Source organism: Gavia stellata, chromosome 4, assembly GCF_030936135.1.
Source record: "Gavia stellata isolate bGavSte3 chromosome 4, bGavSte3.hap2, whole genome shotgun sequence".
Taxonomy (NCBI): domain Eukaryota; kingdom Metazoa; phylum Chordata; class Aves; order Gaviiformes; family Gaviidae; genus Gavia; species Gavia stellata.
In genome coordinates, this window is record NC_082597.1 from 1,796,277 (window position 1) to 1,918,001 (window position 121,725).

At 48.6% G+C, this 121,725-nt stretch overlaps 5 protein-coding genes across 6 annotated transcripts; 1 reads left to right on the plus strand and 4 right to left on the minus strand.

Annotated features, from left to right (window-relative positions):
• Positions 1-4,265: 4,265 nt before the first annotated feature.
• UBE2H (ubiquitin conjugating enzyme E2 H) lies at positions 4,266-56,440 on the minus strand. Of its 2 annotated transcripts, XM_059816938.1 has the most exons (7): positions 56,361-56,440; positions 28,782-28,858; positions 28,022-28,096; positions 16,894-16,933; positions 16,139-16,191; positions 11,634-11,762; positions 4,266-5,463 (listed from the first exon to the last, which is right to left on the minus strand). In XM_059816938.1, the coding sequence occupies exons 1-7, from the start codon at positions 56,411-56,413 to the stop codon at positions 5,339-5,341; spliced, it is 552 nt and encodes a 183-aa protein (XP_059672921.1). In that variant the 5' UTR covers positions 56,414-56,440; the 3' UTR covers positions 4,266-5,338. The 2 variants fall into 2 exon arrangements, with proteins under 2 accessions (XP_059672921.1, XP_059672922.1); XM_059816939.1 differs by lacking the exons at positions 16,139-16,191; positions 16,894-16,933.
• A 2,853-nt stretch (positions 56,441-59,293) lies between these two features.
• On the minus strand, positions 59,294-69,311 carry ZC3HC1 (zinc finger C3HC-type containing 1). Its single transcript, XM_059816874.1, is given in 11 exon segments — positions 59,294-59,757; positions 60,722-60,931; positions 61,152-61,358; positions 61,843-62,068; positions 62,907-63,064; positions 64,536-64,663; positions 65,223-65,306; positions 67,396-67,546; positions 67,727-67,838; positions 69,189-69,274; positions 69,276-69,311. Coding segments are annotated over 11 exon segments (1,467 nt in total). The 3' UTR covers positions 59,294-59,688.
• Positions 69,312-69,772: 461 nt separating this feature from the next.
• KLHDC10 (kelch domain containing 10) lies at positions 69,773-92,684 on the plus strand. The gene is made up of 9 exons (XM_059816593.1): positions 69,773-69,890; positions 83,492-83,713; positions 84,253-84,407; positions 85,610-85,758; positions 86,414-86,498; positions 87,423-87,489; positions 88,106-88,153; positions 90,357-90,496; positions 91,785-92,684. Exons 1-9 carry the CDS (start codon positions 69,773-69,775, stop codon positions 91,992-91,994), a joined length of 1,194 nt encoding a protein of 397 aa, XP_059672576.1. The 3' UTR covers positions 91,995-92,684.
• A 4,292-nt stretch (positions 92,685-96,976) lies between these two features.
• LOC132316878 (uncharacterized) lies at positions 96,977-104,687 on the minus strand. Its single transcript, XM_059815990.1, has 21 exons — positions 104,670-104,687; positions 102,348-102,552; positions 101,821-101,967; positions 101,619-101,740; positions 101,403-101,511; positions 101,190-101,306; positions 100,944-101,011; positions 100,736-100,858; positions 100,395-100,580; positions 100,188-100,290; positions 99,955-100,096; positions 99,691-99,874; positions 99,466-99,565; positions 99,264-99,382; positions 99,089-99,126; positions 98,754-98,866; positions 98,512-98,660; positions 98,194-98,288; positions 97,825-97,903; positions 97,430-97,538; positions 96,977-97,050 (listed from the first exon to the last, which is right to left on the minus strand). Exons 1-21 carry the CDS (start codon positions 104,685-104,687, stop codon positions 96,977-96,979), a joined length of 2,400 nt encoding a protein of 799 aa, XP_059671973.1.
• Positions 104,688-104,711: 24 nt separating this feature from the next.
• TMEM209 (transmembrane protein 209) lies at positions 104,712-118,762 on the minus strand. Its single transcript, XM_059816435.1, has 16 exons — positions 118,586-118,762; positions 117,697-117,749; positions 116,811-116,950; positions 116,638-116,696; positions 115,753-115,884; positions 114,515-114,753; positions 113,954-114,158; positions 113,116-113,291; positions 112,113-112,184; positions 110,935-111,031; positions 110,122-110,247; positions 109,577-109,674; positions 107,519-107,633; positions 107,330-107,427; positions 106,580-106,653; positions 104,712-106,199 (listed from the first exon to the last, which is right to left on the minus strand). The coding sequence occupies exons 2-16, from the start codon at positions 117,739-117,741 to the stop codon at positions 106,145-106,147; spliced, it is 1,731 nt and encodes a 576-aa protein (XP_059672418.1). The 5' UTR covers positions 117,742-117,749; positions 118,586-118,762; the 3' UTR covers positions 104,712-106,144.
• Between the last annotated feature and the right edge of the window lie 2,963 nt (positions 118,763-121,725).

Below are 121,725 nucleotides of genomic sequence, written 5' to 3' on the forward strand. Positions count from 1 at the left end.
GAGCCCCTTGGCCATGGCGCCCAAAGCCCCGTGGGGAGGGTACCCAGAGGTCCCTGGGAATGTCACCCAGAGCCCTGTGGAGAGGGCATCCAGAGCCCCACGGGGATGTCACTCAAAGGCTCACGGGGAAGGTACTCAGAGCCCTGCGACATGGCACCCACAGCCCGGGTGATGCCCCTCAGCGTTGACACAGACCGGGCAGGGTGAGGTCTCTGGGTGCTCCTGGGAGCACCGAGCAGCACCCGCCACCAGCTATGGGTCCCTGTCCACCGTGTCACCCCAGCACTAACCACCCCCCCAAGCAGCACCCACCTCCCAGAGCCCCGCGGGGGCTCAGGCCAGGCCAAGCCGAACCCGAAATCCCGAGGGAGGACTTTGGGTGGCACCCAGGGGACAGTGGGGACAGCGCAGCAACGGGGCCCCAACCAGGGGACGGGCAGGGACCCCAGCACCGGGGCCAGCTCTAGCCTGTACTGGGCAGAGTGGGAGGCTACTGGTGTGGCACGGGGGCCACCTGCTGGGCTGAGGGGACAGTGCCACCCCCAGCTGGCCCTAAAAGCCCCCCCCGAAATGTGGGGGACACAGCAGGGGGGGTATAGGGCTGTCCCCCCTTCCCCACTCCGCCCCAGAGGGCTGGTGGCCCCAAGAGGTGGCACTGGGACAGGGTGTCCCCCGCGGCACCCAGCATCACCCGAAGGTGCTCAGGGCTGCCAGGCTGGGTGCTGGCAGCAGGTGGCACTGGCACGACACGGACCCGCCACCCTGTCCCCAAGCCGGGTCCTAGGGTGACAGCCAGGCCTGGCTGGAGCAAGGGAAGGGTGCGGAGAGGAGGAGGATGGAGAGGAAGGTCTGGCTCAGCTCTAGCAAATTTGGGACAGCAGCTGCAGCAAGCTAAACCAGGATGAGGACAAGCCACATGCCAGGCTGTTGTCCCCTTCCCCACAGCCCCAAAACGTGAACTCCGGGGTCCTTCAACTGCTCCCACTCCCGGTCCCATCCCCTACATACATTACCCTGACCCCCACGTCACATCAAGCCAAAAATTACATGTGATTATACAGAAAACAGCCACCTCTGCCGTAATTACCAGCCCAGGACACCAAACACGGCTCCCATGATGGCTGCAGCATCTCAGGCAGCATTACCTGTAACGACTTGTCCTGCTGCAAGAAGAGACCTTGAAAGAAATCCACCCTACGAGGCTGCGCAGGTGGAGGGACGGATGCCCTGTGGCTGCACTCATCCCTCATTTCCAGCCCAAGATCCTAAAAATCAGCTTCGGTGCCGTGCCTGCGGTCACCGGGCATGGAAGGACACCACCCAGCCGCTTGCAAATAGCTGGAGGAGGAGCCGGCTACCCCGAGTGCTACCACCAGTGTGTTGGGTGTGCGCAACAACCTCTGCTTCCACCTCCAGCCGATCATCTCCAAGCAGAAGATGCCCCAGGATGGCTTTGATCTGCTGTAGATGGGCCATGGGTGAAGTCACGGTGGGACGCAGAGTCAATGGGGCAAGGTCCCAGGGTCTTTCCTGCAAGACCAAGCTCTTGGCGATCAAGCACCAGCCAAACTTCAAGGTATATACATATTTTATTTTAAAAAAAGTTTACAGTTCTTTCATTATACACAACTATTGGAGAGGTTATACTCGTAGAGAAGAGGCATTTTGTCAGGGTGGCAGATGCGCCCACTACACCAACAATGCAAGAAAAAGAGGAGGAAGAAGAAAAAAAAAATAATAAAGAGCTGACTCAAACAAAGGGCAAAACACCCCGATCTCTTCAAGTATCACACGATAGGTACCAAACACAGGCAGTAAAATCATGGCCATTTCTCATGCTGCAAACACCCCTGCTAAAGTGCCAGCAGAACTTGGACGAGCAAAAAAGAAGCGAAAAATAAAAGAGAAAATCGTCAAACACCTCCCAGGCTTCCCGATGGTCTGCAAGGAGGGTCCCTGCTGATGGCCAACACCTGCCAGGCGGGGATGGGAAGGGGAGCCCCGTCTCTCCGGCACGTGTTAAGGGATGGGTAGACACGTAAAGAAGAGAGAGACGGGTTGGGGTTCAACCACGGACACGGTGGAGGCAGGAGGACAAGCCTGTACCATACCGGGCCAACAGCAGAGCTCTGCTCCAGCCCATCCCCTCACCAGCATCCTTCTGCATCCGCCAAACCGACCGTGGATCAGGAAAAAACTCGGCACGGATAGTCACCGACCAGCCCCGAGGCACCAGGTGCCACCATCGAGGGACACGGTCACGTCACGGCAAAAACCTCGACGGCAAAAGATTATAGGACTAGAAGCCAAAGGTTGTTTCCAAAACAGCACCAAGGGGCTGTGGCAAGTTTTGGGAGCGGGGAACTCAACCCGGGGTCCATCAGGGGCTGGCTGAGAAATTCCCATCACTCCGACAGAGCACAAGGGGACACCACCACTGTTTTCTGAAGAAGAAGGAAAAAAGAGCTATCTCGCTTCAATATGGCTCCACCTTTTCTTCCACACTATGTAGGCATTGTTTTATTTACAAACTGTTTGAGGGGGAGGTTCCTTTTGGGAAAAGGAGGGAGATTTGGAAAAAAAAGAGGTGAAAAATGATGGAGGGGAAGAAGCAGAGAGGTGCAAGGCGGCCAGGAGCAGGCGTTCCCGACCTGCAGAGCGGACCCTGTTCCACCTCATCCCCTAGAAACACCTTAACAGCCAGGGCAGACTATTTTTTTTTTTTAAGCAGCATTTTGGCAGCCAGGTTTTCCTCCGCCGCCGGGCACAGGGCAAGCCTCTGTGCCGGGGCGGTGCGTTTTGCCACAGCTCGAGTGTCGGGAAGAGCCGGGGACACGTGTTGTCGCGGCTCTAGAGCGGCTGAGCCGGCAGCCGGCACAGCTTGGACAAGCTCCACCAGCCCCGCTGCGGCCTCGTGCCCGGGTGAGGAGCCGGCCCTGGCAAGCTGCGGCTTTACCGGTATTTTTTGGGGGGAATCCCTGTGTAGCAGAGTACACATTCCACAAAAGGAAGGGAACGTGCGAGCGGTTTGGTGCATTAAATCCATGTTAGGGGGTGGAGTGAGGGAGAGGAAAAACCTGCAAAGGAAGGGGGATGAGGTAATTAGAACACTATTTTTATACAATATTGAAAAAATACAAATTTTTATTGTGATTTTTTTTGTTGTTTTTTTTTTTATATATCTTTTTAAACTGATATCACCACCCAGCACTTACTCTACTCCTAAGTAGCACCTACAGTAAAGGTTATAGCACAAGCAAACTGCTAAGTCAGCAGGTAAGCAAGTTAAACAGTGCCAGCAAAACGTGGCCCCTCCCTCCCCAAAGTAATGAGAAAAACAGCGTGCTAGATAAGAGTTAAGTACACCATTACATGTTAAATAGTTAATATTACCCTTCCGACAAGCCACAAATGCTAGATAGAGAACTTCAGCACAGTCACTAGCCACAGCCCTAACATTACTGCTTTAAAATAAAAAGGGGGAAAGGAGAGGAAAAACCTTTGCTTCATGCCCGTAATTAACATAAAGGAAATTCTTTGTGTATTTTTATTAAGGAAAATCATGCTAAAGCAAAGTGGTACTTTAAGAGGGGTTTTTTTCTTTTTTTTTTCCCCCCCAAAAGAAAAAAATAAATTGATTGTGCTTTATGACTTAGAAATAGGATTGTAACCTTCCAACCCCAATGACTCCCAACCTGGTGGCATTTCTAAAGAAAAAAAAAAAAACAACAAACCAAACAATTCTGGGAAAATGACAAATGTACCAGTCTGACATTCAAAACTCTGCTCGAGAGTTGCTCAGGGTGGGTTGATTTTTTCCATGCACTGTCCTGTAGGTTGCACCACAAATTAAAACATCTTGTCCAAACCCCTCCAAAACCCCCAAAAGAATACAGCAGGTAACATTCAGATTTAAAAATCCTTCTTAGTTTGAATCTCCAATGCACAATTATCCCAACTCAAGTATACCGGCATCCCAGGTAGACATTTACTATATTAGATTTCGAGGCGTTAAACAAACAAAAATCTCAGCTTGCTGAAAGACACCAGGAGAAATCAAACATTTCAATTCAGAAGCATCCTGGGAAAAAAACAAAACAAAACAGAGCAGATTCACTTGCTTCCTCAGTTGGTGCTTTTAGGGTTTTTTTATTCATCTCAATTTTTTTTCTAGATCATATTCTTTGTTAACTTTTAAGAAATTTTAATCCTGTTGTACACACACAAGCAGATGGCTACCAAGCTGGTGCAGAAGGGGAGGGCGGGGGGGGGGAAAAGGAAAATAAAATCAGTGCCGATGGATTCGTGGACTACAGCCAATGGGCCAATCTTCATGGATCTGAAGCTCTCAGCAAGGCTAATCCATCTGGTCAGAGGACCCTCTTAGGAGATGGAGAGTGTTTGCGAGGTGTTTAACCATACTTCAAGCAAGAGAAAAAAAAAAAAGCAAACTTGAAGCCATTAAAGGGCAGCAGTTTCAAAACTATGACAGAGTAAGAGTTTGACTTCACATGTGCTCCAGCTAAATCAAAGCGCTGTTCAGAGAGCATAGTTTGTGGTTTGTGTTTTGTTTTTTTTTTTCCTCCCGAAAAGGGAACAGCTCGTAATCCAGACCAAGAAAGTGAATAACATCCAGATGAAGGCTTTCAAAAGTCCCAAAAGCAAATAGATCAGTGGTTGTCAGTCCCTACAGTTCAGAAGGGCAGGCAGGAGTCCACATATAAAAACGGACTTAAAATCCAAGTCAAAATTTTTAAGCTTCAATGCTCTGAATATCTCCATGCATTTCTATTGTTTGTTTTTATTTTGTTTTTTTTGTTTTTTTTTTTAAATGTGACTCCACGTTAAATACGATCAGCAAGGTTGACCTGAAGGAGCACCTTTTATTCCACTGTCTGATCTACATGGTTAGTATATTGTCCCCCCAGATTTTATACTTTGAGAAAACGCTGTTCCACGTTAGCATCCAAGGTGGTGTCTTTGGAAACATCGATAAGAAAGCAAACATCTTTTTGCTAACTCCCTACCTACCAGGGCAGCTGTTTTAGCTGACAGTTCAGTAGCACACAAGTTGACTTGGCCAAATGGAATTTGAATGCATGCATTCGGGCTGCATATTGCTACCAAAATGGAATGTGGGAATATGCTATGCACCTCGGGTTCGAGAAATGACCAAGAAAATCAAGATCTAAAGGGTGATATATATATATCAATGCTATTATTCATAAAAACCTTGTTTAGTAATAAAAAAAATTGCTTTGTTTAAATATGAATATTATAGTCTGCTTCTCATGGTTAGGAAATTAGAGTCTCTCTGAAAAGCAGGTTGCCTCTTCTACTACAACTCCATATCCTGAGCCTCATCTTCCGAGAAGTCGGACATGGAGCTCTCAGACGAGCTATCCCCGGTGCCTTCTTCCTGTTCTTTTAGTGCTTCTTCTGTTGCATATTTCTGAATGTATTCTGTATGTGACAGAAAAGAAAAGACATATAAGCAGCATATATTCAACAGACAGAGGATGAGCGAACTACGACTAACGGCTGGTTGGGTCACATCACGTTTGAGAAGTCATATAGGTTACCATATTTCTCAGACCGAAGGCAGCATTGTCCAACAACGTGTGAAAACTAGCTGATGGAGACCTTAAGAGACGTGCAAGACCCTTGAAAACAAGTACGATCCCAAGGCTCCTATGTCGGCGTCACGCACACTCATAGCTAGAAACAACCTGAGTCCTCCCTGGTATGGTGTATCTCATTTAATAGGATAGGATTCAATTTACTGCCAAAATAGGAGCTATTGTGGTGATGGCTTTTAGGCTTGTTCTCCAGGTCAAGATGTCACTTATATAGCCTGACTTTAAGAAACAAAGATCTGAGACTTTAAATGGATAGCGCAGAACAACCATCGCTGAAGCCAAGCTAAACTTCCAGAGTAAACTCTGCATACGCAGTGTAAAGGAGGATGGACAGAGAAAGCAGAGCAGAAGACTACAACAGGAATAGCTGCACCTTTTTTTCATTTCAGTGCTGGGGGAGGGAGCTTTTGCTTTTTAAAGAAATACAAAAAATAAACGTGGGTCTGCCGCAGGCTCTGTTTTCAAAGCACATCTCTTGCAACCTGCTTCACATCAGACAGCAGCTGTAGGATTAGCTGAGAAGGACCTGCGGGGAGGAAGGCCACCGCGCTGCAGGTCACCGACCGAAACCATGTCTCACAGCGGGGTCCAAACCACAGTGGCTCTAGGCACCCAGATCAACACCTTGAACTTCAGCCAGGAGCAAGCAGGAAGCTGTACGGCAAGTGGGAAAACTGGTTTACTGGGATTCCTGCAGGCAGGTAAAGTAACCGCTGCCAACCGTGGCTTGTGTGGCTTCCACGGTCACCTCCGTGCAGAGGGACAGAGCAAAAAGGCACCACGAAGTGGATCGGATCAGTCAGACCGAGTCTGGCAATCCCTTTCCTTCCTTCACGGCTGCAGGAGGCTCCCACAGCATCCCCTCTGAGATCCGAGGAGGGGCTGGTGTCCCCAGCAGGCAGGCTACCTTGAGCAGAGAAAGCCTATTCCTTACACACGTACAGGTGTGCAGAATGGAGCAGGGGTGAAAGCTTGGCGCAAAACTGGGCTGAAGTTGAGGCTGAGCACCCCTTCTTCAAGTCTTCCTCTTATTTATCTCCTCTTCTCCACCTCACACTGAGAAAGCAGCTTTGTAGTTCGAAGAACCTCAGCATCCTGACAGCACATCCTCCACACTGCAGGTCACGCACTTCAGGCAGGAGAGGGGTGTTGTGCTCACGCTGCCATTGGGGAATTACAGTTGTGAACTCATTACCTTTCCAGATACAACGGTACTAAAATACAACAAAGCATCCTCCAAATAGCAGCATTAAAAAACTGAAGAAAGAGGGAATACCACCATCCCTTTGTGCTTGAAGATGAGCCCCTGTGGAGAAATGTGGCTGTCACGTCCCGGTCCCAGCCCAGCAGCCATCCCAGCTGTATGTTAATTCCTCCCAGGGAACGAGGTCCACAAGGAACATCTCTCCTCCAGCAGCACAGATCACTGCTTTTTATTCCATACTGTGTCGGCAGGTGGATGCGCTGACAAAGCCACGGGAGCACGCGTCTAATGCCAGATAACCAAGTGCTACAATACAGGTTTTAAAGACCGTGCTTTGCAGAGCCTGGCTGTTCTTAAAGCTGTCCCTCTTTCCCTCTGCACTTCCATCCTTCAGCCTAGTGGAAGGGACAATACTCCGCAAGAGATCTGCATCATCACCATGGTTTTTTACACATTTCTGGAGCTGAGGTAGGGACACTGAGCCCAAACATGTTACTCTGGGTTCAGGAGTATAGTAAGGACAGCGCAATTCAAAGCCAACGCTTCATGGAGGAGTTCCCAGGATGGAGCAGCCGGTGGCCTTGGCAGACCTGCTCCGCCCTGGAAAAGCTGCGAGAGCTGTCTGGAAGGTGCTTCTGAGCCCAGCGAGCTTCAGCTTCTCCATCTAATGACGCACGCAGCTTCAGTCTCACTGTTTAATATACATTATTAACCTGCTCACTCAGACTACTGAAGCAGCTGTTCAAATCTGTTTTACAAGAACTTGTTAAGAACTGATAAAGTATTGAAAGCAGCTATGTAAACACCGGGAAGCACGGAGCGCTCAAGGTCTCGGATTGCCCTCAGGCTGCTGGAGCTCACATAGTATCAACAGAAAAGCACCCTTGTGCTCCAACCTCAGGTCCTGGCCACCGAGAACCCCCTCCTGGGAAGGTGCTTGCCCATGTCACCATGGAGCCTACGCCCTGCCTGATCACATCTCCTGACTGTACTGGAGAACAGCAGTTGCAGAGTCTGGGGCAGGGACCATCTGCCAAAAGGGATGGACGCTGCAAAGTGGGAAGAATTGGTGCGACAGACCTAAAGGTTTAAAGATGAGAGGGATTAATTGAAGGAGGGACCCAAAAAAGCAGCGTGGCTTCAGAGAATTTACAGGGGAAGGTGGGTTGGCAGTAGATGACAAGCACAGCTAAGGAGATGGGATGCCGACGTGACATATCCTTGTAGCAGCTACTCCCTTCCCATAGCTTTCCAAGAATTAATCTCCCTCTGGAAAAGGGGTGTTCACCCAGGTAAGTTGTTATTCCTTGCACAATCCAGCAAAGGTAACCCAAGTTCCTTTGCTGTAAGACTTTGGATGTCCTTGGATGGCAAAGGCAACCCCTTACTGGGCACCTTAGAAATACATTCCCCTCTACGCTTACCCCAAACCCACCTAAATAACTGCTGTAGCTGCCTCGGGAATCCCCAAACACAGCAGCCACAGCAGCACAGGAGGCCAGCAGCGCTTCTTCACTATCTCCAGCCCTCTCTGGGCCACTGGAGATTCGGACATGGAAGCCACTGTTTCTTACTGTTGGAAAAGGCCTGCTTGAACCTAAGCTAAAACACAACTTGAAGCACTTCAAACTTAAAATGCCATTTTCTACCCAGGAAAGCTACCAAGCCCCTGGGCTGGGTTTTTCTGAAGGTTTCATCTGGGAAAGGTCAAACTTCCAGGGAGCTTCTGTGCTGAATGTTGTATTGAACTTGGATCTTCAGTCTATTAAGGGAAGAAAACTGCAACATCGAAACACCACTGACAAACCGTCTTCCACAGGAGCCCGTTCACATCAAGAAGGGAAAGCCTTGATGTACCCATTCCTACCAGGGAAACACTGCTTTGATTCATCTATTTTGAAACCCTGGAGCAACAAGAACAAGCTGTGGTTGCACCTCATGGCTGGTACGTGCCCGTGAGCCATACCAGTGTTTCAAAGGACTCTAATGGAACTTCAGAGCCGACACATGGAATGGGAGAACTGCTCCCAGAGACATCCTCTGGTCCCAGCAAACACTCAACCTGCCCCTCAGCACCCTTCAGCTGCTGCTACTCACCACCGCCACCCTCACAAAAGAGGTTTTCATATTAGATCTACCAAAGAGGAAGAAAAGCAGCACACACTGGAGTTCAGCACCAATTCCCAAGAGTTCTACACAAGCAAATGTTGAGCCATTTTTGCTTATCTGAAGGCCAGCCTCTGGTGCTCTACCAGTGATCAGGCAAGCCATCGCACCAAGGACTGTCAAGGGGATCTTAAAAGAGGCACTTGGCTCTGTGTCCATGAACTACTTGATCTAAATGAAGGCTCTAATGCTAAGAATCACACTTTCCAGCTGCATGTTGGTAATATTAATGGACATTTACAAGTTCCACAATAAATCCTTACTTGTGTGGGTCTCATACCAAGAATCACAGGAACTACAAACCTTGGGCCACCTCTCTAAGCCTAAGCCCATCTCTACACTACCACTATGTCAAGCAACTGTTTTATGCCCTCATAACTAAAAAATGAAGAAAAGCAGCAATAAATTATGTATTTGCACTACTGAGTTTCCCAGAGCAGAGAAGATGCTACAATCCGTTGCATCAATTTTAACATGTCCAAGGCTATTTTTAAAAATGCTACAATATGAGGAATGACAGTGTTTAGCTCTATCTTATACTTGTCACGCAAGCCTGGGAAGAGACAGCAGAGGCAGGACTCTTGGGTATATGGAACATGAGACATGTTGCAAGCACTTAAAACTCCTTCCAGATCATCTTCACGGCCTGCACCCGGCTGTCGGGATGGAAACGAGGGAGCAGACTATCCCATTTAGCCTCCCTGAGGGATGTCCTCAGATCTTCCTTGAAGCACCTGCTGTTGGCTAGCATCAGTTTATTTGCTTTTTCCAGGGCGCACCTTTTTTTCCCGTTTCATTAAAGCATAGAGGACACCCAAAGTGTCTCTTGTGTTGGCCCTGGAGATTTTATCTGACAAACCATTTTGCCTGGAAGCTTGTTCCTATGAAAAAAACCAGGCAATGGACTTCAGGATACTGAGCAGGCCAGATCTGCAGGGTAGTTCTTACGATCCTGTCATGCAGCTGTCAGAGGAATCAAGCAAAGTGGGCTGAATAACTCAGTATTTAAATCACATCTTTGCTTGGCCTCATTTGTAGTTCCACCCTCAAACAAAAATTGCAGCTGATGAAGAGTCATTTCGCATCAGAACAAAGTGACTTGAGGTTTAACCACTCCGAGTGACGTGGCAGAGCTGATGGAATGACTCCACCACCAAATCCCATAGCTTTCTGGGATACTCCAAACAAGAGCGAGCTTTCACAATGCTCCGTTAGGAAAGCTGCTACCCCACCTCACACCAGAAAGTCTATTAGATCGTGCCGCTCATGGAGGCTCTCCTTGTTGAACAGGCCCTGCAAACCTTTCTGGCAGGGCTCCCACAGACAAACAAGTCTTATGGTTATTCAGTAACCAAAAAAGAAAAAAATAAATAGGCGGTCATGGTCTTTAAAAAACTTAGTTGAAGACCAAATCTGGGCCAAAGGCTGTAAATTTCCCACCACTAGATTAAAAGCTGATTGTGTTCACTGGATCAGGGGAGAAATAAAGTCCACGGCTTTGCCATAGGCTTGTCACAGCAGGAAATGGTGCCCTGCTCCTGTCTGCATGCAGCTGATTCTAGGGAAGGCAGAGCGCAAATGTAAAGCACAATTCTTATTTTTTATCTTATTTCTTATGTTTGCAAGGCTAATTGTGTCTCACCAGCTCACTAGGACAGTCTTATCCAAAGTATTTATTGCTAGTCTTATCCAAAGTATTTTGGTCTCCTTACCAGGAGCCTTCCCTGATCCCAAGGAGGTACTAACTCTGTTCCTCAGCCTTATCTAACATGTCCTTCCAACCCTTCCAGGAGCAGACATGCCAGCACCCTCACCGGCTCTGCCAGCGCTCACCTACCCTCACCAGTCACTGTTAATGTTCAGCCTGGGCTCCCTCAGCCGAGTTACATGCCTGTGACCACATCCTGCTCACACTGATCACAGGATAAATCATTCCCTTCCTCTCTGAAGGCACCTTTGACACGAAACCTGTTCGGTCCTCTAGACTAAACTCCTCCAATTCTTTCCCTCTCTCCTCATTTTCAAGACCATCTGCCCTTGTTACACCCTGCCAGACTTTACTAACTGGTCTGCAGCTTTCTTAAATGGCAGTCCCTTAACCAGGCACAGCACTAGTAAGTCTCGGCTGGACTAGGAAGTAGCAAGGAAGGATTACTTGGCATTTACTGAAATTCCTGCTCTGTCATAACACAAAAGTGCTTTCTGCAACAGCATCACCAATTCCTTGATTGCTGCTCTCGGATCACTTTCCACAGAACTGCTAACAAGTCACTTTATATCCAGAACTTGTGCAACTGGATGCTCCCGTTTCAGTTTAGTACTTTTCCTTGTCCCTTTTTCGGTCACACACCTTTTCTTCCAAACTGTTTCTCTGATCTCCCAAAACTGTGTTGAATCCTAACCCAGTTTGCTTACAGCCTTCCCTGCTTAGGGTCTGCTAATGATTTAAAACCCCTGCCCCACATACTGCACACACCGTGGCAGCAGTTTATCCACCCCTTACTTCAGACTACACCCATTTAAAAAGGGCACTGACACACAAATGGGCAAAGACGGTCCTCATTCCCCCCGGGCGGAATCACAGTAACACCACTCATTCTGCAATATGTTGTTTACGCCCTTACCTTTAATTTTCTGTTTGTACTCTTCTGGTCGGTGGAGGTACATGGCTGCAGCGTCACCATTTAGAGGATCTATAGGGTTAGGATAGGCCAGCAGCTGGGGCAGGAACGATTCAAATATATTGGTGAGATCTGCAAGTGAAAGACACAGTTGTTCATGTCCACAGACCCAGAGTCAGTCCGATTAACCATCCTGCAAGCACCGGCACTGGAACAGCAGCACAAAGCTTCAAGGGCAAACGCACTGAAAATCTGGACGCAAGTTAAAATAAAGGAAATGGCATCGAGGGAAGCAGATACAGGGCTGATAATAGAGCTTCTGCTGCTGCTGGAGGTATGCTGCAGCTCCTCAGCTAACTGCACAAACTACTCGACATCCCAACAACGTACATACAGGTATCTGTGGGTTAAGCAAAGAAGTGGAAGGACACAATTGCCTTGTTTAACAATTGAGGCTCAGCCCTGGCTTAAAAAAAAAGGAAAAAAGAAAACCAGAGTGTTGTGCTTCACCCCTCACTGAGTTCTTCTACTTCTGCCTCCTTCTATTACCGTCTTTAAATGTCTTATGCTCCATGACTAAATTGACATATCTCAAGCATAAAGCATCTTCCGAAGTGCTTCAGATGATTGCGTTAATAGAAAGAGCAACCAACAAGTCCCTCCTCCAACTCAAAACAATTTGCAGAATGTGAAGAGCTCACATTAACACCTTGGTGCCAGTTGGCATCTGTCACTAAATAATCCACAACAGGAAACATACTTCTGGTGCTGATGAGTAATTGTGGATACACGAAACCCTCTTCCCACATCCCTAAGACAACAAGTATGACACTTCAGGGGTGGGGGTGTTCAGAAACAAGCCCTGCGTCATCGTTTTTCCTCGGGGGCTTCAGAAGGACCAGGCGCACCCACGCAGAGCAGAGATTAAACCCCCAGTGCAGGGCTGTGTGCCAGGTTTCGCTTTAGCCTCTGGAGAGCTGTGATACAGGCAGACCGGCATTCATTGTGTGGGGTTTTTTCGGTGAATATTCTACACATCTTTTATCAGAATCCCCCTTTCCTAATTAAAGGAAGTGTCTCTTTCCTGCTGGGAGAGAAATCCTGCCTGGGGATGAACATCACCCGTCCCCTCCAGCGTCAATCAAAGTGGAGCTGTCAGAAGAGAAGCCCAATGCTGCCTCGGATCCACCACGCGAGCAGTTAGCCACCTCAACCTGCCTCTTACAGTAACACAGCTGTGTGACTATTCCCGCGCTCAGCCATCACCGAGCCTCACGGAGCTGCTGAATTCAGCCAGATCTGATGGAGGGCAGGGACCTCAGAGCCCTTTACTTTCTAAAAGATTCATCAAAATGGGGGGACAGGTTGGGGGAGAGATGTCCAAGTGCCCTCTCTCCCTGTGCAAACAGTTACTCTGGCTCTGGGCTGCAGCCACAGAAAACCAGGCTCTAACGCTCTCGCCAGCAAAGATACAGCCTCGGAAGAGCTGCGCAGTAGGTCCAGGCAGATCATTGCCACTGCCCAACGTTACCACCTCTGCAAATCTACCAACAGGCATGCTTCCAGAATGTGCTCAAGAGGACCAAAGGAGACTTGAGGTTTTGTCAGTTCTTCCCTACCACGTCAACACGTTCGGGACGTACAAACACTGCGCTATGACTACTTCAGTCGCCCATTCAGCATAAACCCTGCTGAGCAGGAGGAAAGGCCATGGCTTTATATACTAAGGAGCATAGGGTCCATGATAGCTGATACTGCATCACCCAACTGCAAAAAGTAGTGACATCAATTGCTATGGATAGCCATCGGCTGGTCTCTGCTTTAGAGGGACACCACTAAGAAATTAGGTGCTTTTACCCTGAAATCTCTTTCTACTGTAGAAGCTGTTGGCCCTTCCAATACTGGCTGAGGACAGTGTCACTGTCCTTTAGAGCACACGTGGTACCTTGACCAAGTTTGCCATGGCTGGCACACTGAGCAGCCAGATGCCACCAGCTGTTTCTAGGATAAGCACGACAGCAACTGGAAGAAGGATCCTAATCCGAAGAGGGACCACAAAAACCAGTGAGGATGCTCTGTAAGAATACTTTTTGCCATGGTAGTGGCTTGTCCTTGGTAAACTAATTAACCCTCCTAGGGATTGGGTTCAGACACTATCAGCAAGAAGCTGGGTCAAGTCTCTCCATGGCGCAGGCTTAGACCAAGTATTTCTTCGTGGCTGTTAGACAACTAAACTCTCACACAGGCTGAGGAAGCAGAGCCCTGGAAGGCCACCATGGCTCAAAGGACACTGCAGGGATTTTTCTTTGTTGCTTTAAGAGGCCTCAGTAATTTCCCCCTTCTTTCAAATCCCCAAAAGCAGCATTAGTTTAACTAGTTGAACGTTAAAGTGTGGGAAGCCTAACCATAGCGCTAAGGACTTGCTACTTCATTAAGGAAGGAGAGGGAATTTAACCATGAGGTCTTAATGAATTTATTGGTAGCTATTCTGGGTCTGTTCCACCTTAGTTGCTCCTTGAATCATCTGACCCATTTCCTCTGCCAGCACAGGAGCACTCTGATCTAAAGGGGCGACACTCCAAACAACACGGCTGTGCTGAGAGACACCAGTGAATATTGTTTCCCCCCGTTTCATTTCACGTTCAGAAATGGGCCACCTCCTGACTTCAGACAAGGAGGAAAAGCCCTGGAAGTGAAGAGGTGATGCAGGCACTCTAGTGTTGATGACGTCCGAGCGAAAGGGCAGAGCGAATGCAGTCACCCCAGTGTCCTCCCTGCAGCTTCAAGGCATCCTGCAGCAAGGCAAGGGAAGTCTGCAATGACTGTCGAGCGATGAACTTTTTAATGCCAACTTTCACCAGTTACTGTCGAAGGTACTCTGTACAGAATACACACCTGACTCCTTCAAGTTGCCTTACACCTATCACTGACATCACAAGGAAAAATGCAGAAGATTTTTGCACACTTGCTGATATTAATACATCGCAAGCATAGCAAATACGAAAGTTTTTTTTTTCTACCTTTATGAGCAACAACGACGACAAAAATACAGCAGTACTCATTAGGAAACCTCTCACAGAAAACCTTCCTACGAAATTGTTTGGAAATAGTGCAGAAACCCCACTGTGACCGTCTGTGAGAGCATGCTGCGGAACAGGGAGGCTATCCATGCAGGCTTCCAAAGCAAAACCCAGACTGACAGAGCAGAAAAACCAGCACCACAGTTACACTGGAGCAATTTTCTTTTGTCTGGCCATCCCCACGATCTGCAGGTGGCATTGAAGGGTTGGAACAGCAGCACACGCTGCACTGTGCCGGATTCTGCTGCCAACTGAGCCACGTAGGTTCAGCCCCAGCAGAGGATTTGGTTTGCCAACACCGCTTTAATTCCTCCGCCTCACATCAGATCCTTCCAGGACACAAGAGCATCCTCTTCATCCATTAGCAACACCACCTGGGTCACAGCTAAGCTGATCTCTCACAACAAAACCATGTGAAGTGTATGCCATGCATCTACTACATGAGGACTTCAGGCATTCTGATGAGGAGTGAAGTTCAACAAGTTGCTATGGCAATTTCCCACCCAGGATTCATCAAGTCTGGTACTTCCTTACAGATTGTGCTTGCGAGGAAGGTGAAGTAGCTTGTCTCTCTAGCAACTGCTTCAAAGCTTCAACTTACATAGGTAAAATCAGTTTTTCATGGAAGAACATGAAGGATTTCATGTGCACGTTCCCCTGAATATGCTTTCACAAAGCATAATTGGACCATCTGAAGAAGTTTGCATTTTTAAAATGCGGCCAACCTAGACAAGATACTCAGCTGTATTCCTTCTAACAATTTCAGCTTTCTCTAAATGCTATTTTAAGGGGTTTTCAGCTACCAGCTAACCTTTTTATATCTCTAAAAAGGTGAGTGATAGCCAAGTACGACCTAATGGGAAACCCAAAACATTCTGCAGCAAGCAGGGCAGTCATTAGATGCACTACCACCTCCTAGCCTGCAATGAAATGATGCTGCCATGACAAACAGGAACGGTTTCTGGTGCCATCTTCTGTAAAAGTGGGATCACAGCCTTGGGCACAAAGAACACCAGCTCGAATGCACATACAAAACATGGATGGGGTAGTTGGAACTAGGTGTCACTTTAGATACAAGTCACTCCTTTCTTTCAATGCTGAATCATGGCGGGGTGCTGTCGTGCAGTTGCCAGACAAGGCCAAGCAATGGATTGAGCGATCCTTTGTGAGGTTTATGGAATATTTTCACCTCTCTGGCACAAAAACAGGTTATAAAAGTTTTGTCATGTGAAAATCTTATTATACACGTGAAAATCTTATTTTCACGTGATCTTGGCTCAGTGAGGAGACTAAACTTCAGTAAAGAAAAAAAAACAACCCAAAAGTTGGTCTAAGATCACCTGTGTCCAGCAAGCTGTGTTGTGTTATGTTAACACACCAAATAACGGATGTTCACGTGATCAGCTTTCAGGGAAATGCCAAACTCACCGTAGAGAGCTGTCCAAGTTTGATTGATTACATCTAGACATACAGTTCCTGACCTGAAACATATGGAAAGGATGGAATTAAACACAATCACACTCAAAAATACTCTAGGGATTTAATACAATCTATCCCCTCCCTTCCCCTGCCCTGCCTCTGCCCCACTGTTTCAGATGAGCTATGATTTACTCCTATCTTGTGGTTAATAGAGGGGCAGCCTTTAACTACATGAATCTTCATACTCTGTGCAAAAGAAAGTAAATTGGAGCCTTAAGTGAATTAGCTGGTCCGTGTGGGGCTCTGCTGGAGAAAGCGAGGCGTAGGTGGCTTCCCTTAACAAACCTTAACTGAAAAAAAATGTGGCAAAACACCTTATGAAGAATTTTAGTATAGACGTGAACTTTAGCTAAAGAGGGAGCTATGGCTTAGCCGACGCTCTTCCTTGTTTCTAGAAAGCCGGCACGATGCCAATGAGGAGGGGGACTGGCAACCTTGAATTTTCTGTAAAGGAAGCATGTTCCAATACAAAGACCACATCTGCAAGAGAGTCTGCAGCATGCAGCTCTCTAGCCTCGCCCACAGCCTGACCCGCTCCTGAAAGTTAACTTGTGACAACATCTACTTCTATCAGATTCCCCCACTCTGGACTCTTAAGATGGATGGAAGCATCATTCAACTCATCGTCATATTATTGCGAAGCCAAAATACAGTTACAATTAGACAAACGCCTTAGAAAAACCACACACTAGGGATTTACTTACGCTTCGTCAATGTTGGGATGGAAAATTTTATTCATGAATCCTGCAAAGAGACACACTGGTAAATAGCAGAGAACAGCCAAAGATTTTTTTTTTTTTAAACAAGAGAAGTCTGGAATTTACTGAGCAAGGACTCATCTCACTAGTTTCAAGGAAAACGCAGCCTTAGCTATATACAGCTATGTAACCTTTAAAATATGCAGGCAACATTCTGACCTGAGGGTCCTCAGCCATTCCCTCAAAATTCAGCAAAACCCTCTGCTTACAGTGCAACCCTACCGCAAAGGTTTTATGGTTCAGTATTATCTTGAAAAGAACTGCCCATCAGCACAATCCAGCATCCACATCTGATGAAGTGTTTTTAAAGGCTGCAAGGATCTTTTCAATAAATGCTAAATGCAAAACTTAAGGTCAACATTTGCTTTAAGATTAATTTTTATTTTTTTTTTTTTTTTTAACATCTCTGGACAAAGATTTCCTATGAGCTTGAAGTTGCAACATTAATCTACATTTGTAAGCCATTCAGGGAGAGACCGGTGCAGAGAGCTAGTATTTCAAGTTTTGCATCAACACAGCAATTAGTTCATCAGTTGGTACCACTGGTCTCCTAGAAAAGAAAACAGCTCAGATGCAAGGTCTAGAATGAGAAAGCTCATCGCAGCTTTGTCCACATTTCAGACTTCTAGCTTTGACAGTGCTTTCTTTGTTCCAACTTGAAAATTAAATTGTTTTAAAAAAAAATCCTGTGGTTTCAAGACTTAGGACATCATGGTAGAAGATGCCTCACACTTTAAAGACTCCATCTGATATCAGCAGCTAGAGGTAAGCCGTGTTTTCCAGCTGCCTGCTTTAACCTCAAGTTCAAGACAGATGGCACCTCAAAAACACTCCCCTCTTCTCCCACAAACCGAGTTTAGAAAACAAAGGTATTAAAGGAATTATAACACACCATACTTGGCACCATAGCCTGTGTAGAAGTAAAGCACATCCACCCCAAAAGCAAAGTTAAGTGTTTCAAATGATGGCTGTGAGCAGATGCAGAATCCACCTTCCAAACTCTTCCCTTTCCTTGCAATAGGAAGAACCCAAATACCCAGGTGCGGGACATGTCCTCAGTGCAGAACGGACATGGAGCAGGGATAGAAAACTGGGTTTTCCAATTATTTCACTGCCAAATGGATTGAGTATTCCTATACACTTCTGCTGGCTTGGCCAAATCATTTGGGCTCTGCCCAGCAGGGTTGCTGCAACCCTTGTTTTAGTACAAGCTTAAGCTGCTTCCAGATCTTAGCATTGCTTTTTTTCAGAACTTAAAACCTTCTTTCCTCTGTTGTACCACCATCCTGCAGCCTGTAAAGCCCTACAAACACTGCCCACGTGGGAATGGTGTCTTTCTGCAATAAGCAGAAACGTATTTTAGCTAATAGCAACTATTCCTTCTGACAAAGGTCCTTGTTTATAAAAATGGGTAAGAAATTTTAGCCTGGGATATTGACTCAATCAATTTAAAAAGCTCCTTCCAGGACTCAAAACACACAGAAGATTTCTCTCTAGAGCAGCCCAAGAAGTGTAGAAACACATCACTGTTTACTGTTCAGCAAACTCCCTACCTTCACCATCTTTATCCATCCACTCCAGGCGAGACCCTGCAGCAGCGCTGATGTACCATCTCTGCCCAAACAAGGATTGATCGCGATTTGAGTGACAGCATGGTTACCATCTGGGCTAAGAGCTGACATATGGATTTAACTCCCTTTCTTTCCATGTATTATGACACAAATATAATTTCATGTTTACTTGTACTGCTCGGATTTTGCATAAATACAACGGAAGGCTGAAACGATGCCTGAAGCCAGAACAATCTCTAAAAGAAGAACTGAGAACTGCGTGAACAACTCCATGCTAACAAGTGTCTTTCAGGAATACCTTGCCATGATTGAGCTTGAAAAACTGAAGCAGACTTAAAAAGGGAAGCTGTAGTTCCATCAAATATTTATGTTATGGCAGCTCTCACAAGTTTAAATCAGGTCACGGATCCATTATGCTGGCACTGGAGAGCTACAGCGAGCACCGATCCCGATTCTAAATCCTGTCTCTCTCTTGGGGTGGGGTGGGGGGAAAATTCTGATAAAGCAGAATAGAAGAGAGGACAGGGGAAGACACCAGGTAACAAGAATAGGACAGCAATGTGTAGACCTGCTGAACACTCTTTGTTCTGGTATCTGGGACACAGACCGGCTCTCGCTAACCCAGCTAGACGCAGGCATCCCTCTGCCTTCTCTCATTTTGGTTTTCTGATCATCGCACCTATTTCCTAGTACCTTCTAGCACAGCCACCTGCAGCTGGTTGGACAAGGCTGTGCTGCAAACCCACCTGTAAGGTTTTGGTCAACTCTTCGTTCACACACTTCAGCATTTAAGCTGCACTCGATATCCAGGGAGATGAGATTAGGTTGTCCGCTAAAGAGATTTGTAATTCTTCTCTGTCATCTTTGCATTCAGCCAGGCAAGGAACAATCCCTTCTTTCACATTGTCCTTGGTCTCAAGCTTCGCAAATGAAACAGTTGTTCTTCAAGAAAGGACACAAACATCCTCTCCCTGCACTCCTCGCTTCCTACGTTGTTGCCACATCTTCTTGCAACTCTTCAAGGTCCCCCCCCATCTCATTCTCCTACACACACAAACTGCCCAGGCCCAGAGCAGCTCTGGTGATATCCTTCCTTCTCCTGACCAAGAAATAAGCTCAAAATATTATCTCCTCCTTTGTTTGAAATATAAAAGTAACCTGCAGTGAAAAAGCGCTAACATTGATCCAATAATACTGACTTGCTCTGTATTTATTTTTACAAATACAAAACACAAAGCAAGCATAAACATCCATGTAAAAATGAAATTCCAATTTAGAGAGGAAACCAGGAGTAAAAATACTCCTCCCAAGCCAGCATAAACACTGGGGCAGGTTTACTGCCATAGTTTTGAACATAGCACACCCCAATTAATATACTGCGCAGATCTCCAGGTGAGCACTCCATGAAGAGAGCCAAGGGACAGGCTCTTGATTTTGGGTTCTCGCCGTGGCCTCGAGCATGAAGCCCGAGCAGTCATGATTCTCTGTGCTGGACTGGCTGTAAGCACTTAAAATTTAACATTTTACAACAATATTCACACTGCAGCCTGGAAAAGCCAACGTTTAGGAGGAATTTGAGCAGCAGAGTGGCTGCAGTCCACCCTTTCCATACAGAGACATCAAGATCCAGGATTGCCTTTGAAGGTAAAGCAGGACTGCATAAAATCTGTACGGACAAAAAAACCTTTGGGTGGTAACAGAAACAAACCTGTACATCCACAAAGGAGTTACACAACAGAAAGGGACACATCTGTTCTGATACTGGAAGACGCCGAGACCAATATGCAGATGCTGACCTTCAAAAATGCTGGTATTTCAGCAACAGCCCTGGAGTAATCACTCTTTGGGTTGACAAAAATCTTTGAAGAGAAGCGCATTTTAAAATTAAAAATCAGCTAACTGAAAGGCTGTCAATCTTCCTTGATGCTGCAAACACAGGAACATTCGTAACGCTCCGGCAGCTGGACATATTCCAGTACGAAATGAAGTTCTCTCACCGCGCTCACGCACCAACCGTGGATGGGTCTGAAGATCCAGGGCACTGCCTCACAGTTGGGTCAAAGCGGTCACTCCGAGGATCGGGCCCTGCAGCTGGGCGATAGCTGAACACTGCTCTCCAGGTGAGCAAAACCGCAGCAGAGAACCAGGGAGGAATTTCAGACTTAGGTTGATGTCAACATCTCTCCTGAATGGCTCCAGGCTAAAGGATACGGCTGGAAGGCACCACCAGAACCAACACGCTGCCGTGAACCGCTCTGCCAGCCAGTTCTCCTCCAAGAGGCAGAGACGAAATACCTGGATAACTTGGGGAATGCTAAGGATTCCCAAGGCACCTCTCATTGTCCTGTGCAGGCATTAGGCAGAAAGCTCCTGCAAGGGGTTGTTCCGCATCGATTGCTCCCCCATCACTACGCCTATAGGGCTGGACTGTGATTTAGAAAGGGTCCCCTGCCCTGGTACAGCCCTCATCTACTATTCAGGCAGAACGGATGCAAAACTTGGAGATAAGAGGGATCAGAAACCTGGGCTGGAGAGTGCCTCCTCGCTCTTTCCACAGCTCCAGCTGCACAATGCTGGCCCAGGGCATCGGAAAGCTTTCTGCACCCCTTGGTACTTCTCCTCCAAGTCAGGAACCGGCTGCAATCCAACAAGCGGCACTTCAAAAGGTGGCCTGTTGCTTATCAGAGCTCAAAATACAGCCAGCTTAGCTGGTAGGTTAGGTGAGAGGTCCCCAAAAGAGACGTTTTTTCCTGCAGCACAGCTCTTCAAAGCGATGCTAGTGTTGCTGGCTCTGCTGAAGCACGCGGGAAAGAGGAAAAGCAGCGCGCCAGCGAACACAGCACATCCCAGCCTCCCGGTTTCACGCCTTCTTGCTCAGCAGGGAGTCAGCCGCATGGCCCGACCACACCAGCGATAACTCTAAGAGGACTTCCCACTGGCTCTGGGGAACGTGCCAGAGCGGAGCTAGTTTATATCCACTTACCCATCCCAAACTCGCCACTGCTTGCCCACGTGTCGGCTCTCTTTGCTCATAAAATAAGGCCAGCTGGACACTTCTCTACCTGAACAACTGTGACAGCAGATTCATAGCTGTGTACCATCACGGTGCCAAACACACAGCCGAGAGGACAAGTGTATACAACCGCTCCTCACTTTCCAGTGCAGTGAGACTGACAGCCTCAAAGTTTTATTTTTAATGAGAGATTAAGGCCAAGTCAGGAAACCATTCAGACTGCCTGGCTGGGGAGGTGGAAAGGTGGTTACAGTCTCTCTGAAGCAGGATGCAGCAAGTTTTAAATATCACACCAAATCAACGTGGCTTGGGTGACCACCCAAGGCTCGGGGCAGAACTATGTGCACAGAGATCAGCACGCAAAAGAGCTTATGTACAGTACAGAGAGGTCAAGAGCAGTGTTTTTCCTCTGCTTTTTTTAACCACTGGACAACTGACATAATGGAAAAAGATCTCCCAAGTGCTCGTGCAGTGCTGCCAAACAGCCAGATAAGATTAGTCTAAACTTAATGTTTATTACTTCCCCCTCCCCAAACACCCAAAAGCCTGCAAGGGAATGTGCATTTATTTTTTTATTTAAAAAAACCACACTGCACTCATTTCAAGGACTACCTTCTTGTGTAACTGATCACGAGCCCGCCACGCGCCACAGGCTGAGAAACCGTGGTAGGAGATGGGGGAGAGGGCACAAGAGCAAGACCTCTGCCTCAGTCCTCAACTTAGTACCTATTCCCCTCTGCAGACTGGGACAACTGGTTTAGCGCACGGCTCTTCCCCATTTGAAGGGCACAGGATCTGTCTACCTCGAAGGTGCGTACCTTGTCCGGTGCTCTCAGGTCAATAAGTTCTCACTGGCAAAGGCGAGGATTTCTCTTCTATGAAATTTGGAGGTTAGGAGCCCATTCAGAGCACTAACGACCGAGGCAAATATAACACTGTTCACTCACCGCAGAGGCATTCACTGCACGGTTCTGGTGTGAGGTGCTGTGTAACATCAGCTTGCTAACAGCAGGATTAGAACAGTTTATATTACCATACTCAAATTCTAGTAGCTTTTCAAAACAATACCATAAATAATGCTGCAGCAGCTTCATGAGGGAAAGATCAGGATAGAAAAATATGGCTATAGCTGAGGGAAAATAGTGGCAGAGCTATAAACTCTGGACCTCCTGCTCAGAGTGAATCGCTGAACGGTCCATCTTGGAAGCGGAAGAGCAGTATCCACAAGCTTACAGACTGGTGCTAGGAGCAGCAATCTCTGGAAAAACATGCACAAAGCAATTGCCCAATATCAGTTCCTCTCATTGCTTAGGTGTACCATCACCTGATGCCCAGGCTTCAGAGACTGGCACAGAAGGCAGTGAATCTGTGCCAAGTCAGGCTGAAAACACCTACCCCATTTTGTCAGTCTGTTCCCGTTCTCCAGTTGTAGCAGGGAATCTGCAGAGGGTGGCACAGTTGTGCGTCAGACCAGAGTAGAGACAAGGATACAAATTACCTTTAGGTGTCTCGTCTTTCCCCTTAGACAAAGCTAAGCGTATTTGAAAGAACAAGCATTTTCACATCGCTTATAGGTCAGAATAAGGATCAACACAGCCAGGGAAGAGCAAGCTCAGAACGGTCACGGGCGATAAGTGACTCATGAAATTCTAAGTAGCAAAATGTAAGGCAATCCAGAGAGGAGCTGAAAGTAAAAATAGCAGCTGCAGTCAAAAAGAAAAATTAAGCACAGGCCAGAAGAGATCTGTTAAACCCTGGCTGGAGCTAACACTGCTTCGTTCCCATACTGGCTGCCACAATGGCTCTTTATATACATACACATACATACATGCACACACTTCCATATGTTTTGTGTACATACTAGGCATTTTGTTTTGTAAAACACTTAGGAGAAAGGTGAAATACAAGTGCAAGATACCTGCAGATAACTGGGACAGAGATGGAAGGAAAGTGAGAACTGTGTATAAATATACAGAAGTTATTTGAGAAATTGAGGCTCTGAGCATGTTGTACGCAAACTTTGCAGCTGTGACATTTGATTATTAAGAAACCAGAGTGACTCAGTGCTAGCCTAATACTTCTGCAGATTTTAGCAATAAAATAAATGCCACGGTGCTTCCAGGTGAGAGCTCAGGCTCCCAGGTTCACATGTTTCTACTGCTCCGATCATCTAAGCAGGGCAGGACATTCACACCCTGAGCTTCCTCCCGTGTTTACGGCATCAAAGAGCATTAATCTCCGGCTCTTGGCAGGCGTATGGACTGATTAAAAACATACAAAATTTACACAAAGTGTTCTCGTGACTTGGGAGCTCAGAACAGTACTTCAAGTACTTCAACAACTCCCCTTTGAAAAAAGCAGGAACAGACTAGGCAGAAAGTTCCCCTGAAGATATTAAATCCCAGAGGGAAGGGAAAAGTAGCAAAGCAGTGCCAAGCAGGGTTACTGAAATCATGAACAGCTCAAAACATATTGTCTAGGAGAAAGCAAAAATGGAACCAAACATTTGGCAGGGGAGTGCTTCGAGTCCTCATAAGCACACAGGGATATTTACATTAATTGACAAAAGCATTAAGAGTAGCAGCATTCACTAGCTTCAGAAAGCAACAGGGTATTTTTCAGGAGTTCTTTTGTTCTGACAAACTACTCAAGTTCAGGAGGTTTGTTTCAACCCTGAAGATTTGGGTATTTAGGGATCACGAGTGGAGTTAGTTCAGCTCAATGGGAGCACTCAAGCCCAGAGCCAACATGACAGCCCTACATCTGGCTCCATTTAGATTCGTGTTCTTCTAGGATGCGCATTTCCCTTTTTACTGTATGTTATATAGCTCTTGTTAGGAAAAATCATCCTGCACCGATACGGGATCTGTCTGAACACACAGCAAAGACCAAGCAAGGAACGGCAGTGCCAGAAATACTGGAAAGGTACTGCAGGACATGATGAAACACTAGAAGCTCTCCCAGGAACTGCTCTTTTCACATAGATCCCAGGATGGTTTAGGTCTTTAAGCAGAGGCATTATCTGCATTGTCAGGAGAGCACTGTCCCTGGGGCGACATCATTTAATAGATTACAGCAATAATTACCAACCTGAGAAGGGCAGGAAATAAATGCCATGCATATTTGAGAAGGGAGCTGTGGATGGGACAAGGGAGCAAAGATTTGGCAGGAGAAGAGCCACCACACCGAGCGAAGGCTTCTGCTAGAGACCCTCAAAGGCGAAGAGGACCACCACTCGTTTAGGGCTGAAGAAAAGGCTTGCACCTTTCCAGATGACAAATCTGGAACTCACTTTAAAAACCTTTTCTATTCAGGTTTGTCAGTCGCATTTTGGAAGAGAACACCAAGTTTTCATGTACCTTATTTTCAGAGCCATGCTGGGATAAAAGCAATTTGAACAGATTAGAAAGCAACTATCAGCAGTCATTTTTCAGAAGCAGCTTTCTAGAATGCACGGATATGCTTCAAGCCATCATGTTATTTGCTGCAAAAAGCCCATGCCATGTTCAAGACTGCATTAAGATTTTCTAAGATGGAAAGAAAATTTTAGCCTACAGTACTAGAGGAACAAAGAAAGCTGCAAGAACAGCATTTTGGCTTTAAGCTTCGGCATAAAAAGTGTAATTTATTAAAGGAAAAGAAACTGCTGGATTCTATACTTCATACAAGCCAGTGACTTACACAGACAATTTGAACTCTGCGTGTCATCACCGCAGTGGCAGCTACGTAATGCTGAGAATAGAAGGGCTGCAAACAAGCTACAGGTGTGCTCTAGATGACCTTCTGTCCATTTATGGGCTCCGCCATCTCTGAAATACTTCACTTCCACCTCTGTACAGGTCAGAGATTGCCACAGCAAATTTCTTCCCTACTAATTCCTACCCCTGTGTTATCCAGAGCTCAAGCTGGCTGAGGACTGCTGGGTTAGGACACCCGTGCTCACTGGAACAGGCAGACCTGGGAGAGAATAGGATCTCGTCTCATTTACAAGCTTGTGAACGCTCCCAGTTCAGCTGGGACGAAGGCTTGCTCTGGAGCTATCTGTAATGCCAAAACCAGCAGTATCAGGCACTGCATACCGAGCCTGCCTCCGAGAGCAGCGGTGCGGAGATCAGGCTGGCCCAGAGGAAGGGGCCGAGACGTCACTCAGCCCTGGCTGTCCAGATAAGCTGGGCTGGGGCAGCAGAAATGGGAACCAGACAAAGAAAAACAAACCTTTTCCCGCAGCCGGTTGGGAGCTTCCCCGGGTCCTAGCGCTCCCCTTGGCGCTTCCACTCCCCAAGCTCTTGCCTCCTCGCAGCAGAACTAAGCCCTGCTTTGCTAAGCCAGCTCTCGTCTAGCATCGACTTGTTTATTCAACCTGAAACCTCAGCTGCACACTGCTTCGCTGGGGAGGTAACCTGCGCTTCCAGCAGCCCTCGCCCAACAGACAGCAAGGTGAGCCCTAGAGCAAGAGCCAGGCTTTTGGGGAGCTCAGCGAGAGAAGAGGTGGTTTTCAGCCGCTCAAACAGACTCACAGGGCAAGAGAAGCATGCTAGAAGGTGCAATGAGTCCGGAGTAAGAGTCACAACACAGCGGGTAGAAGGAAGCTGATGGATGGAAAGATGCTGTACTAGAAGACAGCAAAAGCAACATTAGAAGGGCCAAAGCAACTCAGTGATTTGAGCAGGAAACAACTCCCTGCACACCCACCCACCCCACCCAGAGTTCACAAGGAGAAAGGCCATCCTTGTGGTGTCAGTTCTGAAAACACAGCTGGGCCAACTCTGATCCCAGGCTGCCTTTTACTCTCACCTATCCCAACCAGCACTAAACAGCCTCCAAGTCAAACCATCAAAAGGTCAAATCCATACCACCTTCCATGCAACTAACCCAAGCCTAAATCAACAGCGCTACGAATATACAAGAGCACGGCCAACGTTTAGCTGCATTGTCTTCATAGGCTACTGGAAAGTAAGTTTGGTTTTGCTTTAAGCAACCTTGATTCCTGATACACACAGGAAGAACATCAGGAGAGAGAAAAATAATCTTGAGTAGACTAGCACTACAGCAATTAACAACACGGAGACTGGGTTTTATATGCTTTCTGAGAGTTGTCTGTAGTCAGCCCACATTTAAGAATGCCAACGTGACAGTACCCTGATCTGCACTGGTTTGTGGCACTTGAGAATCGGAGAGGGAAAAAAATGACTGGCACCAAATAACATACTGTGCACCTCGTAAACAGTCTCTAACCTAAGAAGTTTATAGCAAGTTTCAGAGCTGACTCAAGAGGAAGGAGAAAAGGGTTCACACAGCTGCAGCAATCCTGCATTGTTACTCAGCTGCGTGCACAGTTCTGTGGTTCAGTTAAGGTTTCAACAGAAAAAAAGAAAGGTAAAGGACAGCGTAAAAACAGCGTCGCTCTTCCCCAAAAGGCACGACTCACATTTGGAACTAGACAGATTATTTCTCACACCAGAGAGAGAGAGGTATCTTAGATAGAAGGCACTCTTAGCGTAAGAGTCTATTTTAAGACAGCAGCCAATACTTATCAACTCCAAATCAGGATGTTGATATTGGAAGGGACCAATCTCATCCAACCCATACAGTCAAGTTTCCACATCAGTTCTCCTTGGGCAGTTTTCTCCATTCTTTAGAGTCCTCCGGTGGCTTGAGCCACAAGCACACCCTTCTGATGGAGAAGCACCATGTCACTGAGTTACCAGCACTTATTTCATCAGCCAGAATAGAGATGTTGGAACTTCATGCATCTGCTCCAGTTTTTCAAGCAATATTGCCTATTTTATTTATAGCTTTAGCGATTGGAATAAAGTTAGGTACCAGAAGACATCCAAGTTAGATCACCGCTACCCAAGGACAAAGATAGGATGGATACAGTCTAAAGAACGTTTCCTTATCAAACTTCCTATTTGCTCTCGAAGGTTAAACAAGCCTGACCAGTCTAGCCAGCTGCAATTTTTCTGGTGATAGGTCCCTGCTTCTACGTTCTTCCGCATATGCATCGCCTAGTCCAAGAGCACAAAGGCTTCAGCTCCCGCCTTCACTTCCATCGACTTTTGGACAAGAGGTCCCAAAAGCTAGGTTCACTCCAAGACCACGAACATGCACTGTGGTCTTTGCTCTCCATACTAAATGAGTCATTTTATATAAAGAGGCTCCAGCACTCACTGTGGTATCCTGCACCTTACCCATGAATGGGTATGTTTTAAAAAAGCACACGGTAGAGAGACTCAGTTCATCAGCACACAAACATGTGACCAAATCACATTTCCAGCTCCTAGCCCCTCAGTCAAAAGACCAAACTTCCTCTCTGCTTGGCACGTGATTATCTAGAAGTCTAGGGTAAAAGCATTCTGCAGACTTAAAGTAAAGCGCTTATGATTGCACTAAGGGTTGGTGCAACTTCACCTGCAACAATGCCGCAAGCAATAACATCTCTCCTGAATAAACAGTAACACGATTTTGACTGAAAGTGATTAGTGGTTACCTATAGACGGGGATTTGAAAGGGTATTTATCAGGAAGGTCGACTCTAACTTTCCATACTCCACCTTCGTACGGTGCTGCAATGAAAAAAATGCAGGTATTAGACACTTCATAACTCATGAGAGAATAAATAGAACTACAGCATTAAGCAAAACAAATCTTTGGAAGAATACTTAGCTCCATCAGGGGGTAAGATTTCATATCAAACCTCCTACGGTAAAAGCCTTTTTCCTGTGCTGCCTGACAAGAAATACATGATTTTAACTGATACTGCAGAAGATCTTGGCACGAAGACACAAGAGCCTTATTAAAAACAGAGACTTTGGAATAATCTACTTACCTTTAGAGATGTTACTAAATTAAGGCTCACTGGAGACCTGACTTGTGATCTAGTCACTAGAAAAGCCATCTTAATTACAAACTGCACAAAAATTCAGATGACTGATGCAAAACTTATGAGCCAGGTCTAGAAAAGCTAAGGATCAACAAGAGCGGTGCTGAAGGCCATAGCAGAGGGCTTAGTTGTCCGAAGGCAGCGTCCAGCTCTCTCAGCTCCAAAGGAGGTGGTTCATCTGCATTAATGCTCACAGTTGTATTTCTCCCCGCCCTTGAGAGAGCAGCCTTCAGAACACAGCTACCCTTTGATTTCTCACCCCCACTTAGATTTGCTCATCTTTTCTTCCACTCCAGAAGAATGTGTCATTTCACTGTTCCCCACCATGAGCCATTTGTTTTTATAGAAGGGCTGGGTCATATACTTACTTCCTTGTGGTCCATAAAACTTCACGACAAATTCATTGAGTCCTCCTAAGATTGTGACTTCGTGTTTGCTCTCAATACTGATATATCAAGTAAAGGAAAACATTTAATCCGGGAAACAAACCCCATTTACTCAGATACAGGGAACTTGCTAGAAGCCTGTCAAACCAAGTAATTTAAAACCAAATATTCAAAATATTCTACAACATGCAATTTAAGCATCTTGACACATCTAAGTGACCACACCACCACAATGACGTTAGTAAAAGCCAATTCTACACACTGAAGAATCCCTCCCCCTGGATTGAGCAATCTGGAGATGATGCCTCCCTTCCCCTCAGAGCTGCTTAGTGTTTCCATCTACTTCTGCACAGTGTAAGCTCCGATTTAAGAAAATGCCGAGTCCCTATCAGCAACGTATTTCGAGACATATTCAGGCTGTGGAGGGGAGCTAAAAAAAAAAATATCTAGAAACAGCAACAGCTCCAAAGCCTCACTGCACAGAGACATGAACCCCAGGGGCAAGGCTTGGAGGTGAGGCCAGGACTCAGAAAGACCTCTCTCCTTTTCAGCGCGCAGGAGATGAGCCACAAAGCAGAAAGTCACCCTTGCCAACCACTCACATTAAATGTTTACTCTCCTGCCCAGATTAGAGGAGCAGAACTCACCCCAATCGCTGCTCTGACAAATGCGAGAGCTGATGAATTCAATTCTCCTTGGCTGCCTTCAGCGCTGTCAGATGGCCTCCCACAGCTACGATGCAAATTACAGCAATCTCATGTTAATTTGACTTGCAAGACCAAAAAACTCCACGTCTTCGGAGAGATGGCAGAAGGGCGAGATTATGAGGCACTGTTACAGTGCGAAAAGAACAACTGTATTTCTCAACATTTAAAGGAAAGAATCAAAGCGCCAGCACTTTGGGAAGAAGGGAATACAAACGGAAAGGCAAGAAATCTTCATTTCAAGTAAGGCTCCGTTAAGACAATTAATGGTGATGTTTCAGCACCCAAGCTTGCTGAAGAATTCTGCTGTAAGTCAGGGTTAATGGATTGTGAATAATATCCTACAGCAATTACCTTTAATCGATAATCTTAATATGAATTACGAGGGAAGCATCAGAAAAAAAACAGAGCAGGAGAAAAATCAAAGGTTTATTCCCACCCGAACTTCAGACGGCTTCAGCTCTGCACCACAAAGGCTGCCCCCATTTAAGGGAAGGGGGCAACAGCAGAGAATATCTAACAAAAGATCCTTAATATCACAGCAGCGAGCTTGGCAGAAGCGCTCAAGCTAAGAGGAACTGAAGCCAGGTTCCCTTTTACAACCAAGATTCTTCACTCTGATGCAAAAGGTTTTCCGCTTTCAAGGCACAAAATTCGCCCAGGATTCGCAGCCCACTTCGCAGCAATTACACAGACCCCCTCGCACCTTCATGGCGCTGAGCAAACAGGCACCCGTGTGTCTTGGCACATACCTATCTGCTCACTTACATACTCCTGACCAATCATGAATGTAACTGCCTGGGACATCCCACCAGGAAGAAGTAAGTCTCAGCTAAGGTCAAATCCCCGATCGCACATGAGGATCCATGAAGTCTGCTTAAGGTGCATCACACAATCTACTTTAAGAGAAGAGGCTCCTGTATCCGCAAGTGCCAACTGAATCCCAGCAGTCCGTGTGCGTACTCGGACGCAGGAGAACCAAGTCCCATCTGCAGGGTCCGTCAGGATTTATTACAGTTCCTCAAGTACAATGACTCCCAGACTGGACAGAGTTTTCCCGCAGTGCCAGCTCCAAAAGAGTTTGGACTCAATAACCTTCTTCCCCTCATTCTCATGGGGAGGGAGAAAAGTTTATAGCGGTTTGTTTTGGCTCAAGAGTTTTCTTGGTTCAGCATAAGCTGCTCTGCCCTACAGTTAAGCAGCAAGTAGCTCACTGCACCTGGCAGCCACCCAAGAGCAGCTCACAAAGGGCAGATCGATGCCTAACTGCCCCAAGCACAAGTGATTTCTCTGCCGAAAGCCATCTCTGGGAAAAGCTACAATCCCTACAGCTTTGCAGAGAGTAGCTTAGCACCAAAGTATTGCAGCTTGCTTCAGACCTGATGTTCAGGGACACTTGTCACCAGACCTTTTCATGTCACCCAGTACCGTGACAGCAAGTTTTAAATACGGGCTCGACTGAGTTTAAGCTCCTTTCAAAATGTACACATTCATCCAATGGATAACTATTCCAGGTTCAGAAATGGGCTCTTACACAAACCCGCCGTGTGTGATGATGCCCCCAAGTGAAACTTCTAATACTGAAGTATGTTAACACTTACAGCAGCTTCGTGGATCAGGTTAAATACAAATGGTTTTACTTAGGACTAAATCAAGTACCACTTAATAAAAACCAGCTCTCCCAGCCTGATCTTCAGAGCGAGCTCCAGAGCAGCTGCAGCTTATATGCTCTTCGGCTCCACAAGTTAATACTGACCGTAAATTAAAGCAGAGCTTTCTGCACTCAGACTCAGTCCTAGTGTTCCCAACTTCAAAAAACTATTAGTAAGCAACACGGTGCCATATTTGATTATTCTCCCTGTTGTGGCAAGGACCTAAAATTCCTACAAAAAAAACCAGCAAATGAGTTGGGTTCATGAAAGGGATAGGTATTGGGATGTGGATGCTGCGTTTGGGAACAACCGCATCATTTATTAACATGATACATGAGTTTGGGGACAGACTGAACACAAAGTGAATTTCAGCAATAAAGCCCTTGTATCAACACAGGGGAAGTCTCTGGAAATGCATTAGCAGAACTGAGGAAGCCCTCTTTCCTGGGCACGAGGTGAATTCTACATGAAATCCCATTTTCTAACACAAGTGGGGTGAACTGTCTTCTGGTTCCCCTCTCCCATCAAGTTTTCTCTAAAGGTAGAGATGTCCAGGAATTTGAAACCTTGAAATTCCACTAATAAAATGATTGAGAGCACTACTGGGAAAAGTCCGTGGAGCAATTACAGAAAGAAAAACATTTACACCCTACAAGTTCTTTCCGTCTCCAGGAAGTCTTCAGATCCATTCCCTTAGCACACGTGATCCCCAGGAAACATTTATTGCACAAGCTGGGACTCCAGGAAGACCAGGAACCCGACACAGACCTCAAGGCTCCTCCATCCCACAAAACGGTACCAGGGAACCCTCTAACAGCACAAGGGAAAAGCATGGGGGAGCAGCAGAAGGGACTTGACACATTTGGAGGACTGTCCACCTGGACCACGTTCCCAGAGAAAGCCCCGCCATGGCTGAGGGCAGCGTATCTCCAAGTAAAGAACACAGGCTCTGACCTAACTATTTCCTCAGCTCAGACAGATTTCTTCCGTAAGGCAAAAGTCTTACAACCAAATCCCAAATGAATCCCGTTCCAAACACACCAACAATTAATGAGCTGTCTCAGATCCAAGAAAGAGTTGCCAGTTTGGAGACTCACAAGACTTAAGGAACCCCGTTGTGCCTAGGGCACAACGAACCCCCTCTCCTACACTCAGAGCTAGACAGGGCCTGGTGCTGAATCCCGCAGCAAGCCCAAGTAGCTCCCAGGAAGGAGAAACACTCCAGGTCTTCAGAAAACAGAGTACAGCTTCAGGAAGTCCCAGGAAAAGAGCGTCAAGAATTTGGAGCAAGATTTCCACAATTAAGGTGACCAGACTGTTCACAGCAACCCCTGCGCATTTCTCCCAGGGTAGCTACGTTCACGTCCAGGATCCCCATCCACCTCTTTCATGGGCTACTCATGTAAATCTGTACAGAAAGCACACACAGGAGCGCTCAGGACTTCAAACACGCAGTCAGCATTTACGGGGAAGACCACAAACCCCTTACCTTGTTTTAGTCTACTCTGTCCAGACGAATTCCTCTATGCCCACACTCTCTCTCACCGCACTTTTCATTATTCAGATTTACAAAAGATAATGAGCAGTTAATGGATAAAGACTTTAACGTTCTCGATTCTGGTTGCAATCCAGTGGTTCATACTGGTACGAGCAGTCTGCCTTGTTTCCACAGCAGGGCACACAGCCGCATGTACACGGGGTGAAGACTGCAGAGCTACAAAACCAGCCTGTAACACATCACATGTGCTAAAGTGTTTAACGAATATACAAACAAAACCCTTTCAAGACTCTCAGCTTGCTCCTAGTAGTCTAGGTGACTTATGGCCTTACTGCTTTTATCTCCTTATCATCTCAGTATACTAATTTGACTTTGTGTCAAATATAGCCAGCATAAAAGCCAAGAGAAAAGAGAAAAATCTGGATACAAGTCAGGTTTCTAATGGATAAGAAGTTCAAAAGCTTTACCTTAAGACCACAGAAACTAGAAGGGAGTCCTGACGACCTGAAGATAAATTATCTTGGTCCCAAAACTATTAAGAGAATTTTAATGCCTGTAAGCGTCGAAAATATTTAGATCATGATATAGAAAGCAAGCTTATTTTCAAGTATCAGTTCAGAAGGGGTTGCTAGGAGAGAGACAGAAGGGAATTTTTCTGCGGCTGATTACAGACTCCCTATATAGTCCCTGAAATGTGCCAGAAGCGCAAAGGCCAACCGCGCCACGTATTAGCATTACAGTAACATCCACAGCCCCCTATCAAGATCAAGGCTCTATTGTTCAGGGTTGAGCTCGTAGGAAATTGTTTCTTCGGTCAGAATGAAAAGTGATTTAAAGCATTTTGCCTATTCTGCGTTGGGACAAAAAAAACCACACGAAACCTTTCAAATCTGGAGAGTGAGAGACTGCCCAACCATCAGTCAGAAACAGACTGGCCACTGTGGATTTGCCTGTTCCAGGGTCGAATTCCCATTCCCTCATCCTTGTGCAGGGCCACCCACCACCGTAGGGCTGGATCTCCCCTGCAGTAATAAAAAAAAAAAATGTTAGGATTTGACTTCACACCCAGATCTCCCAAAATCCCAGATGAACATCGCGGCCAACAGATGGCTAGTCTGTTTGCAGGGTTGAGTGGCTTTTTCCTGGCAAACATTTAGCCTGAAAAAAAATCCCTTAATTAAGTTTCTTTAAGATTAACATAAGTTATAGGCTTGAGCAAATCAGTTTCCCAGCTAAAAATATTTCACTGAAAATATTTTTGCAAGCCTAGCAACACAAATGGCCATGAGCAGCCTGCCCCAAAGAGGCAGACAAAGCAGAAAGCTGGAATGCCCCAGGGAAAAAACAAAGTTGTGTATTTACCTACGTGTATCTCAATACAAGTGGCAGATAGGTCGATGGTCACTACCAGAAAGCAAGTCCCTGCCTTCTGAGGATCTCTGCCACATCCTCACTTACTTACAGAGACTTGTCTACAGCTATCCTTCCAGGTGAAGGACCTCATCAGAAAACATTCTGAATTTGAAGGAAAAAAATCAAAAGACCACACTTATGTATATTCAAAAAAAAAAAATCACCCAGCTCTGCCACCTAAGCAGTTGAGATCCCATCTTCGAGAAAATAACTTGCCATATTTTGTGGCAAAGGGTGTTTTAAAAATGAGATTAACACAGTTGATTTTTGAGTTCGCGAAGAGCTTTGCAGGCAGCGAGTGCCGCTATACCACCCATGCGATGGAAGTGCAGCCACTCCAGCTGCTTGTGGTACAGAAAGCACCGCTCTGCTTGTTCGAGGCATCAGAGGGATGAATTCTTCTGAAGTATTTGCAAGCAGAATTTTGCAACACAAATAGCCTCTAATATTGGGACTGATGGTTATTCATGTTTATTTTCTTACAAAGGTGAACGAGTTCCACTCTAAGAAACACTTACACAACCTGCAGTTATCTGTAAGGAGCCCTATGATTTAGCGGCGTTACCGGTTACACTGACGCGTGGGCAGCAAAAGGGCAAGTTCAGCTCAGTCGCCTCCCTGCCTCCAAGTCTTCATAGGCTGCCTTGCCTCCTCTAAACTCTCTGCCTTTATCTGATACAAGTTACGCGAGGTGCAAGTTGCACACGTGAAACCACAGCTGGCACCGGGACTTTGATGCTTTAAGTGTCAGGAATATTTATTCTTATTTTCCCCAAGTAAAAGTCCCTGCCCTTTACTCACATTTAACTTTCTTCACACTTCTCTGCCTATCACTGCAGCACACCAGAAGAAAGGACACTTAGTCAGAAGCAAAAAAGGTTATAAAGAAAAAAAAAACTCCTGTGATTTCTTTGAGCAGCAAGAGGCAGCACTTTTTAGTCACCCTGTTTGTTGCAAACGTCTTGAGAACTCCAGGCTAAACCCATTCAGATTATTAAAATCCATTGGTTTTCCCCCAAGCTAGTTATTCTCGTTGCCACAGGGCACACTCACAGCTTCCAGCTTCAAGCAAAGGGGTTTTCTAGCACCAGAAATAGGTTCGCTATTTACCAAGAACGTTGTGTTGAACAATTTCTGGTGTCGGTATCCACAGCCCCATGGTCTGCACCAGCCTGAAGAAGAGAAGACACCACTGGGGCAATCTGCAGTTTATCTTCACGTACCTGGGGCAAACCTCAATCTTCCTTTGTCTGAATTGGGCTTGCCCAGGAATCCCACAGCTTTGAAAGACACAAAACTCACTTAAATCCTACAGCGTAAAGAAGCAGCACAGCAAGTCACTCGCGGGCAGTCGTGGAAAGCTCTGAAGACAACCAGCTTTCTCATCCCTCCACCCTCCTTACCACTGCAATAAGTGAGTCGGGGACAGCATTACACAGAGGTGGTTTCACTCATTGGAAGACGATGGCTGGTTATGATTGCAGCCGAAAATGCTCTGGAAGCAAGGGAATAGCAAATGAATAACTGAACAGCAACCTGCGCTTGGTTGCCTAGTTTTTATTTTATTGCACGCAAGCGTTTACTTATTAGAAATGCAGTTTTGCTTTAAAAAAAAAAAAAACATTACCCACCGCTTCTCTACCAGATTTTAACTGACTGAGATGAGAAATCACACAAGAAAGAGCATTCTTAAGTTATTCTGCACACACCCTTCACAATTTCACGTCAAGGATGGCAAATTTCCCCAAGATAAACACCCTTGTCACCAGCAACCCCATCAAAAGGCACTTTCCAAGCACAGTCACATGTACTGAAAGGCACTTCACGGGTGCGATCGGGGTTTTTGGGAGAAGGAACTGCTGCTCCAGCAAGCCCTCCAGTCTGGCTTGCTTTCTTTGGAGCTCATGATTTACATCTGGCCACTCTCCACTAAACTTTGTGCCAAGAAGCTGGAGTAATAAGGAAAAGGTAGAAGGAAAAGCCAGCCTTCCCCAGAAAACACTTTGCATACGAGTTGCCTGCTATGAACCGATTAGAAACTAAGTCAGCATTTTTCCTACACTCCAGGCTTCAAACCTGGTCTTCCCTCATCAGAAGTAAAGGGAACCACCACAAGAAGACAAGGTATATCTCATACCATGCTGGATTGAGTAATACTGCCCTTTTCCTTCAGAAAACAAATTAATTCATTGCCTTCCCCACTCTGTGCTGTTCCCTTGAAAAGTTTCAACTTGTTTAGAAAAAGACATAGCAGACAGATATGTATTTTTTTGCCGTAGAGAAAACAGATTGGAATAAACTTGTTTAAAACTGTGTTCTCAAGCTTCCACTGGATGGGTCAACATTTAATTGCAGCGGTGGCACCAAGAGCTCCTTCGCAATCAGATTAGACAGGAACACAATCAGTGTCATTTTGACAGTAGATAACGAGCGCCGTAGCCAAACTCCAGTTATGCGGTGCTGATTACTGTGCAATTCGTTTGCATTTACAGACAAGGAAGAACACAACATGTACAAGCATCAGGCCCTCATTTTACTAGGTATCGTTAGCCAAGAGCAATTCAGGATGAGAACACGTACGGGCCCAGGATGACACCTGCTGATTTGCATCGCAGCGGAGCTTTGCTTGCGAGATGACTGTGTTTCGGTGCTATGCGTGGTGTTCGTCAGTCCCAGGAGCAGCACGTTTGACGGAAATGGCTTGAAACCACTTAGAACTGTGACCTACGCAAGGGTTGCCGAGGTGCTGCTCAAGAAAGGCAGGGAGATGAATGAATCAAGTTGAGAAGAAGCTGGCACACAAGATTTTTAAACATGAAAGGAAGAGACTGGACTTGATGAAGGGGAGTCGGAATGAAGTTGTGATCAATACAGCTTAACCGATGTTCCTGTGTATGACCATAACGCAACATAGCATTGCCTCCACAAGCACAATACTTCTTCGAATCTCGGAAAGAGAGGACACACTAGAAACCAAGAGAATTTAAATGCAATTAGTCTATAATGATAAGCAACTGTGAATTAGCAAACTCCTTAAATAGATCCTAGCTGGAGATGACTGCACAGTTTGAGAAAGGCGTCCTACCAGAAAGGACTAGCAAGGAAGACAACGTATAGAGCCATGACACAGGAGCATAAGGCCCAGGGCTTCTCTGGGATAACCGGAGAAGCAGAAAGGTCCCCACGATACGATTGCACTGGTCTCCTCTGACCCAATGCTCAAGCCTTCCAGAAGACTTCGATACAAGCTGCTCACCTGGCGTGAACAAGGCAGAAATAATCAGGAACCTTGCGCTTTCAGCCAGCCACCAACCCAGAAGCCACAGAATTCACTATGCTGACATTCAAAGTCAGTCACGGGGGAAAACAGAGTCAGATCCAGAAGCATCAAAGATGACAGCAGTAGTAGTTTACATAGCAATACATCTGTCTCTAAGCTAAACGACTAGATATAATATTTGCATGGCTACAGCTTCCATCAAGAGAAGTTTGTTACCATGGTGATTGTACACACCGGTAGGATCAGAGCATTTAACATACAAATAATAAACTTCTCAAACAAGTGAGAAATTTCAAGTGTGTTTTAAGTGAAATATCAGGAGAAAATAAAATAATTTCTTTTTCCAGTTGTGTTGAGTACAGTTCATTTCCTCTTTGTGAGGATTCAAGAATTGCCAAGACACTTGTCAAAGAGAAACCGTGGTTGTAAAACCACAGAATTGAGAGCGTGACCCCAAACGTGTGCTAGACCTGACACCAAGCCCAAGATTTAACTGTGTTTCGGGGGCTGTGCCCCATCACACGTTTTACAAGAATGTACCACGTCTGTGAAAAGCATTTTGCTTTTCACGTGTTTGCGCAGTTGGAATACTTCACTAATTTAGACTTCCCGAAGACATGTGTTATTTTAAGATGCGGTCTTTTCCCTCAAGTGAAGTTTGTTTTAGGTTTCCGTAGACTTTACTGAAACGCTTTTTTACTCCAAGAAACCTACACAGTCATTTAGAAACTGCGAGCATGTCAAGCCACACAGCAACAGCGACATAAAACCCCAAACGTACAAACAACCATCTCCTCAGGCTGCAAAGCCCTCGGGATGTGACATGTTTGCAGTCAAAGCAGAGAGATGCAGAGGAGGTCAGCAGCTGAGCTTTGGCAAAAGGTTTTATTTAGGAAGACAATCTAGAAGTATCTCGAGTTCTTGGTTTTAAACAAGATACAAAGTTTAATGGGGAGCAGGAGAAAGCATCAAAGCAAGTATTTTCATTCTGGTAAATTCAGAGTTATATTCTGTTGAACATAAGCTTAATATTAACATGCTTTGGCATGGAGCAGTTACCAGTTCTGGAACCAGAGTCCCCATCCTCTTTGCTCCCCTTTACCAGGATCTTTTCTGGCCTGCAAGGGATGCTGAATTGGGCCACAGAGACTCACTGAGGAGATGCTGATACACTGCATCGGCTTGAACTACATCATAACACTGCATTGAGAAAGTGTTAAATATGGGAATCCTGAGAACTGTTTTAATAAACACTTCACACTGGGATGTCTCTTCAACAAAAACCCTGAAGTCCTCTCTAAAAGAGACTTCGCACAAAGAAACTCAAGCTTCAACTATTAAAACATCGTAGCGGAGAGGAAACACATTTAAAGTCCAGTCTAGGATCCCGCTCCCTTGGAATCAGGGTAACATATCACGACAGCTCTCCATGGCCTGCCAGGAACATAATTCAGTGGGATTTTTTTCCTTTTTTTTCTTTTTTGTGTGTGTGTACAGGCACAACAGAGGTGAGACTCACAAGAAAGCGCTGGTTTAGCGCAAAAACCCTGGCAACACACCAAGAACCGGTCCATGTGATAAGCATATGCGATGAGAGCAAGACGGTTAGTTGCTCGGGCTGCCTTTCTAACAAGTACAGAAGGGTTTGGCAACATGACTGGAAAGATAGCTGTGGGGCACCCACTTAGATGTATTGCTTTAAAACCGGATCTATGGAAGAGGCTTGCTTTGCTGACCTTTGCTATAAACCTAATGGAGCCGACAGCTGGAGCAGAGTATCTGAAACATCAGAGCAGAAACAAAAGATCGAGCTGCTCTGTAAGCACCTCTTACACCAAGGATACTGAGCTATCTACAACGTAGCGTTGTTCTGCAGAGTTCCTTCCAACCCTACACCAGCAGATGCGAGAGTACATGGAAATACTCAGGGATGTATTTCTTGCTCGCTGAGGTCACACCTGCACCAGGTTTTTTTTTTTTAAAGGATTTTGTAAACTGCAGTCTTCAGAATTGAGACAGCGACAACTATTTGAAATGCCAGCTAGAGCAAGCTGTGCTTAAACTGTGAATAAGACTCAAAGCCCAGAGCAAGCATTGACGTGGACAGTGCCAGTGAAAATTAAGCAGTGCTGCTCCTTACAAAGCTTCTTCAACTTTAAGCATTCAACAACCATTAACGTCCTGAGCTTATGTGCTTAATATCAAAAATCCTAGTAGCGAAGTGCCACCCACCTGGGTGTTTTCTGTACCAACGAGAATGGCAATAAGGTCTCTCAAAGACACTTTAGAAATGATTTCTCCCTCTGAAGAACAGGGCACAACTGACATTTGTTTGTTACAGAATACTTTGCTACTTGAGCCAGAAGCTCCAGCGTTTCTGAGCCTTTCTGGAGAAGGGTTGTTATCTGCCAGGCCTCAAGGAAACGAGCTTCAAAACAAAGCTCAGAAACCACTAGTATTTCTATAGGATGGGTGTAGAAATAAAAGCAAACTGAATTTGGAAATTAAGCTAGAGATTAGTACAATTCCCTTGACCTCAAGGAACACAGGGGAAAAGTCATTGTGCGCCTTCAAGCCAGATTGCCCACCACCCGTAACAGCCCAATTTGAAGTAACACATGATGCTCTACCAGATACAGGTGTTTGTTTCAGCGTGGATCACACCCCGAGGCACCTGTGGATTTCTGTTCCTTTCAAACCACTTTATTAGAAATACATTTTTTCAAGGACAAGTTAAATTCCGCTCCTCTGCTGATTCTTAGGTTCAGCAAACACCACACAGACCGGCTTGCTAGCAGGTGGAAAATCATCAGGGTGAACATCGCCCTTGAGGCTGTCCACCTCCTGCCTATGCCAAGGGGCTTACACTGGTATGTCCATTAACAAAATGCTGTCATTAACCAGTCCGTCGATACAGCACCCACACCTCGTAAGGGCACATCTGAAATCGGTGACGGGGCTCCTAAGGGCAATACGCCTTTTATAGACCGTTTGCAAAACCTCGAGGAGCAGATTTGTCCTCTCTGTGCTACAGCAAGGAGTCCTGACAGAGCCTGCCAGAACTTCTGGAGGGATCAGATTTGCTTCTCTCCTCCTCAGTTTTGTTAAAAGGCGTCTCAGGAACCACGTTTTAAAGGAACAACTCAGACAGGATTTTACACACGATGTTGTTGGTTTTTTTTAACCCAAACAAATGACCTGAAGGACAGAGCGAGAGACGACTTTACTCCATATCTGAATCACAGAACCAGTGAAGTTATGACAACCATGACCACAGTTTCCAACACAGACCATACGCTGTTTTCTCTCAAACCAAAGCGGGGGGGGGGAAAAGTGATTTAGGAACAAGCACCTTTCAGACCTTGGTTACACACAGCAGCCAAAGCTTATGGACACTGTTTTCCTTCTTTCTAGGTCACCTGCAATATAAAAGAGAAAACACCAAACAGTCCCACGTACCAGGAAACTGCAGTTCAGTTTTGCTAAGAGCAAAGCTGTAGGAGCTTCCTGCGTGCCACAGCTCTGTGCACAAATGCCTACAACAATCCAATATGCCATTGTCATCGCTATTAAATCAATTATCCTCTTTATTCTTACTATGTAACGAGAGCAATGGGGCACTGTAGCCTATTCACTGCTTCCTCAACAGATCTCATAAACAGATCCAACATCCCAGTGCTGGCTGTGAAGAGACAAGATGCACAAGGCAAGTGGTTTTGCCCCAGCTTTATGTTGTTCAGTCCATTTGGCCATCTGTATTTGAAGGTTTAGTTTACAAAGATGGCTCTATCACTCCACTTTCTACCTACTCCAAGTCAGGTCGGCTTCTGTTGTACCTATCAGTCTTGAGAAAATACCAATAGAAACACGTTTCCAAGGTTAGGCAGAGGGTCGATGCGTGCTGTTTCCCATCCATCAAGCCACTAACTAACCGCAAACATGGCATGGCTTTGTCAGTTAATCACCAAACCATCTGTAAAGAGTTCACTTCTTTATCAGTCCTGGAAATTTAAGAAATCGGGCTGGTGCTTCTGTTAGTCTCAGCAATTCCTCTTGCATCCAGTTCCTACCATCAGCTTTTGCATCAAGAAGTTAAATACTCGCCTGCTAATAAGTATTTTTAAAAGCCTCGATCGCTTCCAAGGGGTTTTTGGCCTTTCCCAAAGGATTAACTGTACAGGATTTTCCTGAAGTTTAAGGTATAAAGATACATTGTGTTCGAGAGGAAGACATGAAAGAGCCATACTTGGAGACTAACAATGATCCCCACATGAGCTTCCTTGTGCAACGGAAAGGCAAACTTTAGGGACGCGGCAGAAAGGTTGCCAAGGAAGGAGCCTAACAAAGCGTTTGGGGTTTTGTTTGTAGATGTGAATGCACCAGCAGGCCTGAGCTCGCCAGCCATCAACAAAACCTCGGCGAGGCAGAGCTGGGGTGGCACCGGTGCCCGGAACGGAGGGTGCCCTCACCCTGGGACACCCGCTACGCTGCATTCAGTCATGTCAAATAACTTTTTTTTTTTTTTTAAACACGGTTTCCAGGCTTTGAAGACCAGGCCTTCGTTCAGCAGCTGCACCAGAAGCAGAAACAAGTCGTCCAGGCTATTTCTCAAGCCCTGCGGCTTTCTCCAGCTATGTGACTAAGCCTCTGCACACAAATGTCCGACCTCAGCACCTCGCGGGAAGGCAGGGGTTCATTAAAGCCGCTCTGGCACAAGCGACACCACCACAATCAGAGGAAGGGAAAAAGGTAGGGTTTTTTTATATAACATGACCAGCAGAACAGCAGAGGGTGTTGTTAAAACACAGGAACACATAGTCCTCGTCGCTGTGGCCAGGCCGTTTCCTCTGAAAGCACCTCTGGGCTGTACAGATGGAAGGGTTGGAGAGAGACTGTCAAGTTTCCCTGGAAGGATTTGGAAGGTGCTCTCACAACTGGCTATTTTAAAGCTCTTCGAAGAAAAGCTTCCTACCCAGCAGAAGCACCAAATCCTCTTGGAGAGGGGGACCAGGACAGAGGAGCGAGTTTGCAGCTGCTGGAGTCAGGAGCTCCTCATCACCCTTTTTGCTTCTGATCCAAGAGCTTGTTCTAGCACATCTGCTCAGGCGTAATTATCCCCCTTCCCTCCCAACTCCCTAACAAGAGGCACATCAGTTATCTGAAGACAGAGCCCAGGGGAGTTTTACAAATTAGCCATCCCAATTTACGTCCACGTATTTCTGATAGCCGCAGGAAGAACACTTGCCTCAAGGTTTCCTGCAGGAATAACAATACCTGAAATTTGTTATGCCGATCAAAAAAAAAAAGCAGTCAATTTAAAACTGAACTTCGTAATCGAGTTTTGCATACATGACTGTAATACAAGCCACACTATCGATATAAATGCTATTGTTAGACCACTGCTATTCCCAGCTTTTAGACTGTGTTATTGAGCTTTGGAGAGTGAAGGCAGTGCTTGCTTATAATTAGTTAAATTCAGCTGAAACAGAAGATTCCTTGACATCATCTGTTTGGATCACCATTATAGAAGGGACAAAGGAACACTACTGCAACTGCACTAAAAACTAATTAACACAGTTTAGTCGTTAGCGGGTGCAGCTGCCTGAAAAGTGGGATTTTGTCACCCAGTTTGAAGTATCTCCTCCTTCAGAGATGAGCTGGAAAAAAACCCCAAAGCTTACACCACTACAGAACAAAAAGCCTAGCACTGACCTCCACCAGATGCTCTGAATCACAGGTGACCTCTGGCAGACCCAGCGAGAGTTTCAAAGACACACATTTATCGCAGCCTTCTTTAATAAATCAGAATTAAGCAGACTTGACACACTTTAAGCCTTTTTGGATGACAATATTACTAATCCACAGAACCCCCCCTATTAACCAGTGTGCTACTGCAAATAAACAGAATCCTGAAACAACCGAGGAAGTTAAAATAAAGGACAGCCTGGAACTGCAGAACCAGTGCACTGCTCCCAGCAGCCTTGAGATTTTCCCTCGTACTGTCAGAGCGACTTATTTTCCCCCCACTTTACTCATCTCTGCCATCTTGACAATTTTAGCAGAGATGTGGGGCTTGAAAGAAAGGTGGGAACGTTCTCTACTTGAGATTTATTTTAAGGTTAATGAGAAAAGCACTTCCCCCTTTGCTCCGAGTGCGAGCTGTTCCCATCCCCAAATCAGTGCAGATCTCCGGCAGCAACTAGAGTTCAGCAATCCACAGCTTTTGGGCTACGGATGCAGCCAACCGATACACGGGCAACCAAAAACTGGACAGGCTTCTCCTCTTGGCCACCTGGAACCACTGTCAACCCAGACAGGACTCAAGCCCATCGTCCGTGGGGTGAGAAGCTCCATATCCTATTACTAGCTCAGCAAACTGCTTGTGCTCTTCCCTAAAACTCCCTCTCTGCTTCATATGGTGTTATTCAGGAACTTTGCAAACAAACCTAGTGGTGTCTCTGCTCTGTGTGATTAAAAAGAAAAAGCAGACAGGGATTTCACCCCTCATCTTCAGCAGACGTACGACTGGTTGTAGGGCACAGCCCAAGCAGACAGCCCAGAAATAGGGACCGGGCAGGAGGCTGGATACAAAGCCTCACACTTCTGGCTCATATGCTAAATTTAGTTCAGTCTGGTAATGACCTAAAAACAGTTGATGTGGGTTTCTGTGACGCATGTGGCAGCCTGGTCACTTCCATTCAGTTCCTAAGAGAAGAATGTGCAACGCTGCAAAGTCCTGATGCCATTTGGGTGACTTCAGGAGAACTGAATGGTGAAAAGTAGTTATGGATTCACACCTATATACAACAGCTTTGACTGAGCCAAGCGGTTTCAGTTTCTGATCCATCCTATATCGTGCTGAAGAATTAGGGGAACATTCCCCCCCGCCGGGTGTTTTGCATGCTCTTGATCACAATTTTTGTGTATTAAGGAAAACGAGCAAGAGAAAACTAACACCACTGACAAGGAACATTTATTCGCAGAAGCACATAACCTGCCAGCTCAGGACCCTCTTTCATTTAAGCTTTTCTGCTGTTTGAAGCGCCTTGTTAAGGAGAGTAAAAGCCTTCGACATCATAGCACTGTACACCTGACTGTGCAGCCTTTCCCTGGGTGCTCAGCAACAGATCCCCAGCTGCTATTTGAAATAAAACAAAACCTACAGAGGATTATGAAGTTCACCTATCTTAAGACTTGCTTCTTGTGCCTTCTAAGTCTGCAGAAAACTGGCGAGAGAGTTGCATGCAGAATATGCTGAAGTGTCCTAATTACACCGAACTTCAGGTAGCAGCAAAGAAACCTGTGACTTGGGAAGCCACCGAGGGGCACAGAGGACATTTTAAGGATGCACTTGCTACTGAGCTGTAACATATTCTGAGACTCTTAAAAAAACCCAAACACACACATATTAATGCAACTCCTAAAGAATCCCATTGCACCCCAGCCACACCAAGCAGGAAGCCCTTGCAAATGGATAAACTGAAGTCCAGAAAAAGGAAACTACATCAAATGCAATATTCATCACCAGACAACTAAAACTTTTGGTTCTAACACAACAGAGATGCTGCTGCAGACTCAAAGCAGCCGGTTATAACTTAAGCTGTTCTCATACAAGATCTCCACTTTTGCAACCAACTCCAGAGAAAAACTAATGGAGAAAAAACAGTTTGTAAGGCCAAGAAGCCATGTGCACAACATTGAGAAGAGGCACCAGCAGCATCTGGGCTCTCTCAAGGCACCTTTGCACAACAGCTGCAAATCGCCTTCACTAAAATCCTCACGTAGACAATAACCCTACAAAACGCATTTCTTGCTATGACTAAACAGGTGTAACAGGCAAATCTTCTTTGCTTAACCCTGAATCTTTTTCCGATGCATCACGCTGAGGTGATGAAAGATCTTTCTTTTTACAGAGAACTGACATTTAAAAAGCTACAGCAGGTCAGTCTGCAGGGCCAGATTTTCAGCGAGTAGAAGTCACTGTAAAGGTGAATCAAGGGACTCCATCTGAGGATCCACACACAGACGTGTGTCTGCAGAAACGGATGAGAAGCAGCTCAAGGAGAGGAGCTCCCATGTTGGCATTTGATCGCTTTGAATCCTAACACAAGAATCTAATCCTCTAGCTCCAACGTATGCTGAGAATCAAACACACCCCTCTCCTAAACAATCTATACTCTAAATCTGTAAAATTGAGTTTAGCAACAGAGGATGGGCAGATGGTTTAATTGTCCGGTGGTCAATAAGCCTTGCAGGACTGAACATCAAGTTCATTTCAGTGGGTCAGCAAATTTTCTTATTTCTTTCAGAGCATACGCATATTCGTGGCATGCTTTTACAAGCAAAATAGTACCTTCTCATGGATGCAAGGGTTTAACATTATGAGTACATTATTGCTAATCATTTCAATTTTACAGTATTTTTTGTTTCATTTGGCAAAATGCAAGTCTCAATATTATGCTGGGGAAATTCAAGCAGTGACCGATAATTAAAATAATTCACGGTTTAAATGACTTGCTGAAGCCATGGGAGTATATTTCTTCGGCCTGGTGCTTAACCACAACTAGTGTTTTGAGATCCCCCCCCAGCCCCAGCCGCTAGTGCTGTGGCTCTTCTCATGTAAAATGCACTGCTTTTGCCTTCTGCAAAGTTAGCAGAGTACGGCTATTTACTGGCTAAGTCTCCTCCTTCTTGATCCAAACAAGGCAAGTATTTAAACTTACCTTTTCATGGCAACCTTCTGGTCACACTGCCAACATCAAACAAAAGAAAACATGGCAGAAACCATGAAGTAATAAAAAAAACTTGGATTATGACTAACATAACTTTTTCAGCAGTTGCAAGCACGCCAGAATCTGTTTAAATGCAGGACCTTGGAGCTTTACACAAAACACAGGAGTTCATTATGGTGTCCACAACTTTTTAAAAAGCGTGAAGCAGCGCTAGCCATAAGCTCACTTGCACGGCGCAGTCACTCCTATCAGTCGCGAGAAGGGTGAGTTAACACCTCCTCGCATACCTTCCCTTTCAAGGAACACGGACTCCGGTACTGAGTTACGAGGATCTGATTTCTGACATCTCAACTTTTCAACCGAGCGTCGTGCCCCCCAGTCTCAAAGCCACATTCTCCTCTTGGGATCTAAGCTTACCCCAATAACCATGCACAGATTCCTCCCCTAGGCAAGGAGTATTAAGTTACCTACGATGCCAGGCCTGTTAAACAAAACGGCGATCATTCAGCTTCCTTATTTTCACTGCTTCCCTCACTTCACAACTGACACAGTGGCAGGTTGAAAGCCTTAAAAGAAAAAAATAAAAAAGTAGAAGGTGGCTTTGGTAGCACTGAGGAGTAAGTCAGTATAACCATGCTGAGTCACATCGCAGTTAGATTTGGCATTTCCAGGATAAATGCTTCACTCCTAGAAGGGTTGTTTCTTTATTTCAGCCTTGTTTACTTTACAATCCTGTCATACAAATTAGAGGATTACAAAGCAAGGCCATCACCAAAACTTCTGCAGAAATCAGTCCACGTCACGTCATTCTTGTCCAAGCAAACTGCAACTGCCACCGCCAAGCATGATGCAGATACCTTCAAGAAGTATCGCAACGCATCGCTACGTAGGACCGCTCCCAAGTACCACGGACACATCTCATGCAGAACATGAGCGCAGTGTGAAAGCAGACCAGTTATTGCGTGGTTTAAAACTTGCCTTGCTGCTCTGTGCGCATTCGTATTCAGCTGTGTTGGCTTTGAAGATTTGAGGGGGAAGGTCAGAGAGTTTGAATTAATGGTATTAGGTGGAAGTAAAACATAACCGGTTTCATTTGCCTTCAGCAGAAGGGAGAGCGTAAGAGAGCATTAGCTTCCACCAGCTTTCATTAAATGTATCGCCAGGAAGAAACCTCTCCCCACCTCTAAAGAGAAAAAAGAGTAAAGGGGGGGGGGGGGGGGGGGAGAAAAAAAAAGAAAAAAGAGGACTTTCATCAAACAAAACAGCTTGGGAACAGCCAGGGCACGAGGGCAAGTTTGGGATTGCGTCCATCACGAACTCCATGCCATGTTCTCTTCCTTCAGGTTTCAAAAGCACCAGGTTCCTCTCAGTGCAAGATCTCCCAAGGCTGATACTGGATTTAAGAAAAGCCAACAGCCCCCCCTCTCCAAATGCATTTAAAAACCAAACCTGGTTCTTTTCAAAATAAAAAAAGATCTGGCTTCAAACCATTTACAGTTGACTGAGCAAGACTTAAAGGAGCAGCTTCAGTTGTCCCTAAAACCAAATGAGTTTTAACTCTTCAACCGTGTCCACAATGATGATCAAAAACTAAACTACAGCTTCACAACACAGTTTTAAAATAGCATTTAGATCTAGAGACACCTTTAAGAACACAATTATTTTCGAGCTCCAGTCAGACCTCAGCAGACAGCCTGGGTTTATGTTCTCATCCAGCTTTTCTGCCACAAAAGAACGGGTGTCTCACCAGACATTCACCCCTGCCCCAACGCGTCGCTTCGCAGCTCCAGAGCACGCCTGGTCCCGCCACCGTCAAGACAAAACAAAGCAGCACAGCCCACCAAGAAATGCCAAAGTGCTTAAGTCAATGATTTATCAATCTTTTCAACTTTGCATCTATTAATCTACCATGCCAGAGGTTAATCAGGGACATGCAGGCCTGCTTTAGTACCACACACTGATTTTTACCTTTTTCAGGGGGTATGCTTGGTAACTGTGTAAGTCCATGATCCTATCCTAAATCCTGTTAGGTTTTAGTCAAAATCTCAGACTTTACAGACTGCCAGAGCCCCTCCAGTGCAAACATGCTTAAGCTTACCTTTCAATGTCATACCTGGCTGAGGGTCCGAGAGCAGGCAGACTGGACACTATTCATCCTCTCTCAATACTATTCATTCATTATGCATACCACTACCTCATCCCCTCTTGTTCACCTCCGTTTGCATATAGTCTGTCCCAATACAGTCATTATAAAAGGTCCACAGACGACTGACTAGAAACAATCAGCTGTTACACGGAGAGTAGCCAGGCAGTCGGGAAGGCAGTAATGATTTGCACGTCTATAATTTACATGCTAAGTCCCCCACCACCGCTCTCAGAGTAGAGAGTGCTCAAGGCCAGGTGAAAAGCCCACTGGAATTTGGAAATAATGCAAAATTTATCTAACAATCAACTGTCAGCTTTTAACCTCAACCTTTCACAGGGGATGACAAATGCCTCCAGGGTTAAGCTTCCCTAAAGGGCAGCAACTGTCATAAATGCAGATTTTTCCTAACGAAAACGTTAAGACAAATTTAAAACATCCATTTTTATGGGAGTATCACAAAAAAAAACCTGAAGCCAGCTACAGCCAGACAGTGCAAAACGTTTCAGAATAATCCACCCAGACACTCTATTTGTACAATCTCGAAGAAAATATTTTACGCTTCTTTCTTCTAGCATTTAGTCCAAGGAAAGCACGTACCAGCGAAATGCAGTCATTTCTGGAAAGCAGCATTTGACCCTCTGAAAACCATCAAAACCAGCTATCCTAAAAATCCCTTCCTCACACTGAGTCACTAATACCTGGAAGTCCACACCATCTCCTGTGCTTTCCTGTACGTGGATCATGCAGACTATACAGGCAGGCTCTGTAATTCGCAGTTTAAAAGGGATTAGAGTCGACAGACCACCACCACCTCAGTTTAAAAACTATGCACGCAGATCCACCCCTCTACCTGATTTGAAACACCTAATGCCAAGAAAATAGACTGTGAGTGATTTGGCTTCTCCTGAAAGGCTGAACCAATTTGCTCCAGGGAATAAGTCAAATGATTTAAGACTAGAGGACAGCTCTTGGAAGCTGCAACGGTAACAACAACAAAAAAATAATAGTATCTTAGTCCTGAAGCCAGTACCAGCCCCAGTTTGCAGAGAATCATTAATGGCTACACAAGCCCAAGAGGCAGTGAAATCACCTTTTTCCAAGAGACTAAATCCACCCTAAATCTCAGACAGATCATTATCAGAGAGGCTGAGGAACTGGAAGAAGATGGAAACCGAAGATGAGGAGATAGCATTTAGAGGTGAGTGGTCACAAGGCCGAAGGGACTGAGCGGGGACAGGAGAGGGAAGAGCCTGGCAAAGACTAAGCAGAGATTGCCTTAGTGGTGAGTGAGTGCTTGTACTTTTCTGCACTGGCTGACCAGTATTCAAAGTGTATCAGCGTCAAGGAACAAACAATTCTGAACATGCCAAGAAGGTGGAAAAAAGGAATAAAAAATTAGTAGGGAAAAAATGTAAAAAAGAAAGCGAGAACCACATAGTTCTGCCAGCCATAAAACTAACTCGGACCATTTCCCTGGGATGTGGTAGAAGATCCATCACACGGGGTGTTTTCTAACAACGAGGGCAGTTTGTCCGCAAGCTCCCTGCTAGAATCGACAGGCACCGGCACACAGGCTGCATGACCTAGTAGAAACTAGAGATGGCAAGGTCGTATGATTCTTCAGTCACGCGAGCTCTATTTTGGTGAAGAAAAACAAAGAGCAACGCTCTATGTTCATTATTCCAGAAATACATGGACAAAATCCACAGGGAAATGGAGGGAGTGAAAGGAGGGAAGCTGAATGCACACAATAAGACGCACAATGAAACACTGAACTCCTATACGCACACCCACATATATAAGTCACATTCAATATTAAAAAGATGTTATTCAGCAATCTCTCATCTTTGCTGCCAGAATAATGTCCAGAACAGTAGGAGAGCAAAGCAGAAAATTCAGACACCTCTCCCTCAGCATCACACCACCTCTAATTTAAGCAGACAGTAAACCAGATAGCTATTTGGCTGGGAACCCACTCCATACACGAGCCTGTTGCTTTAACTGTGGGCACTTTCCTGCCTTAACAACAACCTGTTATGTGTTTATCCTGGTTATGACTCTGATTAAATCACCATTTAAGAAGGGCACCAAGTACTAACAGGTGCTGAGAACACTAAGTTATACTGCAACCAGCAATCGCTCTATTCTGGGGTGGTTTCGGATGCACCTTTCCCTTCCTAACAGCCCAATTCCTGCTGCTTTAACTTGCTTGAGGAGAAAAAAAAATAAGAAAACAATCGCGGAGAAAAGCCTATCGGGACTCCTAATTCAAGCAGTCCTTCGCTTTTGCTTGCAAAAAGGATATAGGGAAGGGCAGAGGGCTCCAAGAACGGGACCCTGCCCAAGAAGTGAAAGCCTGTGCAGTGAGCTGCCCCTTCGGGAGGAGGGCAGGCGGAGGCAGCAAACCTGGAGCCTCCAAGGAGCGAGCTGCCACCACCTTTCTCCCAGAGCGATCCAGTGGCGAGGTGCGAGCTCCACACGCGCCCAACCCTCCGAAGGAGGCACTCGGCACCTTGCAGGATTTGCTCCCTCGGCTTCCATATTAACAGTCTGCTCAACCTGCTCCAGGTACAACAGGTAGGCACAAGGTAAGACAGCAATTAAGCACGTATTTGAAGGAGCAATTAATTGATGTTATTCTAAAAAACAAAGTAAGAAAACACTCTGAAAGAGCACGCCTCTGCTTTCCATGAGTTCAAGAGAGGAAGGCAGCAGCACAACACGGGGCAGCTCCTCCCGCTCGCCACTCAGGTATCAACAAAGCAAGCGTCCAGCAACCTCAAGGCTTTGCTTACAAGCTTTTCAGAAGATTTTTTTAAAAAACCATAAAAAAACAAAGAACATAATTTTAATGCCATTACACAGCGATAACCACAACCAGGACAAAACACAAGCTGTACTGACATGAAGATTAAATGTAATATCTCCTTGGCAAATGAAACAAAACAGAGTCTCATCAGGGGGCATCTTCTGCTTAATCCTACATATTAAGACTTTAACAGGGTCTGCAAGATTCGCAGCCATGCTCGAAGCTAGCGTTATTGGCTGCTGCTGCTAAGAAATGTTGAACATGTGGGAGTGCACTCAGCGAGACGTGTTTCCAAAAGCTTGCCGGGATTGTAAGATAGTCGTGATGACACTTAAAAACAATCACCTACTACAAATCCAAGCCTGCCTAGATCACAGTATAGCTTCACTAGAAAAGACAGCAGAAATATCAAGCACGCCCTTCTAGACACAGCAGCAGAAAGGAGAGCAGGGACACCATTTTACAAGGCAAGCCACTTATTTTATGGAAATCCTGTGTGTGCTTTTTTTTTTTTTTTTAAAATTGTTACTACAAAGAAACAGCCTTCACAATTTGTTTAATCAGCATTTAGTAATCTAATGCCAGTCTAATCTTAAGAATTGGGTACCATAAGCATAATCCTAAAGATGACTGCCATACTATGCAGAATACCAAAATCCCCGCTGCGAGTCCGGGGAACAAGACGGAGAAATAGTTAAAATTACCCAAACGCAGAGCAATACAAAGGCTTTATTTTTCTTATTTTAAACAGGGCTGGGATGTCAAGCTAGAACAGGCGCTCTGCTCCAAGCAGTCTTAACCAAATTCATATTCTACAGTTTCATCTCAATGACCATCGCAATTATATGATTAAGCAGGTGCACTGCGCTTTCAGGTCTGTTCGACAAGCCCGAGCTTCAATAGCCTCCGCGATCAAACTGACAAGGCAACAATGGAAGAGTGAACTTACAGTTCCAGCCAAGAGCCCGTCCTTTTGGGGGAAAAAAAATCCAGCCGCCAGCAAAGACGCCGCATTCAGCTCTAAAAGCAGCAAGATGATACCCTTCAAAGTTGTCATTTAGGCAACAAAGATGATTTATTTATTTTCTTCCTCTAGTTGGTTTGGTTTTGGCAGAACGATCCGTGAATTTAAAGTTGTCGTAACAGCAGGTAGCACTATACGTTCCGAGCCACGTTTAACTGGATTTTATTTATAAGCCACAACCTGTGCCAGCATTTCTGACTGCTTTGGGGGAAGGGGGCGGGGGGGCTCTCCCAGTTCTGAAATGGGGCCATCGCTACGTCTTTGTGCGTTTTGAAGTACCACCACGCGATTACCCTCGTCCCTGGAGACCTCATTAAAACAGAGCCCCAGAAGTAGAGCAGAAAGAAGTGTAGTGTGACATTTTAAAATTTACATTCTGACTCGTAAAAGTTTCCAGAAATGTCTATCCTTTAAAAAAACCAAAAAAACACGACAACAAAACACCACCAAACCCTACCAAAACAAGACATTCCAGCGCACATGCTCTTCCCCTGGGGACAGGCCAACGAGAACAAAGCCACGTGACCGTCCTATTGCTCAACGCGACTCTTGGAAGGTGTTCAAGTAGGATGATAAGTGCGGTGTAAGCCTATAATGAACATAAAAAGGAATTTATCCCAAATGTAAACTGTGTCCTACCCTTTGCCTCAGCCGATCTCAGCGGAGCAAACACGGGGAGTTTTGCGATTACAAAATACTCCGCAGGTAAACTAAGGAGCTTTGTACCTTTATTCTCCTTGACTCAGGACAAGCCTAAAATTAGAAGGGAGTGCAACGCTCCGTGCATTACGCTCCCTGGTAGTTCCGACGCATGTTACAAACCTTCAGCTCTGTAAACTGGTCAGAACAGGGAGATTCAAATGAAGCTGGACACTGTTTATAATTCCTTTCATGCACAGAACAGGGTGACACTTCCCTTTTCCAGCTCCGATGCTTAAAAATAGAGCTCGGGGACTACAACCCAGCCAGAAGCATCCATCCACAAAAGGAGGAAAATAAATCAGCGCAAAATAAACTCCCGTCCAAGGGGAGGCTGCAAACAGCTCGCCCTGGAGCGTCCGTGTTGCTCCCCGGCACAGAACAATAAAGCTGGCTTGGAACGGCCACAGCCGGTAGCAAACGTCCCCGTGGTCCGGGGGGGCTGCGGGGTGCTGGGGTGCGTCCCCCCATGGGTGTAAACATCGCTGGCTGGGGCACCCCATCAGCTGCCGGCTTGCTCCGCCCCGGTCCCGGTTTCCGGGTAGTAACAGAGCAGCCAATCCGCGGAGTTGCGAGCTCTGCCCGAGGCCTCTTGCCTGCAAACACTGCTCCAAGGCCGGCAGCTCACCCCGAAGCAGGGGGAACCGCGGATGGGATCCCCCGCTCTGGCACCCCACAGTCCCCAGGGTGGGGGCATCTGGGCTGGGGGCTACCTGGAGAGGCCTGGCCTTGAGCTTGAGCGCTTCCCAACAGGCCCATGGGACTTCCCCACGCTTCCAGGCTGCTGGTGAGCGGGTCTCAAGGCGTTTTGGGGGGGCACGAAGCCTCCCTGCAAAGCTACACTTGCAGGTGAGGTGCAGGCAGTGCCCCCCACTCTGTGGGTACACAGGTCATCCAGAAAACTTCAGCGAGCGTGGGGGACATCGGCAGCAGCCCCCCGAGAGGGGAGGAAGGCAGCGTGGCTCCCCACTGCAGGCCCTTCCCCAGCGTTTGCACAACGTTGCGAGCGCGATCAGGAGAGAAACAATGAGTGACTCAGAGTTTCAGCACATAATCGTCCAGGCGATTATTAAACATCAGTCCAACACATTAACGCGCACACACAGAGCTTCCCCCCCACCAGCCCCAGAGAGCTGAGCAACCTCTCCCCTTCCCTGCTCACAAAGAGGCATCCACAAAAGGACACGGACGTGTTAGGATTGAAAATAGGAATAATAAAAAGAACCCACTCGGCTCCTAAACCTGTCAGAGCAGGAGAAGGCAGCGGTGTTATTCACTCTGCCCATCGCCCCCTCCCTACTCAAAAAGGTAGCCCTTGGCAGGCCATAAATCCATGCCATTATTCTCCATTGGAGCCATGAAAAAAGGCCAAAAAGGGAAACTGTAATGAAAATGGCAGCAAAAGGGGGGGGGGGGGGAACACCAAAAAAACCTCAACACAACAAAACCCTCGAGCCCCAGGGAGGAGCAGCCTTTAAGCACATTCCTTCAGACGAGCCCTCTCTTTTCCTTTGGTGACCACCAAGGCCCTCCTCGCTCCCACGTCTCAAACTAGACCCTTATTTCAGATCAGCTTCCAGAGAGGAAGATTCCCCAGGGAAGCGTCTCCGGAGCCTGGGCCTAGCGAGCTACGCTCACCCCGGGCAGGCGAGGCAAGTCAGGGAGACAAACAAAAAAAGGCTGGGGAGGGAGGAGTGGTGAGGAGAGTCATCTGACACATCCAACTTCCTAAGTTTGTTGTCCGCAGGAGACCGAGCTCTAACCCTCACCCTTCAAAACACCGGGAAGGCTGCGCCGACAATAACAAGAGCTTCGCTTTTGGAAAAGCCTTGGGTTTCTTTTGTCAGGGGGGAGAAAGAGAGCAGAGCGGAAACTACCCGGCATCGGGAGGAATGCCAGATATTCGGGGCTTTCTACCTACCACGGCACGGCCGCCGCTAGAAATACAGAGCGAGCGAAGCCACTTCAGAAAAACCTGCTCTTTGTCTCCTAAAATGCTGCGATCGCTGGAGATGCCGGCTACAAATCGAACAAAAAGGAGAGGGGGATAAAAAAAAAAAAGAGAGAGGGGGAGGGGAAAGGAGAGCAGCAGCAGATCAGGTTGGGCCTCGGCCCCTCTCCGGCCCAGACCTCTTTCCAGACTATCCCTAAGGAAGATTTTATTTGCCCCCCCCCACAAACACTAAACAGCTGGAATTCCCGACCCTCCTCCCGGTACGATTAAGCATCGATTGCAATTGGTGTTCAGCAGAGTATGACATGTGTGTAACTTTAAACCCCCGGATAAAAATAGCTCCGATTCAAGCATGATCGGTAGTCATTTCCTATTTGCTTAAAAACAAGGCGAAAAATATACGAAGAGCAGCTTTGTAGAGAGAAACGCACAGGCTGAACGTCAAACAGAAGTTTCCTTCGATAAGCCGCCCTCACGCCACAAACAGGAGCGGTGCCGCTCTTCCCTCCCCCCTCAAAAAAAAAAAAACACCCAACACAAAATCCAAGGAAGTTTATCTCTCTCTGGAAAGTAAATCAGACCCGTTTCTCGACCCCTCACCACCGCCAAGTTAGAGCCACCAGACCCGAGTCCTGCTGAGGGAGGTCAGGCACGTTCAGTCAACAGAGCTGAAAAACATTTCAGCCACTCTTGTCATTTCTACCCCCTCTCGGCACACACCGCCACCTTGTAAACAAAAACTATTAATAAAACAATCCTAGAACCAAATTCCCAATGATATTTTTCAACGCCACCCACACTCCAGACAGAGAGAAAAAGGATTCGCCACCCTGTAAAGGTCCGAGAATAAAAATAAGGAGGAAAAATATAAACAGCTCTATCACGGAAGGGGGGGGGGGGGGAATAAAAATAATAAAGCCTAACCTAACCTGGAGCGTTACATAAACGGGACCTCTTGCGAGATGGGCTGTGGGCCCTGGCGCCCTTCACCCACCCCCCCATCACCCAGCCACGGGTCTGCTGCGAGCCAGGCCCCGTGGGGGCCCCCACGCTTCCCCCCCCCAAAAAAAAAATTAAATCCCTAAGCCGGCACCAGAAGCTTCATGAACCGCAGGCTGAAATCGGGGAGTAAATAATAATAAACACCACAAAAGCCTTTCTTTGGGCTGTGGCTGCTGGAGCTGCTCTCCCCTTCCTCGCCCTCCCCCCGGCAGCCGGGCCGCAAAGCAGGGCAGGCGGGGGGGCGGTGCGGGGCACCCAGGCTGGGGGGGCCTTCACCAAGGGGGGGGCACCTGCAGGGACACCCCTAGGGCACCCCAGCTGTGGCTGTCAAGCCATGGAAGGGGATAACCCCCCCCCCAAATAGGGGAAGAGTCGGGGCGGGGTGGCTAGGCCTCCCCCCCGGTAAGGGGGGGCCTTCACCCCGCGGAGCGGGGGGGCAGATCCAAGCCCCAGCTCTGGGGAGAGGCCTAGGCCTGGCCTCAGAAAGGGGCGCTGCCGCCGCCCGGGGGGGTGGGGGGAGCGGCACAGGAGGGGGGTCCCCGGTGCCCCCCGCCTCCCCCCCCCCCCCGCTGCAGGCCTGGCCGAGCAGGCGGGGCCGCCCCCCCGGGGCTGCCGGCGGAGGGTGGGTGGGGGGTGAGGGAAGGATACAGCTTGACCACGTCGGTGTCCATCCGCCTCTTGCCCGGGCTGGGGGAGGACATGGTGGCCGCGGCCGCCCCCGGTGCTCCGGGCGGGCTGTCAGCGCCGCCGCCGCGGACCGGGGACGCCCAGCACCGAGGGGAGCAGGGGGGCGCCGGGCTCCGAGCCGCTGGGACCCCCCCGCCGCCGCCGCCGCTGCTGCCGCTGCTGCCGCCGCCGCCGCTGTCGCCGCCGCCCTCCTCCTGCGGTGCCGCCGGTGCCGCCGCCTGGGCCCCCCCCGCGCCGCCTCGCGCTCCCTCAGCCGCGAGCCCCGCTCCGGTCGCCTCTGCCGGAGCCTCTCTCTGGACCCCTGACGTCACCCGCAGTGACCTCACCGCCCCGCACCGCCGCCATTGGTTGCGCCGGCAACGCCGAGTAGACCCCGCCCGCCCCGCGGCACGCCGGGAGTTGTAGTGCGGGGAGGGGAAGTGTTGGAGGGACCCGGGTTCGAGACCCCGCCGGGGCGGGGGCCAGGACGTCAATGGGGTGACCAGTGTCACCTAGGGGAGGCCACCATTGACACCAACCCCCCCGCCCTCGATTGCAAACCAGGGACGCAGCAGATGTCCAGGCCTCGCGGCACGAGTCACCGTGCCGGCTTTCCGGGTGCGACACCGGCAAAGCATTTCCCGGTGCCTCAGTTTACCCAACCGGATGGGGTGGGGGAGGCACCTGCCAGCACCCCGGAGGTGACAGCGGTGCGCGTGACGATGGCGCTAATGGGTGACTCTTCAAGGCGGCGGGGCTCTGGCGTGGCACCTCCACGCCCCGGGGTGGACATCCCGCATTCCTGACCCCAGCATCACCCCAAAAATTTGCTCCTACGCTTCCTCCCCACGTGGGGAGGAGGTGCAGCTGAAGAACCCCAAAAAGTGGGAGAAAAGGGGTAACCTCACCCCGCAAGTGTGCGTGGGGGGGCTGATTTCCTCCATTTAATGCCCAACACACCCCTCCAGCCCCAAGATGGGCTGGGGCAGGAGGTGATGCATCTGAGGGGGGTCAGATCAACACCCCGGCTGAGCTACGCTGGGAGGAATTTGGGGAGACAAAGGGGGACAGGGTTATAGCTGAGCAGAGCAGTGGGAGAGGTTGGGGTAGAGGGTCCCCCATTTCCCCAGCCTCGATGCTTCCTGACCAGTTCCAGGCTACTGGGAGAACATGAGGAGAAGAAAAAAAAAAAAAATCACAATTTTCCCTTAATTTCTTTAACTCCTTGTATTTCATCTGTGTAACGCCATAGTTTTGCAGCAGAGGTAATTTTGGGATAACGGGGACTACAATAGCATCTTGTCCCTTTCGGGATGCCTTAAGACCACTCTTGCAGCACCCAGAGCCCCATAAGTGGGTGCACAGCAGGTTTAGGGGCCCTCCGAGCCCTTCTGGGTCTGAAAATCAGGGTGCATGGGCAGAGGTGGCAGCTGGCCTTGCCCACCCCAGCATGGGGACATTGTTCCCCACCACCACCGTGGGTGCACCCCATGGTTTGTGGGGTGGTTCCCTGACCATGGTGGGGATGGGGGAGGAAGGGGGGGTGTCAGAAGCCACAGGGAACAGGGGAGATGTAGGGAGTTGGGGGAGCCATGGGAAAGTTGAGGGAAACCGTTGGAAATGAGGGAGCCACGGGGAGCTAGAGGAGTTCCGGGGAAGAGGGGAGCTATAGGGACCCAGAGGAAGCTCTGGGGAGCTATAAGGAGTGAGAGGAGCTATGGGGGACAAGGGGAGCCAGGGAAAACCATGGGGGGGTTGTTGGGGACAAGGGGAGCTGCAGGTTCGGGCAGTTGGGGAAGGGGATCCTCCATGCCCCACTGCAGAGCCCAGCCAATACCCAGCCCATCCTCACCCCTCTGGGGGTACCCAGGGTGTGTGTGGGGGTGACACCCCCATCTCTACCCCAACTCCCAGCCCAGCATGGCCGCGGGGTGAAGCAGCCCCTCGTTAGGGCCACGCAGTTAGAACCCTCTTAGGAAAGGAAGGTGATCCACACACACTCAAGCCCTGCTGCTCTCCAGGGGGGCTTCCTGCCAGCACCCACCCAAGAAGCCGGCAGGTAAAGGGTGTCTCTCAGAAGAAGCCCCTGGGTGGGCAGGTGCACTCGCAAGTTTTGGGGTTCAGGGAGAGCAGGGATCAGCCCCAACCAAGGCAGCCACTGTCTTCTGAGGCATGGAGTAGCCAGAAAATGCCCCAAAGGGGATGGAGCAAGACAAGATGCAGAGAAAACTCCAGAGCTGGGGCTGGGGAAACCAAGGCATGGACTCCTCCTCCAAAGGGCGTTCCTTTGCTCCAAAAAAACCACCAAAGGAATGACAATTCCATGCCTTCACCCACATGCGTGCAGCTGCGGCAGGCCCGGGGTGAGGAGGTCCATCTGTGCCTGGGTTGTCCATGGAGTCTGAGCCCTCCCCAAACCCCCTTCCCCAACATCCTCAAGGATGGAGATGACAGATCAGGGTCTCCTTTCTTGGCTTCTTCTCCCCCTTTCAGAGAGACCAGTCCCTCCCCAGCACTCAGCCACGTGGTCCCAAGCATGGGAAACCCTAACCCACCTCTTTCCAGGGGTTTGGCCATATCCCAGCCGCCCCTGTACTCTCTGGCCCAGGTGATTTATTACCCCGGGGAGGCTACCAGCCCCCAGCTAAATCTGCTTCAGGCAGCTGATTGCTGGTGCAGACGCTGGCAGGTATCGGGGTACGAGGCTGCGGGTATCTCTGCATGTACAGGGGCTGAAGCTGTGGCATCGGGCAGGGAAGACAGTGAAACAAGGAGTGAGAAACAGGAGAGGGAGGCAGCCGGACACTGATTCCACAAAGACGAGCGTTCCAAGGGATACGGGAGCCATGTGCTAGGTCTGGAGCTCACCCTGCCCCGGGAAACAGCACCGCAACAGCAGTAAGAAAAAAAAAAAACAAAAGTGAAATGTTTATTCCCACCTGGCATCACTTCCCTGTGCCACTGGTGGCAGATCACAGCTGGACAAGATGGTCACCCTTGCGAGGTGACCATGTCTCCTCGTTCGTCCCACGCACCTGCGGCACGTCCCAGCTCCAGACAGGGCTGTCGAAGCCCTTGGGGCCAAGGGCTACAGCAGCAATTTGTGAAGGCAGGGGGCTTCAAGGAAGGCAGTCAGGGAGGAGGGGGTCCCAGCAGCCGCTGGGGGCTGTGTTTGGCACGAAGCCTCCTCAGCATCCCCTCCCCAGGGCACAGAGCTGCTGCAGGAGCGACTGCAAAGTGTATCTCTGCCAGACTGACGCAATGCCCCACGCTGCAAGCCAGGCAGCAGTTCCCAGAGGCAGCGGCCCGTTCAGGAGGAATTCATGCTCTCCCACTGCCGGAAAATGCGGAACACCTTGCAGGACTTCACCGAGAGACTCTGCAAGAGAGGGGAGGAAAGCGATAACCAGAGGTTAAGGCACCACAACAGGACCTGCAACCGCCACCAACCTGCCTCCAAAGAATGCAAGGAGAAACAGCAGCAAAAAACCCCATCTGAAATATCCTAATTGGCTGCCAGGACATCAATTTGCTCCTCTTCTTCGTTAGCCCTATTTACCAGAACCAGAGGAGAGAACAGCAAGGTGGCTGCAAGCAAGAAGCTGGATGGGACTCCAGTCATCCCTGCTCCAGCTGGGGCTCTTGCCTCCAACTTGTGTCTGGTCCCACAGGACCTGTTGGCGCTTTTCCAGCACATGGCACAGCCAGAGGGACCGACTTGTTGGGGACACAACTCACATGAAGTCCCCAAGACAAGTGCTAAAGCAGGAACTGTTCCACCAGTCCCTGCAGCTCAGCCCCAAGCAAAGCTGGGGGGAGCCAGCAGGAGGAATCCAAGCGGATAATGGGGCCCAGGGAGGCAGCAGCAGGTACTGGCTGCTCCACAGTTGCTTGGGGAGGGGGGCTGTGGCTTCAGCTCCACTCCCAGGCTCAGCAAAACCACCAGTCCAACAGCCTGTGGCTGGTGGCCACAGGACCCAGCAATCAGGATGTCTGAAGAGAGGGTTGGGAGCTCTCTATCAGGACATGAAATGAAACTGGATCTTGGGCAGCGCTGAGCTACTCGGGAAAGGCTGTTATTTATAGCAGCCCTTGAGCAGATCTGCACACAACACATCGTTGTAACGGATGAGACCCAGCCGAGAGGCTGTCAGCGCAGCCGGAGGGAACGCTGAGACTCTGCAGACACACGGCTTGGTCCTTGCCACCCAGCTGGGTTTGCATTTAGCCCCAATGAAGACCATCTACCCCAAACTCTGCCCAAAAGCTTTCAGCCCTGGAGAAGGCTGCAGCAAGCAGTGTTTGAACACTTGGTTTTGGGGCTGGGGATCCCGCAGGCTCACCACAGGCTCTGTCTCAGGCACTCTGTCGCACTTTCTGGTGGCGAGGAGCGTGTTCAGTACCACTCGCCAGCCCGGCTCTGCCTTCGCAGGTTCCTTCTCCGTCTGGGTCGTGGTATCCTCCAGGGCTTCCCCTCCCTCCACTGCATTGACCCAGGGACACCAGTCGCGATGCTGTGAGCTGGGGTCAAAGAAGCTCCTCAAAGAAGTGTCCTGGGTGGGGAAGGAGATGACAGTGAAGGAGGACAGCGACAGCATGGTTTACAACAGACTCTAATGACACGATAAAACCATCTCTGTGCCTAAACACCAGCCCGGAGCTGGCCCAGTGCTGTGTTACGGGACAACACTGGTCCCTGGATCAGTAGCACCCTGCCCAGATCCCTCTCCTCCCAACCCAGGCTCTCCCTGCACCTGCACCCGGGTCACTCACCGAGCTGCTTGAAGAGCAGAGCCGTGCCCGCTTGGCTCTGCGGAGAGGACTGGATGGCACCTCCACGTTGTCCCCCTGCCCCATGCTGCGGGTGACAGGGCGGCTCCTCAAAGTGGGGCTTGCCACCTCCAACTCAACCCGATCCATGGGGACGGGAGAGTCCCAACCCCGCAGGCGAGAGATGGCCGGGGACGGGCTCTTCTCGTGCTGCCAGTGGGGAAAGAACAAGGAATTAATACAGCTCCTCTGGTCACCAGCATGTCCTCTGCCTGAAGTGGACAGGGGGGCCCTGTCCAGCTCAAACAAGAGATCAGAGCCTTCTCAGCCATCCTGGCAGGAGTCGTGCCACCTTCCCTTCACACCAGGAGCATCTTAGATGTGTCTCGCTGGACACGGGTGAAGGCAGCCCCTGATTCAGAGCACCCTGAGTTAGATAAGTCCCAGTATCCTGGCTGGAAAGGCCCTACAGGAAGGCTGAGGGAGGGGAGGACAGAGAGCTGCAAAGGCAGGGGTAAAGGCAGCAGCAACCCACTTCTGCTGGATGTTGCCCATGGCTGAAGAGACAGCACCAAGATGAGCCTCTTTCAAGGTAAAAGGCAGTGGACGCTCAAACTACATCAGTCTCAACTCCTGTGTGCCCCTGTATCACCCAGACATCTTGAACTCATGGGCCAGCTGAGCTGCGACATACCTGCTCGGAGCCTGGAGACAGTGTGTCTTGGCTCCGTGTAAGCATCCTGCGTGGAGAAGTGGGCACAAGCGGGAAGCGCTCGGCAGGTGCCGGCGGTGCGCTGCTCGGGCTGCAGGAGTCCAGCTCCGGCCCTGCAGACTCCAGCTGGTGAAAGCCCCACAGTCCCACCTTCCTCATGCAGCGGGAGCAGGTGATCACCGAGAGGTGCACGGAGCCAGACGCAGTGCTGTGGGGACAGAGTCAAGTCACGAGAGAAGGTCAAGGACGAGCCTGGGCCCTTCCTCAAAATCACAACTTTCAGGACAGATGCAGCTATTTGGCAGAGCACAGGAACGGTCTCAGTCGCAGGTACCTCAGCCAGCACATTTCAAGACATCAGTACCCCTGGGCTGAGGCACAGACTTACTGGTTTTGTAGCCCCGTGTGCTAACTAGTAAAACATTTGTAGCATAGATTTAAACTGGCTCGGTTACATTTTGGCTTGCCATGAAGCAGGAGCACACTCATTTATGGCATATCAGCCAAAAGTGTCCCCATCCTCAGCCCCTGAACTGCCCAGACACAGCAGCGGCTCCGCTCTTCCCTGCTCTAAGCCCTTTTCCAGCCTGCACCGTAAGAGATCGCTTCACCTTCAGCAAGCTGCCTCAGGCATGAAGAGCGTGGCTGTTCTGCTCACAGCACACGCTTTGGGAGGCCACGAACCTTCAGGTCACAAACCTTCCCTCCCTTCCCACAGGCCTGACGAGCAATGAAAGCGTTACTGAGGATGACATTTCAGGGATTGACTTCAACATCTAAATCAGCAACGAGCGGGGCAATCAACAGCTCAGTTGTTTCAGACTCTGCTGTTCAGGGAGACATCTATTTTAGATTAGGTAGCTTTGCACTGGGGTTTCTGGAAGCCTGTCAGTTTTCACTATTTTATTACTATCTCCAGCCGTTAAATAGGGGATACTGAACATTTCACAGGAGGGACATCCACATCCCTCCAGCCCCTGACAGGTTTCACCAGCAACCACAAAGTGCGGCAGACACTTCAGTACCAGTCCTACACCACTACCCACCTGCAAGTCCAGCCGCACAGAGCCAGGATACAGGCAGGAACGTGCACTTGCAGGATTTCCGTGGCAAACTTCATCGGCGGTTTCTCTCCCTCCATTTTGTGCTCCAGTTCCTCCCCGATCAGCTGGAGGAGCAGACTGATCTTCTCCTCCGTCAGGGACTGCGGGACAGAGAAAGGCAGCAGAGCCTGATAAAATACACTGCTGCTACTCACAAATGATGTCCTACATGGAGAAAAATCCCTTTTTCACCCCCCAAAAGGGCTGGGGACATGAGCTAGCACCCTCAGCACTTTTACTCTGGTTAACAGGCAAAAGCCACGCAGAGCGATGGCTTCCTCCTGCCTTGTGCTCGCCTAACTCTCCCCATTGCGTGGACTCAGTTCAAGCACTTGTTCGCTCCCACAAGCACGTGTGGGGACAGCGGAGCAGGTCACAGCTCCGCTGCTCATGGGAAGCACGAGCCTGAACAGTCCCCAACTGACCCTTCGATCCCAGGGATGCAGCAGGGGCTGTGCTTGCCTGTGCTCAGGCAAACTGTGAGCACTTCTGGTGCCATTGCTGACACACAGCGAGAAAAGAGAGTCCCCAAAGGCTGTCAGTTGGGCTCCAGACCTTGCTGCTAGCAGGACAGCTGGGGAGTTAGATGTGGAGATGTGATACATCTGTTGGCTTTACGCTATCTCTTCTCCGGGGGCTCTGCTGGGTTTCACAGCTCAGCCAGCCCATGGTGGCAACCATAAAACACCTCTGCAATTTCTGCTGAATGGATGAGAAGTTCCCTGGTTCCCACACGGCTTCTCACTGCCGAGAGCCATCTGTTTCCCGGCAAGCAAGTGCCCAACAAGCCAGACTTGGCTGGAGTAGAACAGGGCCTGGCCAGATCCCTACGAGGAGGCAATCCCACACTTGCTCCTGGCTGTAGCTACATTCCAGCCTCTTGTGCCGTAGCTCCTGCTCTTCCCTCTTGCCTGCTGAGCCTTCTCGCACGACCGCCTCACATGAGAGGCCCCCCTGTACTGCACTCCCTGGGTTCCCTCACCTTCATGGGCCTCTGCCCACACCTCTGCTCCAGGGCAGTCTCTGGCACCTCAAACTCCTGATCCCACCTAATGCAACCACCATCTCCAGTCTTGTGGGATCCCAGCTAAAGGAGCTATCCACGGGCTGCCGCACCTCATGGAGTGCTTGGAGGTAACAAACAGGGGTGGGAGCTGCCAGGGAGAGCTCCTGAAGGAGTCTATTGGACCCCAAATCACTTCTGCTGGGCACCAGAGAGCACCACGCATGCTGGGAAAGGCGCAGAGTGGGAACTGGACACTACAGCTCACTTCCCACTGGCAACATCGTGGTGACACGAGCCAGCTGTGCCTGTGTTGGTCAAGGGCTTGCACGGCAAATGAGCCTTTCCAAACTCCCTTTTACGTGCTTCCAAAAACACAAGGTGAAACCACCACGCAGGTACGTCTGAGGAGAAAGCCAAGGCAATGACAGACCACTCACAGATGCAAGCTGAAGTCTCCAGTTTGAATCTCGCAACTGTTTCGGTCAGGGTTTGCACAGCACAGGTGTGCCTGGCATCATCATTGGGGACTTGAATGCAGCTGATCTCGGGGGCAGATGGGAACTCACCATGTTTTTCATGTCTTCTGGTCTGAGAGAGGGCAGCTGCAGCTCCAGCTGACACAGGCTCTGAAAGCGGTCCAGGAAGTCCTGGAGAAGGGCTCTGGGCTCATCCACCAGCAACATGGCAAAGCGATCTGGTGAAAGCAAACACAGGAGGCCTGAGCTGTGCCACCAGCCTTCCCATCCCCTCCTTATTCCACAGGGCAAGAGAGGAGACGAGTCCAGCCAAGGTCTCCCCATAACGGTCTCTTGGCTTTAAAAAGAAAAGCTGAGCACAGCCTTTTCCCTTTGCAATCACTCTTCCCCATTGCAGCACAGCTTTGAAGATGAGATCTGTTGCCCTTTGAGCATCCCATGTCATCTAGCCTCCCCATCCCCTCCCAGTTACAACCCGAAAAGCATTTTAACTGCCCTAGAGGCATGCAAACATTAAAAGAGACTGGGTACAGCCCGGCCTGGGGCTCCAGCCACGGCTCTGTTGTTTATTTGCTGAAGCTGCTCAGAGATGTTGCTTTGCCACTGTGTGTTTCATCGTCCCCACAAGGGAAAAAGGGGACTGTGGTAACACTGCCTGCTTTGAGAACTTGAAAAGAAACCACAATTCCTACAATGGGAGACAGGAGCAGTGACAGAAAGGGAGAAAAAAGGGAATAATGGCAGACACGTGCACTAGCCAGGCTCTGAGACACCAACCTGGACAGGGGCTATCCGGCCAGAAGCAGAACTTCTCATGAGCGGTGCACAAGGCCTTCTTCAGCTCCACGCAGCGCTCCTTATCTGCAAGGGAAAGCTCACTTCTACTCCCCTGCAGAGCCACCTCCTCAGGGAATGGTTGGGAAAACCAAACCAGGAGAGGAGGGCACCGGGCTACAAGGGCTTCCCTGCTCCTCATGTTCGGCATGGCTCAGATGACAGATGCCACCTGAGGCTGTAGGTTGCAGAGCCTGAAGCTCTCACCTCAGACTCATCTCCCTCCCCACCAAAAGGAGCTGCCGCACCTCCAGCCTCCCCGCAGTCAACCATGGAGTGGCGGTTCCTGCAGCAGCAAAGGCAGGCTGGCTTAAGGGGTTATCTCCACAACAGCAAGCGTGACCAGAGCAGTTCCACCTCCTCACAGCTGAAATACCCTCCCATTCCCAGACACAGCAACTATGGAGCAGGGGAGCCTGCCACACTGCATGGCAGTGTAGTGGGAACAGAGCTCCAACCAACCACGGGCACAGGAACTGCCTGCTCTTGCCAGTTTTACCTCCTGGGCTGCTGCCAGACCCTAGCTAACTCGCCTGACCCCTCCACCCTGGCTGTAGGACAAATAACAGCCATGTCTGGAAATCAAGCTTCCCAAAAAAAGATTTGATACTTAACTTTTTCACATCTTTCAGAACCAAATCATTTTTTCAATTTATTTTTCAAGCCCTTCTTCCAACCTCTGATTATTTTAGATTTTCCCAAACCAGTGTGATTACCTACAGAATAATTAGGCCAAGGTTTATTTAAACAAGATAATCTGAACAAACTAGTCTGACGTCAATATTCAGAGTGACCCAAAAGGAAATGCTCATGCAGCTCCCCGTTACACATGACCCACGCTGCATTTGTCAGACATCAGGGCTGTACTCTCTGCTACCTTCCAGATAACAAGAGCAGGGACTTGCAGTCAAGAAAATTGAGAAGTGGAGATGACGCTTATTTGTGGTGGGGTAATAAACATCTTTCTGCAGAGGAGATGCAGGTAAAGCAAAGTGAAGGTCTGGGCAGGTGACAAAGCACAGGCCATCGCTATCCTGTGGCTCACAAGCGACACTCGTGCCGTAGGGCCAAGCACACCGCAGAGGCAGGCGTTCCTGCCGCACTCTCAGCCCCACGTTGTCCAATGTGGGAGAAACAGGAACTGTAACTGCTCCCTGCCTCTGCCTCATGAATGGCCCACGCTCTGCAGGCAGGGGAAGGAAACTGGTGCTGGGCCTGGGCAGGGAGCTCAGTGAGGGCAACAGGAGGGGGAGCTTTACTGTTGGTAGTCCAAATAGTTTAAATTAGAGGGCAGTGGAGGAGGTTATTAATAAAGTTACACAATGTGACCACCTGAACAGACTGACTTAGTGACCAGCAGCCACCAACAGCCCACATTAGAAAAATTTAGTGGAGGATCAGAGCAACAGACCAAGCAGTTGGGAAACAAAATTTAAAAAAGGATGTTAAGGTAATTGAATGCATCCCGAGGAGGGCAACAAAGCTGGCAAAGGGGCTGGAAGGCATGTCCTGTGATGAGTGGCTGAGGATTCTGAGTTTGTTTAGTTTGGAGAGCAGGATGAGGGGCAACCTCATCGCTCTCTACAGCTTCCCGAGGAGGGGAAGAAGAGAGGGAGGGGATGATCTCTTCTCCCTGGGATCCAGCAACAGGACACATGGAAATGGCTCAAAGCTGCATCAGGGGAGGTTCAGACTTGTTAACAAGAAACATTTCTTTACCGAGAGGGTGGCTGCACATTGGAACAGGCTTCCTAGAGAGGTGGTTGATGCCCCAAGCCTGGCAGTGTTTAAGAGGCATTTGGACAATGCCCTTAATACGATTTAACGTTTGGTCAGCCCCAAAGTGGTCAGGCAGCTGGACTAGATGATCGTCACAGGTCCCTTCCAACTAAACTATTCTATTCTAACCCATTTCTGACAAGGGGCGCGAGAAGTTTCATCATGTTCTCGCAAACTAAAGGGAATTTATTGGACTTGTGCTTTATTTTCAGAGACATCAAACATCTAGCACCACCCAGGACAAGCCTACAGAAGTAATTTATGCACATGATGAGGTATATACACCCCCAAACCCTACTGCCCACCCCCCATACCCACCAGATGCCTGCATACGTACACTTGTTGAAGTCAAACGCAAGCTGCAGGCTCACACAGAGGAAAGCCTGGCAGCTGGAGCACTTCAGCATGTCACACTCCACGTTGGTCCAGCCGTACTTGGCACAAACCAGAGGAGACAGCTCATGGGGTTTGCCCGCCCACTTCAGCGGGTGCGCACGTTAAGGATAAAACCCAATAAATTACGGGTTAAACAGTCAAAGCTTTGGCCAGGGTTTATTTGGCCAAAGAAGAAAAGCCTCTGAGAAGATGGAGCCTGCAGGGAAGCCATGGGGAGGGTGACAGCAAAGCAGGGTGGGGGACGGTTGGAAGCTCAGCATCAGAAAGGATATGGTGAATGTTTCTACTCTGCTGAAATAGGCTTCCTTGCTAGCAGACTCCAAGGAGAGAGCATCCATTTGAGAAGATCCATTAGCCGATTCTGACCAGTCAGACGTGTCCTTCCTAAAAGGAAGGGGAAGTCAGCAAGCTAAGCATCTGCGCTGTCCTGGAGAGATTTCATTAATAGAAAATGCACAGACCACTTTCAAACCTCTCATACTTCAGGCTTACCCTTATAAGAACCCTTTCTCCAGAGTTCCTAAGCCCCAACTTTTAATTACTTTACTAATGAACCAATTAAAAAAATACAATGCAACAAGCAAAGGTGCACATTAAACATTTCATGATGACCAACAGCAGCGGCAGATGGGGATTTGACGTGACAAGTAGGAGACAGGAGCCCATTTTCCGAGCCTGGCGAAACCAGATCGACGACCACGGCATGTCTCTGAAGTCAGGAACACATCTAGGCTCCTGGCACTTGGAATGCCGGCTCCCGACACCGGCATCTGCGCCCAGAACGCCAGCCCTGCGGCGAGTGCTGCCCTTCAGCCTCTCTTCAGCACCCCTCCACAGGCCAAAATCTGGGGACGGTTAGCTCAATGGTTCGCCTCCAAGGGCGAACACGGCTGCTTGGCTTTAACCAGATACCCCCAATGCTCAGCCACCCAGTGCCCCCAGTGACTTCCAGACTACCCAATACCCACCAGTAACTCCTGTGACTTTCAGTGTCCCCCCCCCAGGGTGTGACCCCCACACTTTTCAGGTCAGAGCCCTGGTGCGTGGCCAGTTCAGCTCACTCAGGCTGCGGGGATGCCAGAACTCTACAGGCCATTTACCTGCCCCTGCCCTCCCAGTGTCCCCCAGCACTGCCTCCCAGTGTACACCAGTGCCTTCCGCTGCCCACTACTGCCTCCCAGTGTCCCAGTATCTCTCAGTTTCTGCTACTGCCTCCCCGTGCCTCTTAGTCCCTCCAGTACTCCCAGTGCCACCAGTAGGGACTCCCAGTGCCCCTTAGTCCCCCCAGTACTGCTTCCCAGTGCCCCTTAGTCCCCCCAGTACTCCCAGTACCAGCAGTACTGCTTCCCAGTCCCCCTTAGTCCCTCCAGTACTCCCAGTGCCTCCTAGCCCCACCAGTACTGCCTCCCAGTGCTCCTTAGTGCCACCAGTACCGTCTCCCAGCACCCCGCACCTTCCAGTGTCCCCCCCCCCGTGCTTCCCACTCCCTCCCAGCACACCCCAGCGCTCTCTTTTCCCAGTACCCCTCTCCCATAGTAACTCCCAATATCTACCGGTGCTCTCCACCACCTCCTAACAACTCCTGTCGTCTCCCAGTGCCCCCCAATAGCTCCCAGCGCCCCCCAGTAACCACGAGGGCCCCTCAACCCTCCCCCCCCGCCGGTGCCACACGGCCGGGCCACCCCTCCGCCTCCTCAGACCCAGCGCCAGCGCGGCCCCGCCGCTCCCCCTCACCCGTCGGGGCCGACGCCCTCGGGGGCGATGCCACCATCGATGAGGTCGCGGATCTGCTGGGGGGTGACGGCGGGCGGCCTCCCCCGGGCCCCCCCCCGCCGCCCCGGCGCTGGGCGCCGCCATCTTGGTCCCTCACCCCGTCACAGCCCGGGGAGGGGGGGCGGGAAACGCGGCCGCGCAGGACCGTTCCGGCTCCACCGCGGGGCTGGCCATGACCCCACGCAACTCCCGCATAGCCTCCGCGTCCCCACGGAGGGGTAGCGGTGCGCTGCCGCCTCCGCTGCGGGGCCCCGCGTCCCTCCCCAGGCCCCCCACGCCCCGGGCGCTGCACTCCCCCGCTCCCGCTTTCGGCGCTCTATTGCTCCAGCCTGCCCCCACAGCGACGCGCAGGCGCCGCGATCGATTGCTCAGCCTTCACAACAACGGCGTTCTGGCTGCGGCCTTCCCCCACCTACCAAGAAGCCCGCGTTTCATAGGCTGCCGCTGCAGAAGCCCGTCGCTGATTGGTCAGCGGCGGGGGAGGAGGGGGAGGGGGCGCCGCTGTCTGTCGCCTGGGCTCGCCCTGAGGAGGAGCGGACGGGGCCATGTCGGCGGCGGACGGTGCCCGGGAGGGCGTCAGGGAGGGCTCGGGCGGCGCAGCGGGTGGCGGCGGCGGCCTCCTCAACCGCTTCGTGCAGCTGCCGGGCAGGCCGCGCTCGACGGGTGAGTGGCGGCCGATTCCGGGCGGGGGGGGTGTGACACCGTCCTCAAGGCCCCGGGGGGTCGGGCACCGGGGCACCCCCGTCCCCGCGGCCCTGAGGGGACCGGTACCCCGCAGTCGCGGGTCGGGGGTCATCTCCGTCCCCGGGACATTTAGGGCGGCCTAGGGTGCCCCATGGACCGGGGATGGGGGGTTCACCCTGTCCCCAAGGCCCGGGGGTGGTGTGGGGAGGGCCGGGATGTTCCCGTCCCAACGGCCCCGGGATATGGGGACCCACAGTCGCGGATGGGGGTGGTCACCCGTTAGGCTATTGAAGGGGACCCACAGTCTCAGAGGGCGGGGGGCAACCGCTCTCCTACGACCCTAGGGGATGGTGGCTCTTCTCTCCCCCTCCCAGCGGTCTCAGTGTGTTGGGGGATGCTTGGATGCCCGACACGGGTGGTTCATCCCCATCCCCGTGGACACGGGGTGTGGGGGGGCCAGGGTACCCCACGGTCCCTGTTGGAGGTCAACGCCATCTCGGTGACCCTGGGATCCTGGATGGGCTTGAGCTAACCCATAGTGGCACCCCCACCCCCCAATTCTAATGTATCAGGTTTTTGGGGTGGGTTCCCCCACAGTCCTGGGAGGGGTGAGTCTGGGATGGGGGGATCCAGGCTACCAGAGGGCCCTTGGATGAGATGTCAGTCCAATCCTGTGCTCTGGGAATGATGGTTCTTCCTCTTTTCCATCTTCCTTCCAGTAGTGTTGGTATGTGGCAGGGGTGCCCCATGGTCTCTGGATGTGTGGGTCACCCCACCCCAACAGCCCCAGGATATTAGGGGGAGAAGGCCGAGGTTACCCCATAATTGCAGGATTGGGGAGATCACCCCTATCCCAACAGTTCTGTGATACTGGAAGGGATGTGGGGCACCCCATGGTTCTGTGATGGGGTGGGGCGGGTATTCCCAGCTGGTTTGGGGTATCCCCCCCTCCTTATTTCCATAGCACCTCCTGCCCTCAAGAGCCACATGGTGCTGGGGTGCTGCCACCCAGGAGGTGGGTACCCCAGGCTCAGGGCATCCTTTTCTGCCCTGGCTGCCCCTGCCCCCCACCACTCAGATCCCTCATTGGGGGGGGGTGTGAAGCCCTTTGCTGCCTCGGGGGTAGGAGCCTGTGTTCCGCATGCCTGGAGCACCAACAGCCATGCCTGGAGCACCAACAGCAGCTGGGAACAGGCTTTCAGACGAGGGTCCATGTTTCCATCCCTGTGAAACCTGCCACGATCTGGATCTGCAGCAAGGACGTCTTCGAGCCTTGTGCAAGATCGCTGTGAATTTGCTAAGTGGCTTCATATCTTCTATTTTTGGGCAAATTCTCAAATGTGTTTCCTTCCTTCTGTGATAAGGGCCTTTTTTGGAAACACAATTATCTTCACATTCCTGAATTTTAATTGTTGACTTGCGCTAAAAGGCAGTGCATCCTCCTGACACGGTCGTAATGATCCCGCTTTTGGCTATGGATTATGTCCTGATGTGGAATCCTGCCCTCCACCACCTGCAGAGGGGCAGATGCTGCAGCCCTGGGGACAAACTACCCCCATTCAGCTCAGCCTTAGCACTTAAGTCCAGCCTTAACAAACCGAAAGCCAGCTGTCAATCTTGCTAAAAAACTACCTGATGGAAAAATCCCCTTTGAGTCGATTGCTGGAGTTTTTTCCCCGTTTGACACCTGTTAATGTCCTATTTATAGAGCTCCAGCAGCAGCCCTTACATAACCATTGAGCTAGAGAGAGCGGAATATTTTTTTCCCCCTCCTTCCACTTCCTCCAACCAGGTTTGTTTTCTTACCTCCTAATTCTCTTTCAGAGTTTCCAGGAGGCGTTCCTTCGTTTTCCCCCCACCATTCAATGCCCTTGACTCCTTCCATAAAGCATGCTGTCTCATTTTAATCCCATTTTTATAAGTAATTACTGTCCTGAAAGCATGCAAAGAGCTTATAGCACGCTTTGGCATTGGATGTGTTCGCTACATCCTTCCCTGCAGAGCTCTTTTGCTCCTGCTAAGCCGTATGTCGTTTGAAGTAGATCTGGGCTCTCTCTTGGTTAAACACGAGAGCATATGCATTTATTTAGGTGCTGCTTTTGTCACATTCTCCTTTTCCACCTACTTGTAGAAGAGACTTAACTTTTGTCACCTTTTTCATTCTGGAGAATTTCATTTGCATGAGGAAATGATTACAAAAGGTAAGCAGGCAGGTAGCAGGAGCTGGTGCCAGGGTTGTGCTGCTCTGTTTGCTTTCTCAAGCGGAGTATTTCTATCGAGGGTTTCTCAATAGGGGCATTTCTCAAGCAGTGTCTACAAAAGAGTCTCGTTGATGGCTTTACAGCTCAAAAAAAAAAAAGCAATTTGTGTTTTTGCTGCCTCGTGATGGGTAAAATTGTGTGTTGGATAAGGGAAAGGAAGGAACTATTTTTAGGTGTTTGTAAGCTTTAGAAAGATCAAAAATGTCAAATATAGGTGGTGTGTGGTTTGCTCTTCTCCTCGTTGGAAATCTTCCTGTCCACATTTAAATGTTTTCAGCATTTTCATCAGACTCTTGGGCTTAAGTGGATAGAAACAATCTGGACACCTAAATATATCTTTGCCTCTCCCATGCTCAGCATTCATGCTCTTGTCTTGAGCTATAATTTTCCCAGTATACCAGTCACAGTAGGCTTTTTTCTGTGGAGAGGTTCAAAGTTTCTAGTATGTGTTTCAAAAAAATACAACAGCAAACCCAAATATCCTGAACCCCTTTGTGTCATGTGGGAGAGCAAGTCTGAAGCCAAATCGGATCCTGGGCTGCATCTGCAGGGACATTACTAACAGAGAGAGAGAGAGAGAGAGAGATGAGATCATCCTGCATTTGTCAGCGTTTGTCAGGCTGCCCCTGGGGTCTTGTGTCCAGTTCTGGTCCCCACAAGTCAAGAAAGACGTGGACAGACTGGAGAGGGCCCAAAGGTGATGGTCGAAGGGCTGGAGAACTTGCCCTATGAGGAAAGGCTGCAGGAGTTAGGTCTGTCCTCCCTGGAGACGAGAAGGCTCAGCGGGGACCTCATCACGGTTTTCCAGTACTTAAAGGGTGGCTGCAAAGAGGATGGAGGCTGTCTTTTTTCAAGGAGCTATATGGAGAAGACAAGGGGCAATGGGTGCAAGTTGCTCCAGGAGAGGTTTCATCTCATCTTAAGAAAGATATTTTTTAAAGTGAGGACAGTCATTCACTGGAACAACCTACTCAGAGACATGGTAGAGTCCCTGTTGCTGAAAGGTTTCCAGATGCGGCTGGAGAGGGTGCTGAATAATCTCATCTCAGCTCCCTTTCCCATGAGAGGTTGGACCAGATGATCTTTCCAGGTCCCTTCCAAGCCGGTTCTGTGGTTCTCATTTTCCAGAGTTCCTTTATTTTTCTTTTACGTTTAGAAAACAACCCAAGGAACACTCAGTTTTAGAGTGTAAATAATTCTGGGGCAAATGTTTCCTCTTTTGCTCTTGTTTCTCAGTAAGGACAGTTCACTTGTAAGGACTCCTTAATTTTTTCTCCGCTCTGGGATGCTGTCTTGTGTATTACAAGCCTGTTCCTGTTTTACTAATGATGGGAAATACCAAGAGTCAATTGCACGCTTGTAGAAATGTTTGAAATACGCTATTGCTACAAAAAGGTTTGAAAACAAAAGCCTCTGAAAAGCAGGATGAAGAAGCAGACCCGTTCTGGACATCGATCCAAACCTGAAGGCTCTTCACGGCTGGATGTGAGAATGATCGTTCTCCTAGAAACGCTGCTTTAGAGAATTCAAATATTTGAAAGGCTCTTGGCCAGTGGCCTCTGGTTTGTGTTTGGCATCCTTGGTTAGATCCTCTGGCCTCTCCCAGCTGCCCTCAGCCCCGGGCAGAGTCATTGTTCAGGCGTTGGGGACCCAGGCACAGCTGCTTTCTCTCTTGGGTATTTTTCAGGCGTGGGCAGCCTGCCACGGAAAGGAGCTCTGTGATCTGGAGAGGTTGAACGCAGCTGGATGAACGAACAGGTTTTAAACCTTGTTCTCGGCGATGCATTCACATCCTGCTTATCCAAACGTTTGTAAGGGACTCTAATTACATGAGTTACAAACTTATTTTGTCTGGCCGGTATGAAAAAGATGAAGCTTTGAAGACTGGAGTCAAAGTCAATATTGACTTGTCTTGTTCTCCCTCCCAAGAGCTAGCAGCGCTTTGGCTTCAGCCCTTGACCTAAATGTCCTTCAGAAGTCTTGCAGAAATCATGAATGGAAAGGGAGATATTGAAACCTGCTATTCTGGGTGTTGAAAAACTAGGTAGGAGGGATAATAACAGTGATACCATCTTTATTGCTTCTTAAGGCTTTCTAAAGAGGATGCGCACACACACCTTAGCTATTCACCGCTCGTATGTTACTTTGAAAAGATGGGAACCAAAAGCCACGCTGTATTTGTTAGCTTTACATCCTGTAGTTATTTAGTTTTTATTTCCAAAAAAAGTGCTTGAAATAGAAATTATATTGCTAGTAGTAACGCCAATAATGTTGCGGCGTAATATACGCCACGTGATATGGACTTGCACTGGGATTAGTAGGATTGAAGATCACAGATCGATGGAAAGAGCCAGTGTGTTTGGGGCAAGTCTTGCGAGCAGAAGACCCTACAGGCTGATAACAGGACAAAGTCGCTGCGTTGTGGTTCGGCGCCCGTGCCATTTGTTTTCCTGTTAGCCCGACAGGAAGAACTTTTTTAAGAAACTCAAAAAGAGGAAACAGACAATAGGCAGCAGACCTGCCTAAACTTTATGGAAGCAGAAGGAAGCAAAACTCTGAGGCCAAAGCATCTCGCCGTAGGAGCCGGAGGGTATAAAGGACCTGTGCAAAACTAGTCTGTCCTTCTAAATGAAGAACAACCCAGGAATCATAGCGAGGACTTGGCAGCTGTTGTCCTTTCACCCTCTGTGCTGTACGTAGCTGATCCTGGCTGGATCACTTGGATATACTTGGTTCTTGTGGGTATGAGCAGCCAGAACCAGCTTATTTAAGTACTTTGTAAAATAAAATCACCCTCCCCTTCCGCAAGATCTCACATTGAGTTTTGTTGCACTGATTTTTTGCACCCTTTACTTTGCAAATGACCCTCCAGTGGATATCGTGATTAAAATAGGTTGAGAAAAAAGGGAGCTTGTAAAGGGTGGTGCTGGGGTTGCTGTTCTGGGAGGTGTTTGAGGCTACACCTGGATATCTGTTGGTTATGCTCCAGGAATAAATAAAACCCTGCTTTGTTCCAGGTGATCTGGAGGAGAAGGAAAGAAGGGCTTGATTTAAAATACTTCAGCATAGTCTTCAAATCCCAATTTGAGCTGCACATAAAATGAAGAGGATTCACGGCTGTACCTGCAGTTAGTTTTCATCAGTAAATATGAAAATAGCAAATAGTCCTGTAGTTCTAGGAGGAACACTTCTCTAGGTGCGAGTCTTTAACCAGAACGAAAATTCAGAGTATTAAAGCCACCGGTGCTTTAATGCCAGCCCAGGAATCTGATTTTTCATTCTTGCAATCTCTTTTGGCTGAGTTTTCCTATTGTAGCCTGGCAGAATGAGATCCTTGCTTTTATTTCGCTGCCAGCCCCAAATGTTTAAACTGAACGAGGTCTTCAACATTGATCTGTTTCAGCCTACCTGATGTGCATGGCAACCTCTAGTCCATCACATTACAGAAGAAAAATTATACAGTTTTGTTCAAGGAATGAACTGGGAGCTTGCACAGCGTTAGCTAGTGAGTGCTACGACGAGAGCTTGAATCTGGATGCTTTCTCTCTATGCCATGGGACGGCTGCCTTCCCTTGCTCTGTCTTGTTGTATAATATTGCTCAAGGAACTACAGGTTGAACAGCACTTAATCTTTAATTTTGCAAAGCAGAATCACTTGGCCGAAGTGTGCAATCACCTCAGTAGATCTGCTCTTTATCCTGCCTGCAGTCTTGAACGTGCGTTGGAGACGAAAGCATAGCTGTCACACTGTGTGTTGTGAACGCTGATAGCTGTTGCTCGGATAAGTTTTGGTAAATTTGTGCGTTAATTGGTGACCTGGCATTGTATTGTGCAGTGTGGTTGAGGTGATGCTCTAAACAGCTAGCTTAAAAAGGGTGTATACTGTTGGTTGTAAACATTTGGATGGCCATCGTGAACTTATGGTTGAACTGCCGTTGTCTTAATAAATGGTGTTTTGTGTGTTTGAAGCAAATTTCATCTAGCAATAGGAATCTGTAAGCTTTTATGTGCCATTGTTTCCTAATTTTCAAATATTTAAAGAACTTTGAGGCTTGATGTGTTGTTAAAAAATACGCTGCGCATGTGAAGTGTTTTTTCCAAATGCATCTTGGTTGGAAAAAACCCAAAATGTTTGCTTGTCCTTGAGATTTAGAAAGATTGGCAACTTTTGTTGGATAAACTTCTTTTCTGAAGGTTAGAAGGCAAGTGTTTCTTCTGACCTTGAATCCCACCTGCATGTGGAAACCCTGAACTCGAGACCAGTTGTCCTTTTTAACTCAGGTCGCCTGTGTGAGATGATGTTGAGCGTGTACATCATCTGGGAGGCTGATACTGCGTGAATACATTTCACTGATTCCCCTGAGTGCCCAGGAAGGTTTGTTTTACAGGGGAAAAAAACTGCACTGAGCAACTGCCTCCCTGCAGCACCAGACTCTGAGCTTCCAGATGCCAGAGTATCCCCTGGCTGCATCTGCTGCTTTTCCTTTGCTTTTTGGCTGCTTTAATGCGAGCTGGACAAAAGGGAAATGAAAAAACAAGGATTTGCTGCTTCTATGGAGAAAGCCACGTGCTATAAGGAAAATACGGATTCTTGGGGCTGGATGTGACTGCAAGATTTCAGTGAAACCTTTCACATTGGCCTTTAATTATTGTTTTTGGCTTTGAGGATTGTTCCCTGTGTATTCTGAACGGAATAGACAGTTCTCCCTAATTTTTGTTGCCTTTATCTTACGTGCTTTCCTTTTTGTGAACGGCAATGTCTTTGAATAGCCAAATGAGCAAGCAATAAAATGGTTGCATGAAACAAGCAAGCAGTACGTGGAAAAACAAATCATAAATGCTTTGGCTGCTGCATCGTTAGGATCTTTCTGTAATTCAGTGACTTGGGATGGGGCAAGCAGCGTGTCAAAATATTATAATTCTGCTCCAATTTCAGATGGGTCTTTAGCGATCCTTTAAGGCTGAAAGAATAAAGAGGCAAAACTTTAAAATCGACACCTGCGGCTTGGAATCTGCTCATCTCCCTGTGCAAAAGGGTATTTTTTGCACCCTTGGCAAGCAACAGCACGTGGCAGAGTTTAGAAATGAGGCATCCTGAAGCTGGAAAGTCGTCGCAGTTGCAGCTCCAAGGCAGTAACCCACAGGGAAGGGGGATGTGTTTGCAAGAGGAGTATGTTTATTTAGTACTCCTCCTGCCATTTCTGCTAGCTACAGCCAAATCTGTTTCCGGTAGCTGTGGTGGCAAAAGAGCTTGACCTGTTTCCATTTCCAGAGCTGCCTTTTAAGCGTGAGGTTAGCAGTTTTAGTTCCCTCATCTTTTTTGCTCCCAAAGGATCTAGGAATCATTTTTTCTGCTGCAGGTTGCTTGGGCTACTGCTCAGCCTCATACCTGGCCCTGGCGAGGGATGTTATGGGGGTCATTCTTCTCTTCCTCTCTGCTTACAGGTTTCTGAGCAGACGGTGGGACAGCCCAGACCCTTGGCCTCTTCCTTCCGCGGCTGGTTAGGAAAGGGAGGCAGCGGTTGTGGATTTGCCACCTCAGGAGAACAGCACTGCATTGGTTTGCTGGGAACTGATAACAAGGCATGGTAGTGATTAGGGAAAATTCCCTTAAGAAGAAAAATTAAATTCTGCAGAACCTGATGGCATAGGCAGACCTCTGCCAAGAGCTCCTCATTGATTAATAGATTTATTTGGTTTTTCTCTGGCAGCATGGTCGTGATAAGAAAAAGGATGGTTTCACGCAGGCTGTCAAAACAACTTCATATTTAACTCTTTCATTGTTTATTTTTATTTTTAAGAAATTAATTCAACTAATTAGACCTTTTTTCCCCTCTTGTTTAAAAAAAAAAAAAGGCCAGCTGGCTAGCTTATTAGCTCGAATAGCAGGTACTCCCCTCTTGTTTAACCTAGCCAGTGAGATGATGCAAGCATTTTTTTTCCTGCAGTTATGAAAGGGAGGATAATCGAATGGAAAGAAAACGCCTTTGTTCTTTGAGACTTGTCTTTTTGCTGCTCTGTTTGAGGCACCTCTCGCCTTACGTTTGTGCTGCGTGTGATTCAGTGCAACCACTTGGTACTTTGCAGTTTAATTTTCTTCTTCTAGAACTTTATTATAGAGCTATTGAAAAGCAGTAGAGAAATCCAGTAGACTTGAGCATAGCTGTTGACACCTGCTGTGGTTCTGGGCATGCTGGTAGCATTTAATCTGCTCTGTAACTTCAAGTAATCTGCTGATGCCAAGGGATTCTTGTGTTGGTTTTTTTTCTCCAGGCCTTCCATGGATTTCTGTAGCTGTCAAGGCCCAGAGTTGGAATTTAATAAACTTTTTTTAAGCTTGTGTTAGTCAGGATAGGAACAGTATTTATGGACCAGCAGGTGCAATTCGGCTTCATCCTCCTGTAAGAGGGACATTTTGAATGGGAGTCTTGTTGGATACCATTCAGGACCGTTACGCTTTCTCCTCCAAAATAAAGGGGTTCTTTAAATTTTCTTAATGACATCTCTGTTTTCTCCTCCCTCTCGCCCCAGATCGATTCTGTATTCAGAGTTTTTGGAGAGGTAGGAAACAAATGTCTCGTGCATCGGTTGCTGTGCCGCGTCATATCAGGAAACTTGGGAGCAGATATTCATGCCACCTTTTTGCTTACTCTCCTGTTCTAATAATACCTTTTGCGGGAGAGGTATTCAATTAGGAATCCACTTTAACAAAGTCAGTCTGGGCCATCTGAGCAGCTCCCTCTGAAGTCACTCAATGAATCACTTGAAAAGGGTGAATTTTAACTGGGTGTTAACAGGTCAGGGCATAGCCAGCAAGCAAGTTTCTATCAGGTAGCTTAGTCCTAAATTAGGACTTTCCTTAATTATGTCCTTGTCACGACGTTTCAGCTTCATTCTGTTTGTGGAGCTTCTTATTCTCTGAAAGTTTTATTGTTCCCATTTCTGCCCTCAGGACCAAGGAAGAGGAGTCTCTTTGTGAATGCACCTTCCTATCCTTCCTTCTTGCTTTGCTTTGGAGTCTTAAACTGGGAAAGGAAGTACTTTCCAAATGATATTCGTCCACTTTCAAGCTATTTTCTATAACTAGCTTTACGACCTCTTTCCCACAGACCTGTCTTGACTCGGTACATCGTGCTGCTCGTTCCATGTCCGGCATCAAAGTATTCATAGCGGGGCCCAGTGACTTGCAGCTTTTCTCGGTGATGGTGCCTTGCTGTGTTTCGCTTAGTGTTTGGCGCTTCTTTAATCTGTGGCAGGTTCAGCTCTGGGGGAGATAGGCTTTGCTAACTAGGGGAGGAAGTTAGCAAACCCTCGGGTGTTTCCATCTTCCTGCACCGTCTAAAGTTTGCACTTGTGTAATAGGCTCGTTGCGCGCTGCTGATGCTGGAGCAAAAACAGATCCAAAACTTGCATGAAGAATTTCAGTAGGAGACGTGAATCATCTGATAAAACATAATTAAATGGAAATGCAGTTCTTTAGTGGAGGTGCAAGTCATAGAGCTTGTCTGCTGAAGAAACTAATCTGAATTAACTCTTAAATACATTCAACTTTTACAGGTCTCTTCTTTAAAAAGACATAACTAGAGGAATCGTCTCCTAAGACTTTCTTCTAAAGTGAATTAAGGTCACTTCAATTCTGAATAGAAGAGTCTGGTGACAATTTAACTCAGTTTAACGTTGTTCAGTTCATTGATGCATTTGCAAGTGTGCTTGCACAGGTGACTCAGAAGATGTGTTGGATAATTTGTTTCCGTGTTTTATGGGTAGATATGTCATCTTCTCTGGGCCTCTGCGTGCGGGAGGATCTAGTCCCTTGAGACAAAGGGGTTAGTGAGGAGCGAAACTTAAAACCAGCAGGCTGGAAATGTGAAGCATTTGGAGAGAAGTCAGTGCTTACATGTGGAGCACGATGTTGAGCAAACGCAGCTGGTGTCTGCTTGAATAGCGCAGAAAATCTGTTATTCTCGAGCAGAGCAAAATGAAATTGGTTGTTTGTAGCTACAGGGGTTGGCCCTGAGCTTTTGGAAACGTTGCTCTGATTGGCAATTCCAGCCCTCCTTTTCCTGGGAGTCACCGCTGCATAGCAGGCACAGCAGGAGGAAGCATTTCAGCCGCTCTTATCCGTGGTTTGGTGTTCAACCTAACACTGAGAACAGTGGATTTCCCCTGAGCAGCTGAGTTGTGAATGCAGGACCAGGGACAGGCGTCATTTCTCCTCATAGCTCTGCCATGAGGATCCCTAGCTTCTGACAAAGGACAGTTACTGAGTGAGTGTTTAATTGAAAAATTAGTTCCTGTAGTGCACAGAGCCCTTTGAGTTGTTGGCGAGAGTGGCAGGAATGGGCAGGGAACTTGCGGCAGATGTGGTTTGCAGCAGGAACGGCTGCATGGGAAGGGTGGTCCTTTCAGACCATCTCGGTTGGGTACTTGCAAGTATCTGTTTGACACCAGCTCCAGCTTCTGATGCCCTTTCTGCGTCTTGAAAATATCTTGAAAAAAATCATCTTTTAAAGATAGGAGATGGGTTTCTAGGTAGATGGGAAGAGGTGAAACCAGCTGGGCTGTGTATGGGCTTAATGTACCCATCTTGCTGTCTTGAGGACTTGCATGCATCAAACATTGATCCCTTTCTGTTGAAACTCAACTGTTCTGGGGCTTTATGGCAAAGTCAGGTGTCTTCCCTTTTTAATTTTGAGAGGTGAATGGCAGAGAAGGCCTCCTTGGTTTTGTTTTTTAAGTTATTTTCTTTGAATTATGCCTCTTACTCTATAGTCTGTTGACTTTATATAAAACTCAGCATTATTATCCTCTCTTCCCTCTGGAAAATTCTTACGGCAAGTGTTATAACTAGAGGGAAATAGGATCTATAGTTACTGTAATATTTGAACTCCTAATTCCCTAACACCTTTCAAATTCAGTGGGTGATTGAATTAAATCCTCACTCCCCTGCAAAATGCATGCATCAGTGCTCCCAGTCTTCGCTGGAATTAAGGTCCCATTTCAGTTCTCTCAGGTCTTTTTGGAGACCTTCAGGGCAAACAAAGAAGAAGAAACAAGCAGGATGAGCTCCCTTTGGCAGAGTGCAGACACGCGAGCCCTTCGCTAGGATATCCTCTATAGGCTGCAGAGAGGCATGGGCACTTCTCAAGCACGATTTTGTTTGCAGATACTCAAGATCAGATGAATTGCCCTGTCGAAGCATCTCCAGTTATAAGAGTCTGAACAAGTGCCTTGATTGTAAATACCTTTATTGTCAATGTGTTCACTTAAAAATGAATCAATCTCTTTGGATAGTTTCAGAGTTTAAAATAAAAACCCCCAAAGGGATGGGTGTTTCTCTTTCTCTTTGTGAATCACCTCTAAAGCATATAATATTTGTTTAACAGTTTAGTCCAGAACTGAGGCCAGTAGCTTCCTGGCCGCCGCTATTAGTACATGTAATATCCACCCCTCCTGTGCGCTAATGTCCCTGCCACACCGGGTGCCTGATGGCACTGCGCTGTCTCAGTAGCCAGGCCAAAGACTACAGATTTTTCCATTAATTCCTTAACTTTCTTCCCCTCTCTTTCAGCCAGTGCTTATTAGTTTTCTAAGTGGGGATTGCTGCGAGACACAATTATTACTGGAAACAACCCAAACCTGTCAAAACTTAGCCACAAGGAGTTTGTCTGAACCCTGTAGAGCAGCTTAATTTTGGACAAGAGTTGGAGCTTAAAGGAGCAGCAAATGGGGAACATGATTAAGCAAAGCTGCTTGTGCTGAGTTAAAATTCATTATTCAGTCTGGACAAATTGTTTGTTTCACCTTTCCTGTAGGAAAGATGCTTGATGCCTCATTTGTTATTGCTCAGTGCATCTGATTCACTGCTGATAACTGTAACAGGCTCTAAGAAGAAAACACGATGGGTCCTAATTAGACGCTTCACTGGGTCCTGTTTCATCCTAAAAGTCAGTCAAAGAGCTGTGAGAGCAGATGGGTGGTGAAGATTGCTGGTTTGTTTGGGTGAGGGGTCTTCGGGCATCTTCTTTTGATGGTTTTTTTGGTTTGCTTTTTATTGTCAACTGAACCAAAGTGAGCCTGTCTTGAGGTGCAACAAGCAGAGGATGTACTTGAGGGAGTGATGGTTACGCGTTGAAATTGTATATTTTAGGGGATGATTATGTATCCTCCTTCTCAAGATGAAGCTTAGAGTTAGTCTCACCAAAACACTGTTGTATTGCATAGAAAAAAATGATTTTTGAAGCCTTTCTCGTTTAGTCAGCTTGAGAAGTTCTATACGTGTCTCACAACCAGCTCCTTCGATCAGGGACCTGATCGTTTTCTATTCCTTTCATCTTTCTCATTCACTATGTGGTCCTGTGTCTCGTTGAAGAAAAACATCCACCTCTGGCACTTTGCTTGGCTCTTGCTGTGCATCAAATTCGAGCAAGCTTGGAATTACTTTTTCATCACTTGTCAGCTAAGACTTCAATTGCTGTTATCCAACAAGAATATTTCTGGTTAGATTTTCCTGGACCAAATTGGTCTTTTTGCCTGTTCCAGTTGAGGTCTGAGCTTGAATTGTCCTCCCCGCTTTTATTTCCATCGGCTTTTAGGGAAGAGGGTGGATAGGCAGAGGGCTTCCTTTTGGGAAGGGCTGCATCTGCCAGTTGTCAAGCTCAACCTGTAGGATCTCAGATGGGTTCCCTGCTGCGCTCCCTCCCAGTGCGAATGCCTTTATCTATGAGCAGATTTTACTTGCTGTATTAGACCTGCATTGCTTAATGTTTGGGAAGCCCAGGGGTGTCCAAGATGAAAGAGCCTTCTTGACATATGAGGTGCCAGGAGCAAAAGAGAAGAAATGGAAAGGTTAGTGTAGGAGGGAGAGCAAATCATTACTTTTCTTCTTTGTTCCCATCAGGCAGCTTTAAATATAAACATTTTGGAACTGTTTCCTAAGTGAAATCTGCCGTACAGAATGTCAGAAGGTGGAATTTGTGAGATATCTCAGAAATAGCTTTTATGGAAGGATTGCCACGTGGAAGGATTGTTGTGCATCAACTTGCAGGCAGGTCTGCTTAGGCAAGTGTGGTCCAGGGGCTAGAGTGGATATGAATGAGATAGTGACACACAGAGGCTCTCCCCATTCCTGCTCAGAGAAGTGGATCTGTCATTACAGAGCCGTTTCCTCCTGGCTGCAGACGTGCTTCCCTATGGCTAAACACCAGCCGCTCTTGTTGGAGGACCACCCGAGTGGATGCAGTCTCGACCTTCGGACACAAGCTCAGCTCCTCTGCTAACATTTCACTGAAGCTGTTTTACCTTCTCATTTTGCTGTAGGCTATAGGTCTCCACCAGCAAGAAGTGGCCATCGTTGCGTGGCAGATAATGCCAACTTGTATGTGTTTGGAGGCTACAATCCTGACTACGATGAGTCTGGTGGGCCAGAGAATGAAGACTACCCACTCTTCAGGGAACTCTGGCGGTACAACTTTGCTACAGACACCTGGCATCAAATGGGCACTGAAGGCTACATGCCCAGGGAACTAGCCTCCATGTCACGTACGTATGGAAATTCAATTCCTATGCGCCTACTCCTGAAGCTATTTTAATCGGTGTCCCGGGTGGAATGCAAAACCGGGCAAGAACTGGGAAATCTGGATCCTGTTTCCAACTCTTCTGCAAGTAGGCCTTGAGTTTGGGTTGGTTTTGTGATTTTTCTTTCTCCTTCTGCTCGGGTTGAGGCAGAGGGAAAGAAAAAATTTCAAATGCAAGAGGTAGTCTTCAGGTATTTAGCTTGATAGTTGCAAGGCACCTGCACTTTCAGCAGCTAGGTGCTCAGTGCAATCAGACATCTCAAAGCATCCAAAAATAGATTCTTTGTTCACTAGTCATTTTTAAAAGTAGGCCTTTGGTTACCATGGCTTTAGCTTGCATTCTTTCTCTTTTAGAGCATTTCAAAGCCATAAATGCATAGTGTGAATTGTAGGGTGTTTGAACAATATTGAACACTCGCTGCCTACTGTCTCCAGAGCAGAGAGTCGTTCTGTTTTACTGCGTCTCACAGCAACAAGTATCTCTCCTCTGTCTCTCTCTCCTAGTTGTATTGCATGGCAATAACCTGCTTGTGTTCGGGGGCACCGGGATCCCCTTTGGGGAGAGCAACGGCAACGACGTCCACGTCTGCAACGTCAAGTACAAAAGATGGGCTCTGCTCAGCTGCCGAGGAAAGAAACCCAATCGAATCTATGGCCAGGTACGAAGGACACCTCTTGTCAAGGCACTTTGAGTGTGCCTGCGTATGCTGCACTGTGGTGTCCCAGAAGAGGGGCCGGAGCACTGAGATCTCTGCTAGTAACTAGAGTTGTTCTCTGTGTGCATAAGTGCAAGAAAAGGCAGGTATTTATAAAGAAATAGAGCGGTCTTAGTTCTTTGAGATTTCAAAGGAAAGGAATAGTTTTCTTGCTGTTAGAAAAGCGAAAACTTGTTAACTAAATGCCAGATGCAGTTGAATGAAAAGGTATGTCTGATTTAAGGAGTGGTTGGTAGTTTCTGCAGTTGCTCTCTAGCCTCCTCAAAGCCTTTAAAACCCCAAACTATAAATGAAAACTCTTTAGTAGGTCTTATATTAGAATAACGACTTTTAAGACTTCTTATAATGTCCTGAATGAACATGGTGCACAAAAACCTAAATTCACTCTCTTGGGAGGACTGCCAGCTTTTGCTGTGATTTCCAGTAATACTGCCAATGTACTTGTAGTGCAGACATTTATAACCCAACTAATTTCTCATTTAGATGTGCGCCAAACACTCGGGGGAAAGAAAGTAGTCTTCCCCTTGCCCAGTTCAGCTTGAGCTGGCCTTTGGCAAACAGGCAGTTGGGAGCAGAAGGAGCCACATCTCTGCTTCCACCTTGGACCACATCAGGGAATGGTGCCTGCACCACCTTCGCAGTTCCAGTAGGCTGATAGTCCACGTGCTTTGGAATTGTACAGGCTGTCTTCGCTGTTTTGTCTGACTTGCCCACTGTGTTTGGGGCTTTCTCTGTAACGCTTAATCCCACTGGCTATCTGATAGCTGGCTTATAAGATTCTCTGTAACAGTATCTGTATAAGGTCAGTGTGAAAGAGATTCATGGTTAACTGTGCTTTGGTTTGAGCTCCTGGGAGCCGCTGCTGCACAGATCTGTATTGTCTGATGCCTGAAACTCAGCAGCTCTGCTTCTAGGTCCTTATCTTGTGACCATGGAGATACTTTCCATTCCTGCAGACCCACCCCTGTCCATCTTTTGTGTATCGTCCTTGTTTGCCCTTCATGTTCCTCCTGAACATGTCATTTTGTAAGTTGTAGGTAGAGCTTTGCAAGCAGTGTCTTGCTTTGGGAGGGAGGGAATTCTCTCTTACTCAGACACTGATGTCATGTCTCCTTTCTAACTGGTTTCTCTCTGTTACCTTCCAGGCCATGGCCATCATCAATGGCTGTCTCTACGTGTTTGGAGGAACAACTGGTTACATTTACAGTACCGACCTACATAAGCTAGACCTCAACACTAGAGAGTGGATCCAGCTGAAACCTAACAACATGTCCTGTGACATGCCAGAGGAGAGGTGAGAAGCTTGACAGCCTCAGAGAGCTTTTACACTGTGGAATCACCACCTTTACTGCGAGTGAGAAGCTGAGAGAGCGTGGACAGGCTTCTGGGCGCTCTTTGGGCAGTGTTCTTGACTGTGAACCTTGCACAACCAGTGCTCCAGCAGTCTGGCATGCAGGGGGATGTAGGGGTAGGGTGTGAAGCCTCTGCCAGGACACTGATCTGGACCATGTGGTGCCAGAACAGAGCTGGGGACTTGGGGCAGCTGGTGAGTGCTGAGGAGGGGAGGAGGCTCTGGTTGATCCCTGTGTCCTATTCTGTAGCAAGGCATGGAGGAAGGAGGGCAGGGAAATCGATCAGTGACCACCTTAGTGAGAGAAGGGGATGGAGTATTGAGGGCCATCATGGTACTCTGTAAATAATTGTGCATAAGTTCCGTGATGCTCAGCTCTCAGAAAATGCCTTTCAAGCTTCTGGGATGCTGCCTAGATTGCTCATGAAAGCTTCCACATCTTCTGAAAGCTCCCAACCTGAGGGACTGGTACAGCATAGCCAGGCTTGGGGTGTCCACTTAAAGCACTCCAATTTGATAGTGTTTTCCAGAAGGCTTTTGTTGTTGCTCACTTGCACTGATTACTTGCGCTGCTAAACGTCCTTCTCTGCACCTTCAGGTACAGACATGAAATCGCACATGATGGTCAACGGATTTATATCTTGGGAGGTGGAACTTCCTGGACAGCTTATTCCTTAGATAAGGTAAGGCAAGCAGAAACCTTGAGTGCTTGCCTGGGTAGGAGATTTTCTACAGTGAAGTATAACCAGCACAGTGTCTTCATCTGGCTTTGCCTGGAGAGCTTGGTAAAAAAATAGATAACTAGGAGCAGATTGTTCTCCTATTTCTGTAAAACCTGGTGTTGCCACAAACATGTCCTGTTGACTTACAAATGATGAATCTGGTACCCAGTGACCATACCGATCTGCAAAAACCAGCTTCATTTCTGTAGACCTGTTATCAAAGATTGTCATTTAAAAACACTTAAGACATTTTTCTAAATGTTGTATTTGTGCCAAAACAGGAAAGTGCCAAAGGAAGGAATTCCTTGACGTTAAATTCAGATATTGATGTGGTGACTCTTTTCTCGTCTTCTGCCTTAACTGTATGCTTTAATTTCCTTTCTTGTGGTAAACATTTTTCTCCAATACAACTTGGGGAGGGGAGAGTGAATTAATCTTGAACGCTGAAATTATAAACGAGGAGACTTTAAATACTGCTCCGCTTCCAAAAAAGTTGAAACTGCAGCAGTTAACATGACTTTTTTTCTCTCCATTCTCTGCATTTCTTTTCTCCTTACTTGCAGTATGAGTTAGGAGTTTCTAAATACTTTTGAGAACTGGAGGGTGTGGGTTTTAATTGGTCCAGTTTTTTTAAAAGCAATATTCTTTTCTTTAGCTGTGGGGCTTAAATAGCAAAGCCTGAGATGAAAGCTTTAGTAAGCTGGTACGTTTTGAAGGTGATTTTTATACCTGCTTAGTCACTGGCTGTGATTAGCTATTTTTGTTTTTACACTTAATGAAAAAGAGGCGTTATTTATAGTGGCTCCCTGGGTCAGAGTCTGTAACTGCGTCATTCTAGTGCTGGGAGAGCCAGGAGGAACTAATGGCTCCTCTTTGTCCCTTCAGATCCATGCGTACAACCTTGAAACCAACACCTGGGAGGAAATTGCCACAAAACCTCATGAAAAAGTTGGTGAGTCTGGAATTTCCCATGTCTTTCCCTGTAAACCAGAGAGTGGCCAAGAAACTAAGAAACGTGGTTTTCTGGCAGGCTGAGAGCCTTTTTCGTAACCTTGTACAGTATGTGACTTAACACTGGCTTTGAGGTCCTGCTTGTTCAGAGCTTTAGCAGTGAGGACTAATCCATCTGAAGCATATTTAGCAGTCTGGCTTCTCTCCCTCCCTGGGTGGGAAAGATGATAGTGGCTGGCTCTCCTCCCAGAAGAAGATACTCATCATCTCTGCTCCCTCTGAGGGATCACGTGCTGGCCTGGTTAGCAGCGGGGGTTTCCCTGAAACCTTGTAGGCCCTCCGCTGCTGCTTTTCACCAAGCCAGAGGTGAGAGCTGTAATCTGTGGGGAATGGGATTCTGGCACATTTCTTCCTTCCCTGGAGAGCAAGTAGGAGTTAAACCTGAAACAGCCGGCTTCTAAATTAGGGATGTTATACCTGTGATTGTAGGAAAGCAGAAACCCCTTATAAATGAAACAAGCGACTCCTATCCATGATTATATGTTGAGACAGAATCACCACTTGCCCATGCACTTTAAAGCAACTATAGTTTACACTTTTTTTTTAATTCTCCTCAGGCTTCCCAGCAGCCAGAAGATGTCATAGCTGCGTTCAGATAAAAAATGGTAAGATCTGCCTCTTGAAAATTGGTGTGTCTTATACAACCTAGCACTGACAAGCCCATCCTTCTAGCCTGAGAAATGCTGGCCTCCAATACATGTTTGAGAGAACTGCAGGGCACACATGTCTTTTCTGGAAGAGGATTTCTTTCTCGTTAACAGGCCTTAAGCTGCCCAGCTGGCACCGCTCTTCACATGAGGGATCTTGCTGCTGTAGGCAGATTTACTTCTGCACTGCAGAGTACTGTCATTCTCTGGAATTCTGCAGTATTTTATGCAACACCTAAATCACCTTTGGACATGTGGCCACTTCAGTGTAAAATATTATGTATTTTAGCCACAAGTGTCCATGGTACTTTGCAACTTACTGGTTGCAAGCTCGTGAACGGGTATGAATGATGCTACTGCTACAGCTCGGTGACTAACCTGTTAGCTTTACAGTCCGCTGTGAAAAACAAAGTGGGGCCAAGTCCTGGAAGCTGAGTTCTTTAGAGGCAAGATTGTTCAGGGATTTCTTTGATAGTGGGCCCTTTTCATGGTGTTGTAAATCCGAGATGCTCATATGGAGTGGATTATGAGGCAGCAGCAGAGTTAGCACCCGAGTCTCTCCATTCTCTAGTAAAGTGTGGGCCATTTTATATGTTAGGAGCTGCGCAGAGCTTAGTAGAGCCTTTTGTTCTTCACTTTGATCCTCCAAATGTTCTTGCGGTAAATCACTTGCACGGCTCTGTTTGAGGCACAGCTTAGAGAGGGCTCTGCATGTGAAGTCTGTGTTCAGTTACCCACAGTTTTGAATGGTAGAGTGTTCCTTCAACTAGATTTGGGCCTCTCCCGTAGCCTTGTTGTCCTCCAAGAACACATTCCACAAAACTTGATAAAAACCAAATTGCTCATAATGGACTGAAGAAACAGTTACAATATTGATCCTTCTTTTCAAAACTCTTCAGATTGATTACTGAATGCTGTATGTTAAAGGGTGCTGAGCCATGCAGAAGAGTGATACACCAAATTATATTTCTTAGGAGTGCTAATTGTGCCAATAAAAGTAAGGCAGGAGCTGGGAGATGCTTGCAGTCACCTTCATGAGCAGTATTTTGCTGCAGTGCAAGCCTCTTGAGTTGAGAACTTGGGCAAAGCAAGGAGCAAGGACCTGCCTCTGGCACACAGCAGGCCTGAGAGCTGGGGCTGCTCCCTGTGGGTTTAAAACCACTAGAATCTGGTCAAATACAGGTGCCTGTGAATTCAGGTAAGTGAGAGCTTAATACAGATTCTTAAAGCGGGAGTTGTACTGCACTCCTGCTTCTCAACGGCATTTAGACCTGAATCTGTCATGGCGGGGTTGGGATCATGGGCAGGCTGGGAAGTGGGCACGAGCTGGCAACATGTGCTTGCAGCCCAGAAAGCCAACTGTATCCGGGGCTGCATTACAAGAAATGCGTCCAGCAGGTCGAGGGAGGTGATTCTGCCCTTCTGCTCTGCTCTGGTGAGACCCCACCTGCAGTACTGCATCCAGCTCTGGGGTCCTCAGCACAGGAAAGACGTGGACCTGTTGGAGCAGGTCCAGAGGAGGGCCACAAAAACGATCAGAGGGCTGGAACACCTCTGCTCTGAGGACAGGCTGAGAGAGTTGGGGTTGTTCAGCCTGGAGAAGAGAAGGCTCCATGAAACCTTATGGTGGCCTTTCAATATATAAAGGAGGCTAAAGAGAAAGACAGAGAGAGGCTTTTTACCAAGGCCTGTAGTGACAGGACAAGGGGCAGTGGTTTTAAACTGAAAGAGGGTAGTTTTAGATTGGGCATAAGGAAGAAATGTTTTACGATGAGAGCGGTGAGACGGTGGAGCAGGTTGCCCAGAGAAGGTGTGGATGCCCCATCACTGGAAATGTTCAAGGTCAGATTGGACGGGGCTTTGAGCAACCTGATCGAGTTGAAGATGTCCCTGCCAATGGCAGGGGGGTTGGACTAGATGGTCTTTAAAGGCCCCTTCCAACCCAAACCATTCTGTGATTCTGTAAGTGGCCTCTGTGATTATGAACAGAGTGCTGGGACTGATTTGGGAGGTACTGTGAGCTTGTGTTGAGGGTAAAATAAATGTTGATCCTAAAACTGTTTTGGAAAGATAATCGCTGACTTCAGTCACTGCATGTTCTGCAGTTGCTGGATGAAGGATGTCTGGGCCTGTTAGGCACCGTGGGTTTCGTCTTTTACAGATGTGTTCGTTTGTGGAGGCTATAACGGAGAAGTGATTCTGGGAGACGTTTGGAAGCTGAATCTGCAAACTTTCCAGTGGGTCAAGCTCCCAGCTGCCATGCCGGAACCAGTGTATTTTCACTGTGCTGCTGTCACACCAGTAAGTGACTCATTTCTTTCCTACGTAGCTGAAGTTCAAGCTGTTCGTCCAAGCACTCTGACGTTTGTGTGGGCTGCTAATAGAGCTGAACTGATGTTACCAAGGAGGTGACCTCCACTGGGTGCGGTATCTTGATGGAGGCTGAGGGCTGGTGTGAGGTCACCACACTGACTCATTTTACTCCTGTTGCTGTTTGAGGAGCGATAGCACTCAGTATGTTCTGCTTTCTAAAAGCAGCAATGCGGAATTTTAGCTTTCAAACTGCATCAGCTCTAAGGAGTAATTCCATGTGTGAACAGCAGTTCCTGTTTGCAACAGGAAAAAAAAAGCACAAATACTCCCCCAAGTAAACTGGTTTTAGCCTACTGAAAACAGCCTGGGTTGAAAGATTAGCAGATGAGCAGCCCTCTTTGGAAACCACTGCTAACGGGAAGGTTGATATTGCTAGAGCTTTTTGCTGTAACTAGAAGCTTAGAGACCTGTGGTAGATAAGCAGCAGGCAGCAAGAAATTAATTTAGCTGTGGCTTCAGCCTCCTTCAGCTGATCATCACCTTAGGGTAGCGTGTGAGGACAGAGATCGCATTCTTTGGTTATAAGAGCAGGTGTCACCTAGTTTGGAGATCATTATAAATGCAACTCTTTCTGGGAAACTGTAGGGCTGATAAAGGTTTCCCAGGCAGCTTGGTGACTGCAGGTGGGTGCCTGGGCAGCAGGAATGCCTCTTCTTTTCCTGTATACTGAAGAAATGCCACTCTCAAAATAGGCCAGCAGCTGAGCTTTTCCCATCTCTCCATGTTCATGTGATTCCTGGAGCCAGGGTTATGCTGAGCCAGCAGATGGAATGCAGCATGTCTTTGTATGGTGCGGATTTAGTTTTTAAAAAATACATTCTTTTTAGCTGAAACCTAAGTATGGTTCTATACTAATTTATTAACACTTTGCCCCACTCCTAAAATTGTTTTCTTGGGGTAGGATTCACCTAAAATACAGAGCAAAGCACTCTAAGCTAGCAGATACATGGTTTAGGATGAGATATATGTGTCCCTCAGCAGTGTGATTTCCTCCCCTTGGCTATGAGAGGAGCCAGGGGTGACTGGCTCAGGCAGTGACATTTCTGTTACCGGCACGTAAAGATGTGTGAGATGAATCTCACTCCGTGATTCTCCAGCTGGGAATCTGGACAGTCAAATCCAGGTTTTTCCTGGCAGTATCACTCCTCGGCACCTTCTGGTGTGCCAGTTTGGTTTGTGCCCCGTGTAACTCCCCTCTCCCCCTTTTCCCATCTAGGCCGGTTGCATGTATGTTCACGGAGGGGTGGTCAACATCCACGAAAACAAACGGACTGGCTCTCTGTTTAAAATGTGGCTGGTGGTACCCAGCCTGCTGGAACTGTCGTGGGAGAAGCTCCTGGAATATTTCCCTCATCTAGCAACTCTCTCCAGATCTCAGCTTTTGCACCTTGGACTGACGCAGGGACTCGTTGAGCGACTAAAATGAGAACATCTCGTGCTTCTGTCCAAGACACACTACGTTCAAGAAGCCCCCTCCCGCCCCCTATTTATGGATACCGTGGATGGTCTTGCTAAGAACATGGAGGAACTCGCTCAACGCCTTACTCAGCAAATACATTGATGCCTTTCTAGAAATTTTTAAGTTGTTGAAAATCCACTTTTTATTTATGGATCTCTAAATTACACCATTAATCAAAAATATTCTCTGGGACTAATCCATAACATCCAGCCATCAAACTGTCATCAGCACATGCTTGCAACTTAATTGGGGAGGGTGGGGAGCTTAGCGAATGTCTGAGCCTGTGCTTACACGTGGCACATTTAACTTAGTATTTTCACAAGATGTAGCTAACAGAGGACATGCAATGCAGAACAACAGCTGACCTGTTCTTTTGCTTTGGATGACACTCATACCCCTAACTCCCAGCTGAGCTCTCCCTCTCTAAAACTGAGAATTCCTTCTGCTTGAAGGCTTTGCATGTGTTTCATGGGCATGTTCCCATCTCTTTGAGCTTCGGAAGACGGCTGGAACGTTGCACGGGGCAGTGAGCGAAGCTTTGCCTGTGCAGCTTTTCTGGTGCAGTGTTGCAGTGATTTGAAACACCCCGTGTCTCTGTTCCTCACCTTTTCATATTGAAAGGTTTGCTTGGAAGACTGGTTAAAAGTTGCCACTTAATGGACTACTGTGTAGTTTACTCGGGGTGGTGAGGGGAGGGAAAAAGTTTTGCTGAATCTTTTTTAACCTTTTCTGCACACATTGCACTCTGAACAAGCTAACTGCAAAAACTCACCCCGTAGATTTCAGAGCTGTCTTTTAACCTGCAGTGTGTTGTACCCAGTGCTTGGGTGTGAGCCACCCATGCCAACTCAGTCCTGGTTATCAGCATCTGACTCTAATGTGTACCTGTAAGCTTTTTGTTTTCCTTCCTCCCACACATCACATGTTGGCCTTTTTTCTAGTTAGCTTCATGTTCCTCTGGGGGTAGGGCATGTTATTGCTGCGTGTGGTTTTAATGTGGATCCTTGGAACTCATGGATCACTCATCCCAGGAAACACAGCATCAAAAAAAGGGGAGAGGGAACATCTCTCCCTCATGCTGTGAGCAGTGGCGCAGTCTTGCTGTGCTTCATATACTGTGAAATTTACTCTAGAGACCATGTATAAGTGAGCAGCTCCACTTGGCTGGCATCACCTTTGTGCAAAATCCTTTTCATTTGAAGATCATTTTTTAAGTGCCTTTTTTTTTTTTTAAATCAGCTTTTCCTAATACCTTCCCCTTCCATCAAAGGCAAGGGGTAGACTCTGGGATTTTAGTTTCTTTTTAAGAGATTGCATTTATGTTTAAATAAACCATAGCATTGTTTTCATGTTGTTAATCTGAACAGCACTGGCTGATCGAGTCACTGCTACCCCTCTTAGGGAGCACCCACCCCTGATGTTCAGTTGAAGTGTTACCACTTGCCCCACTGTTAAGCTTTCCCTGTTGGGGATAGATTTTTCCCCCCTTCTGTAGCCTCAATTGCTGTTTTTTTTTTTTTCAAGGCCCTGAAAAATAAAGGTTGGGCATCACAGCTAAAGTGTTCTCTGGTGCTTTGGACCACAGAAAGTGGTGGCAGCTGCTTGTAGCTCTGTTGTATCTGTCCCTTTCATTGTACCTTCGCAGGACGTGCAGGTCACAGGGCAAAGCTGGGAACCTCAGCTGCACTGCATGGCTTTCGCCACTCCCCAAGGCCCTGTGTTTGGTCTGGCTTCTTAGCCTTTGCTCCTGGAGAGTATTATCATCCTATTCCAACCTCTTCCAAACCTCCCTGGCTGCTTGCTGCAGCATCCCACTGCTCCTGGCACAGGGGCTGACCCCAGACCTTGCTAGCAGCTGTGGTCTGGGAAGGGGTACCTGCCCTCCTGCCCCTGGCGTGGGGTGTCCTCTTCTGTAGGACCATGTTGGGCCAAGGGGCCTTTTCTCCAGCTCTCTCTTCTGGCCTGAACTCAGTGGCTCTTGCCTCTTGCAGAGGCTGAATGTCTGCACTTAATATTTGCCTTCTGGCCTCAAGTTCTGGAACCTTTGTACTGGAACAACCTGGCCATACATGCGCTGGTTCTTCTATTACCTACTTGAACGAGCATCTCCCATTATCACCAAGGCAATATTAAAACCATGCGAGCCTGGATCTCTGATCAAGCAGAGTCCTTGAGTTCTGTCTTCCTTGCTCTGGCAGTCTTAGGGGGAGCAGCAAGGAGCTTTCCCCCTGGTGTGAACACAGGGAAGAAGGTGGGGGGTGTTGATCTGGGGCACATCTGGCCTCAGCCCAGCTCCATACTGACACCTGTAACACAGTCACTTAATCTTAGCTTCAAATCTTGTCAGCCACCCAGACAGGACAATATAGTCCTTGATGTCCCTGTGATGCCCTAAGTCACTGCTGGGTCACCCAAAGCTGAGTGTCCAAGCCTCTTCCACTGGCTGGACCACTGAAGGTGCAAGCCCACAGCCCACCTGTGCCCTCTACCTATGGCCTGGAGCTGGTTTCACCCCTCCAACACAGCCGTCCTGTGTCCCCAGCACAAGGGACTTGCTTTTGCTGATAAAAGCAGATAGAAGCATTGTCCAGTGATGGGATTCCAGGGCCACCCCCCGCCCCTAGTAATCCAGGGTGGCTGCTGCTCTTCCTAAAAAATTACTTGTTTTAAGCACTGCAAAGCTCACAGCTCCCTTTTGAGGGTTTGCTTGAGTTGCTGCTAGTCTACTGCATGTTGGGTTTTTGAATGATAAAAGCTTCCCGCTGGCTCATGGTGGCAGAGGCTTTGCTCTGGGGCATGGCTTGAAGGGTATATGGCTCCAGGCTTTTCTTGCTCCATCTCCTGCTTGTCTTCACCTCCAGCCCAGGTGATGCCCAAGTACTGGTTTCCCCCTTTTAAGGGAACATTAATGCCCTTTGTGCAATTCCATACTCAAAGGCAAAAAGCAGAGTGTTAACTGCCTCTGCCAGGCCATGATTTCCCTAAGGGAGAGGGAAGGATTCAGTATCTGCAGCCACTCACGGAGGGAGAGGAGTTAAGAGCAGCCGCAATGCTGCCCAGGACGGGGACAGGACAGACTGAGACAGAGAAAGCTATCTCAGATCAGGATGTTGTGGGACAGTCCTGCTGCTTTCACCCCACAACTTACCCCTGCTCCCAGCACCAAGCAGAGCAGCTCAGGACAATGTGGGAACCTCTTTGGAGCATCCTTGCAGCCACCAGTGGCTAGTGCTGGGCTTGTCCTGCTGCAGAGCAGGGAACCACAGTGCCGGCCCTGCCACACTTTCCCAAACACAAAGGCTGGGTCTAGTTCCAAGAAAAAGCCCAAGCATCCCTCACTCCAGGGTAAATGTTTTCTGTTTAGCCTCAGACAAGGTGTAGGAGAACCTGCTCGGTGCCATCATCTTCTGCCCTCCCACCCCACACCTTTTCCATCTCTTACTGCCCCACGCTATTGAGCCCATCTGCTGCCATCAGCCAACTCTGGGTACTCACCCAGTAATCTTCCCCAACGTCTGTATTAACGATGGCAGGGTTGTCCATACTGATGCTATGCTAGGAAAACAAACAAAAAAAGCTTGATGAAGCAGCATCATTAATTGCTAACAAGCAGCTCCCCTCCTTGGGGAGGGAGGGGGATCCCAGGTTGGTGCCCGCCTTACTCTGGGCTGTTTAAAGCCTAGTCCCGTTTCTCCCTTGACTGTGAGACCTTTTGGAGTCCAGTGCTCATGTCGCAGGCAGGGAGCAGCGCTCCTCTCCCCAGTTTTTACGCCAAAGTACTTCCCCGCAGGGCTGGTGAGGGAGAAGGAACACAGGAGCCATGTTGCCTGTATTTATGTATCTGTTTGTATTCTGCTTTTGGGTTGATTTTTTTTTTTTTTAAAGCTCTGATAATAAATCAGTCCAAGCCACCCACTTTGTCCTCTCACCTCACCTGCTGGCATTTCCCTTGGCAAAGGGAGACGAGCCAATCCCCGGCGTGTCACACCTTGTACCCTGCAAACAGCAGCAGGAGCATCCCTGACCCTTCTTATGAGCCTGTTAAAGACCTCTGAGTGAGGATGATCCAAGACAGTCAGACAAGACCAGGCTGGAAACAAGAGCTGGAGCTTAGGGAGGATCACAGAGAAAGCTGGAGCCCACAGCCACCCCACTGCTGGCTCTGTCCCCATGGCGCAGTGGTGGATCTCCCGTGGCATCTGCTCTGGTGCTGTGACAGAGGACATTGAGTGCTGTCCTGTTCTGCTTCCAGGGATGCTGGCTTCAACTGAGCCATCTTCCGGTGCCCAACATCCGCCACACCGAGAGCCAGCCTTGGTGGGCATCAAGCAGCAATCACCCCAAAACCATCACTAGCCTGGGTGGTGGGCACAGAGGGGCCCAGATGAGTGACCAAAGGCTCATTTAAGGAGAAACGAGCTTGTTTCTGATTTGTACAAAACTGCTTTAATGACAAAACAGCCGAAAAATACTTTTTGGTGCGTTTCTAGTACCATCAAGAAGCCCTGTGTGATCCCCAGACCCGAGTCCCTTCCAGGCCCGGGATCACCCACCGCCTGGAAGGGCGAGCGGCTCATCTCAGGCACCTTCTCCCAGTGCAACACGTCCCAGGGGAGGGGTCTGTCCTTGAGACGACACAGAAATCCCCTTTAAGGCCCTCCATTAAGGACAATTTTCCTTCCAACCACACAAGCGTAGGCTGTAAATACCTCTGTGAAGTGCTCTGGCATTGAGGCTCCTTCTTGGTTCAGGAGCGCTTTTTTTTGTCACCACTCTTCCCATCACCGAAGCCCCATTGGCACCTCACTGGGGGAGCCAAGCAGCAGCAGGAGCTTCAGCAAACGATGCTTCCAGACCGGAGCCAGCCCGGCCAAGTCCCTGAGACACCGGATAATGCCTTGACAGGCGCTGAACCCAATGAGAGGGTTGGAGAAAGCGGAGTCCAAACCTCAGCAACCACTGGGCGATGGGGCAAAGAAGTACACAGCCAGGAGGATGAAGTAGACCATCACCAGCACCGTGCCTAGGGCAGACAGAGCAGGTTGGAAGGGGTTACTCCCTGGAGCAAGGAGGGAGGTTGCTTGTAAGACCACCTGGTGTGGTCTGGGCTAGCCACTGCAGAGGACTTTGATGATTCTCTGCAAAAATCTCAAGAGAGGGAGTTTAAAACCTCTTTTAAGGGTGAAAAGGGAGTGATCCCCCTTGGAGCTGCTGAGGGTGGTAGCTCCAGCATCTCCAAGATGGTCAACCAAGACCCCAGAATTGGTCAAGCCACTACATGCCAAGAGCTGCAGCAAGCAGATGACCCCCCCAGGGCTGCCTCCAGGAGCTCCCCCCACCCCATCATCTCAGGGAAGGTGGGTACACCGAGTCCCGCAGCAGCTTCACAGGTGAGTGGTCACCTTGGAAGTAGTCACATTTTCCATCCATGAAGATGTAGTTCATGAGCACCACGCTGAACATGCTGGCGTAGACGTGGAGGTCACTGAAGACGAGCGTGAAATTGGTCGGCTGCGAGGCAGAGAGGATTTTGGGTTTATGGCCAACCAGGACAGCCCCACACTGACTGTGGTTGGGGATTTGTATGTCACCCCTTAAACCCCCTCTGCCACGTGTCCCTAGGGCTGGGGACAGCATCAGCCAAGGTAGGAGACATCTGACCCCACTTTCCCCTGCTCTGAGCAGAGAGAGGAGATGCTGGGGATGGCGGCTGTGCCCTTGCCATGTCTTACAGAGTGCTGTGTGTCCCCAACCCTGCTGTGGGAGGTCACCCAGGGGCTGTCCTGGGGCTACTCACATAGAAGATGGTGAAGAGCACGAGGATGGGGATCTGGAGCATGCAGACCTGGACGGCGATGCAGTTCCCAATCTCGATGCTGGGGAGGACAGAGGACTTAGAACTGCCAAGCGCCAGGTCTCCAGCAGCCCTTGGGTCGCTCAGCTTGGGGCAAGAAAAAACCCACCTCGGGGAAACAAACCATTGCAGCCCAACCTGATTCTGGCCCCATTTTTTGGGTGGCTTCAAGTCCTCTTGAGGACAAGTTGGCAGGGATCTGACCCACCAGTGCCATGAAGCAGAGCAGCCCGTTGCTGGCACCAAGGCCCAGCTATGGGACTGGGACCACGCTGGAGGACACCCCAAAACCCATTCTTTGAGCCATCTCACCTCAAGCTCAGGTTGTTCTGCAGGGCAAACTGGATGCCATTGACAATCTCCGGCAGCTCAGGCACCATCGCCAGCACGGTGACACCGATGAAGTACTGCAGGGAAGAGGTGACATCAGCACATGCGTATGGCCTGATCCTGACCACATCCAAGCTGTGGGCAACCAAGCTCCTTGGTGCATGGAGCATCTCAGCATCTTTCCCCTGGCTTTTGGGGCTCAACCCCACAGCCAGGGCAGGTTCCCGTGCTTAGAGGGCACATCTTGGTCCCCAGGGCCACCCAAACCTGGCTCACCACCATCCCCGTCGCCACACTCACCTGCGAGATGGTGGAGTTGGTGAGGATGGGGCTGATGTGCTCTGTGGCCAGGTCGGCACAGGCTGACATGCAGAGGGTGGAGAGCAGGAGGATGACCAGGGCCCGCCAGCGAGACCAGTGGACCACAGCACTGTGGTGGTGACCAGGCACTGGGGGAAGAGCAGAGACATGGTGGGACACCCCGGGGCGGTGAGAAGAGCCGGCCCCGCAGCCGGGGCATCCTGTGGTTCGGGGACACTCACTGTGACAGTCGCTGATGTGGATGTCGTAGATGTGCGAGTGAGTTTTCAGGGTGAAGAAGAGGCCTATGAGGTAGGCGGCAGGGAGCAGGAGGGACACTGTGTACACCAGGGGTCTGTGGGACATGGGTGACATGTTCAGTGCCACCAGGTTCCAGCATTGAGACCCCAGGGGGTCCCCTGCACCGGGGCTGGGGGTGGAGGAGATGAGGGTGCAAAAATCGGAGCCCTTCGGGGGGCAGAGAGGGGACCTGGGAGGGATGCGGGGCCACAACCCAGCCCAGGAGGTGCCACCCCACCCTGGGGACAACCCAGTCCCCAACCCAGCAGACACTCACTGGACGTGACTGTAGTAGAGGGTGCCGTTGTTCTCCATCTGCAGAGAGAGCCTGTCAACAGGGATGCAGGGGGCAAGGGACAGCCCCGCTGCCACCGCCAAGAGCAGGAGCCAAGTGGGCTCGGAGCATCCCCAACCCCAATCCCCAGCAGTCGAGGGTCCATGTCCCCACTCACCAGGTCAAAGTGACAGTTGTGGCAGAGGTAGTGGCCCAGCGGGTTCTGGGTGACGTTGTGGCACTCGCCGCAGACCAGCTTCCCGTACACCTTGGAGAAGAGCGTCGGGGCAAAAACACCTGTGGGGATGGAGGGACATGGGGTGGGCGCCCAGGCTGGTGGGATCTCCCAAAACCTGGGGACACCCCTGTCCCCAACTCACCTCCCACGGAGAGGAAGAGCAGGGCTGAGCTGACGCCCGCCGAGCGGCTGTTGAACCGTTGCTCCTGGTGCCGGATGCCCCCAATCACCATGCATAGACCCTTGGGGATGGAGAAAGCCCCCCCCCCAAAAAACAAGTCCTCATCAGCACTTTGCTCGCAGCATCCTCCCGGCTCTCCGCAGAGACCGGGCGCTCTCATGCCATGAGTGTGCCACCCCATCTCACCGGGACAAAGAGGACGCAGCCCACCAGTGTCCCCGTCAACGCCGACTTGACGATCTCGGCATAGCATTGGTTGCCCTCGCGCGAGCCCTTGATGAGGGCGGTGATGTAGAAGGTGAGCTCCGTGATGGAGCCAAACGTGGCGTTCACCACTGCTCCCACTGCGAAGTTGCTCTGGGCTGAGATGCTGGAGGAGAAGGAGGGTGTCAGGGGGGCTGGCATGTGTCCCCACCTTGCCACCAAGCGTTGCCCCCTGTCACCGCTCACCTGGCGATGGCCATCCCGATGTAGTAGGAGAGAGGCATGATGGAGAGCAGGGCCAGCGTGAACTTGACGGCGGAGCTGGTCAGGTGGTTGTGGCTGTCCACATAGCCCAGCACCAGTGTCACCAGCACCAGCGGCAGCAGGTCTGGGGTGGCCGGTCAAGGAGATGACCGAGGTGGGGTGGGATCTGGGGCCAGCCCCCCCACCCCATTCCCCTCCAGCCCATGAAAGGATACTGACAGCGAAGACGTTGATGCCATCCACAGCATATTTGTAGTAGTAGGGGTTGAGGGCACGGTAGCAGCAGAGAATCACCTCCCCCTCCAGTGGCACCTCCGTCTGCGGAGGGACAAGCAGGTGACACCAGTCTGAGCACACCCCCCACCCCAAAATCCACCCTTGAGTGGGGTGCGAAGCCTTCACCCCCACACAGAGGCACCCACCATCCTCAGTCGCCGGACGAGCACCTGCTCCGGGGGCAGCAGCAGGACACGGGCAGCGGTGCGGGCGCTCAGCTTGGCCACGGGGATGAGGACGACGAGGAGCCACGCGGTGACGCACACAAGCCCATGGGCCAGCGCCAGCGCTGGGTAGCCCAGACACAGCCACACCACGGCACCAGCACGCTGCTGTGAAAGGGCAGCCACCTTTAGGGTTTGGCCACCCCAAAACACCCACCCCAGGGGAACGAGGCACCCATGGGTGCTATCCCCACCATGATGGGGGGCTCCTGGGGTGTCCATGCCTAGGAAGGGGGTGTCACTGTGCCTGGCATGGGGCTCACCCAGTATCCGGTGTCTGCCCAGCACTGTGGGCGCCAGCGGCGCGGCACAGGGCCGCCGAGCAGCGCTGAGCTCTCCCCTGCGCTGGCCTCACACGCACCCAGTGCCTGGCGGGATTTGGGGACCTAGGGGAGATGAGGGGGTGTCAGGGTGCAGCATGGGACACCCCAACCACCCCCCATGGGGTCCTGATTTGGGGCACACTGTTACCTCCACTTTCTGGATCACTTTGCCGAAGGGCCAGAGGAAATACCTGGCCAGGTCCCAGCAGAGCCGCCCTGCGGGGACATGAGCATCAGCTCTGTTGGGGACATACACGTCCCCTCCAGCTACAGGGCCACCCCACAGGGAAGGGACCCGGGAGACCCCAGGACCCATCGGTGCCATTTTGGGCTCAGCCAGCAGACCCACGGCTCACCCAGCCCTTCACATGGGGACCCCAAATTTGGGACTCACCATAAGGAGCCCCCACAACAGTGACGAACATCATGGCAGCCACGAGGACATAGAGGAGTGAGAGCCACCAGCCAAAGAGCAGCAGGTAGAGGACATTCCCGCATGTCACCGTGGACCCTGCGGGAGGGGAGGAACCGGATGGGACCGCTGTCACCTGCGGCAACTCAAATCCATGAGTTGGACATTGCACAGGGTGTCCCTAAGGCCACCCACCTCCGGAGCCCCGGATGACATTGAGGTCAGAGTAGAGCTCCTTGACGATCTCCGATCGGTCCTCCCAGGGCCGCGCCGTCACGTGGCTCTTCCATTTCTTGAAGCCAAACTGCAGAGAGATTTTTTTTTTTTTTTGAGGCAGGAGAGAAAAAGAAAACTCATTACAGCCACCCAGGAGCACCCATGGGTGCCCCCACCCACACCACAGGCACCCACCTTGTAGTTGTTGGAGAGCTTGTTGGCCTCCACAGCGTTTTCAGCTGTCAGGGTGGTTTTCACCACGCAGCTCTCGCAGACCTCCTCTGAGTGCTGCTGGCAGCAGGACGGGGAGCACATGGCTGCGGGCAAGACAGGGGGTGACAGGGGGTGTGGGACCCCCAGGGAGCCCCATGCCCGGCCCATCCCACAGCCGACCTACCTGGGGGGACGCGGGGACGGTGCAGGTGGCAGCCCAGGTCGCCCAGGTCACCCTGCACGTTGTTGATGGCGGCGCAGTGCCGGTCACAGAGGGAGCCCCGACGGGGGCCATCGCTGTCACCCCGGGGCTCGGTGGCCTTGGGGACATCTGCGGGGAGGGGGATTGGAGTCACGCTGGGGCTGTATCCTGCCTGGGCTCAGCGCCGCGGGACACCTGGGGGCTGCTGCGCTGGGATGCCACCCTGGTCCCCAAACCCCACGGGGGACACACAGAGCCCCCGGGGGGACCCAGGTGATGCTCGGGAGGGGGACCCCACCGCTGTCTGGGGGGGACACACACCCCCCCCAGTGCCCGATGTGATGCTCACGAGGGGGAGACACCCCGGTACCCAGGATGGGGGGGACCGCCCCGGTACCCAGGATGGGGGGGACCGCCCCGGTACCCGGCGTGATGCTCGGCGGGGGGGTGGAACTACGACGACGAGAGCCCCGGTGCCCGCCCGCCCCCGGAGACCCCCCCCCGCTCACCCGGCGCATCCTGCGTGCAGCAGCGGCGGCGGCGGCCGGGCTCACCCTCGCTGGTCATGGTGGGGGCTGCAGCGGTCCCGGGGGCGGCGGTCCCCGTCGGCACCGGCCCGCCGGTATTTAACGGGCGGTGCCGGGCATGCGCGCCCCCGGGAGCCGCCCCCCTTCCCACCGGGAGGGGCCGGGGCCGAACCGCCTCCGCCGGGGGCTGGGATGCGCGGGGTGGCGGCGTGCGCGGGGTAGCGGGGTGCGCGGGGATGTGGGGTGCGCGGGGACCAGGGTGCGCGAGGTGGGGGTGCGCGGGGATGTGGGGTGCGCGGGGATTTGGGGTGCGCGGGGATGTGGGGTGCGCGAGGTGGGGGTGCGCGGGGTAGCGGGGTGCGTGGGGATGTGGGGTGCGCGAGGTGGGGGTGCGCGGGGATGTGGGGTGCGCGGGGATTTGGGGTGCGCGGGGATGTGGGGTGCGCGAGGTGGGGGTGCGCGTTGTGTCGGGGTGCGCGGGGATGTGGGGTGCGCGGGGATGTGGGGTGCGCGAGGTGGGGGTGCGCATTGTGTCGGGGTGCGCGGGGATGTGGGGTGCGCGGGGATGTGGGCTGCGCGGGGACAAGGGTGCGCGGTGTGTCGGGGTGCGCGGGGATGTGGGGTGCGCGAGGTGGGGGTGCGCATTGTGTCGGGGTGCGCGGGGATGTGGGGTGCGCGGGGACGTGGGGTGCGCGGGGACAAGGGTGCGCGGTGTGTCGGGGTGCGCGGGGATGTGGGGTGCGCGAGGTGGGGGTGCGCGGGGATGTGGGGTGCGTGGGGACAAGGGTGCGTGGGGTGGCGGTGTATGCGGGGATGTGGGGTGCGCAAGGTTGGGGTGCGCGGTGTGTCAGGGTGCGCGGGGATGTGGGGTGCGCGAGGTGGGGGTGCGCAGTGTGTCGGGGTGCGCGGGGTAGCGGGGTGCGCGGGGATGTGGGGTGCGCGAGGTGGGGGTGCACGGGGATGTGGGGTGCGCGGGAATTTGGGGTGCGCGGGGATGTGGGGTGCGCGAGGTGGGGGTGCGCAGTGTGTCAGGGTGCGCGGGGTAGCGGGGTGCGCGGGGATGTGGGGTGCACGGGGATGTGGGGTGCACGAGGTGGGGGTGCGCGGGGATGTGGGGTGCGCGGTGTGTCGGGGTGCACGGGGACCAGGCTACGCAGTGTATCGGGATGCACAGGGACGGGGATGCACGAAGATGTGGGCTGTGCGGGAAGGGGGGTGCACGGTATATGGGGGTGCACGGGGAACAGGGTGCATGGTGTATTGGGGTGCACAGGGACAGGGGTGCGCGGGGATCCGGGGGCACGGGGATGTGGGCTGTGCGGGGCTGCGGTGCGTGGGAACGGGGGGCGTGGTATATCGGGGTGCACGGCGACCGGGGCGCACGGTGTACAGGGACGGGGATGCACAGAGATCTGGGGTGCGCAGGAACCGGGGTGTGTGGTATGTCGGGGTGCACGGGGCTGGGGCATGCAGGACCAGGGGGGTGCGGTGTTTCAGGGTGCAGGGGGATGTGGGGTGCACAGGGCTGGGGCACGCAGGAACCGGGGTGCACAGTGTATCAGTGTGATCAGGACACACAGTGAATTGGGGTGCACAGGGACTGCTGTCAACAGGAATCAGGGTGCACAGCGTGTCAGGGTGCACGAGGACTGGGGTACGCAGGAATCTGGGGTGCACAGGGATGGGGGTGCACAGGGATCCAGGGCTCTTGCGCTGGGAGCGGGGTGCACGGGGAGTGGGGTGCACAGTGCGTTGGGACCAGGGTGCATGGCAACTGGGGTGCAGGAGAATCTGGGGTGCTCAGGGACCAGGGTTCATGGTGTATTGGGGTGCTCAAGAACCAGGGTGCATGGTGTATTGGGGTTCACAGGGACGGGGATCGATGGGGACCAGGGCACGGGGTATTATTGGGGTGTGCAGGGATCTGGGCCACATGGGGAAAAGATTGCGCAGGATCCTGGGGGTGCACGGGGATGGACGTGGGGTGCCGGGGATCCCTGCAGGAGCCCGGTGCCCCTGAGGGTGCCCTGCAGGAGGGGTTCTTCCCGCAAAACATCCCCATTTTTTGGTCAAAGAAGAAAATTTTTGCACTTCAAGAGCCTTTAGCACCCAAGAGTGACCGAGCTCACGGGATGAAGGGCAACTGGGAGGGCCCCGTGCTGCCCTCGGGGGGGCGAGACTGGGGGGAAAGCCCAGCTAAACCCGCCTCTTGAATGTCCCTCCTTGGCGCATCGATGGATTTCGGGATGTGGAACCGCAGGAAAAACTCAAACAAGCGTTTGATAAAACGAACTCATTTAATACGGGAACCAAATGAGACATTTCGTCATTAGTCCCTCGGAAAAACCCTGCACCTCCCTGGGGAGACAGTCACCAGTAACAGTCGCTTCACACCAAGAACCAGCATAAAGCGATAAAAAGTGAGGACACCTGTCCCGAGCACAGCGAAAATTCCTCTTTTCCCTCCCCGCAGCAAAAAATGCAGTACAAAAATAGATTATCGTAAGAAAAGAGGTGGCATTGTCTACCCCCGGTAACAAGACGGTGTAATTCTCACGTCTCAGATGTACACGTGGGTTTTTTTGGCAGTTTACGATGAGAGCGAGGGGGAAGACGCTGACACTCTCGTCTTCTGCTCACAAAGATCTTTAGCACCTCAGGGTTTACAGATTTTTACCCCCCTTTGGAAAAAAAAACCTAACTACAGTAACTACGTACATGTCTAAAACCCTCATTTGTCAGAATTTACAACAGATTCTCCCCGCCCCGCCCCTTATATACAAAGTTTTTTGGCAAATATCGAACAACCCCTTCTTTGAAACAAATCCAAGTGTTTTTTCCCCAAAAAAGGTACATCCCTAAAAGCGGGAACTTAAAAAAGCCCGGGGGTTCATAGAGCCTGGTCTCCCGCCGAGGCGCTGCAGCCACGTGCCAGTTCCGTAACGCCCCCAAAATAAAAGGTTACGAGCAAAAAAAGCTGATGGGAGCAGCAGAAGTAAATTAAGAAGCTGCAGTTGTACTGGAGGCAACCAGCATTTCACAGCTCGCAAGACTGCTGAAGCTGGGTGGTGTGCTTATTTTGTTAAAAAAAAATAGAAATAAAAATAAAAATAAAAACCATATTTACTGAAACCAGCAAGTCAGACACAGTTTTCTCTTTTCCTTCACACTTGCGGCGCAGACCCCCAACACATCTCGTGGGGTCTGAAAACCCAATGACACCCATAAGCAGGAATTAAAAAAAAAAAAACCACAACGTTTTTTTTCTCAGATGTAATAAAATGAAGCAAAACGAGGCTAAACTTTGTGACTTGGCTTTTCTCGTGCCTATCTGGAATGTCTTGGATCCTGAAGTTGGCCGAATTGCCGTATCCTTTCACGTGAGCTCGCTCGCGGGCGTGCGCAACCTCGGGAGGGCCCTTCCAGCCCTCGGAGCAGCTGGACTTTAGTCCCGAGATCAGTGAAGCTCAGTTAAGCGTTGAAGACGTGGACGGATACGTGGAGGAGAACCAGCAAAAGGCTTTTTAAAAAACAGGATTCGTTCAGGTGAGGAGCCGGAAAGAGAAAATTTGCCTGGTGTTAAAAACATTTCACTTGTTGAAATGCTGCTAAATAGTATCGTCACAAAACCCACACAAACACTTCCCCTCTGCCCACAAAGCAGAGCTTTCATTGTCCCCTTCCGTAGTTAAGTCCGTCTTTAAGTCAACAACTTAACAATGCTGCTCTGTTTGTCTCGCCAGAGGAGCATTGTTCCAACTGCCTTCCCGCCGGAGGTGTTATTCTCCAAAAATCCACAGAATGTTGACTCCTGATAAACCCAGATTTACACGCCTGCAAAACCGGAAGTTATCGTAATAAATCGCAAGGAAATGAAAGCAAAGGAAATGAAAACATTCAAGGAAAAACTATCAATTCCATGCTTCAGCGTTTTAACAGGCAGGTAAGGGCCCTGTTTTGCCGTGAACCGAGGGCAGCACTTTCAGCACAAAGGGGACGTCTGGACGTTGCTTTGATCGCTCGCACACGTAGTATTTCCCCAATTTTATGGAAAAGCTGCTATTGTTTCAAACAAGAAGGTGATTTTAACACCATTAATATCATCCCGCCGTAGCGATTTCGGTCTGAAGTGCCTTCAGACAAGGCGTTTCAAAATGGGACGTTCCGTTCCCATCTCGTACGCAGCACGATGACACGTAACGTTGGGTACTTACCCAAGCATCCCAGATTCTTTCGTCTTTATGATATACAAAAACATAAGCAAGGTATGGAACATGTTGTTTCGGCCCTGAATCCACAGGAAAAGCGAAGAACTTAGAAATCAAGTCACCAACAAGAAATCATTGCAATATTTCAGGTAGAATAAGTGACCACAGAGAAAGATGTCATGAAATGGCGTCACGGGGTGGGTTGTCGGGCTTTTTGCCTTAGTTCTTTGCTTTTTTCGATTAAGTAAATACCAGAAAAAGACCAAACGTGGGTTTTGGCCGCATTATCATCTCCAAATACTTTAAATGCCGGAGCTTTTTGGAAGGCAGAGATCCAGCAACAACCGGGGCTCAATATAAAATTAAAATTCGCAGGACAATTGCACCGGTTTGAGACTGGAAGCTTCCCCGCCCCAAATTCCTACGGACAAGCACAGGGATTGCTGGCCTTAAGGGGTGAGAATGCACATCAGAGATCACACGACTTGGTATTTTAAAATAAATTGTCAGAAAATAAGCAAGAGGAAGATACTACCTAGGTACTTATGTATCTTAAACAGATACTAAAGCTGGTATTTAGCAGCAGGGTAAGTACTGCGTGGTGGTCAAAGACCAAGCTGATGCTTAATTCCTGCATCAGGCCAGCCTACATGTAAATAGCCAAGAAATGTGGCTAGTTCCTAAAAAAAAAAAACCCCAAATCCGACCTGCCAGTGATTTCCCAGCAGCGGGAGAACACCACTAACACCACTGTACCTTGGGCAGGTTGTAGACGTGGCCCTGGTAGATCAGCTCGTAGTGAGGCGGATTGATGCTGCTCTGGTAGATGCAAAACACGTTTTCATTCGAAATGTCTGCAGATGAAAAGTGTGGAAGATGACGGGGATTTTAAAGGTGCTGACGTGAGCCAAGAGGCAAAGAGCAGCTAAACGTCAGCGCCAGTACCTGGTTTATCTGGTGTCTGAACGAAGTGTTGGGAAGTGAAGGTTTTCCCATCGGGATACTTGGGGTGAGGCGGCAGCCTGGAGTCGAGGTAAGTGCAGAACACGTGCATAATGATCTGGGCAAAAGAAAAGCAAACCGCACTTTAGCGTCCGTAAAAATACAACAGCTTTCTTGCTGTAATCTCAGGCGTTAGTCACAATATTCCATAGTCTGTGGTTGCAACGTTGACTTAACCCCTCTATCTTTAGGAGCCCAAGGCAGCTTAATGCTTAAAGCAGAGATTTCAGGCACGCCACTGGGGCGAGGGCAAGTTTCTTTTTTCCGGTGAGCGAAACAGCATCAGTGACAACACGATAAAGCGATGCTGCACGTCAGGAGCTCGGTTCCTGCACAAGCAATTTTACCCTGACATCCTGCAGAATCTGGCAAAATCACCCATCTGACTGAGCGTATTTAGGCCATGAACTCCGAGCCATCTGCTGTAGTGATGGGTTCTGTGCTAGGCTGCGAGGATTTGGCTGAGAAGGGCAGATGAAATCAAATTACAGCTTTGCTGACACTACACCTATCGAGGAAATTTCTCCTTTCTCCTCACAAAAAGGCAAAATAAAAACCACTGGAAAAAGCTGAGCTGGCCATAAGTCTTTGGAAGAATGCCAAAATTTGGAAATAAAGTCCTAGAAAACCACACCACAGCCCACCATGTGTGTTTCAACCCTTCCTGGAGAGTTCTCAACATTTTTATGGGGGCAACGTCACCAAATCAGCTGGAATCTGACATTTTCTGTGTCCATGATCTATAGCATGATCTGGTTATAGACAAAACAAAAGAGTTTCTCTAGGGGAAATGCAAAAAGTCTCAAGAAGTTTGGGAGATGCACCTTGGAAATCACAGCTTTGTATTACCTGCAGTGTGATGAACAAAAATGCAAAATTCTGTTTTTTTTTTTTATAGTAATTGTCTTGAGTAAGTTAGTATCAAAACTTCATGGCAAAGGTTTATATTCATCTCTTATATTGGAACCTCTTCCCTAGAATTCTTAGAAGTTCAGTATACTGTCGAACGCCACCTCTCCCAACTGGTTTTGATAAAAACCTGAATTCCAGGGTGTGCTCCTCTGTCTCATGTTAAACACTTTTGAGCCGTTCACCCTGCTGCCTATCAAGACACTAAGAGTTGCTCCGTGGCCAGTCACTACCAAATATTTAAGCATCTTCACAAATAGAAAATCAAATCCTATTTCAAGACTGATTTTGTACAACTTCAGCTTCCAGCAACCGAATCTCATTCTATCTTGTCAGCAAAGCTGTGAAGCTCTGACATTCAGATCTCCTCATTTTTTTTTCTCCCAAGTAATTGAAAATCTATTTACAATGGGGGCAAAAAAATAAAATCACCCTAACTCTACTTTCAGATACAGAGTTCAACTGAAGACTGGCGCTGTAAAGCCCGTTTCCTACTCCCTGAATTGTTCTGTGGTCTTTCTTTTAATTATTTTAATTACCTCAGCTGAATTTTCAAGTCATTGTTTACACTGAGGTGCTGTTCCTCCTGACCTTTCAGATTTCTCACAAAATATTACCAAATTAAACAGCAGTCCTGCCACTCCATCTGCATTTCCCCCTGCCCCATCCATTATAGCAAAGGAAAACAAGAACAAGGTGAAAGGTTTTCCTTGCATTAGAAATTGTTAGGTGAAGGCAGACATTCGGCTTTTTAAAAAAACACAGCAAGAGAACTGCCCCAACAAGATCCCCCCCTCAGGCTGCTCCCCGTAGTTCTCTGACGGACGTTTCAGAGGAGCCTAAGCGAGAGCCCTGCCTAAGACTAAGATACGCAATTGCGTTTTGTGATCTATGCCATGTCCAATCCCATTTGCATTATTCCCCACGGAATCTCACCGACTACATCGGGATTATCTGTGTAAGTGATGCAAACAGGATTTTACCACGTTCCTCAAAAGACTTACTGGCTACCCCCTGGCTACCCCCTCCAAAACCTACGCTGAAAGGCAAGCCGCTTTAAGCCGTCATCTCAAGACATCTTTGAAAACTTACAGAGGAGTCAGTGGGCAAGTCGGTGTCCCACTTGCGGCCTTTGAAATCTCCTCCTCTGTTCCATCGGAAGGAACTCATGCATCCTCCCTGGGAAAGCTCTGAAAGCAACAAGATTTATTCCATTACTGGGCATTGAAAGTGTATGAAAGTGACGCTAGTTTCAGGGACTTTGTACATGTTTCCGGTGTACAAAATAAGAAATCAACTAACGAAATGCTTGTAAAGATATTTATATGGGGAGGTAAATTTACAGGCTGATTTTTATTTGTAGTTAACGAAGGGATTAAATCCAGCACTTTGCATCCCAAGCACGCAGGAGGAAATTGAGAAATAAAGCTTTTAAAAAACATTCCCAAAGTTACATCCAAGCCCGGCATCATTCCGTCGCTATAAAAAGAGAAAGTTGCGAAGAAACGCCTCTCCGGCTTAAAAGTGGATCTCATCCCTGCCATGGCTCTTCAGACATCGCCACCGAAGGAATGTCTGACGCCACCAACACTGTGGTAACGGAAGCGTTTTAAAGTCAGTATGGTGACACCGTGTACCTTTGATCCTTTCGACCAAATACTCCTGGTTTGGTGTAAGATCCAAATACTGCATTATAGCGTTCAGGGTTGGAATGAGCGGAGCTTTAACGAGCGCTGCCTGCTTCAGACTGCTGATGCTGGCTTCTGCAACACAAGAGGAGCCAGTATGTCAGCTACGACCACCACAGAACTCCGAACAGCCTCTTTAGCAGGCGTCGCTGCCAAGAGCTCTCCTTTTTGGCGCACCATTTAAAGCCCTAGAAACATTTAACATGTGACACTACCCCAAACACTCATTTCAATTCCAATAAAGTAGTAGATGCCTGCTTTACAGCACAGAATATAAAAGCTACAGAACTCCAGTTCATCAGAATTTAAAAAAATAGTTCTTTCAGAAAGCAGGCTGATTTTAAGGAAGAATTTGGCAAAGCACATAGGACTGAAGACATGGAGAGTTTATAGCACATCTATCCTTGAAATGTTTTCTGACAGTTTAATATGCAATAACCCATGATAATTTGAGCCTGTAATTCCCCAGCAGTAAGTTTAGGGAAGGAAAAAGAAAAAACAAAAAAGGAGAGGTTTATGAATTTTGTACGAGACAAGCCATCGGTGTGACTTCATCAATATTTCCAGAAGTCTTATGAAGAACCTTTCCAGCTTAATGAAACGCGTGACATGGAACAATGAACACACCAATAAAGAGCAGAAATGGAACAGTAATATTTAACAGACCAAATTTATGTAACACCTATCCAACGCCTCAGCTATGGAGCAGCCAGCCCCCATCAACCACCACCGGGAACCCCAAAGCTACTGCCTCATCCCTACCTCCAATCTGCAGTTCTGGACACCCCATTCTTCTGAGCTGAGTGCTCACAGACTCGATCTCTTCGACAAGTGGCACTAGAATAGTCTCATTAATCCACTAGAAAAGAAAAAGGTGAAAATTCAAGAGGTCAGAAGTAACAAAAACGTAAAAAAAACCCCAGCCCTGAGCTTATGTCCTACTAATCATCAGCTGAAGCCAGCCAAGGAGGAAAGTAATTAAATTAGAATATCAAGTTAGGCAGAGTTTAACTGACTCTTTAATAACTTATAAAAGGCCAGAAAAGTCAATGTAAAGGAGTCAGGAGAACAAATCTCTAGAAAGTATCAGATAAAGCTTTTCTGAACAATGAGGAAAGGGGTATTATGAAGCACGGCCCTCCATCCATAAAGATAATTTATACTTTTATGAGTCCACTCCCTTTCACGTTTCTTTCAGGAAATGAAGGAGCTGATAAAAACTATGTGTGGGATTTGTACGTGACAGGATTTGGGAACTGAAGCAAGCTGGCCTGAGGTTTAGGAACAGATGCTCAGGAATCTGCTATGGATCTCATATTAATCTTTGCTTTCCCCCAATCTTATTACTTTAAAAAAAACCAACCACAAAACACACAAGCAAAACTACATACTTGATAGATGCTGCGACTGAAGGGGCAATTTGAAGCTAGATTTACTAATTATTTTGCCATTGGGTGCAATTAAGTCTCCTCTGCTATAGCAATTATTATTGATAAGATCAAGGTTTTTCTTTCTGCTTTTTATTACACTGCTCAGGACTGTCAGAGGAAGTCAACCTTTGGGCTGGGATTTTCCATGCTTTGAGCCCAGGAGGCTGAGTTTGAAATACTGCAGAAATATCAATTTAGCAATGTGAGTTACAAGAAGGAAAACCAAATCTTGTAATCTCCAAGATGCTTTTGTTCCTTATTCAAAGGTGGATGAAATATACAACTGTGAAGTTTTCAGAACACAAAACACCGACGTCAGGTCGAAAACGCATCTCAGGACTCCTCTCTTACAAGCACGCTGTGTTTTTTATCAACTTGTGCCAGCCCACCCCAATCCTCAAACGGACACCGCAATTCTTCCCACCTCCGTCGGCACACAGGGGACACGGAGGTGCTTTATTGCTCGGCTGCGCTTGTGAAAAACAGGCAGTCCTTAAAGACGGGACTTACGTTTCTGAACTTAGCCGTCCAGGAATCCATGTGATCAAGGAGCTGTCGGTTCATCGTCACCCGTGCCCAAACCTGTGGAAAGGTTTATTAAGTACAGGTAAGAACTTAACAGAATACCAAGAATTTTTACGGTCTATGACATTTTCTGATGCTAACTACGGCACATAATTCAAACTGCATTTTTCCCCAAATTCTTATACGTCTGCTGGCTGTATCACATGACTTCTACAGCAGCTTCACACATGACACTCCCACTCTCTATTCACGATACAATCATCTTGCATGAGCCCAAATTCAGTTTTAAGCTCTCTGCTCTATTAGGATAAAATTAGTCTGAATTGTAGGCTTGATTTAAGAGGTATTTCACAGAATCACAGAATCACTAAGGTTGGAAAAGACCTGTAAGATCATCAAGTCCAACCATCAACTAACACCACCATGCCCATTAAACCATGTCCCACAATGCCTCGTCCACACCTTCCTTGAACACCTCCAGTGATGGTGACTCCACCACTTCCCTGGGCAGCTTATTCCAGTGTTTCACCACTCCCTCAGTAAAGACATTTTTCCTAATATCCAGCCTATTTAGAATGGAAAGCTTCATTAGGTTAATGTAGGAAATAAAGAAAATCGATCAAATGTAATTGAAGCCACATGAATTGTATTCCTTCGCATCAGACTTCTTTCAGACGAAGCGTAAAGGCAGTGCTTTATATCCTTCAGCTGTTCCACTGGATTAAATACAGATCAGTCTTAACTCAATTTGTATGTCACAAATGTATTTTATCCAATGTACGCCTTTCTCTCCAAGGGAGAAATCACTTTCCAACTACAATTCAGAATTTGAACAGTCCATTTACAGTGACGCTGTATGAAGATGGTTAAATGGTAGAGTATTTCTCTCTCCCACATTTTTGATACAGCTCCAATCCAAACCTTTGCACAAAGCTGTGTATTTGAGAGGCCTGTTTCTCTCTCTTGACCACCTTGCTGCAGAATTTACCTCTTCCGCAGCCTGTTTCGAGCTCAGATCAGCTTCGTCCTTGTGTGCTGACGGAGCCTGGGATCTGCAAGCCGGCTGATACTGGAACTTTCTCAGCATCTGTGCATAGTCTGCCATGGAACGGCTGTAGTTCCAAAAAGTTGGGCTGCTGGAAGGAGAGCTGGAATCTGAGCTTCCTGAAAGGATTAATTCGTTAAACAGTCACATACAATTATTGCCAAGTAATTCTGGAAGCAACAGTACAGGCACAATAGGTCAGTATATTAAGGCTTTGACAAGAGACACAAACAAGAACTGCCATGAATACGTACACTGAAGTCAGTCTGCACAAACGCTGATTTCACCCCTATCTTGATTGTCCCTATGTAGGACAAAAACTGCCTGCAGGTAATTCACCCCCTTTATCTGAAATGCCTTCTCCACAAGATAGCCCTCTCATCAAGCTGATAAAGCCCTTATCCTCTTACCATGGTCCACTTCAGCCAACAAACTCTACAGAGATAATCTATCAGCACACATTTCCATATGCTGCAACAGCAGCATATATCCTATCCAAAGGAATACTTTGGAGGAAAACTTTCTCAAGCTCCTAAGCCATAGAGACGTCTAGAAATGATGGCATCCTACCTCACGTCCTAATTACTCAGTAGAAGACCAAACTGATCAGCAGCCACCTTTACCAAGGTCACAGGTGACTACCATAAACGAGTTCAGTCTATTTACTAGTACGAGTACGCTGGAATCCTTTGCAACTTTTCTCATCTGCAAAAGAACTCCCGAATAAACCAACACCTTCTTCTTACCAAGCTTCTCCGATGAAATAATTTTGTTTATTTACCCAGTTGAACTCTGTGCTGTTTCTCTTCTTCACGTCGAAGGAAGGTGTCCAATGACATGAGGTCTATCATATAGTCTTCTTTGCCAGTAGGAGAATTATACCGAATGGGTGAAGAGCGGTAACGAGACCTTAGCCCACCGCTTTCCACTGGTCCAATACTCATGGGGTATGGTGATCCACCAGGAGAGGGGCTGAAGCTGGAAACCTTGGGCAAAGAAAAACAAATGGTTGTGTCATAGGAAGAAGACAGAATTCCAATTTGATCTGTAAACGACATGAATATAAAAGACTCTTGTTTGGGGTTTGGGTTGGGTTTTTTTCTTCCTTTGTATTTACATTTTGGTTCCTTATTTTTGCTTTGTTCTGAAACAAACTAGCCACTCTAAAATGAAGTGACACCAGGGAAAAATGACATATCCCGATATGATACATTTACAGCTACTTTGCAAAGGGAGCAAACACACATATACGCAAATCTCTGCTGGCTGCTGCTCACCTTCGATGGCATATAGCACAAAACAAGGACCAAACTGTACCCTTGGGAGCTGTCTTGGTCGTTACCTTACTGCAGCTGCTGCTTGGTGAATAGGTTACAGCACTGCTGTAAGAAGCGCTGTTGCTTGACAGAGCCTGTAGCTGAGGGCTGTAGCCTGTGATACAACTGGTAGTAAACTTTGGACTGGCACTAGGGGAGCGGGACGGGCTGTAACTCAGCACGCTTTGACCCTGGATTGGAGGAGAAGGTGTCGAAGATGGGACTTTCTTTGCCGCCAGCTCATGTGGTGGAGTTGTTTGTATCGCTGCAATAAGGAAACACAGGATTAGCATTATGGATGCAGCAGCCCCAAACTCTCCTCCCTGCTTTAAACGCACAACCAAACGCATACACAACACTATCTTAAGGCAATTTTAAAAAGATGCTAGAAGGGACACTAGAAAAATCTGGTCCCTACAGAACTCAGCAGTCAATCCACTCACAGGAAAAAAAGAGAAGACCAAGACACATGACCACAACTCAGTACAAATCCTACAGCTTCAGATTTCAGTTAAATGTTACCAGGCACCTTGCATAACCTGGGGGGCTTCTCTAACTTATTTCATCAGCTACTCTACCTGCTTACTTTATGCATCTTTCGCACATAGAATGTCTTAATTTATCTGTTCAAATAAACATATGAGATCCTTGAACTTTGGCGATACAGCATTACTCCCGTCTGCTTCCCGTTTTCTAGGGGCAGACCAGCAGAGTGCAATACTACTGTGCTAGCATTTTGCTTTTTGTTTATTTACCTTGTCAGGTTCTGCCATATTTTAAAACTTTGCTTTGATGTTCAAGAGCTTGCTGAGTGACCGCTCTCTGGGCTGTCATTTTCAGACTTCATACAAAGGTCTGTCTGTCCCTCTAATTTGCTTCTCGTTACCTGGCGTGGTATTAGTAAGATACCAAAACTAAATATAAACCTGCACTCTCTGCCTTGCTTCTAGTCCCACATGCAGGTTACAAATTCCTTGTCCACACAATGTTCGAATCTCTCACTGTCCTTCAGCAGCTGCTATCAACCTGTCCTTTTTCACCGTGTGTGTTTGCTTCCCCTCCAGTCCTCCCCACACACACTCAGCAAATTACCACTTGCTGTTGTGAATTGTAATACATGGCTGGTAATTTAGTTTACCGCTCATGTCAGATAAGGTAATTCAGAGCTCACTTCACTAAAGAATCCTGCCATTGAGAAAGATACCATCTTGAAACAAAAAAAAAAGAATAGAACAAGATTGCCAGAGCTATTTATTACACTTACCTGCATTCTGCAACCCCAGCAGGGTCTGCTGCCCAGGACTCATGACCAAGCTCGTCGGTGCCACTGTGTATTTGAAGTACCTCCAGAAATCAAATAAGGCATTCAGGCTGAACAGAGATGCAAGTGCAAGTTCTAGAAGAAACACAAAAGTTTTTACCGTAGCTTGAGCACGGGGAATAATAAACGTATATTATTTGCTAAAACAGGCATATGCCCATTAAAAATAGGTCATTATTAGTGCTATCAATAAGTGCCAATTTGGGCAAGTATCTAAGATTTCTTCGCCTTCTTACGCAAGAACCATTGGAGATAATTTTCCTTTCTATATTGACATTAATTTATATTGCTAAAATTGAATTTTTAAAAATGGACGGTTGTTTTCCAAAAGGGACATAAAACTACTGCAATGAAGTTTCACAGTATTTCTCAAAAATCATCTTCCATCAAATCATCCGTCACTCATGAGTTTTCTCCCCCTCTTGCTTCATCCTCTAATAGCATTTGATACAGCTGGCTTAGAGTCTACTCATCCAAAACTTAAATTATTGTGAAATGCCATCCACACCCACAGTACAACACAGTAGTAAAATCTGCAGTGTTCTCCACACATTAAACAGATTTAATGCACCAAACAAGTTCTTCAAGCCCTTTTATGATATATCTAAGAAAGCTGTTACTCCTTACCTGTCACTAAAAAGGATGAAATTCAAGGAAATTTCAAGGGAGATAACAGAAAGCAAAACAAAGTTTTGGTTTAAATTAAAAAAAAAAAAAAAGAAAAAGAAAAAAAAAGGCTGGCTTAAAAATGACCTCCCCAGCAACAAAACTGACAAGTGAAAAAAGAAAAAAATACTGAAAATTAATTGAAATGCTGCAGCAACTCACCAATATACCAGAGTGGCCAGTATGTGATGTTGTAATACGAGCTTATAAGTTTTCCAGTCCTGAAAGGAAAAACAAGAAGTTACTATTTTGCAACAGTTGGGTCCTGGGAAATATTTAGGGATATACAAAGTAGATGCTTTGCTTGTCTGAATCAGATGTAACATTTAACATACATTTCAATATATATCATGCCAGCAACAAACACATTAAGGAGTCCCCAGGCCAAGACCACTTTCCGGGCTTCAGTCTCCTTCCTCATCTTGATGGTCCTGTTGATGAGGGAAGTTGCTGGATTCTGTTCTGGTGTCATTATCTGTAGTAACAAACACAAAATTGGTCAACTTTAATACAGTAAGATTCTCAGTCAGTACGAGATTAAAGAAAAAAAAGCAGTAATCCAAAACAAACCATATAAATGGACTTTACCTTCAGCCAGAGTCATGTTCAGTGTATTAAAAAAAAAAAAAAGCATATTCTTTTTACCGGTAAAAATAGGTAATATTTCTTCAATTAACTCTACTGGCAGCACTGTCACCTCAGTACTGAGGAACAGTGTCCATTTTCTCCAGTGAGGTGCAAATGAGAGGACAGCGACAGATTCCAACCTCATTTTTGAAAAATAACATCCTTCAGAAGCGAGAGGCAAAGCTCCTGCCTTGTCCAGGCAAAGGAAGGCAGAGGAAGGAAAGGCCTTGCACAATTCTGCAGTATTTTTATTGAGAATTCCCACTCATTTCAGTAGGTAACAGAGTATTTTCAGACTGTACAGCCACCTACTGTGGGTTCAGTACATCTGAAAACTCCCCGCACACCTTGCTACCTTTACACCCAGTAACACCTTATGTGAAAGAAATAACCCGGGTGACTTTTTCTGCTAGTCCCGTCACTAAAATATGCTCCTGTTCCTTCCTGCCACTTGCTTAAAAACTTGTTGCATACTTCTTCACTAGATGGGAACATAAATAATTTGCTTTTTGGGACAAATAATTCAATTGTACATTATTCCTCAAAAAAAAAAAAAAAAAAAAACAAACCAAACCCAACCCCAAATCACATTACCTTCTTCTTACTCGTAAAATGATTCAACGGTGAAATAGGTAACATCAGGATTACTGGAAGAATTATACAAGAACATGTTGCCTGGTACTTTTTTTTGACAGGTTTTTCATACAGTTCGAGCCCAGAGACTTCCCTCCCCACACTGACAAATGTAGCAGCCCTAAGCAGAGATCCTCTCCCCCATCCTCACGCTCCCAATCTCTCTCCCTGAACCACGTCCTCCTGCAGAAGCATAAGTTGCACAGTTAAGGCACTGACCAAAAAGCAAGATTTGGTCCCATTCTACTCGTTTAGGAGGGCTGTGTGTGTGGTCTTCACCTCCAGACTGTAATATGTCCTCCCATACCCCTGTCCTCTTCTGTTATGGCATAGCAATGAGGGAAGGCCTCACTCTGACAACCCATAAGGCACTGACCCCAGTGCCACGCATGGAGGTCCCCCACACCTCCCCTTGCCCTGAACCCCCCAGCTTCCACTATGCGTGCCCCTCTGCCACACATAGCCCCAGCTCCCCTTGCCCAAGACCCCACAGCACCCTCCACCCAGATCTGTCACACACAAAGAACCCCCACAGCTTCCCGCCACACATACAGGGACCTCCCGCTGCCCAGACCCCACTGTCACACGCAGGCAGCCTCCACATCTCCCCCCAGCCAAAACCCCCATGCCACCCTGGGGGGGGTCTCTACAGCTCCCCCCACCCAGACCCCGCCGTCAGAGAAGCTGCCTCACCGCTCCCCCCCACCCAGACCTCACCGTTACCCAGGCAGCCCCACAGCTCCCAGAGCCCACACCCCTGTCACACAGTAGCCCGGAATCTCCCCCCCATCCTGACCCCTGTCACACGGAGGCGGCCCCACAGCTCCACCCGCCCACAGCCCTGTCTTACATGCGTGGCCCGATGCCTCCACAGCTCGCTGCCGGACACTGCCCGCCTCTAAGCGGCCTCCCCTCAGAGCCCCCACGTACAGGCCCGAGGAGCCAGGCGGTGCTGGGGGCCAATCACAGTACCTGCCGCAGGGCTGAGGGTCAGGGGACGTGAGGGGACACACAATTCCCCTCAGGAAAGGCAGAGCCACCCCTTTTTCCCAGCCGGGGGGGGACGCACGGCTGAGCGCTCTCCTCGCACACGCGAGAGATGCCGCCCGCACTGCAACGACCGCCCCGTCTGCGCCTGCGCCAGCGCCGCCGCCTCGTCAACGCCTGCGCCGCATCGAGGGGGAGGCGGAGCCTGTTGCTAGGGGGACAGCGGAAGCGCCGCGTTTGGGCGGGAAGGGGCGCGTGAGGCGCGCGCCGGGGCGGCCATGTTGGCCGTGCTGTGGGAGGGGTGAAGATTGCGGGGGGGGCGGTGAGCGGCCAACTCGCTGTCCTCTGCGCCGTTGCTGTGGTGCAGAGCTCACACCTTGCTGTATTTTTTCCAGTTATTGTTACCGCTATATTGATTACACATAGTAATGTGTATCAGACCACACATTGCCCCGGTCAGCAGTTAAAGCTCTAAGAGATTGTGGGTCTGTTGGCATGCTGTACAGGCGTAACTTTGTATTTACGATCTGAAATGCTGTAAATGAAGACGGTTGTGTGAATTTTGTGCTAAATCAGCGTATCCAGAAGGTATTACCTGAGGTAAAGATGGTCCCATCGGACATAGTGGCTTTGGGTGACACACTTGTCTCATAGGTCTGGATGGTAAATCACGCAGCGTTGTCAGTATGGAGATAGTACTGACTTACCTCAGTGACGTTTTCATGCAATACGTCCTTTTGAGGCAAGAAGAACAGGGTATGTCTGCAGATGAGAAGAATTGTGAAGCAGCAAAGTGAGAGGAGCTGGATAGAGGAGCCTGACCTGGCCCAGGGAGGCATACTGAGCTGAGGTGGCTGCAAAGGCTTGTACAAGGCAGGGGCAGCAGCTTTGCAAAAGACAAAATATCTGGGATATTCTGATTATCTGGGATATCCAGCCTATTTCTTAAATTTTCCCCACTCTGCTTCCAGTTTGGGCAAATACAGTAACTTCTAAGTTGCACCACTGTAAAGGCTGGTGGAATGTGTTATTCCATTATAAAAAGCTGGTTATAGGAAACACATGGGAATAAAAATACAGTTGGAGAAAGGGAGGAGACAATTTTAAACAGGATGAAAGTTCGTTGGGTCAGATCCATGCCAACGGTCGATTTCAGTTCGTTTGAAAGTCTCTTGACTCATTTCCTAAGCAAGAGGATGAAAGCAAGAAAAGCATGGAATGGAGATAATATTCAAGGACTGTTAAAAGCCTAATTTGGCCCTCCAGTCTCAAACAGCTATTTGAGGATGGGGTGAATCGCCCTTTGTCAGTTACAGAGGAAGAACAGTCTTGTTTTAGTGCGATTCCCAGTCTTGACACAGCTCTAGTGAGAGCAGATGAATCCCACCCAACATTCCCCAAACGCTACAGACCAACAGGACCTGCGGGCACTCCAGCCTTCCTCGGATCGCAGCTGAAGGACTTAATGGGCAGAAAAGAGGCCACTTTGTGATGCCTTCATCCACATGGCTCCGCAGGTGGCTGACATGTTGGGGCCTCCTGAGATGGTCGGCTGGACAATGGGTTGCTGAGGGACAGCTCCGAAATGTGGAAATGCTCACCCTGTGGAAAAGGGACAGCCCTGTGTCTCACATCCAGCTCCGAGGCTCCATGGGATACCCTTTTTCCTCTCTTTGATGGTATTACTGGCAGAATGACCCCTTGCTCTCTGGCGCTAGTCAGAAACCAGATGAGAGGGAATATGATGAAGATGGGGAAGGTTTTGGGGGGATCAGAGGGAAAATCCTGCTCTGCTCCTGCACTGGCATTTTGATTATCTATCTTGTGTGCTGTGTTCGAGTAAGGTATTATTTAATTCTGTGTTTTCTGCTGACACCTGCTGGCCCTTAGCAGGAGGTTATTGTGGGCCTCATACAAAACTTTCCTGCCTAAAAGGCTTTCACAACCTCAGAAGTTGTTATTATTTATAACTACCTCATGGGATGATGTCACTGTTAGAACCGGTCTTTAATCTCCAGGTATAGATAACTGATTGTATCTCTCCCAGTACCCTTCCCATCCCCTTCTCGTTATTACCAGTTGCAATTTGTCTGTGTGCTTGGTGTCCTAAAATGCAAAGCTAAAACACGATCCGATGGAGTGTGTGGTATGGTATAAACTGCTGTGTGACACAGACACGTGAAATCTGGGGACAACCCTGGAAACTTGAAGGTATTGATTTCCTAATTTAAGGAAATGTGAGTTGGAAATAAGTAGCTTCACTGCAGTCAGTGTTATTACACTGACATACATCTGCAGATTTTCCAGAAAGATCAAAATGAGGGTTCTGCTCCTAAAATGATGCCAGTCACATCTACAAATGGTAAACCACGTACTGAAATCCTTAGTAATTCTTTATCCAGGGCATTCCCAAGGTGCTTTGCGGGTTAGGAACGTGGAAATAATCCATTACTTATAGAAATAATAGTTCTCTCACCAGTGATCCAAAATGAATTGCGTTACCGCCAATTGACTTTGGTCATTCAGGAGATGAGTTGCAGATGGAGCCCTTCGCCATGTTGGTGTTACAGGTCTAACTTGGTGAGAAAAGAAACACTTCTATTCCAAGGTGAAACGTGTATGGGATTTCTGAGGAATATGGGCTTGTTGAGTCTCAGTAGACATGGCAAAGGCCTGAGGGCTCCCCTCCTGGCTGCGTTTTCCTGGGGCAGGGGCTGGCGCTGCTCCCGGTGCTGTAGCTGTGTGAGGGACAGTCAGCCCTGTGTCCCAGGGCCTCTCTCACAAGCTCACACACGCTATAAGAATTAGCATTCTATAAGGAATTAATGTTTATATGTTGTTGTAAGTAACATCATCTGTACCATGTTATTTCTGTGAAACAGATCCTCCAGAAAGTCCAAGATAAAAGATTATGTTCTGACGAAAGGGAGAGCAATTCAAAAGGCAATTACGAGTTTTGTAAGCTTATGCATAGGGCTCAAAAAAGCAGTTTAGAAAATGCCT

Coding starts and splice junctions, on each gene's coding strand:
- KLHDC10 (XM_059816593.1), top strand. CDS start 69,773: ATGTCGGCGGCGGACGGTGCCCGGGAGGGCGTCAGGGAGGGCTCGGGC. Junction 86,499..87,422: donor CAGCTTATTCCTTAGATAAG/GTAAGGCAAGCA, acceptor TTGTCCCTTCAG/ATCCATGCGTACAACCTTGA. Junction 87,490..88,105: donor AAAACCTCATGAAAAAGTTG/GTGAGTCTGGAA, acceptor AATTCTCCTCAG/GCTTCCCAGCAGCCAGAAGA.
- UBE2H (XM_059816938.1), bottom strand. CDS start 56,413: ATGTCCTCCCCCAGCCCGGGCAAGAGGCGGATGGACACCGACGTGGTC. Junction 16,934..28,021: donor TTTCAAATCCCCGTCTATAG/GTAACCACTAAT, acceptor GTCTCTTTGCAG/GATTCATGAATAAAATTTTC. Junction 5,464..11,633: donor GTACAAACAGAAAATTAAAG/GTAAGGGCGTAA, acceptor TGTCACATACAG/AATACATTCAGAAATATGCA.
- TMEM209 (XM_059816435.1), bottom strand. CDS start 117,741: ATGTTACCTATTTCACCGTTGAATCATTTTACGAGTAAGAAGAAG. Junction 114,159..114,514: donor CAAGCAGCAGCTGCAGTAAG/GTAACGACCAAG, acceptor TCTTTGCCCAAG/GTTTCCAGCTTCAGCCCCTC. Junction 113,292..113,953: donor ACAGCACAGAGTTCAACTGG/GTAAATAAACAA, acceptor TAATCCTTTCAG/GAAGCTCAGATTCCAGCTCT.
- LOC132316878 (XM_059815990.1), bottom strand. Junction 101,512..101,618: donor AGCTCTCCAACAACTACAAG/GTGGGTGCCTGT, acceptor ATCTCTCTGCAG/TTTGGCTTCAAGAAATGGAA. Junction 100,097..100,187: donor CATCAACGTCTTCGCTGTCA/GTATCCTTTCAT, acceptor CGGCCACCCCAG/ACCTGCTGCCGCTGGTGCTG.